Source organism: Manis pentadactyla, chromosome 19 (genome assembly GCF_030020395.1).
Source record: "Manis pentadactyla isolate mManPen7 chromosome 19, mManPen7.hap1, whole genome shotgun sequence".
Taxonomy (NCBI): domain Eukaryota; kingdom Metazoa; phylum Chordata; class Mammalia; order Pholidota; family Manidae; genus Manis; species Manis pentadactyla.
This window is the reverse complement of record NC_080037.1, coordinates 24122472-24266650: the sequence shown is the minus strand read 5'-3', so window position 1 is coordinate 24266650 and position 144179 is coordinate 24122472. Positions and strand designations below refer to the sequence as shown.

Genomic DNA, 144179 nt, shown 5'->3' with positions numbered 1-144179 from the left:
AGAGGTCTAGATGAGGAAGACCATGTATTGGTGGCAATTTGTAGACTTTTATGGGGGATATCTCTCAAAAGTTATCTAAATTCTAACCTTGTACTATGGAACTGAGGCAGAGAGAAATTGCACAATTTTCTCTAGTTCACAGCAGCTAATTATTCACACAGTCAGGACTGTAAACCTGTGACTTCTCCAGTTAATTTTATGTTAAGCAATTCTGCCTTATATTCCTGTACTTTTAAAGGGAGGTTAACTGATTACAATGTATGCATTTATTCTGAACTTGCAGTTTTATTTTCTGCTTTTCTTTTTAAGTATTTACGATTGGTAGCTGATATTGAAAGATTTACGCAAGTAGAACTTTTAAAAGATGGCCTTTCTTAATTACACATCTCTTTTCTGAGAATTTCTATTTTTGTGATGGGAAAGGGAAATTTTACATATTTAATTTCTTTTCTAAATGTGCCAGAATCCAGAAATGGAAGCATAAGGATTATTTCTGAAAAAGAAAAATTGGTTGGATTGATCAAACCAGGGATTTCAAAATATGCTCATGAGCCACTAGGTGTCACCATAACCCCCTATAATTTAAAGCCAACGTGATAATTTTGCAGGCTACGTCCACAGCGGCGACTTGCTGAAGCATTAAATGACACTTTTACAGTGCTAGATGCGAGCCTCTGTATTTTTCGCCCCTGGATTCCATATCTAAACCCAGGTGGAAAGATGAAATAGGAATAGATTCCACATAGTTATTTTCATTGCTCATGACTAGGAATAACTGTAGTACTAGGATTTTAGTGACTCAAACAGTGTGTTTTATCAGTGTTAAATAATGACAACATGAATCATGTCTTGGGATTCCACTTGTCGGGCACATGTCATTCACGAGAGAGGGAATGTTGGCAGGACATGCAAGATCTGTCCTTACTGGTTCTGTTTCAGGGCGGAGGGGAGCAGGGGTTGCCGAAGGGGGCTGGGTTTGAAGGGCAGTTATTGGGTCTGGCTGACCCGAAGCCACCAGGGCCTCTATTTTCTCCAATACTAGTTTCAATTCTACACTTTCATTTGTATGAAGGTTTGTTTTCTTCTGATAAAATGTTCATTTACTTTTCGCTGAAGTCTTTTATTTTATTTCACAAATAGTTCTTTATCTTTTTGACTTAGTTTTTTTTTTAAAGGATATTATAATCACAGAATATTTTTTGTTTAAATAGTCAAAACAAACTTTTATTGAAGAATGGTTTGTAAAATTTCTTCTTTTTGGAATTTATTGGAGATTTTCTTTGTCATCAACTTTTGTAATACTCTATTTGGTTTTCAAAAAAGATGCATTTATTCCCTTTAGAAGGAACATATAAACATGGTAAGAAAGATACAATTTTATCCATCGTGATTCTTTTGGACTGCACTATATATGGAAGAAAATGTACGGATAGGCCAAAGCAGTTGGGAGTGTGGTGTGGAATAGTCAGTGGCAGACAACTTCCTGCTGACGCGCCAGCGTCTCCGCCCCCACACCGATCTGTCCTTGAGCCCATGTGCCCTGGAGTCTGACCCCACGCTGTGGGTGGGTAGTTGGTCCCTGCAGCTCCTTGTCTTGCCCCTTCCTCTCAGTGCTTACCTGCGGCGTACACTCATTTTTAGGATACTAACTTCTCTTCGCATAGCTTTTCTGTGCTCTGGCAGTCGCAGTTTCTGAATGCATACACAGAGAGAGAAGCAGATGATACAGTGTGGGCAGGGGATTTAACTCTGGTGGTAGGAATTTTACTTGGGTCATAGATTCTTTCGGACATCCCAGTTTGTCAAAAGTTTTCTCTTTAATACTCTATGGACTAAAAAAAAAATCCATATGATTCAGTGTGTGTGAAATTTTTCTTTTAGCCTATCTTATTCTAGCAGGAAGTTTAGTAGGGCTCTCTGAGTAGTGACACAGCTGTATTAGACGTTTTCATAGATTGTAAAAATTCTACCAGAAAAGGTTTTTGAGACTGAACTTGGGGTCTCTCATGTGTTAATTTCTAATGGTGTCATTTTCTTATATGGTCATACAACAGCACTAAAATAGAGACACAATTTCAATGTTAATTCTTAGAAATAGAATGTAATAGAAATAGAGATATAATCATTTTACACTCTTGAAATTCAGAACACAACCACTTACACCCAAAATATTGGCCATTGGCTCACTCATGTAGTTGATTCGTTGCTCATATATATATAGGTTTTACAGTGAGTTACATACGTTACACACAATTTGCTGTTTTTGGGAGGGGCAAGGGTTACATGATGGCAAATGACAAAACCAGTTCCAGAAAAATAGGTTAGGACCCTGATATATTGTAGAGAGTACTGGGCTTGGTCTGGGAGGCCAAGGGTCTTGTACCATTTCTGTTTACAATCAATTTGCCATTAAATAAGTCATTTAACTTTGAGTCTTATCCTAAACAAGAATAATAAGTGTGCCTGCTTTTTAAAATTCCTAATTTCTACAGATAACAGAGAAAAAAAGGGAAGATAGCATTTTATTAACATGTCAGGTACTAAAGTATCAACTCAGCTTTTCATTGGCTCTTCAGATTAATCTTTCATCGTAAATATTATTCCCTCTTTTTTTACAGATAATACAGATAATTAAGTTGCCCCAGCTCACAGGGTCAGGAGGAAGAATGACTGAGATTTGAACCTTCAAACTGCCACTCATCCAAGACAACGCACTGTGTGAGTAAGCACACTCCAAATCCTGTACAAAACTCACAATCTTGTAATATTAATAACGTTTTAGCCAATCCAACTGACCACATATTTATGAGTCTCTCCTATGTTTTCTCCAAGACTGTAAGCAGCCGAAGCGTAGAGAGAATGCATCCCTTGTGCATTAGCATTAGAGATACAGCCAAAGATGGTAATTAAAATACTATTGTTTGGCCTTCAGTGCTTTTTAAATTTTAGTTAAAGTTGAAAATAATGGCAATTCATTGTCATTTTATAAACTTTCTTTGGAAACATTTTTAGTAGTTAAACACATGTTAAAATGATAAAGAAAAAAAACGAAACAAAAAAGTACATTGTAATCAAACACGTCATTCATTGCTGCGTCTTGATCAGGATGATGACTATTGAGATGTCACTAAAAAGCATAGGCCACGATTAAAAATAGTTCTGTGGTCAGACATGTGAGACCACAAGGCGGAAGAAGCCTGATCTTGAGCCACATGTCTTTTTTAGAAACATCCTAGTGCCCATTTATTTGCAGAAACAGTGTTGGCCATTTCCTAGTAACCAAGGCGGGAATAAGTGATCTGATTGATAGTAATGTAAAATTTAGTTATTTCAAGCTGAGTGAATATAATCTTGAGGTTTAGTTTTTAGATGGTTGTGTTTATTCATAATAAAGTAATCATTAATTTTCTATTAAATATTATTTTCATAACACTTTAATATGTTATCTCACACATTTTTCATAATATTATTTCGAGGAAGAAAGGGTAATAATTCTTATTTTCCCTACGTTATAAATAAAGGAATAAGGTCAGAGAGGTCAAATGACTTGTTCTAGGTCACACAGCTGTTTATTGGTGCAGCCCAGACTCAATCTAGTCGTCTAATCACAAAAACTGTAGTCTTGAAATAAAGTTAAAAACCATCAGAAAACATTATCCAGGTCCATTTCTTTGTATACAGTCTATATATTATTGAAAAAGGAAGTTATCTCAAGAATATGTTGGCAGCAGATTTAGAATTTCATAGAATCCACAATTGTAAAGCTAGATAGACCTAAGAGAGCCAGTCTCACCATCCCACTTTATTTTGTGTTGTAATGATAGTTCCTTTCAGTTAACTCATCAACTCAATTTTAACTGGTCATATTTGTCAAAAAATACTAAATAAACATAATTTGTAATAAGTTTGGTCATATGATGCTAAATATTTCTTTTATGTACAAGAAAGTCACATCATATATGGGAAAGTGCATTTAATCTTCTAAGAGACAATACTACCTAAAGCAGTTCATCCAAAATCTGCTTACATTATAGGGTTTATACTTTACACTTTCCAGTTTGTCTTTAGTCTACTTAATATACATTCTCTAGAGCAACACTGGCAATGGAGTAAATTAATGTTGGAAGATGATTGAGAGCCTGAAACTAAAATTTGTCTACAGTTTTGACATCATGTAAATGATCTATCAGCTACCTATTTTTCCATCTATATACAATTACATTTATAGTCTAACACTGCATAATTTGTTTCCACACAACTCTATTTTGAAATATTCTGAATATTGAAATGCAATTTAATGCTGAAATAAAGTAGTTGCCATATAATTGCGATGCTGTTAGCAAATATTGTGAAATATACTTGGGGAAATATAGGAGATAAAACATTATTTTATGTAGTACAGATTATAACTAATATAAAGTTCACAGATGATATACCAGTTAAAACCTAGAATATTCTTGTTGAAGTAGAATTTGAGGTGGGCTTTGAAGGATGGATTTGGCTTTTCAGAAAAGAAGAATGACATTCTAAAACTGGGTACCAGCAGAAAAAAAAGAAAATAGCATAGGACTCACAGAGTCACAGCAGAGAGCAGAAGGGTGGTTACCTGGGGCTTGGGGTGGGATAAAAGGGAAGGTGTTGGTCAAACGGTTTAAAAATTTCTGTTATGCAGAGTGAATGAGGTCTAGAGAGCTAATGTATAACACAGTGACTATAGTTAATAACACTGCATACTTGAAATTTGCTATGGTAGTAGATGGTATTGTATTCACCAAAAATACCCAACACCAAAAATAAAATCTATATGATGCAATAGTTATGTTAATTAGCTTGGTTGTAGTAATTATTTCACAATATGTGTGTATATCAAAAATTCACGTTGTGCACCTTAAATATATGCAGTTTTTACTTTTCAATTATACTTCAATAAAAGCTGGGGAAAAAAGAAAGGAACAGAAAACACACGGGAGTGGAATAAATCTGTTGTGGACCCTAAAATAAAGAGGCTGTCTGGGCGAGACTGGAGAACTCCAGGATCTAGAATGGATGGACTCATCTCTATCCAGCTCTGGAACACGGAATTAGGTCGTCTGAGAAGTGGACATGTCGGTCGGTCAGCGTGTGACACCAGGGTGTTTGACTGTCGGGAGAAAGTGAAGTGGGTAACTCTAATCAAGGATGCAAAACAGGGGGAAGCAGGAAAAAGGCAATCAGCAGAAGCCGAGGCAGCAGTTAACAAACAGAAATCCAGGAGGTTAGGAAGCTAGTGGACACCCACTGGTGGAGGTCCGGTGTCAGTGCCTGGGTGCACTGGGTTAATAGTAAATTAAGTCAGTATGAAGCATCAGTGATCAGGAGAAAAGATGAACGTTACTCATGTCGTGGGGGGGGAAGCAAACAGCAAGACCAGTTCAACCTACCACCGTTGATCAGAGCCCAGAGGCAGGGCTAAACATGTGAGCAGGGATCCCGGGGCTTCAGAGGTGGGGGGATACAGGCCTTAGGAGGCAAACGCGCCATTCTCCATGAGTGGACTTGAGAGCATGTGTTAGAGGATGGGAAATACAGCTGGATGCGAACACCTTAGGAACTGGGAAGAAGAATTCAGGCTTGATGTGGTCGGTACCTAGCAGGTTCATTGGCCGAGCAATAACCACATCCAGGCGGCTCTTTCATACAAACTCTGGTAAGAGCCTGCAAAGCAACTTGAAAAGGGAGACAGAGTGGATGAAAATAATCTGTAGCAAATATGTGAAGTCATGGGGCACATTAACTTCGTCAGGAGGTTTTCAGAGAAGTTGTGAGGATAGCAGTTTCAGTGCAGTAGGTTGAAAAGTGAATAGGAAGTGAGTCAAGAGAATGCCTGAGATAAAGGAAAAATAAATAGAAAGTGGTTAGTGAGGAACTCCAGGTATTATTTTTTCAAAAAGAGGAGACACTTCATCATTTCTACTTTCATATGGACCTTTGAAGAAAAACACCTTTCTGCTTTTAGGACTAAGAAGAAGGGTATTTCTGAGCAATTCTGTTTTTTACACTGAGGACACTTTTGATTGTAAAATTGATTTTGTTTTCCCATTTTGCTTTGACTGTTGAATAATTCAAAGTTAACTCTGATCCTACCACAGGAAATGTACAGATCTTATATTTTTCCATTTGTTCCTATTTTTAATGTCATCTCTCTCTCTCTCTCTCTCTCTCAATCTCTCTGTCCTTCCCTCCCTCCCTCCCTTCCTTCCTTCCTCTCTCTCTTTCTTGTTTTATCCCTTTCATAATTTTACAACTCATTTATAGTACTTTCTGGAATGAGATGGGAATATAAATAAATTAATTATACCCCTAACACCAAATACATTGCCTGGCACAGAGTAAGATTATAATTGGCTTTTGTTAAGTAAATTAAACATATTGAACCTAGAATATGAAGAAAAAGAAGAATCTTACTACCACTTTAAAGATAGACATGTCAGGGTTTAGTAACAGATTGCATAAAGGCAAGTGAGGACAGGAAATATTGAAAGATAGGTATTGGTTCTAATCTGGAATTCTGGCAGGGGTACGTGAAACAGAGTGGATAGTAAAAAGTAATGCAGATTTATAGGAACAATTAGATTAGATGTGAAGACTCTCTAATTGACTATCATATGTGAAAAGCTTCAACGTTTTGACAATCAGATGACGTGTCTTGCATTCCTGTTTTGTGAGTTTGTTTAGAAGAGGGGGAGGGCTGTCCTGAGTGGAAGCATGGGCTCTCGCAGAGGAAGAGAATGGGGAGGGCACCTGCCTGTCAGCATTACGGAGGGACCTCATGCATAGAACTGTACTAACATCCATGCTGCACATACTAAGGACCCCTTTCTCTCAAATTATAGATAAATTTTTACAATTCTGGTTCTGTATTATTAGCATGATTGCTTCCTTCAGTTCTAATCCTTTTCAGAGTGCCTATGGCATTGACATTGTGGACAGTTAAGGGGCGCATCTCAAGAGTGAAATGAGAGGATCAAGAATAAACAATATTCTTAGTAACGTGGACTAAGAACTGAAAAGTTAACAGGAATAAGTTCAAATGTGGAATTCAGGTTCAAACAATAGGGAGAGCTTCCTTCAAATAAACTCACTTGAAAATGAATAGGACCTTATTACTGCAATATAATTCTACTGGAATCCTCTGCCCTCAGGCTTTGTAGCACTTTTCAGGGGGTTTGGCTGACTCCAGTGGAGCAGGTTCTGGGAGTTGCTACAAGATACGAGGTTGTTACTTCTAGAGAAGATAAGATCTGTTAAATAAAGGAGTTATGTGGAAAGATAGCTTGATTTACTGTGCAAATTTCTGTGTAATGTGGCAAAACCATTCAACATGAAATGATGAACTATTTCTTAGGACTCCACTGCCGTGTAGTGTGCTGTCTGCTGGGGAGAGGAGGGAATAAGACAAGCACAGTCCCTGCCTTGAAAGAGTGAGAGCTTGTAACACAAACAAAACGAGGTGAATGTCAAGAGGGTGGTACAAGGCACCGTGTGCGCACACAGCAGGGGCACCGACTGGAAGGTGGTTCAGGGAGTTAAACGATTATTATTATACATAAAAGAAGTCAGCTTCTCAAGCCCCAGTCCTCATCGTCCACTGAGGAGTGCCTTGTTACTAGGTCACTTCTAGGAGCTGCCAGATGGCTTTCTACGCAGGCTATCATAGAGGTAATATTTTCTTCAGGCATGAGATTGAATGAGGGAACCTCTTCTTGTATCTTCCAACTCCAAGAATTCATGTGCCATTTAAAAATTTTCCATTGGAATTTGTATATCTAATCTAACTGTTTAAAGTTTTTTAACACATGAAATAATTAAGCAACCACCAGTCTTGTTTACTTCCTTTTATTCCATGACTAAGTGGTCTTATTAACAGAAGTGTTGAGTGGGTGGAAGTAAAATGGAATGTCTGAGAAGGAAAGAAGGGTGGCTAATACCTTCAAAAGCTGATTACCATCTTTAGGTTTTAAATAAACTTTAGGGAAAATATGCCTCATCTAGTGTCCTTTTTCTCCAGAAGTTTCCCAAGAGCTGGTGTTTTCTCACCTCTTGAATAACCACAGAAAGAAGGAAGAGAGTCATACTGTTTGTGGTTGTGTCATTTAGTGATAAGGTTAATGGTTGTCATTCAAGGATGACGTGCAGCCCCATGTCCCCTACCTGCCCTGATACCATTTTCTTTTCAACTGGATTATCCTGTAAAGTTTTCAGAAAATGCTGGCCAGCCATTGGGGGTCACTGGATTAATCCTGCCAATTGCTCCTTTTAGATTATTTTCAAAGAAAATTAGATTTTAATAATGAAAATGCAAAGGAGAGTATGACATTGAAAGAGTACCAACTGAAATCCCAGAGAGCTGAGCCCTGGTCCCTTCTGTTTTAGGCGAGCTGGGTGGGTGTGAGCAAGCTCTGTGTCTTCCCCAGCCTTTGGTTCCATCGTACGTAATCGGAGGGGTTGGGTGTCTCACCTCTGAAAGTCGCTTCCAGCTCTGCCATTTGGAGACTGTGAACTGGGCTGGACAGGGGGCTTCCCTTGCACCCTGCGACAGCGATGTCCTCTGTGATTTGTGTCATTCCCGGCTAGTGTAGACGGATGCCCTGCTGCCTCAATAAGCTTCGTACAATGAATGTGTCATAAGAATAGTTCCAAATACTTCTACTTACTAAAAATAATATCAACACTTACATTTTTTACATCCATGTGCCAAACATTCTTATTTGATGGGCATAATAAACACATTGAGTAAATAAAAATAAATGAAGCCAGTTCTGTTATATAAAAGATACTGAAGTTCATCCTGAGTCACTGACAAGCCCTAGATTATGGCTGATGTGAGGGAAACCCATGTCTGCCTTCAATTCACATTAATTTCCATACTGTGTCAAGTGAACAGATCTACAGAAATGTTATTTATTACCGCAACTGTGTTATCTTTATGTGAGAGAGATCTTATACCCTGCCTGATTCTCTTCATCTGCTGCCACTGTAGTCGTCAACATACTTTGCTGTAACTTTGAAGAAAAGACCACTTCGTCACACTCTACTCATTTTCTGATTGAATTTCGCATGCCCAAATGGTCAGTGGCCTTTTAAAGATATTAGGGAGATGTAATTTTTCGTGATCTGAAAAGCTGTCTGTGGAAATGCTGATTTTGTTCAGGTCTGCAGGATGCAGGGCCCGCCCGCTGCATGGCCTGCCACACCTCGGGGAAACTGCACTCCTGTGTCATCATCTGCAGGAGCGAAAGGCCCAGGCTGATCCACGCTGCTCCTTTGCTACGTCATGTTGATTGTAATCTCCAGCCAACCAACTAAAGAATCAAGTCAAGCCCCCACAGAGTTCATCAAGGATCCGGCAGGGAGGCCTGAGCAGTGGCAGATGGGATAAAGCTAAAGGACCTAACCACACACAGTGCCAAAAATCTCCCTCGTCTCTGTGCCTCTGGAGTCAGACTGAAGGGCTTCAAATCTTGCCTTTCCGCTTGGTAGCTGTGTGAACTTGTACACATCACCTAACCTCACTGAGCCCAAGTTAACCCATCTGGATAATTTTGAAAAAAAAAAAAAAGAGAGGGAGGCCTGGGTTATGTGAGGATTAGCTGAGAAAAGCACAGGCCTTAAAGTACTTAGTATAGCATCTGGCACGTGGTGATGACAGATAGACTGGTCACCCAGTTACAATACCCTTGTGCCTTTCCTGTAGCCAACAGAGACATTTAATAAAAAGTATGAGTTATGTTAGAGGAAAAAGTATAGTCATTTTTATTTTTACAGAGAGAGTCTAAGTATTAGGACTTCTTTTGGGAATAGCATTATCCTTTGAAGAGCAAGAATCCTTAAGTATGGAGAAAAATTGTTGTAAGAGAGAGAGAGATCCTATCTCTGAACTTAAGGATTCCCATCACTCTGCCACTAACTAATTGGTGCCCTTGGAAAAATTAGTTTGCTTTTCAAAGCTTTTATAAAGTGAGATTTAGATGATCTGTACACTTCTTACAGATCTAATAATCTATGATTCTCATGAGTCTATATATACCTATTACTTATATTTATAAATTATATATACAATTATAGTAGTGGATATATATATATACATTGTATACTTAGTACATATATTTGATATACATGCATATATATATATATATATACCTATATTTATTTTTTTCCTGGCACTTTCTTTTTATGGTGCTACCATCACATGTTGGGGATTTTCCCTCGGATAAACTAATGGTTTGAGCACTGAAAGTCATCCTGACAGAACGGAAGCTGCTCTGAGCCTGACGGAGGTAGGTCTTCATAAGTACAGTGAAGTATTGTTTAAGATAATGGTTCTTTAGCTTAAGGACCTGTCGCCTCAGAGACTGTGTGACCATTATATATAAAGAGCATCAAGTGTAGTTCCCATTTGTTGCTGACTTTCCTCACACTGGGCACTGAGCTGCCAGCTTTCCTGGCACTACGTTATTCTACACAAGCATATACACCCTGTCAGTTATGTATTGTTCTTACTTTATAGCTGGGAACCCTGAGGTTCAGAGATGTTAAGCAACTTGCTCAAGGTCACACAGGATTTAGGCTTGGGTCTGCCTGATGACTCCAGTGATGTCCTTAACTGTGTACTGTCTCCACAAAATGGTTCAAGGATATAATGGTTAAATCAAACTGAATGTTCTGGGAAAACAGCTGGCGTTCTGAGTTTGCCATAAATCAGGCTAATCTCCTTTTCCTCCAGTGTGTCCCCAGGTACCTTGGTCAGCCCCTGGGTCAGGTAAGTCACGGCATGCTTGCATGAAGGAAGGACTGCATGTATTTACCATGCTTAGCACAGACCTGGGGCACCGGAGGCATCCAGACAATGTGTGTCGAATGACTACCGTTCAGGATTCTAATTTACTCATTCCTTTATTCAGCAACCATTTATGGTGTTCCTACTGTTGAACAAGGCGTGCTAAAACACGTTCCTTGTCTTCCAGGAGATTATAATTTAGGGGTGGGGAGAAGAAGACCTGCATTTTAGTACTATACAAAGTAGCACATTTTCCTCTAACATAGTTATTGCTCCATTCAACCTAAAATGCAGGCTGGGCCATAATCAAATTGTCTTTAGCAACTTTTCATAATGCTTGATTAAAAAAAAAATTGGCTTTTATCTGACTTCTTAGCTCAAGAAGGTAGTTTTATGTCTACTATCTAAAAAATGTTTCAATAAAATTCTTTTTCTAGGTTAATCATCTCTCCTACTCCACTATTGCAAGTATCAGGCCATCCTGGCACCAGTCCCAGGGGGCGATCTAGTTGTCTTCTGTATCTGTCAGTGTTCACCACAGACACAGAACCGGTAGCATATACAGTCTATGCATATCAAAAGAGAAACTGATTTTGCTCTAAGGCCTTCCTGATTGGATGAGGGAGGGCCACCCACATCACTGAGGATGGTTAAAGTTCAACTGACTGTAGATGTTCACCACATCTACAAAATACCTTTCACAGCAACCCCTAGACTAGTGTTTGAGTAACTGGGTACTACTGCCCAGCCAAGTTGTCCCATAAAACTCATCATCACAAGCACCTTTGATGATATGAGAAAATCACCGAAATAATAGAACAAATGGTTTTTCATTTTTTTTTTGCAAAGTGTAAAGGGCTCTCCTCTCATGGAGTGTTGTTATGTTAAACCTCTAGTTAAATGTGGGGCACTTGAAATTCCAAGGGGAGCCATAGACTTCTGACAGATCAAAAGTAATGATTTGATTCCAACAACAAAATAAAAAATTGTATCCTCCAAGGATTATGATGGTAAATGCCTCTGGGAAATCTATACTCCACAATACACAATTGAGAAATGGACCATTTCTATTAAGATTTTCTTTCCACTTCCTCCTACCACTTCACACTCACTCACTGAAGCAAACCCCCCTTCTTGTACAAATGGAGTTAAAGTCTAGTTTCTATAATTCATCACTTCAAACACTTTCCTGTAAACCAACCAAAAATTTCCCTTGCTTTTCTTAGGCATGTTTTTCTATTTGCCTTTTAGTGTGAGGATGGATATAGGTTCAATATCTAAAGTCAAGACTAGCCTCTAATCTAGTAAAATTTCTATGCACCAATCTGTATACTTCTCTGAAACCATCTTTTGGTAATTTTATTTCAGTTCATATAAGTTCATTCTCAGAAACCTGTGCGAATCATACTTGGTCTCTCTTTTCCCTTCAAGTTCTGGGTAAAAGCATTCCTGCACTGTGGATATCATAGCCTGTGTAACCCAAAGCCACACTAATTTTTCTGTGAATTCTGGGAGTTGGAGGTCTTAAATTGCATGGTTTCCACTGATTCCATAGAAAAATTTCTGATTTTTCTCTATTTCATGATAGGTTTTGCTTATTCTTCAGCACCTCAACACAGGCAAGGTCAGAATAACTAGTCAAACAACCTCAAGTGAAACAATAGATGTCAAATATGTCCTTTTACATCACCACCTCCTCTCTGCCCCTATTTTTTTTTCTCTTTTCCCTTCTCTCTCCTTTCTCCTTTTTCTTTGTTGTGCATGTGTAGTTATCACTTCCTTTGGAGAACGGTTATAGCAGCTTCCTCTCCTCTCTTACCTGGAACATCTTTCCTCTCACATATTCCTTCTGACACCTGTGCCCTTAGAGTTTAATCTTACCCTAAGGAATATACTGGCTTTTTATCAGATATGCTATAATTATCATAAGAGAACAAAAAAAATACTAAACACAAAGACTGCTTAATATAAAGAACCCATCTTTAGTGTAAATGGTGGAAATAATGCAACTTAAAATGAGACAATCATTCAGAAAAACGTAATATCCATGTAAAGAGTGCAATATTTCTCTATGGAAAGCTGCTCCTGGACCAAAGGGGAAAGTTCTTCCCCTTTTTCCTCTTTTTGCTAGCCACCCAGACTGTGTGGTGCTTATCTTCCTGACCCTTACATTCCCTAGGCAGGACACTATTGTTTGACTTACTGATAGATTAGATGGTGTTTTCACTCATTCAGCAAACAGACTGTCAGGAGTAATAGGGATGAGATGTAAAAATACATAAGACGTTTTGCCTTCAAGGACATTGCAGCACAGTGATGATCATTTAAATAAATTACACAAATACATGTCTGTGTTATGATAAGCCTGTGTTTCAGGTAGTGAGGGGCCACAAAAGAGGGTCTGGACAATGTTCCTGACAATGTTTGGGTACAGGTGACACAAGACAATTTGAAAAACAAGTAACTATTAAGTGCTCTGAATGTGGACAACTCAACACTGGGGAAAAGCAAAATGCTTTTCTAAAAAATCAAGGTAGGTATTGATTAAGGATAGGGGCACTGTAAAGAGTATGAAATGATAGAAACGTAGAATAAAGATGAGAGAAAGCTGAAAGGAAAGAAAAATTTTTCTCAATTTATTCAGTCTACTCCAACACATTCAAATCACTGGCAGCAATTTTCTCAAAATAATATAGCAGAGTTTTGCTATTTTCCGGCTTCGAGGATACTAGCTTGCCAAATTTGAACTCCTGGAGGTATGTGGTGGGGACTTGATAATGGGGGGAATCTAGTAACCACATGTTGCTCATGTAATTGTATATTAATGATACCAAAACAAAAACAAACAAACAAATAAACAAATAAATAACACAAAATTTGAACTCCTAGAGTATGAAATAATGGGGAGTATTTAAGTGGTGGGTCAGGGAGCTGGCTAATAGCAGCTATTATGTGGAATCAGGTTAAGTTAATATGCTGGTGTGAGCAAGAGTCACTGGGTTGACACACAAAAGGTTCCGTAAATTATTTTTCAACAGAATATTCATATAATGTTATTGGTACTTTCTATTCCACCTTGAGTAGCTTTGTAAGCTGTAGATTTTGTTCTGATTATAAATTCTTTTCAAGGCAGACTGCCCTGTTCTAGGGCACTTAATGAAAACAGAGATCAGCGTGTGGCGTTCCAGTAATACTGAAGTATTCCCTGGGCATTGTATTACTGAGCAAGTTACAGTCTCATGCACCAGCCGCAGCCAGGAGAAAGCAGGGGCAGTTTATGAAACTCAGATCTGAGACAGGCTCTCTACTTGCGGATTTTTAACTTTGTACCTTTCCTAAGTGAGGTAACCCATTTAATCTTTTTGCTCTGAGGCTTTGTAATCTACAAATAAGGAGGGTAAATTAGACAGCACTAGATCTGGCATTCTGGGGTTCCAGACAGTGGAACACAGTAGTGTGGGCGTTTGTTCGCCTCCCGTGGAGAAGCTGAGAGAGCCTTTAGCTGGACAGGAAGTCCGCTGATGTTGTTTTCCCATTTCATGATTTCCTTCCAGATGCTATTGGAATGGAATATACGTTTAATAGGTCCTTGTTGATAATGTTGTTTCTGGATGATCAGGAACCCTCAGAGATTTTTGCAAATATTCTCCAGATTTGAACTCCAGGATATTTAAAGAAGATGCCCCATTTTGTTAATGATCTTTTTTTAAATGATGTAACTGAAAGCATGGATTTAGCTTTTGGGTCATGTGAGTAAAGTTGTCTTAGGTGTATTCCAGGAGTAAATCTGAATTGCTGTAACTGGAAACTTTTTTATTTTGTAATTATAGTGGTTGGGACATAGGTTCATTTGGATGAATGGTAAAGTAAAATAATTGAGGCCAAGGAGGGTCATGCTTGAATGAGAACCTAGTGGAAATACAACACCATTCCACCCCCAAAACTCGGTAATGGACACCCTGGCAAAGAAACAGAAACCACAGGAGACAGAAAAAGGCTCTGAGCCATAAAAAGCAGGAAGAATGTGAAAGGGAGGGCCTGAATTCTGACCACAGGAAGAGTCACAAAAGTTTCCCTTTTTATGGTTTCCAAGGAGCTTGCCTAAAAGGGACATGAGTGATAGAGGATCTTTTAATTGCCAGTTTTAGTCAAAAGGAAAATTTGTTCTGTTGCATGCTTAAGCTTATGGCTCATGTGGAAAAGAGGGACATCAAAGAAAGGATGGAAAACCATTTAAAGGGAGGAAATAGCTTTCAGTTTCTTTGTTTTAATATACAACGTCTGGCATCGGCACAGGTATGTCATGAGGATGGTGGGTGATACAGTGATAAGAAGTATAAATATGGAAGCTTAAGAATTTGGGGGACATGTTTAGAAAATTCTAACCTAACCTTTTCACATCAGAGTGCACATTTAAAAGAAAAGACGAAATCTGTCCCTATCACTGTGGTGAACGCTTGAAGACATCACTGTCAAGGGTGCTATAGGCCAGCCAGCTCTGGGACTCTGGCCACCCCATGCCCAAGCTCACTAGACGGGAGAGCCAAGGACTTAAACCTCATTCACCTGAAATTTAAATACAATAATAATAGATATATTACTGTCTGTGGTAACGGTTATAACAAAACTCCAAAGGCAGTGGTGGAACATCTCCCCAGTGAGAGGGCAGAAAGATACACCCTCTTCCCAGAGCCATCGGGGCCCCAGGCTTGAGGGGCGGCTCAGCCATTCTCTGGGGCATTGTCATCATCTGCATATTAAATCTGGGTGTGTGTGTGTCTAGGTTCCAGCTGGCAGGAAGTGGAGCAAGGTCTGGAGGAGGCCTTCCCACTGCCTCGTGGCGTGGGTCTCAGTGGAACATGTCATTTCCCCTTAGAGTCCACTGTACAGCTGAGCACGGCCACACCTGACTGTAAGGCGAGAACAGAGTCTGCTGAATACCCACCATTTTCTACCACATTTATCATTTTTCTTTTCCTTTTTTAAAAGAAGTAACTTATAATATGCAAACACTTTTATACATGTTTCTTTGTTCTTACTCTAGAAGGTTGGGTGTATCAAGCAATAAGAATTTCTCATGAATATTTGCAAAGTAAAATATATTTATAAGCAGTTATTATTGAAAACCTTATACTTTATGCTTCAGAGAATTAAAGAAAACAGACTGAGCACATGGACTCTTTCCTTTAAGAACTTCCACAGGGGATATAAACTCAGAAGAAATAGCAGTTTAACAATAGAAGGGGCACAAAATAAGTCCCTACAGGGTTAATTGCCTGTAGGGCAGAATGGAGATAGAAAGTCACAGTCATTCCTCATTTTATTGTCATTCCTTTGCTTTATTGGACCTTGTAGATATTGCATTTTTTTTTTTTTTACAAATTGAAGGTTGGTGCCAACCTTGTGTTAAGCAAGTCATTTGGAGCCATTTTTCCAACAGAATGTATTTACTCATTTCATGTCTCTAAATCACATTTTGGTAATTCTCCCAATATTTCAAACTTTTCATTATTACTATTTTTGTTATGATGATCTGTGATCAGTGATCACAGTGATATTACTATTGTATTTGTTTTGGAGCACAATGAACCTCCCTGTGTAAGACAATGAACTTAATTGATAAATATTGTATGTATTATGACTGCTTCACTGACTGGCTGTTTCCCCATCTGTCTCCCTCTCCTTAGGATGCCCTATTTCCTGAGACACAACAGGATTGAAATTAGCTCAGTTATTAACCTTACCTTGGCCTCTAAGTGTTCAGTTAAAAAGAAGAGCTGCACATGTCTCACTTTAAATCAAAAGCTAGGAGTGATTATGTTTAGTGAGGAAGACGTGTCAAAAGTCCTGATAAACTGAAAGCTGGGCCTCTTGTGCCAAGCAGTTAGCCAAGTAGTGAATATAAAGGAAAGGTTCTTGAAGGAAATTAAAAATGCTATTTCAGTGAACACATGAATGATAAGAAACCAAAACAGCTTTATTGGAGATGTTATGTGGAGAAAATTTTAATGGTCTGGATAGAAGATTTTAAGCCAGTCATAATAGTCCCTTAAACCAAAACCTAATCCAGAGCAAGGCCCTAACTCTAACTCTCTTCAGTCTATGAAAGTTGGGAGAGGTGAGTAAGCTGCTGAAAAAAAGGTTGAAGCTACCAAGTGCTGATTCATGAGGTTTAAGGGAAGAAGCCATCTCTATAATGTAAAAGTGTAAAGTGAGGCAGCAAGTACTGATTTAGAAGCTGCAGCAAATTATCCAGAAAATCTAGCTAAAATAATTAATGAAGGTGATGATACTGAACAACAGATTTTCAACATAGACAAAATTGCCTTATATTGGAACAAGATGCCATTTAGGACTTTCATAGCTAGACAGGAAAAGTCAATGAACGGCCTGAAAGTGTCAAAGGACAAGCTGACTCTCTGGTTAGGGGCTAATGTAGCTGGTGACTTTAAGATGAAGCTAGTGCTCATTTACCCTTCCAGAGATCCTAGTACCCTTCAGAATTATGCTAACTTGACTCTGCCTGTGCACTATAAATGGTACAACAAAGGCTGGATGACAGCACATCTGTTTTCAACATGGCTTACGAGAAATTTTATCACTGTTGGGACCTACTGTGCAGGAAAAAAAGGTTCCTTTTAAAGGATTACTGCTCATTGGCAATGCATCTGGTCATCAAAGCTCTGATGGAGATGGACAAGATTCATGCTGTTTTCATGGCTGCTAACACAACATCCATTCTACAACCTATGGATTAAGAAGTAATGTTGATTTTCAAATCTTGTGATTTCAGAAATACTTGCCATAATACTATAACCACCATAGTGATTCCTCTGATAGATCTGGGTAAAGTAAATTGAAAACCTCCTGGAATTTAGACATAATTCAGCATTCTAGATGCCATAAAGAACATTTATGATGCATGGGAAGTGGTCAAAATATCAACATAAACAAGAGTTTGGAAGAAATTGATTTCAACCTTATGGATAGCTTTGAGAGGTTCAAGATCTCAGCGAAGGAAGTAAGTACAGATGTGATGGAAACAGAAAGAGAGTCATGTTAGAAGTGGGGCCTGAAGGTGTGAGTGGGTTGGTGCAATCTCATGGTAACAGCTGAATGGATGAGGAGTTGCTCCTTATCAATGAGTGCAAGAAGTGATTTCTTGAGATGGGAAGACACTGTGAAGATTTCTGAAGTGATAACAAAAGATTTAGAATATTATGTAAATTTAGTTGTTAAAGCAGCATCAGGATTTGAGAGGATTCACTCCAATTTTGAAAGACATTCTACTGTGGGTGAAATGCTATCCAACAGCATTGTGTGACACAGAGAAATTGTTTGTGAAAGGAAGGGTCAACCAAAGTGGCAAACCTCACTGCTCTCTCATCACAGCCACCCCAACCTTCAGCAGCCGTCACCCCAATCAGTCAGCAAGGCCAGACTGAGCCAAGACCCTTTAGCAACAAAAAGTATGACTTGCTTAAAGCCCAGAAGATGTTTAGCAGTTTTTCGCAATAAAGTATTTTTAATTAAGGTATATGTATTGGCTTTTTAGACATAATTCTAATGCACACTTAATAGGTGACAATATAGTGAAACTATGACTTTTATTTATATGGACTAGGAAACCAAAATTTTATTGCAATATTTGCTTTACTGAAATATTCTGTAACCGAACCTACAATATCCACAAGGTATCCCTGTATAGGAATTCAGAAGAGGATAACTTAACTCAATTTTGATTGTTCCAAGAAGGTTTTATTGGAAAGAATGATATGAACTGGATTTTGACGGACTGGTAAGATTTGGATGCAAATAGAGAGTGAAGTTATTCTATATACAAGGAAAAGGCTATCCCCAAACCCCCACATACACTATTCCAGGACTATAATGGAATTTGGCACATTAAAAAAGTTCATTAAAGAAATAAAAGCACATGAGTAAGAAATTATGGGATTTATGCTGAGGTATTTAGTTGTTTCTCGGACTGGAATGAAATGTTAAAGTAGTTAGATGACTAGCAGGTGGGCTATTCAGGGTACTTAGCCAATACAAATAGCTTTTCTTAAGGAAAAAATTTGGTAAAATGACTGCTATTAACAACAGTTACTGCAAATAGTGGCATAGATATGAGCCCTTTTCTTTTCTTATACAGAAAAGCCTTTTAGACATTTTCCCCACAAGGAAGATCCTACATTGAAATTATATGTCTATGAATCACTCATATCTCTCACACTGTAGACATCTTGAGGCAGAAACAACTGGCTATCTGCTATATACTCATGTTTCACTTCTCTAGTGTAAATTTATTGCTGGGAAGTGACTGTCCAAATGGGAACTGTATTTTCCAGATTCTCCTAATGACTTCTGACGCCATGTGACTGTTCTGGTCAGTAGAACATGGACTTAGATGATCATGCAGCTTCTAAGCCCTGTCCGTGAAAATCTCCTGTGTGATCATCCGGACTTTCTTTCTTTACTGGCCAGGAAGATGACGATGGCCAGGAAGACTATGAAAGCACATGTTGAGGATGACAGATTGGTCCTGCAATGGCTGGTTAAAAGCACAATCTCTATAACCCTCCAGCTGAACAAAACAAATAAAAAAAAAGGGTGTTACATGACTGTGAAATAAACTTCTATTATGTGAAACCAATGATATATTGTCTTTTAATGGAGGTGGAACTTCTTTTACCTAACATATTTCTTGATTCCAGAAACATTTGTTCTAAGACTTATCTTTTAAGATGCTTAGTAAATAGACTTGCTTATGATACACACTGAATACCTTCTTCTATAGAGATTAGGCTGTGTGCATTGAGTTCTTAAAAGAAGCCTTAAGAATCCATTTTGAGTTCTTGTTATTATTTTAGCTGAGACTTAAGATTTTTTTTGATAAATAAAAATATATAGAGTTGGTTAATAAATGGAAATATAAATTAAAATTAAATTAATTTAAACATACACATGCATACACACAGCAAAGTGGTTAATAAAGTCTGGGTGGCCTAGTTGCTCAGAGAGATAAAATAAAGTGCAGAAAAGGAAAATAATCACTTGTATGTGCTGTTTTGTCCACAGGGTTGATTTTGTTTACATATGTCCACCATTCATGATGGGGAGAAGGGAGGTTTACTTCCCTTTTTGGTCTGTATTTTCCTTCCTTCCCTGATTCCCTTGCTTCAGTTCCTATCCTTTCTGCCTTTCCTTGTGGCTAGTTTGGGAACCAGAAGTTTCCCATCATTTTCCAGATAAGGCAACTCAAGATTTAAAACCTGGTGAACTTCGACTTTTAGAAGTAGTCAACAGACTTGTACTACCCATAGAAATAACTATCCGCATACTCATTTCATCTGAAGACATCCTACACTCCTGAGCCGTCCCATCCCTAGGCCTAAAAACAGATGCTATCCCCGGACGTCTAAACCAGACAGCCTTAATATCAACCCGACCGGGCCTGTTCTACGGACAATGTTCAGAAATCTGCAGCTCAAATCATAGCTTCATACCAATCGTCCTTGAACTAGTACCCCTAAAAACATTTGAAAGCTGAACTGCGTGTATACTGTAAATCATTAAGAAGCTAGTAGCACTAACCTTTTAAGTTAGAGACAGAGAGCACACCTCTCCTTAATGACATGCCTCAACTAGACACCACAACGTGATCTATTACAATTGTATCCATGATCCTAACTCTCTTTATTCTATTTCAATTAAAAATCTCTAAACATCATTACCCTCACAACACAGAAACTTCTGCAAAACTATATCACAAAACACCTACCCCCTGAGAAAAAAAAATGAACGAAAATCTATTCACCTCTTTCATTACCCCAGTAATAATGGGAATCCCTATCATCACAATTATCATTATATTTCCAATAATCCTCTTCCCAACATCAAAACGACTAATTAACAACCGTGTTGTATCCATCCAACAATGACTCCTAAAACAAACATCCAAACAAATAATAAGCATCCACAACTACAAAGGACAAACCTGAACCTTAATGTTAGTAACACTAATCATTTTCATTGCATCTACAAACCTACTAGGCCTACTACCCCATTCATTCACGCCCACGACCCAATTATCAATAAACCTGAGCATAGCCGTTCCTCTATGAGTGGCTACTGTAGTTACAGGATTCCGACACAAGACAAAAACATCTCTAGCCCACTTTCTACCCCAAGGCACACCAACCCTTCTTATCCCAATACTAGTAATTATTGAAACAATCAGCCTGCTAATCCAGCCCATGGCACTCGCAGTACGACTAACTGCCAACATTACTGCTGGCTACCTACTAATACACCTAACTGGAAGCGCAACCCTTGCCCTAATATCAATCAACCTCACTGTGGCTACAACTACTTTCATTGTCCTAGTCCTACTCACAATCCTTGAATTCGCAGTCGCACTCATTCAAGCGTACGTATTCACTCTTCTAGTCAGTCTTTACTTACATGACAACACATAATGACCCATCAAACCCACTCCTACCACATAGTAAACCCAAGCCCTTGACCCCTAACCGGAGCCCTATCTGCCCTCCTAATAACATCAGGTCTAGCAATATGATTCCATTTCAACTCCACAAAACTACTACTCCTAGGACTAACAACAAACTTCTTAACAATATATCAATGATGACGCGACATTGTACGGGAAAGTACCTTCCAAGGTCACCATACACCTACAGTCCAAAAAGGACTCCGATATGGCATAATCCTCTTTATTATCTCAGAAGTATTCTTCTTCGCTGGCTTTTTCTGAGCATTCTACCACTCAAGCCTAGCTCCCACCCCCGAATTAGGGGGATGTTGACCTCCTACGGGCATTAACCCAGTAAACCCACTAGAAGTCCCTCTGCTCAACACATCTGTTCTCCTAGCCTCGGGAGTATCAATTACTTGAGCACATCACAGCTTAATAGAAGGCAATCGAAGCCATATAACCCAGGCTTTACTAATCACAATTCTCCTAGGTATTTACTTTACACTATTACAAATCTCAGAATACTATGAAGCACCATTCACAATTTCCGACGGTGTATACGGTTCACCTTCTTTGTAGCAACCGGATTCCACGGCTTGCATGTCATTATTGGTACCTCTTTCCTAGTTGTATGTATACTACGACAACTAAAATACCACTTCTCATCAAACCACCACTTCAGATTTGAAGCTGCTGCCTGATACTGACACTTTGTGGACGTGGTATGATTATTCCTATATGTCTCTACTGATGAGGTTCCTATTTTCTAAGTATGTACAGTACAGTTGACTTCTAATTAACAAGCTCTGGTTACAACCCAGAAGAAAATAATAAACCTTCTCTTAGTAATAATAACCAATACCATGCTAGCATCCCTACTTATATTAATCGCCTTCTGACTTCCCCAACTAAATACATACTCAGAAAAAATCACTCCATATGAATGCGGGTTCGACCCCATAGGATCAGCACGACTGCCATTCTCCATAAAGTTTTTCCTAATTGCTATCACATTCTTACTGTTCGACCTAGAAATCACACTACTCCTACCACTCCCATGAGCATCACAAACAACCTAAACACTATACTCACAGTAGCCCTAATACTTATCTCACTATTAGCAATCAGCCTGGCCTACGAATGAACACAAAAAGGCCTAGAATGAACCGAATATGATAGCTAGTTTACACAAAATAAATTATTTCGACTCATTAGATTATGATTTACTCATAGCTATCAAATGTCCCTAATCTACATTAACACAATATTGGCATTCACCATCTCCCTAGTAGGAATATTAATATATCGATCACACTTAATATCATCACTGTTATGCCTAGAAGGCATAATACTATCCCTATTTGTAATAATCACCATCACAATTCTAACTAACCACTTCACACTAGCCGACATAGTACCCATCATCCTCCTCGTACTAGCAGCATGTGAAGCTGCCCTAGGTCTCTCTCTACTAGTACTCGTATCTAATACGTATGGCACAGACTATGTACAAAACCTAAACCTACTACAATGCTAAAACTAATTGTCCCCACAACCATACTAATCCCCCTGACATGGCTATCAAACAAAAACATACTATGAATCAACGTCACGTCATACAGCATACTGATTAGTTTAGCATCCTTGAGCACCCTAGGCCAACATAACCATAACAGCATAAACTTCTCAACTACCTTTTTTTCAGATCCCCTATCAGCACCTTTAGTTGTACTAACAACATGAGTCCTCCCCCTAATATTAATAGCCAGCCAGGCCCATCTCTCTAATGAACCCCTAAACCAAAAAAAACTATACATCACCATACTAATTACCCTTCAAGTACTACTAATCATAACATTTACCTCTTCTGAATTCATCATATTCTACATCCTATTTGAAGCGACACTCGTACCAACCCTAATTATTATCACACGATGAGGAAATCAAGCAGAACGACTAAATGCAGGATCGTACTTTCTCTTCTACACAATAGCAGGTTCACTCCCCCTTCTAGTAGTGCTTATATATACCCAAAACATAACAGGAACTCTCAATATACTAGTACTACAATACTGAGCAAAACCCATAAACAACTCTTGATCGAACATACTAATTTGGCTAGCATGCATAATAGCATTCATAGTAAAAATACCCCTATATAGGCTACACCTCTGACTACCAAAAGCCCACGTAGAGGCTCCCATTGCAGGTTCCATAGTACTTGCAGCCGTACTACTTAAACTAGGTGGATACAGCATACTATGCATCACTGTTATACTCGAGCCAATAACAACATCCATAGCGTACCCTTTTCTAATACTATCCCTATGAGGAATAATCATAACAAGCTCTAGCTGCCTTCACCAAACTGACTTAAAATCACTAATCGCCTACTCCTTTGTAAGCCACATGGCACTAGTAATCGTTGCAATCTTAATCCAAACCCCATGAAGTTATATAGGAGCCACTGCTCTCATGATCGCCCATGGTTTAACATCATCCATACTATTCTGCCTAGCAAATACAAACTATGAACGAATTCATAGCCGAACTATAATACTAGCACGAGGACTGCAAACCCTCCTGCCCTTAATAGCTGCTTGATGACTCTTAGCAAGCTTAACTAACCTGGCCCTACCACCTAGCATCAACCTAATGGGAGAACTGTTTGTAGTAATATCAACATTCTCATGAGCCAACACTACCATTATTCTCACCGGAATAAACATCCTCACAGCCATCTACTCCCTATACATATTAATATCTACTCAACGAAGCAAATACTCCCACCATATCAACAACATCAACCCCTCCTTTACCCGAGAAAACACCCTAATAACCCTCCACATACTACCCCTTCTACTACTATCAATTAACCCCAAAATCATCATAGGATGCCTCTACTGTAAGTATAGCTTAATAAAATATCAGATTGTGAATCTGATAATAGAAGACCCTAACTTCTTACTTACCAAAAAAGTATGCAAGAACTGCTAACTCCTGCCCCCATACATAAAAATATGGCTTTTTAAAACTTTTAGAGGATGACAGACATCCGTTGGTCTTAGGAACCAAAAATTTGGTGCAACTCCAAGTAAAAGTAATTAACATTTTAACATGCTCCTCCCTCATAACACTAACAGTATTAACTATGCCAATTATAATTACCCCCACAAATATCTACACAAACAAAAACTACCCCTCCCACCTAAAAAACATAGTTGCACTAGCCTTTATCATCAGCATAATCCCTGCAATAATATTTATTTACTCAAATGAAGAAGCAACTATCTTCAACTGACACTGAATAACAATCCAAACAATAAAAATAACAATAAGCTTCAAACTAGACTACTTCTCTATAACATTCACACCAGTAGCCCTATTCGTAACATGATCTATCATAGAATTCTTTCTCTGATATATAAAATCAAATCCCCATATCAATCGATTCTTCAAATATCTACTAATTTTCCTAATCACAATAATGATTCTAGTATCATCCAACAACATGTTTCAACTTTTCATTGGATGAGAGGGCGTAGGCATTATATCTTTCCTCCTAATTGGCTGATGATACGGACGAACAGACGCGAACACAGCAGCCATACAAGCCATTGGAGATATCGGACTCATTGTATCAATAGCATGATTCCTTATAAACCTAAACTCATGAGACCTCCAACAGATCTTCATACTAAACCCCGAAAACACAAACTTCCCTCTAATAGGCCTATTACTAGCAGCTACTGGAAAATCCGCACAATTTGGACTACATCCCTGACTCCCTTCCGCCATAGAAGGACCAACTCCTGTGTCAGCCCTACTCCACTCCAGCACAATAGTAGTCGCAGGGGTGTTCCTACTAATCCGGTTTCACCCCTTAATAGAAAGCAACAAAACAATTCAAACAGCAACCCTATGCCTAGGGGCTATTACAACCCTATTCACAGCTATCTGTGCTCTCACCCAAACCGATATCAAAAAGATTGCAGCCTTCTCAACCTCAAGCCAACTTGGCCTTATAATAGTCACCATCGGCATCAACCAACCCCACTTAGCCTTCATGCACATCTGCACCCACGCCTTCTTTAAAGCTATACTCTTTATATGCTCTGGATCCATCATCCACAGCCTAAACGATGAACAAGACATCCGCAAAATAGGAGGACTGTTCCACATTCTTCCCACCACCACCTCCGCCCTCATTATCGGCAGTCTTGCCTTAACAGGAACCCCCTTCCTAACAGGCTTCTACTCTAAAGACCTGATTATCGAAACTGCTAATATATCCTACACAAACGCCTGAGCCTTACTACACTACTAGCCACCTCCCTAACAGCTGCCTATAGTACACGAATCATCTTCTTTACACTACTAGGACAGCCCTGATTTAATACCCTAGCCAACATCAATGAAAACGACCCCCTACTAATTAACCCAATCAAACGCCTAATACTAGGAAGCATCTTCGCTGGTTTTCTATTATTCAACAATGTCCCCCCAACATCCACACCCCAAACAACTATACCACACTACCTAAAATACACTGCCCTAGCTATCACAATCCTGGGCTTCACATTAGCCCTAGAACTATGCAACCTATCCATAAATCTACGCCACAAAAATCCCTCAAATGCCTTCAAATTCTCAAACCTACTAGGCTACTTTCCCACAATCATACACCGCTCCTGACCATTATGAACACTAACAACCAGCCAAAAACTAGCATCCCTTATTCTAGACCTAATCTGACTAGAAAACATCTTACCAAAATCAACCTCATACTTCCACATAAAAGCCTCTCTAATAATATCCAATCAAAAAGGCCTAATTAAACTCTATTTCCTATCATTTGCAACAACAATTGCCCTAATCCTCATCCTACTCTATTACCCCAAGTAATTTCTATGACAATAACAACACAAATAAACAAGGACCATCCAGTTACAACCACAAACCAAACACCATAGCTATAAAGAGCAGCAATACCCGCAACTTCCTCACTAAAAAATTCAGACCCTCCAACATCATATGCCACCCAATCACCTTGATTACTAAAATCAAAAGCAACACTTAACCCCTCACCCTTCAACATATAAAACACTAGAACTAACTCCATAACCACACCAACAACAAAAGCACCAAATACAACTACATTAGACGCCCAAACCTCAGGATACTCTTCAATAGCTATAGCTGCTGTATAACCAAAAACAACCAACATCCCCCCAAGATAAATCAAGAAAACCATTAAACCTAAAAAAGACCCACCAAAATTAACTACAATCCCACAACCAACCCCACCAGCCACAACCAAACTAAATCCCCCATAAATTGGAGAAGGTTTTGAAGAAAACCCTAAAAAACTAACCACAAAAATGATACTTAAAATAAACACAACATATGTCATTATTCCCACATGGACTCAAACCATGACCTATGACATGAAAAATCATCATTGTAATTAAACCACGGAAACCTAATGACAAACATTGAAAAACGCATCCCCTACTCAAAATCGTTAATGACTCCTTTATTGATCTACCTACTCCCTCTAACATCTCAGCATGATGAAACTTCGGATCCTTACTAGGATTTGTCTAATCCTACAAATCCTCACAGGCTTATTCTTAGCCATACACTACACAGCGGATACATCAACTGCATTCTCATCAGTCACCCACATCTGTCGAGACGTTAACTATGGATGAATTATCCTATATATACAGGCTAAAGGAGCCTCCATGTTCTTCATTTGCCTGTTTATACATATCGGACGAGGCATCTATTACGGATCATTCGCCTACAAAGAAACATGAAACATCGGCATCCTACTTCTGTTCGCAGTAATAGCAACCGCCTTCATAGGCTATGTCCTACCATGAGGACAAATATCCTTCTGAGGTGCCACAGTAATTACAAACCTTTTATCCGCAATTCCTTACATCGGGTCTAGCCTAGTAGAGTGAATCTGAGGAGGATTCTCAGTAGACAAAGCAACCCTTACTCGATTCTTCGCTTTCCACTTCATCCTCCCCTTCATAATCCTCAGTCTAACACTAGTACACCTGCTATTTCTACACGAAACGGGATCCAACAACCCAATAGTAATCGTATCTAACTCAGACAAAATCTCATTCCACCCATACTACACAACCAAAGACATTTTAGGCCTATTCATTATAATCATAACACTAATAGCCCTAGCTTTATTCTTCCCCGACCTACTGGGAGACCCAGACAACTATACACCAGCAAACCCCCTAAACACACCACCCCATATTAAACCAGAATGATACTTCCTATTCGCATATGCAATTCTATGCTCAATCCCCAATAAACTAGGAGGAGTACTAGCCCTAATCCTATCCATCCTCGTACTAGCACTCATCCCACTACTACATACATCAAAACAACGAACTGTGATATTCCGATCCCTAAGCCAAACTATCTTCTGGCTCCTAGTAGCTGACCTACTAGTCCTAACTTGAATCGGAGGACAACCCGTAGAACACCCTTTCATCCTAATTGGACAAGTAGCCTCCATTATCTATTTTACACTAATCCTGGCAGCAATACCAATCGCAGGTATTATCGAAAACAATCTCATAAAATGAAGAGTCTTTGTAGTATATATCAATACACTGGTCTTGTAAACCAGCAAAGGAACTAACCCTCCCCAAGACTCAGGAAGAAGACAAAAAGCCCTACCGTCAGCACCCAAAGCTGAAATTCTCCATAAACTACTTCCCGCAATATAACTAAAGTCCGACAAGCATTATATAGTATATGCTATGTATAATCGTGCATTAATGGTTTAGCCCATGCATATAAGCAGGTACATTATATTATTATAGTACATAAGACATACTATGTACTATAGTACATAGTCTGATGAAGTTTCCCACAAAGCCCTGACCAGCAAGTTAAAAGGATGCTCCCGGGCTCTGTGTGCACGACTTCACACCTCAGGAGCCTCCTGGGTGGAGGCTGCACTTCGTAAAACTCAGCACATGTCCTCTTTCTGCGGTTTCCAGGGTCCTGGCCCAGCTCTCTGTCCTGCTCAGCAGCAGTTCTAATATCCTTTCTGTATTTATTTATTTTGGGCCTCTCTGCCTCACTCTCCCAGTCCTGCCCTGAGGCCTGACTTCCAAGTGAGTGCCCTCAGTTATTCAAGGGAGGTCGCCTCCTCCTTGTCCACCTTGACCCTGGTCAGCCACTATCTCTAGTCACTCTCCTTGCCGCAGATTAACATCTGTCACGTTCCTCATCAGCCCGCCTGCAGAACGAGCAGTCCCCCTGCTGTTCCTTTTCTTCTTTTTCTGCTCTTCCTTCTCCCGGGAAGTCAAGTAAGCCTTCTCCATTTGATAAGTCACCTGCTGCCACCGGGTCCTTTGTCTAACTTTAGAGTCTAATATTTTGAAAATAGAATTCTGCATTCTTTATTTTTATAGCTGATTACTATTAAGCCAACATCCTTCCTGAAGGAGCAATTTCACAATAGTGGAAATACCTAGGAAGTGAGTCAGGAAATAACCAAGTTGTCGTTCTAATCTTACGAAGCTTGAAAGATTCATTTAGCAGAAAGGACACAGTGTAACCCAGAGACATTGAATACTTTAAAAATATTTTAAAAAATGCAGGATACCAGGCAAGATGAAGAAAATTCTCAAAATGGTTAAATGATATATATTTGTCACTTTTCTCTCCTGTTACTCAGTGCAGACTCCTCTCATCCTAGGCCAGCCCTCCTGCTGGTATTGTTGGCTTATGTGGTGAGGTGACCCAGACCTTCACTGTTCAGGGGCTGGTTCCCTGCTCATCACGCCCCTCGCACACCTGGACGGTGCACTTGTCCATGTACTGTTCAAGTGCCAGGACATGCCCTATGGGATCATCTGAGTGTCAAAAATATTTTCCATTATCCCTCGTCTGGAACAGCAGCCTGACTTTTAATTGCCTCTGCCAGGATGATAATTCCTTTCTTTGCCTGCTGGTCTCTTGGTACAAGGACCCCAAAGTAAGAAGTAGATACCTTTAGTTTAAAACTTAATATAACTCTGGTTGTGTCCCTTGATGGAAGCATTCACCTTCTGGGAACCTTGCTGGGAGTGACAGCAAATTGGGCCACTCCTGCTCTGACCCTTTGGTCTGCACACCCATGCATCCCACATACGGGGAGCCAGCCCCAGCACCTTACAATGTTCACTGATAAGGACGTGCACCTCAAGATGTGCCTCGGCTGTGTTTTAAGGCCGTTCCACCGCTCCATCAGGCTGGTAGTGTCTGAGTGTCCTGGCATGGGGTGGGACTCATGGATCCCATGGCCGTGTGCCCTTGCTGGGGAGAAAGGTCCCCTGGTCTGATGTGATATCATACGAGATCCTGTACTGGTGGATCAAAAACTGCAAGTCCTCTTGCAGTGGGACTGGCTACAGCCCTGCTGGCAGGAAAGGCAAACCTCTACCCCAGACATGTGTTAATTCAAGTCTAGATGAATCACTGCTTCTTTCAGGGAGAAAGAGTTCAATGTAATCAACTTGCCGTGAAATGGTTGGTAGGCCTCTATGAGACGGGCTATCATATCATTGCTCAGCATTGGTCTTTTTTTCTTGATGATTGGACTATAGCAAGGGCAACAGCTAGATCAGCTCTGTGTTCAGGAGTCCGTTCTGTTGGGCCCATGCACAGCCGTCTCTGCTGCCATTCCATTCATGGGCCTCTTCGTGGGCTGGCTGGTGACAGAGGCAGCTGAGGCCAACTGGCACGATTTTGTGTACTTGGTTTATGTCTTCTGCTTGGTGAACGTGGTGAATTTATGTCCTCTGGGTGTTACCATCAGGTCACATTTCTTTCCATATGAAGTAGATTACCCATCGGGAGAATCTGCCTTCCTTGACCTCTTTGAAGTCCACCGCTCAGGGGAACTGTGTCGCAGTAGCGTACCATTTCAGCTTGCATCCACACACACTATGCCCACACAAACTTGGCATTTTTCTTTTCCATCACAACCATAAGGGAGTCCTAAGCTCCCATAGGGCACATGCAAGCCCTACTCATGCTCAAACCTGGATTTACCATTTCCATTTCTCAATGGGTTGCTGCTGAGCCCACCTGATCATACAGCTTGGTAGTCTTATGGAACCTAGTTCACAAAGAGCTGATATTTCATCTCTATTAGGCTAAGTTGTATGCCAAGACCTCTGAGCAGGGCTGACTCTTCGCATTTGTCCTAACTGAGACCAGATATCCAGTCATTTGTTCCCCACATTGCTAGCCATTGCATAGAGATCATGCCTCTGTCTGCCACGCTGCACCTGGATAGCAAGCGGGGCTAATTCTGGGGCTATATCAGCAGGCCCATTTGACCTTTGCTCAATGCTCTGTTCTCTGACCTGGCTGTATCAGTAAATCTTGGTCTCCACCTTAATCTTTTAATTCTATTTCTTAAATAATCAGAATCAGGATGGGGAAGAAGGACATTATCCCCTGTCAGGTGCCCCATTCAAGACCACCACGCCCACATAAGATCCTGGCCTGCTATACATGTTTGCTAGCGGTGGTGGTGACATCTACCGAAGCACTTCCATCATCTTCTGGTTCTTCTCATTTCTAGCTTTGGCAGGGTCTGATTCTCAGTTCAGTGTGCTCTGTCCTGTTCGTGCTCCAGTCTTAACTCCCAGTGGGGAAAGTGCTTCACCGTCACTTGATGATGCTCTCTTCCCGCGTCTCCTCAAAGATTCACAGAGTGGCCAGGGAGTTGGCCTCTTACTGTTTATCACTCTTTTATGGTTCTGTCTTGTCCCTCAGAGTTAGTGCCAGGCACTTGCTGTACTGAAAGTAGCCTGTTTCCTCCAAATCTGTCTCTTTGTTTTCAGGTAAAATTTTGCATGCTGAAACTCTTATCTTTTAGGGTGATTTATTCCATAGGTAGTTCTTTGGTTTCTCTGGAAAACTGGCCCCAGTGGGTTCCCCCCTCTAGTTATCCTGGAAGGCACTGCATTCACATTCCCTCTCTGACTCCCAGGTTAACCACAGATACACTTTCCAGAGTCCCACACTGTGTTTGCTTGGAATCCTGGCTTTTACTTGGTGACTGGCCAGTTTAAACCTTCAAGTATTTATATCAATATAATATGTAGCCCTAAATTGGGTGAAAATGAGTGAGTGGAAAGAACATGCTGCCTAGCCAACTTGTTTTCACTTAATGTTTTATCAGTTGAAAAATTTTCCATCACTTATTCTTTTCCTGTTTCTTAGCCCTCACCTCCCTTTTTTGTGTTGTTTTTGGCATTTTCTATTCTAACTTGCATCTGAAATAAGCTTTTCACATATTGTACTCATCCATAGCTTACATCCTCTTTTCCAGGCAGCTCTATCTCGAAGGACATCACAGAGAGATAACCTCTGCCTGGTGTGGGGACTCAAGGGCACTGCATCATGGCGGCAGACTTGCCATGGTTTTTTCCAGGAGGGCTCTGTATATCTTTAGGGATGAAATTGTTTCTTTCTTAAGGAACCTTAAAATATGTATGTATTTTAAAGGAAAGACATAGTGTGTGTATGTGTGTATATATATATATATATATATATGTATTTTTTTAAGCAAACTTAAAATATATATCAGTGTCTTTGCATTCATCAGGATGAAACTCCCTACATTCTCTTACAGCTATCCCCAAATCTCAGAAGCTTTGTTTTTACTAACACAAATGCCAGCATGGATTGCGTGACTATTCTGGGTATGGTAACTCCTTCATGTGGCTTTGCAATGTCCAGGTCCTTTGCTTCTAGCAGTGCATGTGGAGAAGAGAGGGACAGTCAGTGTGTCTTATTGCCAGCCCTCGAAGTGGTGCCTATCCCTTCTGCTTACTTACAGAACTCAGTTTTGTGGTCGTAATAATTTAAGATAAAAAAAAAATCAAATTGCTACTCAAAGTGAAATACCAAATTCTAGTAAAAGAGCTACCGAGTGGTGAATATATAGTCAAATATTGACTGTATAAAAACACCCATAGAAAGTTTGGTATTTGTCACTCACCTGAAGGGGGCCTGGGAGATGAAGTCTTCCTGGTGCCCAGAGAAAGGGTCTAAGATTGGTGAGCACGTATGGAGTCTCTGTCACAACTTCCTAAAATGACAGAGAAAAATAATTATCATTTGTGGACAATAGCAATAGCTAAAATGAAAATATATTGATGTGAGCCAAGTTAGATTAGTAATTAGTAGGAGAGATTTATGCCAGCCCTTTTGGAGCCCAATAACACCAGAATTTACATATGTGAGTTACAGAACTTGCAGTTAATCCAATGATATATTAGTTCAAAAAGTCACTTCGGTTACTTTGAATTTAATCCACATTTCGTTGTGCAATTGCCATTTCTCTAAGGCCATAGCCTTCCTCCGGGATAGAATTACTACTCCCTCCTTTGACCTCTCATAGCACTCTGTTCCTGTCTACTGAGCAGAGGCTGGGATAAATCTCAAGCGTCCACAGGAGCAGGATGTCCCACGGAAAGGAGGGATACTTTGCCCTCACTGCTCCCTTTTTATTAGGAACTTTGGAAGGGAGCCCATAACATCCAACTGAGTTTGTGACAATAGAAAGAAAAGAACTTGTTAAAGGAGATTAACTTTGTGACTCGATGCCCAAGGAAGGTGTTGGCACCACACAACCTCTCCCATGAAGGAGAGAAAGAGCTGCCAGTTCCATCTGGCTTTGCACCAGGGACCTGGAGAGAACCACTGGGGAAGTTCTCTATCAGACAAAAGTCTCTCTTCCACACTTCTTTTAAATGTAAAATGCTTGGTCTATTTTGCTGCAATTATTTTTGCTCCTTTCTTTGCAAGAGCACTCTGAGCCTCTCAATAATTGAGAGCTAAATCTTTTTCATCTCTGTTTCCCTAGCACCAAACATAGCCTATGACACACAGCAGGTGTCATTAATTGTGAATATATTAAGGAGGCAATACTCTCGACTTTTTTCTAGGAGTATATAGTTGAGCCCAGATTTGTGAAGAGGAATTTTAAAAACTTCTGAGCAAGAAATAATTTGTGCTTCTTTCCCTCCCCTTGGCACTTTTAACTAATCCCATAAACAGTATGAATTATAATCATTCTGGTCAAAATTCACCAAAAATACTTCTAGAAACTATCTTATTCAGTTATGAATATGGGAACATACTCTACCTATTTCTTGTTCAGAGTGGGCTATTTGAAAACACCAAATGAACTGAGAGATTTTAGAAGAAAGCCCTGGGCTAGGACTACAATCTGCCCTAAACTAGCCTAATTCAAGCTATTTCAAGACAGTATAAAAGACAAGACCTATGGAAAGTGTGATTTTATTTAAACCAAGACCACTGAATTTTTCACTAGGTTTGACTAGAACAGCAACAGAGAGTTTGGGGGAGAAAGGAGAATATCTGAAACTCACAATATTCCTGTTCGCCCCCCACACCCAGTAATAAAAGATACCAATAACTTCACCTATTTTGAGGAGTTAAGGTAAAGATAATTGAAATGAAGAATGTGTCAAGAAAGTGATGCTAATTTCAGGTCTCCCGTCCTTTTCTATGCCTGTTGACAAGAAGCGAACACCAGAGCATTCCACCAGTCACATAAACTAACTGTCAGGATAATGACCAGGAGGCAGAGGTCCTGCTCCACCACTGATTGCATTGTACCCCTCTGTGCTGAAGTGTCGGTGAGCCCACTGGGGGCTCCTGTTTGTGTTCGACAGCTGCTTTCCCTGTCTCTTGGCTTCAATCCTGGCTTCAGTTTTATCTTGTCTTAGAGAGGTGCTCTCATCCTTAACAGCCATTACTTACTGCAAATGTGTTGAGTCTCTTGGTCCTTGATTTTTGTTCTCAGCAAGGATGGTGGTTTTGCTTTTGTCCAAGATGAAGTGAGCTTTGAAGGGAAAACATGTGGACTGCTTCACATGTGGGTTAATTAAGAATAAGGTGTTATCTAATTGAAAGCACTACGTAATTTATTTTGCATGTGGAACCTCTTGAAAACATATACTTTATTCTTTCTACAGTTCTTCCATGTCCTATTTCCAAGTTGTTTAATGCACATATTTAATTGAAGGACTTTGCTGTAATTTGGGGGCCCAGGGCAGACACCCTAGACATATCCGATATTACTCTCTCTTAATTATCTATCACAACAAACTGCTCACCAATTATTGTTTATTTGTCTTCTCCTCCCTATTGCCTTGTTGCTGGCCTAGTTCAGGCCCTAATGCCTCCTGATGGGCTACAAAACTAGCTTCTTATTTAGCTTTCCTTCCTCAGTGATGGTCTCCTTTGAAAATTTCTTCTACGTTAAATCCAAAACATGAAGTAATCATGTCACTTTCAGAAAGAAGAATAAAATAATGAAAAGTCTTTGGAAACATACATACTTGGATTCAAATTTTGGGTCTTCTACTCATCCTTAGTTACATATCCTAGTATCATTTTTTTCACCGGTTTGTTTCTACATTTATTGATTAAAAATAGGTTAAGAGTCTTATCTCAAAGAGTTTTTTAGCACAATGCCTGGCCCATAGTGAACACTCAAAAAACAGGTATGTCTTTTGCTTAGAACTTCAGTGGTTACCTATCACATAAAGGATAAAATTCACTCTTTGGAATGGACTATAACTTCCCAGAATCTACCCTAAACTAGCATTTTAGTTTTTGCCCTCTTGTACTTTCTCTTCCCCCCTATATCCCAGCCACACTAAATAAATCACTGTCACTAGACAGAATACATTTTTTCCGATTTCCTGACTTTTTCAAAGATTTATTCCCTACAATGAAGTATTCTCACCTTTCTTTTCTATTGGGTTTTATTTATTCTTCAAGATCCTCTCTATTATCCTTCCTGTTTTCAAATACAGAAAAAAATTTTTGTCCTGTTTTCAAATTCAAAAAAAATAAAAGGAGAAAGTCAGCCAGCTAGTATTATAACTAGCAAAATCCATATTAAATAAGCAAATACTTTCCCTGGATGAACACATCTCTTGTCTATTATAATGTATTATTATTTGAATAGCTATTTTTTTTTTGCTAAGAAAACTTGGAGTTAAAGAACTTTTTAGAAGTTTTACATTTTTCACTTTGGGAAGTGGGAAGTTGCTGTTTCTCCTGGTTGACTTAAAAAAGTATTTATTTGGAATTTCCCTAAACTCTTTGAAGTTATACACACTCATCTGGGTGGACCCCAAACATTTGACTCTGCTTGAGTTTGATAGGATAGAGAGGAGAATGTGAACATTTAATTCTGAAGTATAACTGATGCTGCTGACACAGTTTTCTAAATTAAAAAAAATTTGCTTATAACACACGCTTCTTTTTATTTTGACAAATCAGCTCCTTGATCCCAAGAGCTTGACTTCTTTTTCAATCACCAAGCCAATCACCATCGATCGTCCCTAAAGTGTAATATTCTAAATCAAGGTGTGGCCTCCATGGGTTTTGAAACTTGGTTCATTTGAGATTAGATTTAAATTTCTAGCCTAATCCACCATCAATTATGGGAGTTTTAATGTAAAGTTATGTAGACAGCTCTAAATTATAGCACAATCCCATTTGGCTTAAATTTTCAATTTGAAAAGGTAAAAACATTATAGGCAAGAGAGTTCAGGACATTCAAGATAACAAAAGAGATATGCAATAATATAAACAAGGTGCTCAGCCAATTCTTTTTCCTTTTTCTCTTCTCTCTCTTCTTTTTTGTCCTGTTTTCAAATTCAAGTCAAGAGCAGCTGAGAAGTAAATACCAGCCAATTATTGACTGTACAGAAACATTAAGGAGGTTCTATATTTTGCCACTGATTTATTTGTGGAAAAACTTCATTTAAGTCAGGCCTGGAGTAAGACATAACATTTTGCCATAAGGATAATACATTTTTAGCTTTAAGACTTTTGTCTCAACATAAAGGATGGAAGTATTTCAGCTGTTGGCTGGTGTTTTCTGTTCCATAATTAGGGTTTCATGCTGGTGTGGGGGAGCTTCCATACTTTGTGTATAATAGCAATTATTTATATCTGTGGTGGTTTCAATCACCATTTACTCTATTTCTTCTTTTGCATATTTCAAAATTTCTTATTTTCAACAATAAATCATCAAAGATTCCTTCTAATATAATATAGCCTATGTTTGAACACAACAATAAAGAAACTTGAACTTTAGTTCATTTCATGTGAGCTAAGTGGATAAATGTGTACTTTTTATTAGACACCATGGGGAATATCATCACCCTCATTTCTACCTTATTAGTTTACTATCTTTCTATGATACACATAAATAATGTAAAATGTCTGAGAAAAGTAAATTTATTTTATTTTTTAATGAATGACTTTTAAATCATCTGTATTGTTGACTGCTACTGCTTTAGTATCATAACAGAGCATAACTCGTGAGCTGAGATGCTCAGATTAAACAGTTGAATCAGATTTCTTTAAGTAGTAGATGTCATTAGAGAAAAATCACATTTCTGTGAGTGGTCTTATGAAACAGTCACATGAATGCTGATGTAAATGAAGTTATTTTTTTAGTATGTTACAATATCTTGAATCTAGGCAGCAAATAATGACAGTTTTTTTTTTTAAAATGAAGAGGTATCTTAGATATTTGTTTTGACCATCTGTCTAAAAACTGGATGGCTCTTTATGGCATCTTATCAAGACAAAGAACAGAAGCATTCATTCTGTGACCAGTGTGTGTGTTGGGCAGTTGCACTTCTCATGCCTTGTAGTCTGAACAGCGTGGACTGTTTAATATGAAAGTAGCACTAGAAATAGGAGCAGAGTGCCTTCTGTTTCTAAGGACTCAGTTCAGCTCCATTATACATTGAAAATTAAAATTACATTGTGATGTAAGATGTTAGAAGGCCTTTATGGCAGTTATTCTACTTGCTGCTTGAATAATTGATTAGACTTTGAAAACTGGAAGGAGATGGGAAAAAGCATTTTAGATACATAGTATAGATGAACCCAAGGCCTGAAGATGGTGGAGGGCAGGGATCACGGAAGAAAAGGCAATTAGCCCAACATGATGTCAAGGCAAGAAGGATACCCAGAGAGAGAAGCAGGGGCAAGTATGCACCAAGGTAGCACTGGGAGTGTTTTAAATGCTAGGAGACATAATTTAAACTTTATTTTGTATGTCATGGGAAATGACATGGCTGAGCCTGTGTTTCAGAAGGTGATGTCTGTGGCTATTCAGAGGACCAATGGAAGAGAAGAGGCTGGAAAGGGAAACAAACCGCATGAATGAACAAGCAATGAGAGCCTAGCCTAGAGCCACAGCGACAGACATGCCCACTACACAGACCGATTCCACGGGGAGGACTGACAGAAGCTGGAGAGAGAATGAGTAAGAGAGAGAAGCACCCAATTATTATTGCTGTTAGGAAACTGAACTCCCTTCATAAGCTTCTCTTGACCTTCTAAACCGTGGACTAAAGCTTAAAGCAGAGCCAACTGGGACTCTGTCCCACAGGAACTCAAGAATAATACTTTTAAAATCTGATCTACATATTGCCCCTGTCGATGAGAAGCAAATCCTAGAGTGGAACCCAGAAAAGAGTTATAGAGTTTTATGTGAGCCTGGGTGTAGTTGTAGGACAGCTGCCTGGGAAACAGTTTTTCCAAAAAAGATAAGTGCTCTGGACAGGAGGGCTTTCTCACAAGGTCATATATGTTTTCTAACAAAGGATATAAATTATGATGTCGAATAGTTACATTCTACCTAATAGTACATACAGAAATGGATTCTATGGGATATTTGATCATTACTTAGGCACAAGATAATTTCGTGCAACTCCTGAGACAAAACAGATGAACAATGTTTGCCCTACGGACTGTAAATCATGTCTTTGTTTTAGATAACCCAAATGAAAACCAGGCACTTTTCGGAAGTATGTATTCTTCGCATTTCTTCTTAACACCCCATAACTACTTGTTTACTGGGCAAGCCTGTACTGAGAATATCCATAGGATTTCATCCTGGTGTGTGGATGCCTGGGTATTCAATGAGATATGGAACACAGGTTCATGGGAAGATGCGCCATGCAGGATTTCTGGAATATACATCATCTTGATTATTGTTCTGCTTTCTGTAAGTGATCCCTATCAGAGCAGTCTCATTTTCCTACTTAGGTGATGATGCTCAGTACTGCTGCAGGCTTGAGTGATTTAGGAAATGTCTTCTTGTCAGCAGGGGGCAGTGTCGCATTGTGGAAAGAGCACACATTGTAATCAGAGATTTGGGTACGATTGGTTTTCAGCTGTGGATTATCAAGAGCATCTTCAGAATCATCTGTGGTTTCTTTTAAAAAATATATTTCTAATACCATATCATTGGGAGATTCTGATTCAGTCAGTTTGGGATAGGGCCCTGAAATAGGTATCTTGTTCTGGTTTTTAACATTCTAGGTGATTTTGGTTGTTCACTAAATTTGGGAACTAGTGATTTCATCTTTCTGAGGCTCAGCCTTCACGGGATCGTTGTGAACACCAAATGAGAAAATACATCCGAGTTTTATGAACTTTAAATCACAATAGAGTATAAGTTGTTAATTAGATCACTTCTTGAAATAACTTTTCCATCCCTTTTTAAAAACTTTTTCAGTTTCTCCCCAGTCTGAGGTTTGACTATATGAAGGCATATTATATTTGATTTTTATGAATTTTAATAGAAAAGAGAAAACTATTGAATTCTGTCTAATACGTACACACATTGGATAATAGTTTTAGATGTTGAAGAGACAGAAAGTAGAAGAACCTATTTGAATTTTTGCCTGATCTGAGGAATTAATGCCATTTTTTAAAAATGTCAAGGAAATGTAAACAGAAATTGCTTCTTTATATTTTTAATACAAAACTCATATTTATTATTGATACTGTGATAACTTAATTTACAAATATATTCTGGCTTCCCAGTTTTAAGAGCAATAGCTTAAGTTAAATACACTGTTCTCTTCTTCATCTCTTTCAAGTCACAAACAACCAAACAAAACACCAAAAAACATCGTGTCAGTAAGAGCAAATGGTGAGTCTAAAACACATACTTTTCAGAGTCCCCCAAGCTAGAGATTTCAGCAGCTCAGAACAGTCTCTATATAATAATATGTAGCATCAATGTCAACTTGTTCTTGAAACGTACAGCATGTTTTAATCAGTTTCAAAACTTTTATTCACAGTTTCTGTGTGACTGGAGTTACCAGGTCGCCTCGGTTCGGGGGGCTTTCTTGTGTGTGGGTCCCTGTGTTGACAATGGTACCACAGAATCCTCTTCCTTCCACATCAGGTTTTATCCTGCTTATGTTTCTTCAACCCTGAACCCAGACAACTGTCATGCTCATCCATCCTGAGTCATTTGTTATTCCCCTGGGCCTGTCCAGTCACCCAAAAAGGCCACACCATCCCCGAAGGGAGTCGTTCCGGCACAGTCCCTCTGTACGTGACGCCATCTGGAATCCCCTCCAGCCAGGAACTGGTCACTTTAGACTATTAGCCTGAAGGTCATTGAGAAGATTTAGGTAAATATTTGATTTGAGAAATCTGGGGTAGGAGTCCTTTTCCATAAGAGTATATATGACTTTCTGTGCTTCATCAAAACATGTGGGGGTTGGCGCTTTAATCTTCTTGGCTGTAGATTCTCGAGTGCGAAAGTCAATATTGATCTAAAAGAAATACTAATTAGTTAACAGGAAATTCCAATTTCTTACACATTTTATGATGTGTTTTTTGAAGTACCTCATGGCAATGGCTTTAAGCTCTCATGTATGTCAGTTCAAACATCTCTTGAATTGCTATGCTAAAGCAGCTATCAGGTGAGGAGACAGCAAAAATAAATACCACAAAAAATTCTTTGCTCGAAGTTGGCTCAGGGCATAGTTGGGAGATGCAAAAGAGGTGAATATGAAAAATTTCAGTGTCCATACAAGCTGACACATGCATTGAAAAAAAAAATGATGTTGATATTCAGGATTTCCAGGAAGAGAGGGCATCTTGTGCAGCTATTTTCTGCTTGAACCAATAATATTTAACTGGAAGGTGGGCACTACTAACTGCAAATATTTTTGCAGCTGCAACTGTATGTATTACCCTGATCTATACTTTATCCTAACCTAAGATGAGCTAGCTCATTAAGGACACCTTGATATGCAACTGTGGCCAGTTATACTAGTACTCCTTACCCCACCCCATCATATTACCTAGTTTTGCACAGTCAATCTTTGTATCCTACTGTGTTCAAATATTCATAAATATAGAAAATTAGATTACCATTGCACTGAACTATATGAGCAAACCTAAATATATAGCAGTGAAATCATGATAATATTAAATTTCATTTTGCTAGGTATGTTGAATATTTCTGTATCTAAGATCCTTTGTACATAAACTGATGATAATAAACTCGATACTCACTTGTTTAGCAGCATCTGAGTGCACAAATGCTTTATATATTTTCTCTGCTTTGCATTGCAAAAGATCAGACTCTGTTTTTTTATAGTCTTCACAAGCCAACCAGAACTCAATGTTCTCCTCACTGAACTCAGACTTCAGGAAATTTCCAAAGACATCTTGACCAGCTGAAAAGAAAGGATGAGAGATGAGATAATTAAATCAATTGAGTCAATAAATGAATGACTTGAAGAAGAAATTTTCAAGAAAAATACCATTGCATTCTCTATATACACAGGTAAGAGGTGGCTGCTGTTGAAATAGCTGTGTCACAGTTTGTAGAGATGGGAAGACCTTAGAGGTGCCTTCATTTATAGTTTATCTGGGGCCAGACAAGCTGTCCACAGTCACATAGCTGCCTAGAGGTGGCTATGGAACTGTGCTTTTCTTCCATCTCTAATTAAATTAAAATTCTGCTTTGCTGATTTCAAAACAATCTCTTTTCTTATGAATACCAATTCTTAGCTAGAGTGTAGAATATTTTAGGGAAGTAAACATTGATAAAGGGCATTGACATCTTGTCATTCATTAAAAAATGAAATTTCCCCATCCAAGGCAGATAGTCAGAAGATGCAAGGCCTATATGTTATCTTTATGCCAATATACTGATTGTATTTGCTAGAGTTTTGGAGACTTTTAAATGGGCCATTTCTATGCCACTCATTTCTTTGACTGGATTGTAAACTAAGTCAGATAAGAAGACGGATGAACAAGATTGAGCTACTTGATCCCCAAGCAAGGCTCCTTAGAGTTTTTGTGGGGAGAGGATAAGCCCACCCTCTAGATACAGACCAAGCCCATCCAGGTCTCTGCACAAGGTCTTAATTCCAATAGATTTAATTACCCAAGATGAGGGAAAGGCAAGCTTATTTCATTCTTAACCTTCTCTCATTAGGAGCTCCCTACAATACTCTTCAAAAATTCTTTTTATCATGTCTGTGTTATAACATATGTCAAGTCATATTAAATGTCAATATATACTATGTGTCTCAACTGCCTTCAAGGGGCATGGCACCATGTCTTTGTTTTTGAATCTTTGGTGCTAAAATGCCGGCCATATGAAAGTGGGCTGAATGAGTGACTTAATGAATGCATAATGATAAAACAATCGACCTACTCCTTACATCCAATTGTACAAAAACGTATTCTTTAGATAGCTTTCAGGAAAGCAGTTCACTTGTTGAAATATTTGGTTTACTTTTAAAAACTGCACTTCAGAATCCTAGCATCATTTTAAATTTTGCTCCTGTAACGATACATGGAAATATGGAAATGCCTAATTGTCTTGGCAAATTCGTCGCAAAGACACTGGCAGAACTAAGTGCCAAATCAATATTACACTATAATAAGGCATAATATGCTAATGCTATCAAGGATTGCAGAGAAACTAGAATACACCTTTTCACATACTCTCCTACCAGGAACAGTGTATTGAGGTGAAGTCATGCAATCCATTAGCATATTGAGCTGAACCAGAAACGTTCAGCAGTTAATCTATACTTACTTTGGTTGGCAAGAAGTTTTTCCAAAGATTGAGACCACTGCATTACTTCATTAGCAGAGAGTCTGAAGGGGACAAATTTCACATAAATTAGTAAAATATATTTTGTGTAAACTCAAATGAAATCAGGCAGAATGGCTGCTGCATCTTCATAATTCCACAAACTAAGATGTCAGTTCTATAAATTATATTAAAATTTATCTATAAAATTTCCCTTAGACTTACTATAGTTGTAAAAATATCTCCAAATAAAATATGAAAAGACCCAAATGCATATACTCCAACAGTATAAAAAATAGAAAATATATGCACACACATTTTTTATTTAATTTATATTGGTACTAATGTGGTCTAATCTTATTTGGCTTATTACTTAAAATAAATGAAGTCCATTATGGGCAGTAATAATCTCTTACTAAAAGAAGAGCTAATGCATAGGCTACTGTAGTAATGATAGTTCAATGTATAGGTATACATACATGTCCTTGGATTTAGAAGGATTCATTCCAGATTCCAGATGTGGAATCATAGATCTCAAGTATGCTTTCACATCCATTCCACTACAAAAGACACAAAAGTGGAAATTCATATTTCCTCAGTAGAATACATTTCTTTTGTAAAAAGAGTATGAAATACACTTCTCTAAGGAATAACGCAATAATAAAAATAGTTGATACAATATTTTGCTCTATTAAAATTGAACCAATTTTTATGATCCAAAGTCTGGATGTAAAGCCCTATCATGATTCCTTTTTTAATACAACTGAATGTACTTATAACTTACAACAGGTAACTGATCTAGCTAAACTAAATGCTCGTATTTTCTTGCATGCATTCTCAGTCCTGCCATCAAGGACAATTTAAGTCAAAATCCACAAAGCGAGACACTGAATGCACTTACAAAGTCTTTGGCCTCCTTTTTTGTCTTTTGTCCTCTAGAAGCGAGTGGTCAGTTCTTTTCAGTTCCTTTGGATTATCAGAGAAGAACATTCCTGGCATTTTATCTAACCTGGGCACGGAGGTGGCTGCTGCCCTCATAGTCCTCACCCGGCAAATATCTGCTGGTCGGTGTCTGTGCTGCTTTATATAGTGAAGGCGAACAGGCTCCTGCTATTCAAACGAGACTGTTTATGAAATGATGTTACCACAGACGCTGGAAGTTCCCTCTTTCTTGATGTGTCATGACGTGTATATTGAAAAAAAAAATGTACAGTGGTGTTCTGTGGTTGAAACTTAACCAAATGAGAGTAGGTCACTTGATAAGAAAGGAAGAAAATCAAATGTGCCGAGGGGCACACACATGCCACATGTCTAAAGCATTAGCAGCATCAGTTCTGAGGGATGCTTGGTTCTTTATAAAATTACATATTTTAATGGAATGTTTCATGTGGTGCTTTTGTTGTATCACTCACATACAAACTCAGTATTAGGGACTTACATTCTCAATGCTTTGTATAGTCCTTGACTAGAAAATTCAGTGGGTCACAATATTTAAAAGAGTTCTTTTTTCCCTTCAGGAAGTAATATAAACAAATATTTGTTGTTTGATGATTTGTGCAAATATTAGGAGAGTTATGACAGATTGCCTTAATTTTTCCCCTCTCCAACTCTCATCCCTTAATCCCATGGCAAGAAATTTCCCTGTTATGCTTTCCAAGGTGTGTGTTAGACATTCTATTGGTAACATACAAGATGATTTTAAAGGGCCCATGGATTTTAATATTTATTGGGAATATAATTAACATATCAAACTGACTTTTTGGGAGTATGTTACCAGGATAAGAATAAAGCAAAATTAAAACAAAATTAAAAATAAATAAAATATAGATAATACAAAAATATGATGTACTATACAAATATATTGATACTAAAGAATCACACACTATCAGAGGGAAAACTGCTCAAGATATAATAAGAGTATATTTGGACGGGTCAGTAATGTGTCCTGTTAGATGATGATCTTCCGAACTTTGGCAGTATCTCTGGAGAGAGAGAGTGTAGCTTTAATTAAGATTAAAAATAAAAAAAGACAAACCCAAGGAATAAGATGACTAATCACTGATCAGGGCAGAGAGGTAGTGTAGTGAAAGCTCTTATAGAGTTTATATATATATATAGTGTGGTTTATTTATAGAATGTCCAATTCAACTTTTAATTATTAATCATTTAATTACTAAAAATTTTAATTATTAATTTAAACATTAACAATTAAACCTCCTTTGGTTTCTTCCCTTGCAAAAAGAAAGTAAATTTTACTTAGGAAGGCCTCTGATGGTGTTAGGTAAAGTGGACAAAAGGGAAGAGAATATTATTTTTCCTATCTTGGTTCTATCATCAGAATAAAAAATATTTGAAGGAATCACATTTATCATATTTCAAAATTCACTTACCACACTGTCATGAATTTATATTGTATACAGCAAGCATCATTTGATGGCTCACTGTTATTGTTAGCTAAATGCGCTGACAATTTTTCAAGTATATTTCTGCAGTAATAGTTCTTTGGATGTAAATAAGCGACATAAGGATGACAGTGGCAGCAGAAAAAGGACCCACACATAGGTTTGGGAAATGTAAAGTCACATCAGGTTCTTAAACTGATCAATGCAGATCTGAGAGCCTTTATATAATGTTAATATGCATTTGTCATTCTTTAAAAGGATGGGAGAACATGTGGCAGTTTCCCTAACAGTTTTGGGGACTGCAGCCTTGTAAGGTAGAGAAAATCATTTGCAGAAATAATGTTCTCTTGACAGCACATTAGGAAACTGGTCTGAGAGAGGAGCAAACATTCCCCTTGCATATCAATAGTTCTTTAAATCTCCAACCTTTGCTACCCCAATATATAATTTCAAATTCAAGCACCTGCAAGCAATTACAATTGCATACTTCCCAGCCCCAAAAGAGAATTAAGTTCCTGGTAGAGGGGGTCCATCTGAAATTCCTGTACCACGTTTCGCTGTGGGAGCAGCCTTCCTGGCACAGCAGCGCAGCTGCCCTCCCGGGGGCCGCAGCGCCGGGGCGGATTCGGTGATCAGCTGCCATGGGCTGACGGGCCCGTGCCCGGGCCCTGGAAGTTCCTTATCACTAATCTAGTGAATGTTACTGGCTGCTCCCGCTTGGTGAAATTCACTAAGAAAAGAGAAATGATCATAGTAACTTCACTGTGTCAATGACTTTGGTTGACCCAGTGGAGGATTTAATAAAAGCCAATAGAAGAGACAGTGGCTCTTACAGACATAACCTGGTTGTATACTTCCCCTGTGAAATTGTACTTAAGTAACTAGGTTGAAGTCCTAAGAAAAGAAATACTTTGTGTGGTTTTAGTGTAATCTTTTTTTTTTTTTTAATAGTAGACTTTGTTTTTAGAGAAGTTTTAGGTTTACAAGCAAAATTGACTGGAAAGTACATCGAGTTCTCACATATTCCCTCCATCCCCACAGCCTCCCTCACCATAAACACCCGACATTTGTGTAGTATAATTGTTGAATTGATGAGTAACCTACAATGACACATTATCACCCAAAGTCCTTAGTTGACATTACAGTTTACTCATGATGTTGTACCTACTATGGGTTTTGACAAATATAGAATCCACCATTACAGTATCATACAGAATAGTTTGCTGCCCTAAAATCCCAGTGCTATATTTTGAAATGCCAGTGAGATTGGTTCAGTAAAACATTGAAGATTACGGCTGTCAATTTGGATGGGGAAAACTTTGCTGAGCTGATTTTACATTTTGCTTCCAGTCACTCCAACCGTCTGATCCCAGTAAGAAGTGCTTTCACTGGAATGACTTTTTTCAGTCTTGGTATTGATTATACTGATGTTGAACCTTTATAATATTTCTGAAATTTTGCTGTGGACATTAGGGTTCATACAAAAAAGGACAGTAATGAGTGCAAAATTGTATCTTAAAAGTAAAAATATATCTATAACATAAGAGTCAGTGACATGAAGAGAAATTTTAACCCATTGAAATAAAATGTCCTGATTTAACAGTGTATCAGACATAGGGACTGCAAATAGAAAGATGAATGAATCTGTGTGCAAAGGGATTCACATTATAGTAAGGCAGACAAATATTTAAGCAAGTAATCAAAGTGAGAAGAGCCACTGGAGAGGAGTATACAAAGGAGCTGATCAGTCCTGGGAGTGTGGGGCAGAAGAACAGTGCTGTTGCCATTAACTGCAGACTCAACATGTACCTATTTTCTGCCAGTTTCTGCACTGGAGATCAACAACCCTTGGAAAGTACAAAAGACCGCAATAGAGAAACTGGTCTCCAGCAAGCAGACACCACTTACATCTAATAAAGATAGTGGAAAAATGAACACAAATCTTCACAAGGTGCTCTGACAGACTGTTGAATTAACAATAATCACTCAACGGCTAGGGAATTAAGCAGAGGCTCACTACCCAGGTCTTTTTGGCAACTTCAACCTCCGGGGTTAAGGCTTATGGGTAGGGCTACCAGCAGTATTTCAGCTACAGTTCACAGGATTTATTTGAAAAGCTTCAAAAACGGTGAAGTTGGAGGGATTTTTCTCTGTGTCCAGTTGGTGTGAAATGATTAAACGTTTTAGACTTGCTTATGTTTGTATTTTCTAAATGAGGAAATCAGCTGATAGGTTTTAGTAAAAGAAGATAATTTGCAAGGTGGTGAAATTCAGTGATCTCAGTAAATGCAAACTGAGCAAGATAAGAATCTGGTTTCTTTTTCTCACTCTGTTCTAATCTACTTGTAGTCAACACCAAACACATCCTTTCTATAATTTAAGAGATTATAGGAAAATCAAATGTGGAACCTTCAGTGAACTGGGCTCATGTGATTCTGTAAACCTCATTCACCTTAGAGCTCATCTTACCAATAAAGTTTTCAGTAATAGGCCCACTTTCCAAGTCATTCTTGAAAGCACTAAAAAAATCCTTGATGAATATCATCTTTGATATACTTCTTCCACATTGCATTCATTTTCATTTATCGTCACCTTATGGTTTATGATTATAATAAGGAACAGTGGTCATGTCAGGCTCTATTTGACTATGCTTTGCAAATAAGATTTGCCAAGTACTAGAGCAAGTGTCTTACTCCCAAATTCAAATAAATGAAAAACTATAAGAACACTGACAGATTATTTGCAGTTGGACTGGAACATTCTGTAGCATACCACAGGACATAAATGCAAAAATAAATACACCCAAGGGACAAAGATGTTCAAAGTTAACATGGAGAGGCAATCCGTAAAGGGAAGAATATTGTAATTGGTAGGGAACAACATTGACAAATTATTAAATTTCAAAATTTCTAATAACATTCTTCCAGTGATCTGCCTTTGCTTTTACTACACATGAAAGTGGTCAACAGCAGTGACTTATTTGCTTTATTTCACCCCACCAATCACATGGTTTTCCTAGAAAAAAATATATCGTAATTGCCTGAAACACTCTGTTCTTTCCAAAGCTGTGCCACTTATTTCTTATGGCTATATTAACTGCAGTTTCTTCGTGGCTTTCTAATGCTTTGCTTTTGTGTTTGTTTACATTTTGTTTAACCAAATGTAGGTGTCAGACATACTGGATATTTATTTCATAATAAATGTCATACTCTCAAAGTAGGTCATACTCTTCCTACTTAAGAAAGTACCCTTAGGTCAGTAGATAGTGGCCTCTCTTAATCATGGTTCTACTGTTATTCTGGGTACAAGTGGTCTGTGTGTTTCACTGTTTCCTGTGCCTGCTCTGTCCTTTGCAAATAGGCATGATTTGCTATCTTTTTTTTTTTTCATTAAATGAAAGGCTTTGAGCCCATCCAATCCTTGTGAATTGTTAATTGTGTGGCATTTCAAAGGGCTGTGGTTTTACATAACCTGGACCTGTTTTGTGAGTTTCATCAAATTAGCTAACTTCTTGTTAGTTTCTTCTTTGTAGAAGTCAAAGGTGATCTTAAGCGACTTGCACTATGGCATTGGTGTAGGGAGATATTTGTTCTTTTTGAGATTTTTACAGTGATGAAAACTAGACCCAGAAAATTAGGATTATGATAGATTTTGTTCAAGGTACTATGTTTTCATTTTTATTTATCTGTCGGAGCCCTTGCTTAGATTTCCTGTTCCTAAAACTCAGTGAATTTGACAACCCAACACCACCAAATGGAGAGCTCTTCCTGGTATTGCAGCTCTGTGCTCACTGGCCAGTCTTCCAGACTGTTCCTTTCTCTGTCAATATTTATTTGTCATGGATCTCCTTTCTCTTAGCTAAAATATTTCTGCAAACTCATATGTTAAGCAAATGTATGTTTGGATGTTGATGATGTGGTAATGACTGTTTCTGCCAACGCCAATCTAATTTTCTCGCCATCTGCTTTTTGTAGGTAATCATAGCTGGAAATATTGATCACTCCCAACTGTAGACCTTATCCAGATACAGTTTCTGAGCCAGTGCATATAAGGTTGCAAAGAACTAAGTTATTTCATTTTGAAATAGGAGTGGCAGAAAATTTCTATTACGGAGTCTGTTTCTAAGATGGGATTTTCATGGTTTGCCAGTATTAGTTAGCAACCCCACTGAGTATTAAGTAGTTTAGGCAAACAAAGAGATACCGGAAATATCCAGGGGTTATCTTAAGTAATGAAAGAAAATGCTGAAGAATTACCCTTCAAAGGTTAGGTAAATCTAAACTAGGCCTCGGAATGTTTATGAATTATGAATTTGCTGTAGAACAGAATAGCTACAAATTGGGCAAACGTGACTGCCGTCAAGTGTGAAGCTATATTCCATGCTTCCAGAGGGGGCCGATCATAAGCGTAAATAGCCCCTCTCCTGGGGTATCTTTGTTTTCTTCTCCTATGTGTTTTGTCCTGTTTTCAGTTGCATCTGTAGGAGCAGCAAACCAGGGCAATGTATTTGATGGGAACTAAAAATTAGAACAAGCTCATAATCTTGTTTTATCTTTGTCTCAGATAATATGGAAGATTAGCAGATACAAATTTACAAAATGTTATACACTTCTGTTCATTTCTTAGTGAAAATCAGTTAACTTTTACTTCGAGAAATTTTTGTCATTCTTTTTTTTTTTGTCATTGTGAATTTTATAAGTTCTATTTCATCTTGATTTGGTGTGTCATGTTTATGATTCTTTGGCTTTTTCCCCTTGTTGATTCTGTTTTGACCAGGTTCTTAGTTGAGACAGTAAGCTCTTAACACACCAAAGCAGTGCATGGAAATATTAAAAGCATCCTGGTTTGTGTGGGAGTTTGTTCCATTCTTCTAGCCTGAGGTTTCTTTTCTCACATTCTGTTCAAGTAAAGTTGAGATGTATTTGCTTCCTCCGTATGAAAGAGGGAGCAGGCAATGCCAAAACACGAGGTGATTAGCAATGCTTGTGCTAAGTTACAGCAGGAAGTTGGGCGTGTGCAAGCGAGCAGGGAGGGTAGGGCGGGATGGGATAGGTTAGAAATGTCACAGGGGAACTGGCAGCATCCACGACCGTCCCCAAAACAGTTCTGTCCCTCTGAACTTCTGTTTGCTGTGGAACAGCAGCTGATTCCCAAGAAAAGTGACACCGCTTTAGAGTATAGTACTTGCATCATGAATTACACGATCCTATTAAATCCTGGCAATGACATCATTTAAAAAAAGATTCTTGTACATGGTTATATATTATAATTCATCTTTTGCATCTTTAAATGAATCATTATTTCAGCATGCATAGAAAATTAAGAGCTTCTAAGAACACTTAAAAAATGATTAGTACATTAGGATTTTCCCCTCGAAACCGAATTCCCCCTGATTCTGGATTCTGGACAGTTTCAAAGACAATGGAGTAATACCAAGAAGAATGTCACCATTTCACCTCTCTTTTAAGAGAAAAGTTGCTTTACACAGCGTATCACTTTAGAACTTACCATGAAAGTGGTATGAAATGTTAAATTTTTAGGGTTTTTTTTCCTGGCAGAAACCATCCAATCAATTTAAACATCAGTCAATCCAGAGAAAGAAGGTGTGGGCAGCTGTGGATGTCTCTAAAACTGGAGTGCCGTCTGATCACAGAACTGCTCTGAGATGAGGATACTGACACAGGTGTTCATGACCTCATTGAAAACTTAAAGGATCCATGACTGCATCAAGTCGAGGTCCACACTCACCGCAGCCTAACTTGATTGCGATAGTTGATATTAGTCAATGATTAAAGCTGTGCCCAACATTATGGAGTTAGCAGGCCGTTATCCAAATTTGTTTATTCTTTCTCAGAAATACTTCAACCTCCTTTTCTATCTCTTTAATTTTCCTTTCCTGATAAGATCCTTTTAATTTTGTACCCAAACGCTTCTCCTTTCCTCTTTATTCTTTCGTAATTTCATTGTTTTTGAATGTGCAGATGGACTATGTCTACCTAATTTGACTGTGAAACCTTTACCTTTTTAAACTGTCTTCCTTTGTGAAATTAGAATAAAGAACAGAGCAAATCAGTGTGTAGTTGAAAGCTCAGGGCTTCTGAAGGTTCTGTCTTCTGAGCTCCGGTAGAATCTATAGTCTTTCAGTCATACTCCACAAGCAAAGCAAATTTCTACTAAATAAACTTTTTATGAGATTTTAGTGGGTCAGAGTGAGCCCATTTTGTCAAATGTCCAGAACAATGCCTGGTACATAGGAGGTACTGAAAACAGCTTGTTGAATCAGGGGTCAAGGGCTGGGGCTTGCACCAATTTGCTGGTCACTCTGCTAGGCATTAGGGAATCTTGAGGTCAATCTTATATGGGAGAAACAAATAAATGGGAAATTCTAAAACATGTGTTAAGTGTGCAGTGTAGGGTTAAGCATAGGGTATTCTCACGTGATATAGGTAGCACTTAACCCAGTATCAGCAGGGGCTTGAAAAATGCATTCATTCCACAGATAATACTTCTTACATGTCAGTTTCTTTAAAAGAAGGTAGACTCAACTGGTATATATATATGCCTTTTGCCCTTTGCCCTATGCCTTTTGCCCATTGCCCTTTCCCTTTTTGCCATCTGCCTGAGCAGCCATCTTGTACCATGAGGTTTCAAAAGGATGGAAGTCGGAAACTAAGGATGGCTAAGAAGAAATATAGAAGGATCTGAGACCCTGAAGCAATCGTAAAGCCATAGCTCCAGCCTGACCTCTGAAACTCTTGTGCATAAGAAGAAAATGATCATACTTTATTGTCTCACCATGTTACACTATGCTGTCATTTTTATAATTTTAAAATAGAGAGTTTGTATGATTTTTTGCTATTATTGTTTAATTTTCTGTGTGTATTCTTCTGTATTAACTTGAGTGTTTGAATTTTTTTCCTGGTGGTTATCTTTATAACTGGACTTTATATTATACACTTTAACCTTTATTGCTGTAAATCATGTCTGTTACTATGAATTATATTCCTATCAGTATATTAGTATGTATTCTAATTTCCCTCCACAATACAGTTTTGGTACATGATATTTTCTTAGCTTATCTCTTCATTCTTTCAAATAGTTTTACCAGCATAACTTGATTTATCTTTAAGAGGTACCATTTGATACCCAGAAATAAAAGGGAAGGAAGTAAGCATATGTCCAATTACCTCCACCTTTCTTTCCCTTTCCAACTTCTGTTAGTTGTAGCTTCAGCCTCTGGGTGATGGAGACATGAACGGGTGGTGAAGGAGTATGGGCTCTGGCCATTACAGAAGGAGTTAATGCTCCAGTTGGAGATGAGGCAATGGAAATACTCCCCATTTTTTCTGTTGATTTCTTCAACAATTGTGCAGTATAGGCTTCTTTTCATGAAGCCTTAGGGGGCAGCTTGATAAGCAGACTGTTGAAGATTTGATTCAGCTTTTCAAGACAAGGCGCCCAGCACTTGTGCAGCAAAAGCACAAAGCAAAATGTCATGAAGACTTGCGGCAGTGTGTTTGGGACAGCCCTGGATCCGATCCATTACGCTAGCCCAGGCAGCCACCAAACACTCTGCTAATGTCTTGTCACTGTGGAGGTTCTCTGCCTAATCTAAAGCCCCACCCAGCCTCTGTCTGGGCGCAGTAAAGAGAATGGCTGGTGCTCTCAGTCCACTTATGAAAGGCTCTTCCCTCCTGAATTTTAATTCATCTGGTCCTCCTTTTTCCACCACAATCTGATATCTTTAAAAATGTGACATTTTAAAATCACTATCTTGAAAAGATGTCTACACCCCCATGTTTATTGCAGCATTATTTTCATTAACTAAGATAAGGAAACAACCAAAATGTCCATCATGGATAAATAGATTTTAAAAAATGACACATTTACACAGTAGAATATTATTCAGCCATGAAAAAGAAAGGAGATCGTGCCATTAGTGACAACATGGATGGAATTACAGGGTACTATGCTAAGTGACATAAGCCAGACAGAGAAAGACAAATACTGTGTGATCTCATTTATACAAGGAATTAAAAAACCAAACTCACAGGTGCAGAGAACAGACTGGTGGTTGCGGGAGGTGGGGGAAATGGGTGAAGGACATTAAAGGTACAAACTTCTACTGTAAGAAAAATAAATCCTGGGTATGTAATGTACAGCAAGGTGATGATAGTTAACAATACTTTATTGTATCCTTGAAAGTTGCTAAGAAAGTAGACCTTAAAAATTCTCATCACAAGAAAAAAAATATGTAACTATGTGCAGTGATGCATGTTAACTAGACTTATTGTTATAATCACTTCATAATATATACATATGTCAAACCACTATACTGCATACTTGAAACTAACATAGTATTACATGTCAATTATCTCTCAGTAAAACTGTGGGGGGGAGGGATTTAACATTTAAGTAGTATAACTCTCAAGAAAAATACTGCTTACAGAAAAAAATGATGTTTTTGGCATTTTTTGTTTTTATTTTCCTAGTTATTGCTTCAGGAGGAATGTCCTACCACTTCCTTTTATATTCTACTCAAAAAAAAGTGTTCTGAACCCTTACAGATTTAGTGAAATTATGGATCCCAAACTGAATGGACTTTTCTCTCGGGCCTCAGGAAGAGGGATGTACGGGTCCATTGCTCTCCTACAACTTTCATAGGCAATATCACCTTGGTTATTTTGAAAGGTATTTGAAGGTTATTTTGAAAGAAGCATTGCTCACTGCTATATACCATTTTCTGTGCCTTAAAAATGTGAAAAGAGTGCACTGTCAAGCTTAAATAGAACAAGCGTAAAATAAGGGGCAAGGAAAGATGAGAGAAAAGTCGAGAGCCTTGTACTGAGCTTACTACTCTATCCACATGTGAAGGACCCAGGTCTGATGTGTCTGATTAGGTAAATTATATCATTTAATCTTTAAAGCAATATATGAAGTATATATATATAAGTACTTCCAGTTTAGATAAGGAAATGGAGGCTTGTGAGATTACACAGCTAATCCCCGTTAGTTAACAGAGGAGGGCAAAGAACCCCTCCCCACCCCATGCTCAGGCCCCTATTCCTGTCCTCTGAACCAAGAACAGCTCTCTCTTGAAAAACTCTTTCTTCACTTTGCAACTGTTCTCCTCAGGGGTGTCTGCCCAGAGCTCTTACTTCATCCCCCAGATCTTGAAGGCACAGCAGCGCCTGGCCTTCGGCAGGCTTTGTCTTACAGGGAAAACCTCTTTATTTCCCTGAGCTCCACCTTTGTTCCTATTTCTCTTCCTTTTGAGGGAAAAGACACACACACATTAATGCTTTTTAAAAAAAGCAAAATCTCCTATGTAAAGCGATTTTTCTCTCTCTCTCTCTTTTCCTTTTGGAGCTCATTGAAAGGGCATTTTTCCTCCCAGTGAAGGCTTCTCCATTAATCTATAAAGCTTTGGGTTGTCATGTCTTGAAGCTCTGCCCATAATTTTCTTTTCAGGAATTGTGGTGAATGGGACACACCCACAAATACACAGATATACACACTATATTTTTTTCCTTTGAGGCTTAGTCTTGATCGTCTAGAAGTATAATTTGTGTCTTTTAATATCATCTGTATCTTCAGTCTGCTAACTTATTGAGCATATGAAACGAAATCAAAATTACTGCTTTGATGTCCTTGTATACTAGCTGTGGTATTTGTTTCATTTCTGGAGATGTTTCAATTGACTGATTGACATCATCATTATAGGTTGTATTTTCTAGGCTTCTTTGCATGCCTGATCGCTTTTGATTAGGTACCAGAAGTTATGATTTTACCTCTGGGTGCTGGGTATTTTTTCATTTCTATCAATATCCTTACACATGGTTAAGCTACTTGAAAACATTGTGGTTTTTCCAGGTCAGGTTTTGTTAGGCGGACTCAAGGAATGTTTTATCCTAGGTTAACTTTCCCTTCTTCAGGGGCAAGGCCGTTTTTATACTCTCCCTAACACCCTTTGTGTTTTAGGTTTTCCCCTCAGAATTTTGGGACTAATTCTGTCTCTGTGTGACCTCTGCATCTTGTTCCCTCTTACCCTTTCAAGTGGTTGTGTCCTTGCCCTGTGGTAGTTTCATCACAGATACTGACGTACTCACTATTCAGCTAATACTGAAGCGGAACCCTCTGCCGTCTCCAGAGTCCTTTCTCTGGGTGGCTTGTTCCCTCCTGGTATGTTGTTTTTCCTGCTGATGCTAACTGCTTTTGTCTCTCTGAACTCCCAGCCTTGCCCCCTCAGCTCAGGGAGACTGCTGGGCTCTGACCGGGTTCCTCTGCTCTCCACCACAGCACATACCTGTTCTCCAGTACACTCCCAGGCAGAAGGCACGCCTCATTTTCCCCCCATCTCTCTGGGATTGCTGTTCTTTGTTGCCTGATGTCTTGAGATCCCTGGAATAGTAAATCTTTGAGTAAGGAAGTCCTCAGCTTGCTGACACCCTCAAATTCAGTGACCATAGTTTTTGAGTCATTTTTGTGTTGATGTAATTATTACCCAGCCCTAACTCCTTCTTGCTATGATATTACATATTGACAACAACTCATTCATATCAAAATTTCATTCTTCATTCCTGCATTCATCTGATTCCTGTTTTGACTTTGAGAGCACTCTTTTGCTGACCTTATTGCATTTTTGATGGATATAATATATGATCATACTGATTATCACATGACCTGGATTTGTACAGTTTTTGAAGTTGAAGTGTTAGGCTCTGCCCCTAGAGTGGTGGCATTTGAGGTTAAAAGAAGTAACATAAATGAACACATTGGCTTACATGGCCAAGTGACTTGTGTGAAGTCAATGGCCCTCACTGTTAGATCTGGGGACAGCTCTTGGGGGGTGACTTCCAACCACTTGTCCTGACCCCTTGACCCCAGTTTCCTCATTCAAAACCCTGAACGTGGGTAAGGAAGCCCTGCTTGCCTTGTTAGAGTGCTTACATCAAATGGTGACTCTCAAGTTTGGATGCATCACAAGTAGATCCAGAAATTCATTCCAGTGACTAACATCCATCTGCTTCTCCTCCTTATCAGTGCAGGAAATAAAGAAGTATATTCACAATAGTTTGACTATTAAAATAAACTTTGCCACAGTACAGGCATCTGAAAAGGAGAATCACATTTACGAGACAGATTTCATGAAGTAATCCTTCAGTGGTGTGATCTGGAAGGAAATAAAACTCAGAGAAGTAGAATGATCTGGAACATGTTGGTTATCAGAAGTCTTTATGCCAGGCTCGTTCTGGCACAATGCTCTGCCAGCCTTTCATTTGTTATAACTATCAGTAATTCCAAAGAACTATTACTCTAGGCAACACTTATGCCAATATTTTCTCTCAGGCTTGGTATGGAACTAATTGTACAGTGCTCATACAAGTAATAATGGCAGCTAATAATGAAGTGAGATCAAAGAATTAAAACCATCTTAGACATTTTAGATTATTTGACCTAATCTTTATTATTATCCTTTCAGACAATGTCATCATCCTCATTCGACAAACGAGACCACCTGAGTTTCAGAGAGATTAAATTTTCTAGCTAACTATATCGAAACTTGGAATAGAATTGAAGTCTGACTTGAACATTCATGCTTGTTCCGTTATTCTAACCTGCTTCTCTAAACTGCTGCTTTGTGTGACTGACTACAGCTGTCAGTTCACCAAGAAGCCACTTCTCTGAAGTGTGCGAGCTCAGGGCGCACTGAAGCCTTCCTCAGCACCTCAGAGAGAGCCTTCCCGTCCCCATTGCCTTCTGGATACTCCTGAATGCTACCCTCGTAGCTTCTGCTTGGCATCTGTGTCTTTCAAAAGCTGGAATCTGGTCTGGGGCGTATTTCACATGTGTGGAGCCCACAGCTTATAATTAAAGTTCTTTCTTGGCAACCTGCCTTTCATGGCTGAAAGATTTCCCCCTCTCTATCAACTGCATCAATTGCTTCCTTTCCCTGGCACTTCTCACAGAAATTTCCACGTGTATGCAGGCTGTAGTTTGTAACAGGCTGTTGAGACTTTTACCTAATTTTCAAGTATGATTCAGAACCGTTAGCTCTTTCAGTTTAAAATTAGAACGACAATGCATCATCACGTGAGATTTTAAGATTGGCTGGTGAGTCACAAGCGTCATTGAACACTCCCAATCAAAAACCACCCTACCTGAGGGTTTCAAATTCATCTATTATGTAATTACTTAGAGTGTATTTTGTAAATTTCAGTGTGAAGTTTCTTCACAGAATATGTTGTTTTTTCAAGTTAATGTTTAAGATCGCTTACTAGGACAACATTTTGTGCCCAAATGAAAAATATGAAAAGACATTTTGAAGGTGATTAGCTAGAAAAGAAGTACTAGACTAACTTTAATAATATAATTACAAGGCAGTTTATGAGAACCCTATAACCACGGGAGTTTCCATTAGAAAAATACTAAAATTTAGCTCTGTGAAATCTAGGGGATTTTTGATGTTCAACTGTAATACATCTGGACTGAAAAATTAAACCTTGTTTCATAAGCATCCTGTGTCAGTTTCTTTGCAGTGCAGGAAATAGGTTCAAATAAAGATATGAGAAAGATATACAGTAGCTGTGCTGGGTGTGCATACTAGTTCATACTAATGTAGCCATTTCCAGGAATCAGTGGCTGATTATTTTTCACGTGATATACTTAAAACACAGTGATGGGAGATTATCCTCATTTAGTCAAGTTCTCCCACATCTTGGGAAGTGCGATCACATGTTCTTACATTTATCACTAACACTTATGTGTGGACACATGCATCTGAATTTTATATATATATATATTTTATGTTTTACTTATTAAATCATTCAAGGAATATTTCAAGAAAATTCACTTCACTTACACTTCACTTCTGATACATTATGCTTCCCCTAAAGAATCTCAGATTTTTACTTAAAGGGTGTACTAGCTTAAAGTGTAACAATTGATATCTTTAAAGCATAAACGTTATTTTTTCCCATATATATTGACTCATCTTTACTGCAATGCTATGAGATGGGCATTATTATTATTATATTTTACAACAGAAAACCTAGGCTCAGAGATTTTTTTTTTTTAGTCTGCTTAAGGTCATATATGTAATAAGAAATGAATATATTCAGAGCCCCCTATGTGCTGTTTTCTGTGTATTCATCAATTTTCACAGTGGCTCAAAGAGGAAAAGACAACTTCATCTCTGACAGATGAGGTGACTCTAGTTTTAGCAGGTAGGAAATGAGTCTGAGTTTATATAAAATAGCAAGTTTTTGGGCTAGAATTCTTAGTCCTTGGTGTCTGATTTGATTCCCAATGGCTGTTCACTCTACCACATTTTCTCTGCCTGGTTCATTTACTCTAACAGGACAGAGTAAGGACATACATTGAGGGGCTCGGACTCTACCCTAAGAATGTTTGTTTTATAAGCACAAGAATTTAATTAGTGTGGAAGTTTCAACAAAGTGATGATTAGACGTAGCAATAAACCCCACAGTTGGAATTGTTGTTTTACATGATTTATTATTCATAAGAGTAAGACTGCAGAAACATCTGCCCCTGGGACATATCCTTACTAAGAGGGACAGGAGATGTTTTAGTAGCTCAGCAGTGAAAGTTCAGAATAGTCCCTGATGTACAAGGGTGACCTTGAGAGTGGCCATTTGCTAGTGTGATCATGAATAAGTACTAAAATAAATAAAACCTCTCTAAGGCATTTTTCTTAACTATTTGGAACATACACCTCATGTGTTAGACCAAACCTCAGCTTTGAGTCAGCCAGGGAAACCCTGCAGAAGTGGCCGCGGGTTATCCCGGAGTATCTGCCTGGCCTTCCCGTCCTATAAACTGAGAACGAATTTCCCCGCAATCCCCTTTGGAGCTGCACGTACGCGCACAAGTGCACAGTCATGTGCTCCGTCTTCAAAGGTCAATTGTCCTTCTTGGTCTCACTCCTGAACTTCCCCCATGACATCTGGTGTGAGGGAAGTGTTCCAGCTGACGGTCTGTCGAGTTCTCTTCCAGGAGGGTGGCAACCTAGGGCATTCTATCTCTGCTGAGTGAATGGTTCCCAAACTAGGGACAATGGCACTGTGAAAGCCAGTGGCCACAGCTAGTCATAGGCTGCATCTGTCGAGATTCTTTGTTCTCGCACTTCCACTTAAACATTCTTCACTCACTCACTGTTGGGTCTTCAGGGTAGAAACCATGGCTGAATATGCTCAAGTAGCAAACCTCGAGCCAGGGCACACACAGCGCTTGAAAGTGAAGCTATGGCTGCAGACAGATATCCTTGTGTGTGAATTAAGCTTGGGCATTATGTCTTTTAGCTGAGGAGGAAATGCTACTGAAAACCTTAAACTCAAAAATTCAGACTGAAAAATTCAACATAAGTCATAGATACAATTATAAGGTCACTGGGAATTGATGTATAACCTCCCTGCATCTCTTTCTGGATTACCCTTCGCAGCTTTTCGCTGTGTTGTCTTCGCTAGTTTCACAAAGAAAACACTTCCTCCCTGTGCATTTTAATCACTTACTGTGGTGGTTAAAGGGGAGATAAGACTTCAGGGTGGGATTATCACTTCCCAGCTGTATTAGCCCCATATAATGCTTACTCTGAACAGTCCCCAAGTTTTGGACCTTTGAAGCTCATGTTAAAAGGAGATCTGTTTGGCTATTCATTCTTAAAGTGAATTCAAGCTGAGTACTTCTTAAGTGGGGGCTAAATTATCACATGAACTATAGGTCCCATTAAGGGCTGGCTGCGGAATTGCAAAGCATGAGGGAAAGCAGTTTGATGTGCACATGGGTGACTCTCAGGTCTGACAGTGGCACAGAGGCGGGGATCCAGGCCTGAGAGCTCAGGAGAAAACCACGGCTTCCTCCCGGCAGGCCGCCTCCTGTCCGCACAGCTGCTTGCCGCCCGCTCGGCGGAGGATCACAGTTTCTAAGTAACTTTTGTAAGTAGGGCAGCTACAGGAGCAGGCTCGAAGCTTCACTTACCTTTTCTTTTTGGTTAAAACCTTTTGTTACTAGGAAGCAATTTTGAAGACTTCTGAGGAATACTGTGGGAAACAGACAACATTTTATGGTAAAAGATAAGTTCAAGGGAAAGGAAGAATGTCATTTCAACTTGTTTAGTAAAATTTTATGGGTTGGCATGTTACTGTCGTCATCAATTCAGTTTAAGACATTTAATTAGCATGTAGAGCACACTCTTGAAAGGAATACGGAGTTGCTGGTGCCATTGATTGTATCAAATAGAGAAAGTGCTGCATGTTACTTGCAAAATTATGTTTAATACACAACAGGATAAAACCAATATTATTGAGAAGTATGGAAAAGGTGAAGAATTCACAGAGAGATCAAGTTCCATTCCCAGATATTGCTTACTTTTTTTTCCCCTTTGCCCATGCTGTTCATTCACACAAGGTGGCCCTGTCAATCTTCAATTATAGGTGGAGCTAACTGACAGTGGGATCATTAAACTCATTCATCTGCTCTTCTGTTAAGTAAAAATGCCTTCAGTCAGCATAACAAAACTTTGGAAGGCTTGATTAAAGGCTATATCTTGTGATCTGCAGAAAAAGTGAAATTCAAGTTCAATTAAGGGGTGATTTTTTAAAGCTTTCTCTTTTGATGCAATTTTAGACTGATAGAAGATTTGGGAAGAAATACAGAGTTCGTGTATAATTTTCACCCATTTCCCTTAATTTTAACATCTTATGTAACCACTTTACAATTAATAAAACTAGGAAATTAACATTGGCACAATACCATTACCTAAATTACAGACTTTTAAATTATATTTCTCCAGTTTTCCACTAATATTCTTTTTCTGCTTAAACTTCAGATTGGTAAAAAATTGAAAATATTTGGTAATACCAAATACCAAAGGATGGATAATAACTGAGACTTTCATGTATGAGTACCAACACTTGGGCATGCAATTTAGTAACATCTAGAACTGCGCTGTTCCATAAAGTAGCCACTAGCCACATGTGGCTGTTGAACACTTAAAATGTGGTAAGCTGAGCTAAGCTATAAGTATAAAATACATTTGATTCCAAAAATTAATAATAAAAAGAATGTTGGATATATTTTTGATAAATTTTATATTTGTTATACTTTGAAATAATATTTTGGCTATATGTATTAAATGAAATGAATTTTTAAATATGTTTATACTATGCAAAGTATGTCATTAATATTGTTTCTTTTGATACTTTCTCATGAAGATGGTGGAATAGAGAACTATTGTTTCTTTTCATTTTTTTAAACATAGGAACTAGAATATTTTAAATTACATATGGGGGTCATATTATATTTCTATTGGATACTTAATCTTGAATGTAAAGGGAGCCCTTACCCAAAGACTCAGATATTTTAGATGCATTCTAGAGAAATTCTCATACTTTTGCATGAAGAAACATATGCAAGACTTTTATTGTATTCATTTTTGTAATAACATAAAATTAGAAACAGCTTACATGTTTATTAATAGAACACATAAATAAATTATAATATATTTATATAATAGAAAACATTCAGTAGTAAAAAAATAACCTATAGTTTCTGACCAGCATGAATTATCAATACAAGCAAAAGAGGCAAGTTGCACAAGGTTAAGTAAGGCATTATATCATTTTAATGTAAATTTTAAAAATTAAAAATACTCAAATCACTAATTCACGGTTTACGGATATAGACATTGCCTTGCCAATGGGTTTCAGCCCCAGGCAAGTTCACTATGGATTCAGTGGGGCTGAGGAATGACAATGGAATGTTCTTAGGGTGAAAGGGTTTATTACCCGGCTTATTCTCCCCACGAGAGGTTGAGCACTAGAATCACATCTGCATCCCACAGTCTGCAGGTTTGTAATCCTCCTCCATCTCTGCCTCCATCCAGAGCACCGGGCAGAGCTCTTTATACAGTGACTCAGTCAATAACAGCTTATTGCCTATGGGTGAGGAAGCAGTAGCCTAGCACAGGCCAGTAACACCATCAAGTAGTTTAGGGTCCGGTGAGGATCCTGGCCACAGGAACTTCAATTTCCCCACAACATAAATGATAAAGTATAAAAACATGGATGGTAGTTGAGACTGACTGCATTTTTGGACCCAGTTTTTCTCCTCTCAATCTATACAGCTCCCTTGGCTTGTAATTTACAGTGCCCTCTCATTATGTGTGGGCTGTAGTTTCCCCCTCTTGACTTTGGATTTGGCCATATATCTTGCTTTGTTCAAAAGTATGTGGTGGAAGTGAAGATGTGATAGTGCCAAGCCTAGGACTCGAGAGTCTGTGGCACTTCTCCTTGGTTTCTTGTGCCTCCATGCTGCTGGGGAAGGAACACATGTAGGCTAGTCCTGGGGGCGCAGGTGAAGCAGAGCCAAAGGCCCCGCCCAGCTCGCTGCAGACTTCCTCAGCTGCCTCCCGACTGACTCTCATATGCAGCAATGGGTTCACTCGAGATCTGTAGAGCCACTCATTAGAGTCCAGCCTGGATTAGCTAAATCCTCAGCTTTCCCTCAGATCCATGAAAATAAAAGGTTATAGTTTAAAGCTACTGTTCATTTTGGTAGTTTGTTACACAACATTTCTCATGGCAATAGCTAACTGACAGAGGAGAAACACATCATCTATAGTGTAATATTTCTATTTGAGGTGGAGGAAAATAAATGTTTTGTGCTCAAATATTTTTTCTTTTAAAGTTGTCTCACATAAATATTAAAAAACAATGTTAAGTTGGGATGATAAATACACAGCTGTCATAGTTTAAGTTTTTCTGTCAATGTGCAATATCTTAGTATTTCCTTAAGGTAAAGTGTTTTACAAAATCAAATTAAACTGTGGTACATCCAGATACGGAATGTTAATCAATGCTAAAAAAAAAAATAAGTTGTCAGGACATGAAGGGACACAAAGAAAATTTAAATGCAGATTACAAAGTGAAAGAAGCCAGTCTGCAAAGGCTCCATGCTAGGATTCCAACATATGACATTTTGGAAAAGGCAAAATTACAAAGACATCAAAAAGACATATGGAGACAACCTTTTGCTGAAGGTTAGTGGGGAGGGAGGGATAGGTATATGCAACACAGGATCTTTAGGGCAGTGAAGTTACTCCGAATGATACTATAATGGTGGGTATGTGTCGTTATACATTTGTCCAAACCCGTAGAATGTATCACACAAGAGTGAACCCTAATGTGAGCAATAGACTTTGGCTGATTATGATGGACAAATGTGGGTTCATCAATTATAACAAATGTACTGCTCTGATGCGGGACTTGATAGTGGAGAGCGCTATGCAGGTGTGGGAACAGCGGACATTTGGGAACTCTCTGTATCTTCAATGTTGCTCTGAGTATAAAACTGCTTTAAAAATAATGTGTATTTTTTAAAGGAAAATTAGAATATTAATTGCCCACTTTAACATTACTTCATTTGTGATTTCATGATATTAATTCTCTAATATTTTTTCCCCACATTCGTTAGTGGTTTACCTAAATAGCTTTTGGTTACGCTTTATATTTATGTTTACATCTAATCATCCTTTCCAGTTTAGCAAGTGGTCTTAGTTAAATGGAACCTGGCAACCATAAATGCAGGATCTATCAAAGCCACCTTGAAATATTAAAGTTATTTTCCATGCTTACTGGAAGGTGGTTCCAAGTTCCTCTAATGTACTTAGTCAACGATCCGGTAATTCTGAACCCTTCAGGCAGTTGTCAGGCACAGGCCCCTCCTCGGTCCGCTGCCTGCCTCTGTAGGTTCACATTTTTGCTTTGGCTCTCATCATAGGTCATGATTTTGATGCAAACCTAAATATGGTTTTCAATAGAGATTACGTCCAGAGAGGGACTAGCCTCGGCTCACCCCACCTTCTGTGCCTTCCTATGTCTGGCTAGCATATCAGAGTGTTTTGTACATGTATGTTTTCCTCAACTGCTCTTACTTTAAAAAGAGGAAGTGATGGGGTGAAACAGAGTTAGGGACAATCTCATCAAGTCATTTTAACCACATTTATTGGCACAGAAAATTTCCTCAATAATGGATTTCTAATGACAAAGATTCTTTGCCTCCTGAACTTGCTAGGCCCGTCTGTGCCTTCCTTTGAAAAGCTGAGTTTTAGCAAGACCCCTGCTAAGTGAGTTCAGCAGGGATCTCCCATCCTCTTTATCTGGCCATTCTCGGTACAATCGGCTTCCTCACCCTCCACCGTTCCTCAGGGTGGCATCTGGTGGCACCCCCTGTCTTTAGGTTGCTCTCTGCCGAATCCCGCCTCACTGCTGATATTTTCCCCTAGTAATTTGGGAACTGCTGCTCCTTGACTACAGACTTCCAAGCTCCCATGCCGTATTCAGAATTGAACCCAGTTCTGTACTGAGATGCCTTTACCCCTCTGGCAATACTCCTGAATAAAATCTATTTTTATTGGTTTAACTACAGCCCAGCTCCGTTGTTTGACATTAACTGGAGTTCTCATAGAAATGAAAGAAATTTTTATGTCCAGAGAGAGTTTGCAGCATTGGAGAGAATATTTATAGTTCAAAAGGCTACATTTCTTCCCCTATTATAAAAATTATAAATTAGTTTTTGTAATATTATTATTCCTAATAATTTCCATTATGATCCCAATATTGTAGCCACACATAAAAATCTCTCCCAAAGACTTCCCACAGTTTGGCACAGATTTAATGAGGAGAAAATTAAAGAAGACTTACTGACTTGCAGGCTATAGCTCATAGATTGTTCACATTTTTGATGGGTTCCTCATTAGAAATGACTAGGAATCATGAGAAAAATGGTGGTAAAGTTATTGTTACTGGAAATTTTCAAATTGTCCATGGAGGTGCTTTCTTTTTAGGAAAGATATTCAATGAATCACAGTTCCTTGCATAAACCTCTTTGAAGGAAAAAAAAAAAGTTCAAAGGGGATGTCCACAGGATAACTTTCTGGGACTCCAGTGAATTGATTCTTATTCAACAGGGGGATTTCTCAAGCATTCTGAAAGCTTAACCCAGAACTGTGCCTGTCAGCAGAGTCTGTCTTCCAGAGAAGAAACATCTACAAATATAGCTTAAAATGTGAAGCATCTACACTTAAAAACTGTTCTCATCCCCTCAAGAAAACTGAATCTGAAAAATAGGACTCTGCATGCTTGACTAATTACTCATTTCCTGCAAATGCAAACCTAAGAGCTACATGAAAGAGGATAGTAATGAGCTGTGGATTTTTAAGTGTGTTTCAAAGAATTCAAGCTCCTCCAACATTTCTGTTTAATCAAAGGCCAAAGAAAGAGAGGATCTTTTATAGTCTGTCTCTACTGGAGGAAATTGTCCTTTTTAAAATATCAATGGGAATTTATTTTTGCCATCAGTTGGTAGAAATGACTCTATTAACGTTAGTTCATTTTGTAGTTTATTGTTCCTACCCTAAGTTATGGTTTTGCAGGTGAAATTGAAAAAGACACTGTTCATTAGTGCTTAACCTGAAACTGGAAATTCCTGATGTTTACAGGACTTGTTCATAATGCTGAGTGGTATTTGACATGTTTACATAGTTGGTCATACTTTAGGTAAAATAACAGGAAAAAATATTCTGGAAAGAATCTCTGAAATCCATCTGGAATTCTTGAAAACATCTTCCCTGTTTAAAGATATATAGAATTTCATAACCACCCACAGCAAACATTATAGCATTTTATAATCTTTATAACTGAAAGTAAACAATTTGAAAATTTTAATAGAAGAAACACTTTTATGATTTGATTGGATATCAAGTGGATCTAATAAGAATAGAAGATAAAGAAAAAAGAAAGGTAAGTTTCTCTCTTATTAAAGATAAACAAAGCCAGAATTTAGTTAAAGTCATGAAAACAGACTTAACTCTGTAACTGCTGAGGACAGGGAGAAGAGCTGAGCTCTATTCAGATTTGCACAGATTTGGGAGTTTTAAATGGTGAATGAAGGAGTAGGGAGGGGGTTGAGGGCTCAAGTGGAGTCAAGGAAGTAAAAAATAATAAATGGTTGGTCGGTGTGACTGACTAGGCCAGTTGTGTCAGCTGGCTGGCAGCTAGGATTCTGTCCTCCCTCAGAGACCGAGAGAAAGAGGCCCTGTCCTTCCTGACGACTGCATTTCACAGGAATGGCTTCCGGGTCCTTGAGAAAGACACCCCTGAGTTGTACGAGATAAAAATCACCTCAAAGGGACAGAGGAAGGATTCACGGCTGTGAGCCCTTTTCAGTAAATGCTCTCAGAAAGGAGGTCAGAGGCCTTTCACAGGTGTTGGTTAGAACAAAGAGTAAATTCTTCTGAAGGCCCCGAGCTCTTCCAGACAGGAACACCTCTCTCTCTCTTCTTTTCTCTCTTTCTCCCTTCCAACACCCCAGCCCTTTTATTCTCTCTTACTGAGTGACAGGGTGAACTATAAGAAACAGAAACTACCACTGTAGGTATTTTAAGCAACAAGGGTTTTAATACAGGAAATTATGTGCTTACACAGGTATTAGAAGTGATAAAAGAGAGGATTCTACAGTGGGCCTCTGAGACTGACCCCAGAGTGACCCCTCTGGGAAGCTACTGCCTCTGAGGTCTTTACTAGAGCTGCAAATTCAGATATAATACCTGGAGCTATAATGTAGTTGTTAAAAGGCTGAAATTAAGAAGCTGTCACTGCTGCCATTGTGACTCCCTTCCAACACTGAGGACACTAGAAAGCAGATTTCCATAGTTACAAGCTAGGCATTAATTCTTAACACCTAAGAGTCTGTAGAATAGATGCTGCAAGTTTGCTGAGGAATATCCCATCTTTCCACAATCCTGCTTGCAAGCAGAAATAAGAAGATAGCTTTGACTCTGCTGTACTTCCAAATCTTCTCAGCAGCTGCAAAGATGTCTTTGTATCTTTCCATTTTTCCCCTTTCCCTCCTCTCCCCCGTCTTTAAAATGTGTGAATACATACTTAGCCCACAAAAAACTGCTATATATCCTTGAACTTTAAAAATTATACATGAAATAGGTGAATCCCATGGTTTTATGTAGTTTACAGTCCAGCAGGGAGATAGATGAACAATTACTACCCCATGGGTTAAGTGCTAGAATAGAATTGTGTATGTAGGGTTTGGGAGCATCAAAGCAGTTAACTCTAGGTGGAATAAAAGTTGTCACGGAAACAACCTTAGTGCTGTCTATGGAAAGGTGACTACAGTGTCATCCACTGGGGAGTAGGTGGAGGGGCCTCTGAGAGGGAAGAACAGATCTAAGAAAATCTGGTAAGCTGAAGGAACAGCAAGTCATCCCATCAGTCCTATGTAAGGGAAATGGCTCTAACGCTCTAACTCTACTAAACAATAGTTAGAGACAAGACTTGCCTGTAGGTTTGAGGCTCCAACTCTTAAAAAGATAATAATATCTAACCAAATGCCAGCTGGTTCCTCCCCACAATGCTTTATAACTGCTGTAGGAGTGAGTTTTAGGCCTATGACACCCAAGACCTGCTTCCGTGATGAATACTTCCCTTCTAACTGTATTCACTTCTTAAGCTTAAAAGGACACAGAATGCCTTCATTATTATGGGCATACACATTTAATTTTTTGATTCATTTAAACAAATATTAAGTGCCAGTTTTGTGCTGGTAATTATGTCTGTGATGAGGAATCTTCAGTGAGGAAACAGACATGCAGACACTAGTAATATTATCAGACAGTTGATCTGAAAAAGTGATGTAAAGAATTGCTAGGAATCAGAAGAGGGCTCTTCTGAGTCATTGGGAGGTTTCAGCTGGGGATTCATGGAGAGAGCAGTATTTGAACTGCAAAGTAAAGACTGAGTGCCCGTTTTCTAGATGGTTTAATATGTGGGAGTGGAAGGATATTCTAGGGAGAATAAATAGCTTTACACATATTAACTGTCATCAGTGAGGAGAATACTGTGGATATACTGCAAGAGGGGTGGTATGGAATCAGGATGGCATTGAACATACAGAAACATGAGACATCAAACACTGACCTCAAGGAGATTGGGGTGGGAAACTGAGCAGAAGCTGCCAGTGCTATGAGCATGTAGAGAGGAAAGGCTTCCTGAGGTCCAGGGAAGGTGGTGCAGGTTTTGTGAAGGGGATAGAATTTGATTGAGGTGTGGGTTTGGAAAGCATGGGAATATTACTCCAGATTTGGTGAACAATGTAGTCTACTGTCCCTATGTAACACTAGGGCGGTCCAAGTGTTGGAGAGCAAGAAATACACCTGCCTTTGGTAGAGGCACATCTTTGAGACAGGCAGAAATTAACACAGGACATGTCACTGGCATATAATATGGAAAGCTAAAAATGGCAGGGGACATTTAAGGGAGTAAGACAGAAAAGTGTAGCACAAAACACTGTACTGGACATCAGTGGATTCAAGGACTAGTCGGTCTATAATCAGTTGTATACTGTTGAGCATATCACACAATGTAGAGTGAGAGCTGTTAAATTTCCTAATCCATAAAGCCATTTCCAGTTCTAAATTGCTGCACGTCTTTAAGCATGTTGAAAATTTTAGTGGGTTTTATTGTAGTGCTATTGTTATTTGGCTTTAAAAGACAAAATAAATCTGGGGAACTGAGATTCGGAACTGGGATTCAGACCCAAAGGTTCAGCTCTATAACTTGCTGGCTTCAAAACTTTGAGATAGTGATTTACCCTTCTTGGACCTGTTTCCTTATTTGTGAAGCTGGGATAATATTTGACTTGTTTACCGTACAGGTTGTTTTGAGGATCAAATGATAACTGTATAAAATATTGCATATTTTATATCAACTGCTACAGAAAACATTTTAAAAGAAGGAGACCATTATGGTAATCTTGTGTAAGGAGACATAATCTGGACATAAACAGTGCCTGTGTGAATACAGAGTAATAAACATAAAAGAAGATATTTTGAATGAAATGCAGAGAGAAAACAAATAGTGATTTATCTCAGAAGGTTGATGGAAAAGAAGATGAGGTGGGAATGGGGAGCTGAGAACAGTGGCAAGGGAGGTAGCCAATAACATTTCTTTAAAATCTCTGTGCTTAATGAAAGACTTCAGGCTTCTCCCAGACCTGGAGAACTCAGCAAGGTGTCTAAGTGATTTGTGTGCACATTAAAATCTGAGACCCATTGTTCTAGAAGATACTGAAACTGAATGTTGTGTTTCATTATAACTGTCTCTAACCAGCTAATACTAAGGAAATACCAGGGACTTTGCATGGTCCCTGTGTCCCAGACTGACAGCTGGACCTGATTCAAGACTCTTTACTGATCAATGAAATTTGTGATTTATTTCAACCAATGGCTTTGCTTTCTGAGGAAACCAGGTTGAGACAAAATACTGTTGACTTTATCCTGAGGGATATTGATGATATCTTAATGACAAATGACACAGGGAATTTAAATTCAAAAAGAAGAGAGAGAGAGAAAACTGTTGATTTATAATATATATATATATATATATTATAGCCAAGAACACAAAATATGACTGTAACCCCAGCTAACAACTTGATTGCAATCTCATGAGAGACTGAAGCATAACCACTCAGCTAAGCTGCTTCTAGAGAAACTCTAAGAAAGTAAATGTTTGTTGTTTCAAGCTGCTGAAAATAAAATAAAATAAATAAAATAAAATAAAATAAAATAAAATAAAATAAAATAAAATAAAACCTCTGTGCTGGATGTTGTAGGAAATATATTTTAAAGCAAATGGATAGTATAATAGGATAAGTTTTTGTTGCTTGGTTAAAAAGCAAGTCAAAGTGAGAAACTTACTTTTAAATTTCAAGAAGTATGTGGAAAGAGAACAAGATCTTAGAAAGATATTCACATCTCTCTAATCTCCACTAGTATTTTCATGCAAAATGTTTTATTTGAAAAGAAGGCAACAACCTATTTTTCTACTCCGAAAAGAAAAAAGAAGATAAATTATAAAGCAGTCAAATTTTTTATTCCATTTCAGAATTGAGGAAGGTTTCTTGATATCTTGGAAATAAAGCCAGAAAACTGCAAGTGCAAAGGGGGTATTTCTAGATATGTTAGTGAACTCTGAATATAAAATCTGAGGGCATATTTCTGCTCCAGCTTTCTGCAGTCGCTGCCATAAAGGGAGCGTTTCAGATGCAGTGCTGTGCAATGTGGCTCCCTTTCTCGGGAATTCCTCCAGTCCTTGGCACACAGTTGGAGGAATGCAGACCTCTTGAGGTTGTATTTTATATGTTGCTATGGGACTGTCTAAATATTATGAACGGAGCAGTATTATAGGACATACAATGGTCTAATGCCATGAAATCATGGCAGCTGGAAATCATGTTCATAGCTCTGAAATGTAAGCTTCTAGTTTAAAAAAATGGCATGAGTGTCTTTAATAAATGAATTATCTCTTATTGCCCTAAATTAGATCCTAGGTGGAGATATGAAATCTGATACTTCAACGGAGCTTTAGTCCAAGGACAGTCTTGTAGGTGTGAATGAGGAAATGCCCAAGCAGGCCAGGGAAGCCCTAGTGAGGGGCAGGCTGAATAAAGAATTTGTTAGTGAGGGGGAGCAAAATACATGACCCCAATTCATCATATGGGTTATTTTGTGCTGACCTGGTAGACTCAAGAAAAACTTTTACCTCTCCCTTAACTATCTGAAAGAATTTAGATGGGAGGCTTGGCGCAGAAAGAGAGCTCGTACCAGAGATAACTTCTTATCTGAATGACTTGTCTGTATGGCAGGGCAAACATCTGCTGTTCTTACTGTCCTGTGCATCCCGTCATGCCCTTTGAAGCCCCAGGCCCCCTAAACCATCCCTTAGCTCAGGGTAGCATAGAGGCCTCAGTCACCTGATTGATCCTTGGGTCTCATACTTTTATGGAGTCCTGTACATATGTAATGAAACTTGTCTGTCTTAAATCAATTTACCATCCAAAGAACCTACAGGGTAGGGGAAAAACATTTCCTCTTCAACTCTTCAGTTGGCAGAGCCGGTGGGACCCTTGGCCGGCTGGACATGGCTCGCTCCGGGGCGGCTGCAGCTGGGAGAGCTGGCAGCTTCGACAGGCACTGGCAGGGGGTGAGAATTCTCACCGCATCCATCCCCTGGATCTCTGCCTATAGGGTCTGGTAGGAGCAAGAATGGTGGATTCCCTTTTTTTGTCTTTTCCTTTTTTTAAATTGAGTTCAGCAGGAGAAAGTATTTGTTGAACTAGTTGCTTGGGCATACTGACTTTGGTAAACATTTGTTAGGGGTCCTCTTGATTTTTATTGATCCTTTGTCTCTCAGAGACGGTCGCTGCTTTTCTTCGTCTTGGTCTGTTGTGTTGTTTGTCGTAAGGGGGAAACCCATAGGGCAGAACCCAGGATAGGGCCTGTAAACCTACCGCTCTATCTGCCTCACAGACGGGTGAGTTGACAGTTCTCAGCAGACTGCGCTGGTTAGGCATAGTTTGATTTTGGTTAATGTGCACATGACCTACAGGCTGTTGCTAAGGGACATCTTGGAAACCGTGGCCACAAAACTGGTTGGCACGGGTTGAGTGCTTAAGAGCTGTTAGAGTGCTCACCACCTAACAAAAAGACCCCTGCATTAGAAGAAGCTGGCATGAAATGGGTTATACCGACACTAGGTCTCCAGTGTGTCTCCAGAAAGTTCCTGTGCAGTGAGGTGCTCTGAAACGCATATAATCCCCAGACCTGTGGCATAATACCCCAGGGAATCGTTTGGCTCCAAGAAACCTGAGGTTTGGCTAAAGCAGTCAATGTTCAAATACGAAAAATAGGATGATTTTTTTTCCTTTTGTCTTGTCGTGCATCTTGAGAGCTTGGCTTCGGGGCCAGTGAGAAAATGCTCTCCACCAGCCAGAAGTGCACCCGTGGTTACCAGCTGGACAGACCGCGGTTCCACGGCACGGAGTCACAGCGGCACTCCTGCTTGACCGTGCCGGCTCTCGGGGGAGTTTGTCATTAGGGGTCCTTGTCTATAAGGGGCTTTTGTTGTCTCAACCTTCATCACTTCATTTTTGCCAGAAAAATCCCATCCCACTAGCCTGATGTTACGGATCAGTGGGTCTTTGACTTTGGGAAAGAGGAGACCGTTTTCACTATTTTTCCACCTGTAACAATAAAGGGCTTTTATTTTCTTAGTCTGTCTTTCGAAGTGAACTTCCTGGATGTGAGGGCTGAGTCTTTTGCAGTCTTCTTTAGGGATGCCTCTTGCATCTTTGGTTAAGCCATATAAAAGGTCATGTTGGTTTGAGGCACTGTTAGTATTAATAAGACCCTATTTGTCATTGGCCAGATGATGGATCCTTTGAATTGGTTATATTTGAAAGACAGAATACATTTAGAGAGCTTGCATCCTAAATAATTGTCCTATAGTACCTATGGAAAGACCAAATTAAAAAGTGGATATAAAGAAATATAATGGCTGGCCTTAGAGACTCCTTAACAAAATGAAGGAACATGAACTTAGAACAAAAACTGAACTCCATATCCAATGTAAATCCCCCTTCCGAAAATTCAGAGTTAAATGTGCTATACTTTCTGGCACACTTGCAAATATGTCTAAGAATTGCAGTCCTGGAAGCTATAGATACATACAAAAATGGCAAAGTCTTACCAAGCTTGTTTTGTTTCTTAAAAACTTGGCTTGGTAACTGAAGTTTGGGTGCTTCAAAATATGGCTAGACAGAAATATGGGTTTTATTCCATTTGTGGCTAGATATTGCTGGACAGAAAATGTGGGTTGAACTCAATTTGTGGCTAGTGTACTACCAAACTGCTGCCAACCCTCGGGGGAATTACTGGAATTATAATTGCCAAATTGTTCAAATTAGATAAGATGATTTAAAAAGTGCATTTAAAAGCAAGGCTTTCCAACCAAATATCTACTTTAATTGTTATGCAGAAGCTTCCAAAAGACCTCAAAATTCCAAAATAGCTTTATGGAAAGATTCATTGCAAAGGGCTAATGCAAAATTAAAGATTTAAGAGGTACCAAAACAAAAGACTATGAGATTGCTGTAATTCCTACTGCTTCCCTCTAGCTTCCTTCATTTGAGTACCATTCTAGTAATCCTTTGTCTGAATTGCCTTTGCAATTTGAAGGGATGATTAAAAAGTTACCTTTTAAAATAAGACCACATGATGTTGTGGGTGCTTCTCTTCAGGTCTCTTTCACTCCTTAGTCAAAGGATAAACTAAGGGCCTTACTTAACTAATTTATTAAACCCTATGGTTTCTGTGCCTGTCAGTTTGTTTCTGTGTATCCATATATGTATGTTGTAGATGCGTGATATTTTTCTACCTCTGAATGGTTTTGCCAAGTTAATTTGTAAAAGAGCTTTATTTATTTGGCTTAAACAAAGAAGCATTTATTTAAGTTCAGTATTCATAAAAATGCTAAAAAAAAAAACAATAGAAATGAACCCAAAAGCTTTTTAGGATCACGTGACCTGGGAAGATATTCAATAGTAAAGTGAATTTTAATTAATTTAATTAATACAGACATGTCTTTAGAATTAACAGCTTTAAATTAAATACTTTTATTTTACCTGGGCTTATTAACCAAATAAGCTCATGTTTTCTCTGTTACAAGATTTGTCAGCAAGAAAAATAACTTAAAATCATGGCTAAATGCTTACAGCGTCTCATGAAATCTTCAGGAGTAATCTAAGTATGCTTATTAAGAACGAACAAATTAAATAGATGTAAGTGAGGTAAGAGTTTTAGGTAAACTTTAAAAGTATTTTCCCCTAATTTCTTGGTAAACTGGAACCTTAAAGTTTTTCTAAGTTAAACTAAATGATGGGTAGTCATTAAAAATCTAGATCATTTCCAAATAAGATGAAAAACTGAAGCATTATTGAACACAGATTTATCCACTTTTGGCTTCCTTTTTTGTGGGGAAATTTGGGGTTCCTATGGCCAGGATCCTCACCTGAAGTTAAAGTACTTGATGATGTAACTGGCCTGTGCTAGGCTACTGCTTCCACACCCAGAGGCAATAAGCTATTACCGACTGAGTCACTGTATAAGGAGCTCTGCCCAGTGCTCTGGACCAAGGCAGAGACAAAGGAGGATTACAGACCTGCAGACTGTTGGATGCAGACGTAATTCTAGTGCCCAACCTATCATCATGAGAACAAGTCGGGTAATAAACCCTTTCACCCCAAGAACATTCCATTGTCATTCTTCAGTCTCACTGAATCCATAGTGAACTTGCCTTGGGCTGAAACCCATTGGCAAAACACTTTTATAGAGAAACTAAAAGATATTTGTGTTTATTTGTAAATATGTTTTCATGCCATGTTAAAAGAAATTGTACTGTGAGGAAGGAGGAAGCATATATCTCTAGAAATTATGAAATGTATTCAGAAGTTTGCCAATCAAAAGAATGCTGGCATAACAGTTAACAATTGCTTATTCATTGTTTCAACTAGAAATTATGGTTTCTAAGGATTAAGAATAATAATTAATATATGTAGTCAAAATTACTAGAAGTAATAAGGGAAAATATTTCCATATGCAAGGAAAGTAGGATGTGAGTTTTTGATAAAAGAAAGTGTGAAGAATGGAGATGTGTTATTTTATTCATTTATTTTTATTTTTTTGGTATCATTAACATACATTTACGTGAACAACATTGTGGTTACTAGATTCCCCCCATTATCAATTCCCCACCACATACCCCATTACAGTCACTGTCCATCAGCACAGTAAGATGCTATAGAATCACTACTTGTCTTCTCTGTGCTATACTGCCTTCCCTGTGCACCCCCTTATATTATGTGTGCTAATCACAATGCCCCTTATTCCCCTTCTCCCTCCCTTTCCTCCCATCCTCCCCAGTCACTTTCCCTTTGGTAACTGTTAGTCCATTCTTGGATTCTGTGAATCTGCTGCTGTTTCGGTCCTTCAGTTTTTTTCTTTGTTCTTATACTCCACGGATGAGTGAAATTATTTGATACTTGTCTTTGTTCACTTGGCTTATTTCACTGAGCATAATACCCTCTAGCTCCATCCATGTTGCTGCAAATGGTAGGGTTTGTTTTTTTCTTATGGCTGAATAATATTCCATTGTGTATATGTACCACATCTTCTTTATCCATTCATCTACTGATGGACACTCAGGTTGCTTCCATTTCTTGGTTATTGTAAATAGTGCTGTGATAAACATAGGGGGGCATCTGTCTTTTTGGAACTGGGCTCCTGCATTCTTAGGGTAAATTCCTAGGAGTTGAATTCCTGGGTCAAATGGTATTTCTGTTTTTTAGTTTTTTAATGAACCTCCATACTTCTTTCCACAAAGGTTGAACTAATAAGTACATTCCCACCAGCAATGTAGTAGGGCTCCCCTTTCTCCACATCCTTGCCAACATTTGTTGTTTGTCTTTTGGTTGTTCACCATCCTAACTGGTATGAGGTGATATCTCATTGTGGTTTTAATTTGCATTTCTCTGATGATTAGCAATGTGGAGCATCTTTTCATGTGTCTGTTGGCCATCTGAATTTCTTCTTTGGAGAAGTGTCTTTTCAGATCCTCTGCCCATTTTTTATTTTTATTTTATTTATTCATTCATTTATTTTAAAGCAATAATTTATATGAGTATTAATAGGTACATCTTTTCAAGAATGTATAATTAATTCCTTCAGCACACCTTTTGAAAGGGTATCTTGCCATGACCCTCCCTACCCTGAAATAACTCAGGGAGGCACGGACCCATGCAAGAGATTTTAATGGCTGAAAGAGAGAATGGCTGTCTCTAGGTGGAGAGAGAGAGAGCCCCTCTGCCCATTTTTTAATTGGGTTATTTGCTTTTTGTTTGTTGAGGTGCATGAGCTCTTTGTATATTTTGGATGTCAACCTCTTATCGGATATGTCATTTATGAATATATTCTCCCATACTGTAGAATGCCTTTTTGTTCTACTAATGGTATCCTTCACTGTACAGAAGCTTTTTAGTTTGATAAAGTCCCACTTGTTCATTTTTGCTTTTGTTTCCCTTGCCCATGGAGATACGTTCACAAAGAAGTTGTTCATCTTTATATATTCAAGAGAGTTTTGCCTATATTTTCTTCTAAGAGTTTTATAGTTTCATGACTTGCATTCAGGTCTATGATCCATTTTCAGTTTACTTTTGTTTATGGAGTTAGACAGTAATCCAGTTTCATTCTCTTACATGTAGCTGTCCAGTTTTGCCAACACCAGCTGTTAAAGAGGTGGTCATTTCCCCATTGTATGTCCATGGCTCCTTTACCATATATTAATTGACCATATATGCTTGGGTTAATATCTGGACTCTCTATTCTGTTCCACTGTCTATGGGTCTGTTCTTGTGCCAGTACCAAATTGTCTTGATTACTGTGGCTTTGTAGTAGAGCTTGAAGTTGGGAAGCGAGATCCACCCTGCTTTATTCTTCTTTCTCAGGATTGCTTTGGATATTTGGGGTCCTTTGTGGTTCCATATGAATTTTAGAACTATTTGTTCCAGTTCGTTGAAGAATGCTGTCAGTATTTTGATAGGGATTGCATTAAATTTGTAGATTGCTTTAGGCAAGATGACCATTTTAACAATATTAATTCTTCCTACCCAAGAGCATGGGATGAATTTCCATTTATTAGTATCCTCTTTAATTTCTCTTAGGAATGTCTTGTAGTTTTCAGGGTATAGATCTTTCACTTCCTTGGTTAGGTTTATTCCTAGGTATTTTATTCTTTTTGATGCAATTGTGAATGGCATTGTTTTCCTGATTTCTCTTTCTGCTAGTTCATCATTAGTGCATAGGAATGCAACAGATTTCTCTGTATTAATTTTGTATCCTGCAGTTTTGCTGAATTGAGATATTAGTTCTGGTAGTTTTGGAGTAGATTCTTTAGGGTTTTTTATGTATAATATCATATCATCTGCAAACAGGGACAGTTTGACTTCTTCCTTACCAATCTGGATATCTTTTATTTCTTTGTGTTGTCTGATTGCTGTGGCTAGGACCTCCAGAAGTATGTTGAATAGAGGTGGGGAGAGTGGGCATCCTTGCCTTGTTCCCTATCTTGAAGGAAAGGGTTTCAGCTTCTCGCTGTTAAGTATAATGTAGGCTGTGGCTTTGTCATATATGGTCTTTATTATGCTGAGGTACTTGCCCTGTATACCCATTTTGTTGAGAGTTTTTATCATGAATGAATATTGAATTTTGTCAAATGCTTTTTCAGTATCTATGGAAATGATCATGTGTTTTTTTGTCCTTTTTGTTGATGTAGTGGATCATATCGATGGGTTTTCAAATGTTGTACCATCCTTGCATCCCTGGGATGAATCCCACTTGCTCATGGTGTATGATCCTTTTGGTGTATTTTTGAATTCGGTTTATTAATATTTTATTGTGTATTTTTGGATCTATGTTCTTCAGGGATATTGGTCTGTAATTTTCTTTTTTTTGTGGTGTCTTTGCCTGGTTTTGGTATTGAGATGCATTATTTTTGAGGAAAAACTGTTGTTGATTTGTGGAAAAGAAATCTTTGGAAAGAGATTTTAATATGCGGTCCAACTGGCTAAGGTTGCAATAAATTTATTAAGTTAAATGAATTTTAGTATCAAAAGTAAGCTGATAAAAAATAAGTTGTTTTTTCTCTCAGGATGAAGTTTTCTTAGACTCTTGGTCTGCTTTTGATAACAGAATATGAGAGGTTCTTAACATTTTAAGTAATCTGACAAGAAAGCAAAGATTCTGTGTTTTATCAAATAATTTTCTGTGCTTTATTAGGTCTTTGTTAAGTTTGCTCAGAACTATGAAGGCTTTTGTATTTGCCCTTAAGATTTTTTTGTCACTTTAGTTAAAAGGGTAATTATCATTTCATAATGATTGATCCTATTTAGCCAAGTGTCTAAACCTTTTGATATTTTTTGACAAACTTCCCAAAATCAAATTCTAAATTAACTCTTTTTTTATTTCAAACCAAGTTTGAGAATTTCCAGAGGATTCCTGAAACATCTCAAAAGATTTGCTCTGTCTCCTTATAAAAAGAGAGATGTTACACTAATTTATTTGTTATGTTAAAGTACATGGGAGAGATTATCAAATAAGTAATGATAAACCTTCTTAGGTTATATTTTATGGGTAAATGTTGTTAATATAAGTGTATTAGAAATTGTATAAAATTCTTAAAATTCTGACATGTCCTGGTATAATTTTTTAATAATTCTAGCAATTACCTTAAAATATTGCATGTCACAGAAAAAATGAAATTTCTTTGTCAATTCCATTTTAATGGACTCTCATCAGATCTTTAACAATGGGTATTTAAGTCTTTTTGACATTTGCAGTTATTGTTTTACTCTTATGTTTTACAAAATTGCTCCTGCCAAAGTACTTTACTTTTAAGGTGATTTGAGGGAAATACTTTTGACAGGTACAGGTTTCTGATAACTTTAAGATAATAAAACAGAACTGAATAAGAATTTTCAGAACTAATAGAAAACCGGATTGAAGCAGAGCAAGTATTAATTACATGGAACTGAATGAATTGAGAATCACGGTTATAATTTTTATGACTTTTGTTTGAAACATTGCTGGTTCTTTTTTCCAGATTTAAGGAGACCTTTTTCTCTTGAACTATCAGCGATTTGGTAAGATTTATATGTTTGTGAACAAAGATGAAACAATTACTTTATGTTCTTACCTTCTCTCTCCTGAATTTGGAAACTTAGTATTCCTATTTTCATGGAAATACAGTAATTTACATAAGCTCGATGTGAATCTGTTATTTTGTAACAGGACGCAACCACTGGGCGTGATTTCAACACAGGAGGGGCCAGTGCCTCCGGCACCACCCCTTCATCCCTCCCCAGCTCCTCCATTTCCAGGCCTGATGGCACCTTTCTCTCCCCTCCCCCGAGTGCCTCCTCTGCTACAACCTTTACCTTTTCCTCTGTGCCTCCCAGCAACGCCAGCTCAGTCTTCAGCAGCTCTCTTACCTTCACCTCAATGCTTCACAGCTGACTTTCTCTTGCCACCTCCACCTGTGCTCCCCTCAGGAATTTGTCTTTTTCTTTGACGGCCTTTTCTTCCTTCAGAGGACCTGGCAGTGCTGCTGTCTCATTCTGTAAGGAATCTTTTACCTCCTTCACTGGACCTCACAGCTCATGTTCTCGCACTGCCTCTGCTTGTGGTTTCTGCAGGGGTCTGTGCTTTTCCTTCATGGCCTTTACCTCTTCAATGGCACCTCACTGCCAGCGTTCTTGTGCTGCCTCCTCTCATATCAATGCCATTTCATTCTTCAGTGAATCCACAGCAGTTTGCAGCTCGCATTCTCGTGCTGCCATTTCTTGTGTCTCTTTCAGGAGCATGTTCTTCTCATCTGCATACTTTTTTAATACTGTGAGAAGCAGCCAACCCATAGTCCCTGCTGCCTCATGGGCACTCTATCTCTCAAAGGACCTACTTAGTATACCAAGGGCCACCCCTACTGCCTCAGGTATCACCTCCACATTCCTCTAGTCCTGGGGTGGGGCCCAGCCCTCTAGGAGGCAAGCCACCTCAGACCACATACCCATTGAGGGACAATCCACTGTTTTCCCATTCATAGGGGCACCCTGCTAAAGCACCCCTCCCATAAGGACAGCCTATTCTATTTCTCAGTCAACAATGAATACTGCTGACTGTAGCCAATTGTCTTGCCAATGGGTTTCAGCCCTGGGTAAATTCACTATGGATTCACTGAGACTGAGGAATGACAACGGAATGTTCTTGGGGTGAAAGTGTTTATTACCCAGTTTTTTCTGCCACTGGTAGGTTGAGCACTAGAATCATGTCTGCATCCAACAGTCTGCAGATCTGTAATCCTCCTTAGTCTCTGCCTCTGCCCAGAGCACTGGGCAGAGCTCTGTATATAGTGACTCAGTCAACAATAGCTTATTGCCTACAGGTGTGCAAGTAGTGGCCTAGCAGCAGGCCAGTTACATTATCAAGTAGTTTAGGTTCAGATGGGGATCCTGGCCATAGGAATCTTCACTTTATCCACGTCTGGTTAGTCTGTCTAGTATTAGTTCACCGGTCAAAGAACCTACAAGGGTAGGTTTCTTCCCCAAAAGTAGCCTACAGGGCTCTAAATTATAATACTGATGTTACAAATATAGCCTCCTTAAATCTCACCCCAGCAACATGGTTGGAGGGAAACAAGGTAACCTGTACAGTGGAGCCGCCCGGCGCCGAGCATGGCCCCTCCGCCAGGAGCCTTGTTCTCAGCAGTGAGACCCTAAACTCTCAGCTGGTCTGGCTTTACTGTTTGATTCTTTCTTAAATTCCAATAACTGTTTTTGAAACTGCATTTAAACTTTAAGTTAGAAGTCACCCACCATAAAATACGCCTACTTTTTCCCCTTTTATAGCTAAGGTGAAGTTCATTTAAACAAGAAATACAGCTCTCTGTGCATCTTTTTGAATAACAGTTCTGTGAATGCTATTTTCTTCTGGCCAAAGCCAGTTTCCTCTCTGAATGAACGTTTCTAGTATCTGAATTCAAAATACAACAAGCTTACGTCCCGCGCTGTACTGAGTGAACAGGAACTAAGCGCAGCTGGGGCTTTGTGGCTTTTGTTTTCTTTCCTTTTCTCTCCTCTCATTTAGACAGTTTTTAAATACTGTTTTATTTAATTAAAGAGAGAGAAAAAAATTCTCAGAAGCCCTTTTGCCTGCATAAGAAATTCAAATTAAAAAGCTGAGAACTCTCAAAAGAATGAAGTTTTACTTTGCACAATGCAGGAATATCTACTTGTCTCGATGTCTGCTTAAATGTCTGTGGCAGCAGAAAGTATCCACTTCAGGCTGTTTCTGTATTTTCTCAACTACCCTGCCTATGAAGAGAGGAAGAAGGCTTCTCCCTGCCCCCACTTTTTTTTTTTTTTTGGTTCCTTCTTAAAACAACATGGAAATAAATTTTAAAAAGATTTTTCCTGTTTACAATCTTTTTTCAGACAGTTCACCACCTGGGATAGTCTTGTCCAAAATACTTGATGAGTGTGGGAGGTCTAGAAAAGAAGAATAGTAAGTAAAGGAAGTTTATATATATCTATTGAATGAAACTTGGTTCTTAAAATTATTTCTAAACATTATAGTTCCCAGTTTTCCTTTCTTCTTTTTGAGGACATTGATAAACAGTGGAAAAAAGTCAGAAAAACAGTATCAAAGTTTAACTACCATCAAGAGTAAATGTCAGGAATTCTAAGAACTCATCAAATTTTGTGGCATTGTCAGTATTATCTTATACCAAATATTGTTTGAAATAAGTGGCTTGTTCATCCAGTCTCGAAAATAGGCTTTGCTCTAGAGATTCTCATTCTATTTCTCATAAGAAATGCTTTATGTGCATGAAGTCTGTACAAAACCTAGCTTTTCTTTCAAGCATAGAACAAAAGATGGGAATTTAATAGACATGTGTAAAAAAACCCTGGCTGGCTTTATTTATGATCCAGTCAGAAGTTTCTAACCACTGCTTTTCCCTATGAAACAGAACTTTAAGCAATTAACATAGAGCTTCTCAAATATCTGACATGAAAAGTAGTTGTATTAAAAGATATCAGTGGTAAAGTGTGCTCAAGGTTAAGCTGGTATCAGTAAACAGATTGAAAACCAACAAATTAAAACCCAAATCTACGGTACAGTCTGCAGCCTTCCTGCTTGCTGCCCAGCTCACTGAGACATGGATCCTACTGAATGGAGAAAAGCTGCTTCTAGGCTGTTGAATTTCTGAGAAAGGAAGTAGATCAGTCAACTGTGTCATCGATGAGTAGCAGGACTATGACACAGAGATTGTTGTAGGCTTCATTGAATGACAGTGTGCATGGTGTCATTTAATAATTCTGGGAAATACGATGTTTTACATTATCCTTTTGGCAAAGCTTTGTTGTCTTCCCTTGGTTGATGGCTTCAAAATGGTTACTCAATATGAAATAGTAACAAAATATATTATGAAAATAAATTTAATTTTCTATTCTCATCTGCAAAGTAATAGATTCTGTTATGAGTGATTCCCAGCTAGGGGTGGTTTTTGCCACCCAGGAGACATTTAACCTCTTCAGGAGATATTTTGGTTGTCATTACTGAGAGGGTAGGGGCGAAAGGCAGCTAGTGGCAAGGATGGTGGTCAATACGCAGCAAGAAAAACTATCCAGCAAAAAATTATCCACAACAAAAAATTATCAGCCCCAATGTGCATAGTGCCAAAGTTGAGACACACTATTTTATATAAGTAATCACAATGAACCGATTACCTAAATATCATGATATAATCCTAAAGTATTTTTTTCCTTTTCAGATTATAAAACTAGATGTTTTTTCCATGTTTTTAGAGTTTCATTGTCAAATAAATAAAACAATTAGTCATATTATATCCAGTTTGACACTGCAGGACATAGTGATATTTTTAAAGACATGACAAAGAGGCGTACTTCCTCTTCTGTTTGTGAGTTAGGATCAATTTACGGTTTCCTACTCATTCATGAACCCCAAACTGAGGCCATCTTCAAACCTGAAAATAAGTTGAATGCAAATTGCAGGGGAGATAAGTTCTATTTCTCATTGATGTTATAAGCATTAAAACATTATTTAACCTATATTACACTGAATTATTAAGCAGTAATCCCTCTAGGTTTTCCTCATCTTGTTGAAGAGTAAAGTGAGGTGTATGATATCATTGCACAATAAACATCACTGTATTTCTACATACAATAAACACAGGAAATCTGTATTCAGTTTAGATTCTAATCATGAAAAGTCTCTTCCCACCCATCTCTCCCATTGTGACAGAGGGCAGGAAAAAGGAAACCAGGCAGGAGACTGGAAAGAATATGGATATATTTCATTCAACTTAAAGAAATGGAGTTGTAATGCATTACTTAGCCATAGCTAGCAGATCATGTTGGAAGAAAACTAATTTCAAAGAAGTCTACTGACAGTATACTGTACCTCAGTCCCTGTTTGGAACTAGAAATATATATATATATACAGGCATCTTTTACCAAGCTGGGGATAAAAATGATGTCACATGTCAATAAACAGTGAGCTGAATTACAGTGACCCTGGCCTTCTCTCACTGTAATTACTGAGTATCAGTCATCTCCTCTAAAACATTCCCAAATTATTTCTAAGTAGCTCAAAATGATGCCTCACATACAGTCACCACACGGCCCCTCATGTCTTCCTCTGTCCCATCCTGTTTCCCTGGCTGGCATTCCCTGTCTTCACGCCCCCTGGGAGGCCCCTCTCTTGAAGACATCTCTGAGGAGTTGACAGGGATCCTGCCAAGGGAGCTCCCTCCAGATTCTTCCAAAAGTGCCCCTCCCAGACATGCTGGTGTTGTGGATTTAGTTCTGAACACACTTGGGGAGAATGCCCCTCTCTCCAATTTCTTATCTTCTTTTCACATCCAGGCCCTCATGCAATATTGCTTGAACATATTCATAATAACTTCATAAAGGCAGCCCCCTGTGTTCCATATTTCCCACAGCAATTCCTAAAACTAACAAAAAAGCCAACTCTTTCACCAGATATAAGCCAAAGTCCAGACACTGCCCATTGCTAGTCCTTTTCATCCCTGGTCAATTTTTTTTTCCCCAGTGAAAAACAAAAAATAATATGCAGCCTCTGTTCAACTTACTAATTTACATTCCTAAACCAGAATATTTATTACCTGTGTTTAGATCAATGATGACATCATAGATGTAATAGATGAATATTTCTTTTATGTCTATGTAATAGAAGGACTGCTCTGGAGATTTTTAAAAAAATACTCTGTTCCAAAATTAAATAGAAAATCTACTGGTATACAAAACTAATTGTGACGTTTAGAAACAGTTTTCTTCAACTTCTTCTTAGTCACATTTCAAACTTGTATGTTCAGTTTCAATGAAGCCATGCTGTTAAATGAGAAAAAAGAAAACTTTAATACAAAGAAAACGGAGTACAAAATAAATATTATAGTACAGATGTCATTAACCAAGATCAGTGTGCCATACACAGAAGAATTTTGATAGTCTAGAACTTTTGGAGACTAGTTGAAACCTTTACTTTAAGTTACACTGAAGAATTAAGGTTTCTCTGATTACTTTCACATTTGTGTCTCTGGCCTGACCTTGCCCTGAATACCACACTCAGGTACCCAGTTGCCAGCCTCCTGCCTCCCCTGCCTGAGTGTCTCAGAGGATCTCAGCCTTCTGTGTTGAGGCCGTGGCTGCTGCCACCCCTCTCCCCTGCCCACCCTGCCTCTCTCCTGCACTTCCTTGTCTAAGTTCATGGCGACTCTCATTTTCTGTTCATCAGGTAAAAGACCATGGAGTGCCCCTGCTTTCCTCTCCCGTGCCCGAGACCCATCGCTGATCTTGTGGGTCTCACCGTCAAGGGGAATCCAGAGACTGGAACTTCTTACTACCTCCACCAATGTTTTCTTTGGACCAAGCCACTATCATCTCTCACCTGAATTACTTTAATAGTCTCCTATTTGACCTCCTCTATCCACTTCAGGCCTCTAGACTAAGTTCAACACAGATGCTCTCAGTTAGGTTGCTTGACATCCTCCAATGATGTGCCACCTCTCAGAATAGATTTCAAAGTCCTTACAAGGATCTGGAAGGCCCTTCAAACTATGTCTCCCGACTCTCTCACCTGTGTGACCTGAGCTCATCTTCTGCTGGTTTCAGAGCCAGCTTCATGTGTATGTAACCTGTGTGGTCACACAGTGCCTTGTGCTCCGATGGTCCCCATGCATGGTTTAAAGCTCTGCTGCAGCTATTTTGAAACTTTTAATAATTTTGAACAAGGAGCCCCATATTCTTGTGTTGTACTGGGCCCCAAAAATTATGCAACTGTTCCCGTCTTCTACTCTTCTCCTCACCCATGACTCTCAAGCTGACTGTTCACACTGGTGTAAACACCCCAGGCCCTCTCTCTTCTCTGAGCCTCTGTGCTTGCTCTTCCCTCTGACTCTCTCTCTCTTCCCCAGAGAGCTTACATGCCTGAACATCCCATCTCCTGCCAGTCTTTGTCCTAATGTTAATTTTTCAGTGAGACTTACTCTGACCACACCATGTATATTGCAGACTTTCTCCTCATTCTCCTTACTCTGATGTATTTTTTTCTCATTGTACTTAATGAGCTTTTACATATTTTTATTTATTATGTGAATTGTCCATTGTCTCTATTTCTCCCTCTTGAATGTAATAAGTTTCATGAAGGCAAGAAATCTTCATCTGTCTTTTCACTGTTGTATACGCTGCTCTTGACACATAGTAGGTAATTAATAAACATTTTTTGAATGAATGAATGAATAAACAGGAGAGATAGATATCAGAGTCCAAGATATACCTCTATAGTTAATTATGCATAACATGGAATGATAAGTTACCTACAGTTTTCATTATAGAATGTGACTCATTTCAATCACAACAAATTATTTTGTTGTGTTGATATACTACTTGTTTTGCTGCAATTCAAAAAGTAACACAAGATCCTCTAAATTCTGCTAAAGTATGAGAAAATTCTAGTTTATATAAAAATAGTTAACTTTAGGCCAGTTTTGGAATACAAAATATTTTGTGTAGAGGGGCATCGATGATTTTGCAACAGAAATATAAAAACCTAGTGAATTGGAATTCTTCATTAAAAACAAATAAAATCATACTCCTTCATTACATTCTCCCCCAAATAAACAAATTAAAGTACACAAAAAACTTTTGTTTGTAAAACTGAAACCTGTTGGTGGTAACGGCCAAGTCTGGACAGAACTGGAGGCAGAAGTGAACAGCCAGATCTGACTTAGCTTCACTGGGTTTCATTTCCTTCAAGAGCAGCTCTTGAAAAGCCAAATACTTGGCTTTTCTCATCGCTTTGTGAGCTGTGCTGCAGATTGAGAGTCTTGCACGTCAGCACATCTGGTCCCACCTTGAGCCCTTGTGCAGATGTTTGCAAAGACATGGCAGGGTACCAGCAGGTCTCAGTCTTTACTCTTTGGACAATATTTTGTTTTCCCTTGAATTATGTCATGAATTTTGTTCTTTCAACCTTTACTATCAGGTAAGGATCTTAGTTTCCATTTTACTGATGAAATAGAGGCAATAAGAGGAGAATTTCTGCATACCCCCATTCCTCATCTGTCTAACTCTGGCCTCTGTAGCCACAGATTTTACTTTCTCTCCTGTTACAGTGGAGGAAATGTCCATGTCGAAGACCAGAGGCAATTCTTTCCTTTCCAGAAGGATCTTGCTCCAGCAATGTTCTTCTCTCTGGAATTCTCCCCCCATTAGAGTGATCTTTCTCATCAGCATGCAAATATGCATTGAGTCCTTCATTTTCTCTTCCCATTAAGAAAAAAAGAGAGAGATCTCTTTATTTTATTGACCCTCTACAAATACTGCCCCATTTTTCTCTTTTTATGGTAAATTTCCATAATAGAATCATCTGCGCTCATTGTCTTCAATTCCTCTATTCCCATTTTATTCTGAGTCAGGCTTTTGCATCCAGCATTCCACAGAAACTGCCCCTGTCTACGTCACTAAGATATGTCATTAAAACCAAGGTCGATGTTCAATCCTCCTCATACCTGAACTATGAGTAAAATCAGCCATAGTCGGTCCTTACTTCCTCCTTGAAATATTTTTTTGCTTGTCTTGCAGAACAAGTCTGGTTTTCCTTTTGTTTCACTCGATACTTCTTTTTATTTTCCATTACTGGTTCCTCTTCATCTCCTGACTTCTTAATTTTAGAGGGGCCCAAAACTCAGTTCCCAAATTTCTCTTCTGTTCTCGTTTAATTTCTGAGTGCCCACCTTCATTCTCATGGTTTTAATACCACCCATATGCTGAAAGCCCCCTGCATGTCTCTCTCTCTCTCTGGATAGCTTTCCATTAACTTGAATGTTTAATTGGTCTCTCAAGAACTGGGATGCCCATATGTCCCATCACTCTTAACTTGTTCTTGCCGAATTCTTTCTGATCCTCTCGGACATATAAGAGGCCCATTTTCTTAGATGCTCAGGTCACAATCTTTAGGTCAGTCCTGGTGACTCTCACAGTTAGTCTGTATGACATCCAGTTAACTTTGTTTTCAACATATTCAGAATCTGATTCTTATCACTTCAACTTCTACTGACCTGGTCTAAGACATGGATCATAGCAATAACCTCTAATATAATCTTCCTTTTTTTAATCCTCCATCCCATCCCTCCCCTTCAGTCTATTGTCAATATAGCAGCCCCAGCGATTCTTAAAAAAAAACAAAAAACAGGTCATTTTCAGTCATCTGCTCAAAATCCTCCATTGACTTTCCTTTTTACTCAGAGCAAAGCCAAAAGTAGCTACAAGGTCCTACAAGACTCTAGCAGTCTGGGCTATAACCTAACCTCATCTCCTTGAGTACTTCACTCCACTCCTATCTTTTCTTGACTATGCCAGGCATATTCCCTTTGCACAAATTTCCCCACTGAGAAAAATATCTCTTGAATATCTGGGTGACTTGCTTCCATACTAATTTTAGATTTCCCTTGCATCTTCATTTCTCAACAGTGTTCCCTGATTACCATATTTGCATTGCAACCCTTCAAAACACTTTATCCTCCTACTTTACTCTCATTCACAGCAATTATAATGATTTAACAGTCCATATATTCACTGGCTACTTTTTGTTATCATCTGTCTCCTTGCCCTAGAATATAACTCCCACAAGAGCAGGTATTTTTGTATTTTTGTCTACTGTTATTTCCCTGGTGCCTGGAACAGTGCTTGCTACATAGGATGTGTTCAAGAAATATTTGTTTAAATAAATACATTTATTCATGAATGTACTTTGTACATATTTGATTTAATACATGTTAATTCTAGTGTTTTATAAATAAAAGAAAAAAGTGATAGATTTTATTTCAGGTCACTGAAAGAAAGTGGATCAATACAAAGTAAGATAGAATTTAGTTTAGTTTTTTGTTTGTTTTAATGAGAGACTATTTTGGAATATGTCAATCACTAATTCAGTCCTGCATTTTCCTATCTTTTTATTTAACTTCATCCTTCTCTTTTATTTCTTGCTCCCTGAGATTATAAGTCATATTCTGTAACTACATCATGTGACATCTTTAATAATTATTTCGTAAGAGTTATTTTCAGCTCCAGAATTTGCAGGATCCATGGCAGCTCTTCGGACAGCCCACAGGGTGCGTGCCGAAGAGGAAAACATTCTGACTTGCTGTCACTTCATGTGTGGAATATGAATTAAATATTAATAAAAAGGTATAAAATTCTTGATGTTATTTAACAACCTGCTTTTCCATAATTGAATCTTCCCCAAATGTGCAAATATCCTAATATTTAGATATATTGGTCTAATTATCCTTCCTTTCAAAACATGAAATGATAAAAAAGGAAACAGGAATGCATGAATGATCCATGTGTCTCTTGTTATCTCCTGTGATATATTCTATTTAGCATGTGTCTATATATCTGTGCGTGCTTGTGTATCTCAGTGCATTTGCCTAGTTTTTAAATGCATTTGAAGCTGCTCAAGAGAAGGGGATTGTCTCTGAGAAATCCCCACTATTTTGTCTTGGAAGCTGACCATCTGGCTTCCCTCATGACTCTCCTGATCCTTGGCAATAAGCAAGTGGCATAGAACTCCTATGAAAATAACTATTGGAGAGAATCTTTTACTTTCTGGAATCTACAAGAAAACTGAACTTGATGTTTATGAATGACTTTCTTCTGGACACCTGTACTCCATTTAACGTGTGTGAAGGAGCCTGGATTCTAACGTTGTTATTCAACTACTTCATCAAAATATTTCTTCTTTGGCCTGTTCACTGGAAGTTTTAATGAGCAGACCTCATACTGTTTTCTGAAACAATAGATGGTCCTAGTAAGTTCTCTGTTTTCTGTGGAAACTGTGTAGGTTGGTCATGTGGAGGTGAATCAAATAACTTGGGCCTTGATTTTTGCCTACCACGGTTTTGGGATCCCAGGCTGATTACATGTATGAATATTAATCATTTGGTTTTTGCATGTGTGGTTTCTTTGTGCTTGGTTTCTAAAGTTCTTTGACTCTACGTGCCTTCAGATTTATTGATAATGTTTTATTAACTTATAGTTCAGTATGAGCTGATAAGTGTCCAGGTTTAGTTAATAATGACACAAATTACACTTGCATTTGTGTGTAAGTGATATGTTGCCAAGACATGGCAGGTTACCAGCAGGTCTCAGTCTTTACTCTTTGGACAATATTTTGTTTTTCCCTTGAAGTATGTTTTGAATTTTGTTCTTTTAACCTTTACTATCAGGAAAGAATCTTAGTTCCCATTTTACTGAGAAAATAGAGGCAATAAAATACACCCTTCCCGTAAGGGCAGCCTGTTCTATTCCCTGGCCATTTTCACCAGCAAGATCTGTAGGGATTCAACTGGGGAATTCATAAAATCAACAGAATTCACTAAGGTTGACTATATCCATACTGTCAGGCACTTGTAGCTTACTAAATAAATACCTTACACATAGTTAGTAATTTCTTTTACTCAAAGTCTATGTAGTTTCCATTATGTCTCAGAAATTGTTCTAGTCTTTGGAAGTACAGCAGAGAACAAAACAGACTGGCCCCTGCCCTCATGGAACTGACACTCTGTTGGTGGTGGTGGGGTGGACAATAAGCAAACGAATAAATAACATGCTTCCTTGGGGTGACAAATGACCCATGAGAGGGAAAAAAATGCAGAACATGATGTTAGAGAGTAAGGCGTGGGTATCAGGGAAAGCAGTCCACAGGGTGTGGTGTTCGAACAAAGACACCAAAAAATGTGAGAATGCAAGTTATGATACTACCTCAAGGAGGTGTATTTGGACAGAAAGAACAGCAGGTGCAAATGCTCTGTGGCAGGAGATGTGCAGTAATGGATGGTGATGTAAAGAATGGTACAGTGAAAGTATTGGTTGTTACTAGGGCCAGAAAACGGAGGACTTATAGACCAACCTAAAGAGTTTGGGCTTTATCCTGAGTGAGAGGGGAAGCCACTAGATAATTCAAAGAAGAAAATGATAGGATTTTATTTATATTTTTAAAAGAATCTTTGTTTGCTCTGGAAAACAGATCAATGGAAGAAAGGTATATAAAAATGGAAGAAGAGGGACCAGTTAGGAGGCTGATTTTGATGGCGCTGGTCTAAGGACTAGGGCACTAGACACATGTGGTCAGGGGAACAACCAGCTTCCCAGTGAAATCTGGACATAGAGTGACCAGGATCCACTGCAGGAGTTGAAACAGGGTGTGAGAGAAAGAGAGGAGCCATGCACAGCTGTGAGGGCTTTGGGCTGAGCGACAGGTGAGTGATGGTAGAATTAAGTGCTTTGTGGGAGGAATAGGTTTGGATGGATGGGTGGACATCAAAGTTTTAGTTTGTTAGACTTGCTAAGTCCATTAGGTAGGTATCCAAGAGGAAATAGTCAATAGAGGTGTATACAGGAGTCTGGATTTTAGGAGAGAGGTAAGGGCTGGAGATAAAACTTAGAGGACATCAGCACATACATCAGACTTGATGAGAGTATCCCCTCTAGAAAGTGAGTGCAGATAGAGAGGAGAAGAAATTCAATATTGAGAGATTGGGAAGGGGATAATCTAGTAAAGAAGCAGAGTACAGGTGTGGGGAGACATCTTAGAACCAAGTGAAGGAAGCAGATATTTCACAAGGAGGAGGTCTGTGTGTGGTAAGTCCAGTTGCAAGATCAAGTAGGAGAAGGAGTGATAACCACTGGCATTTAAACTATGAAGGTCCCTGGAAGATCATTAGCAAGATACGGTAACACATTTAAGGTTCCAAAAGATCCTTTTTTTTCCCCTCCAGATTCTCTATGGTCTACTAATGCTTTCCTGTCTTTCTCAAAAGTCAAAATTCTATAGTCATCTAAGTTGCAACGATAAATTCTTTCATTTTCTTTCTTAACTAAATGTTAGGGCTTCTTGTTTTCATGTTGTTGCTCAAAGTTTAGAGTTTGGTTTATCCATGGTCACACTGTTAGACATTTTTTAATGCTCACTCTCTGTGGTCTATGTGTTAGAAATTGTAAGGTAACTTTTGAAAACCAAATTCTTTCTTTAGTAATGTCCTAATAGTTTACTTTTCAAATTTCTTATTATGACTACTTGTCAGTGTTGCTCCAACTATGTGCTTATTACTTGGGATCTTAATGTTTGAGAGGCACTGACTTCTCTAGTAGGGATAGATTGGTCTCTAAGTTTATCAAAAGTGTTCCAGGTAAGTTAGTGATGCAAATAGTACTTTCTAGGAAAAGTTAATTTACCCTCCTCTACTTTCCCAGGATTTCGGTTAGCTGCTTGCCTATGTAGTCACTGGTTACTTAATGGGAAAAACAAAACATTATAGTTCTTCAAATGCTAAAGAGAGAAACACCATTAGAAAGGGCAGAAGGCCAGTGAGATTGTATTAGGAAAACCACTAATTTTACCTGCACCTTCTCACTAACTTCCCGGAACATAAAATGAGAAATTAGGAAAATTCTGTGATGTAGTGGGAGGTTGGTAGAATTTTGTGGATGGGTGTGTATGACTCATGTCATGTTTCTATCTGGGAATTTTCAGGGTACTGAAGGCAGGACAAACTATTCATTATTTTCTTGGCTGGAAATTTTAAAAAATGAAAACTGCTTCCAGTGTATGATAAAAAAAAACAGCCACTGCAGTGGGCATCAGTTCTGCCAGAAGCACCAGGGCCGGCAGCGTACTGGAGTAGGGAAGCACCCCCCCAACTTCCTCTACTGTTCTATGAGGACAGCTGCTCGCTGCTTCTCCCCAGATATGTCTGGCCTTGAGAAACCTGTTGTACCCATGGGAAAGGAGCTAGATAAAGGCCTTGAAGGCCAGATGCCTGGCTATGAAGGTCACACACATGTGCATCTTAAAACACTTATGCAACCATGAATTAGCACTGTAGCAGTATAAGAAGTACAGCTGTGTGCAGAATAAGGTGGCCTGTGTGAGCACCCTCCATGACGACTCCCGCTTCCTTCTTTGCTCTTTGTGTTGTCCCAAAACTTCAAAGGCAGCCCCCAGATCGTGACAACTGGTCATTCCGATTCAATCAACTCAGCTGACACTTTGAGCGCCCAGCCTGTGCTTAGCGCTGTATGAGACCCTCTTTATTAATTTTCTCAGCTGATTTTCCCAACAAGCCTACTAAATAGATATTGCCAATGACAAATTATAGAAGGAAATTCTAGTACCAAGCATATTTAAGTAATCTTATTAAAGGTACACAGGAAGTACATGATAGAGTAAAAAATTTCTGAATTCAAAGCCCATATCTAACATGGTGACAATCTGAGTGCTAGAGAAATACATACTGTTAACCAGTAGACCACCTGATAAACATGGTTCTGAACACATTGTTATGAACCATTGGCAAGAGCAGGCCACAGAGGTCAATTTTCTGCTGAATCTGAACAGATAAGGATGAGAAAGCATGGCATTCCTGACTTTTGGAGAAGCATAAGCAAAGGCAAAAAGCATAAAAGTGATGACTTTTGTGATTGTGTGCAATATGCATCAGTGAACTAATAAACGAATTGTTGAAACATTTCCAAGGTAGACTGTTAAGTCCCCTTATATCCAACTATTCATTCATACCCTTTGGAACTGGGCATATGTTGGTAGTGGTGGGAGTTGGTAGCACACGTACCCAGGAGCTTACCTGCACAATCCTCAACACAGGGACAGCTGGAGACATGCCTTAGGAGAGCTCCTCAGACATCCTGGGCCAGCAAGTTCCTCAGAAGACCAAGAGTAGAAATATGGAGAAAGTGAAGGAAAGCAGTGGGGCACTTGTCTCCCCAATTCCATACTTGCTTGTAACCATCTCTTCTGCTGATGTTGATCGCCCTTGTAATGTGCCATCGGAAAGGTAATAGCTGAAGGGCTAAAGTCAAGGCCAACAAGATTAATTCATGTAAGAAAGTGCAAAGGGTATGTGGGTACAGAAGATCATAAAATACAGTCCAAGCCAAGTTCAAACTGACTGTAGAGATTAAGACAAGAAAGAAGCAAAAGAAAAAAATCTTGGCAAAGCATCTCAATCTAAGCATCAGTTTGGGAAACAGAGGTAGATAACAATAGGTAATGTGGTTCAATCCTAAACAAAATTCTTTCTGGTGCAGGATGTAGCATCTCTTTTTCCAAGGCTAGACCTGCTAGAACTCAAGGGAGGGAAAGTCTGATTTTGTAAGTGAATATATGTTTGCTGGAGAAAAAGGCCCTAGAGATAGGCAGATCGATTGGGAGTTTGTAGTGACTCAGATCACCTCTCTGGGATCAATTTTCCAGTGGGCCTGGGGTACAGTCCTGGCACTCCTGGGCTCTGTCCATTTGTGTTTTGTTCTATTTCCATGTTTCCAAGTTGTCTGTGGTTGAAGATGTTGGGCAATATGCTGCTGCACAATTATTTCCCTAATTCTGTTTAGAACTTCTAAAATGGCACTTCATCTCTGAGCTAAGTTCCTGACGAATGCTTCTTCATGAATCTCATATAATTCGTAGGGCTTCAGCCTCACTTCCACTCCACAGGGTCAGCTGTGGGAAGGCATCTAGTTACTGCCAGCTGAGAAGCCAGTATTTCCCTTGCTCTCCAACACCTGAATTCCTCAGGCATTTGTGGGTTACATCTGTTTTGACATGTATCTTAACAGGATAATATGTTTACTATATTTTCAAGTATATATGCTTTATTACCTAGACTGTATTGTGGGGTCCTTGCTGTCAGGGAACCTGTGTCTGCAGTGCTATCATATGTATTACCTAGCTAGGTGCCCTGTCTAGCAGCTTTCACATTCAGGCACCCACCAAAGTGACCTGAGATGATTGTTACAAGTGGGTCTCTCAGGGCTCCTCCCCAAGACGTTGATTTAGTCATTCTAGGGTGGAGCCCCAGAATATACTCTTTTTTTTTTAAACTAATTGCCTCTGGGGGTCATGATTACATTCACAAAACACTAGAGTCACAATAAGAGCTCAAAAAACCCCCTACATATTGAATGATTGCTGATGCCCAGGAAATAAGTAAAGGGCAAGGAAAATTAAGAGGTGTGATTTAATTTTGCCTTCTGTAGTAACTACTTACTCTCTATGTTACACATACTGTTGAATAATGCCTCTAAAGTGGTGAAGTTCAAAATATTCTTCAGTGCAAAGTCACAATTCACAGTTAACACACCTCTCCATTCCCACCCCTGTTTGATTCACTGCCCTAACTTTCAAATTTGGCATAAATATCACTTTCTCAGACACTCTCCCTAATTTCTTTAAGCATTTTAAGTAGACCCTCCCCCGACTCAACATCTATTTCAGTTGTAATTTTTATAAATACACATACAAACAATTCATCTACACAAGCATGTGTGTGTGTGTGTGTGTGTGTGTGTGTGTGTGTGTGTGTGTGTATTCACTTACTTATTGCCTGCCTGACTTTATTAGTACTAACACACATTCAGTGTGTGATACCATTGCTAGCATCTTGTAAGTCTGGGTAATTATAAATAAAGGAATGAGTGATCCATTAGAAATCCATATTTTTTATGGATTCTTTATGGGTAGAATTTTTTAAAGCATTGTTTATGAAAAAACAACAAAGCCTTTGAAAACATATGCTGTTTATAGTTTGTTTTGCTATGTTATTTTATTTGGTTACTCCAGTGGTAAGGTAGAAGTCATTATCCTTAGTGCTCAGGTGAAAATAATGCGATCTAGAAAATTGTTCCCAGATGTCACAGGCTGTAAGCGGCCGTGTCTGCATAGCTCATCCCCAGGCCAGCGTATGTTCTGCAGCACGTAATGCACACACGGTGATCGACACTGCTCAGCAGGGGCATTGTGTTTCTTTAGAACTAAGGAAAAGGTCTCACAATTATTATGTCACAAACTCCACATCTCTGAAACTATGTCTTGGGAAAATTAATATTGTACATTTTCTTGTTTATTCAGGACTGCAGTTTGGTGCTGCTCTAGGCCTCACAGTGCAATGCTTCTGTCGACCCTCAGCAACAGTTGAGGAAGGCTCTTTTCTAGGAAAAATAGGCTCCCTTCTCCTATACTCAGGATGCAGGGGGTGGAGTGTGATCTTTAGATGGGAAAGTGTAACAGAATGAGAGGACATACTGAGAGAGCTTTAGTATTTCTGCCAGCTCCCAATTCTGCTCGCACTGCCGGCTCCGTCTGACTCTCAGTGGTAGTGTGTGTGTTCTCACATTCCTCTCTGGTGTGTGTGACCCAAAGAATCAATTCATTCTCCACATTCAGACAGAATTGTTAACATTTGTTACTTTGCATATCACGACATTCTATGCATGCGATATGATCAGTTTTGAAGCTTACAGCAGTTTTATAGGTCATTTGTGAAGGTGTCTTAGAGAACTAAAGTTCCTAACTGTAAGTTCTGTATATTTTTATGGCCTCCATAAGAAGCCTTGATTAAAATATTTAATAAAACACAATGTTACTGAAACCTGTATTAATCTTTTAGCTTAGAGCTTTGTTTCATACATTTTATTTTTTGGAAGATTTTTTGTTTGGAATGGGCATGAGGAATTGGGTAGGTAGTGGTCTTTCAGGGTCTTTGATCTACTAAAATGGTTTACATTAAAAAAAAAGAAGGCAAGTCAAAATAGAAAGGATGCTGTCTAATTACATATAGACTTCATTTCTTTTCACACGGTTAAAGAATTTTTACAGTCTAGTAAGGTTATATGATAAAGTTATGTGATTTGATATTGAATCCAAGAAAGATTATCTATTGTCTACATGCTTTTTTAGCAAAGAGTAAGAACTGAAGAGGTAACCCCAAAGCCAGCTTATTGAGTTCAGGACAAGATCAGAGAAGGTGACATATATTCAAATTTAACTTTACCCCTGAGTGACTGAGGGTCTCTGATCATGCAAATCTGGACTCTAGTGTGTGGAAACCCCACCTGGTTTCCGACTAGGTGTGTGGAAACCATTCTAGTGCTGTATAAATTATCTTATTAAACTGAATACTTAAGAGGGAAGGTTTGTCTGGCCCTAATATTCAGGTGAAGAGATAGCCTAGCCACATAGCTGTCTGGGCTACTTATCTATGTGATGTTATAATATCTATATAATAAATCTGAACAAAGTGCTAGGTCCCTCAGTTCTGCAATCACAGATTTTTGATAATTGGCAGGATAAATCTGGGCACCACTCCTGCCAAAAGAGGCAGTGCCCAAGAATGAAATCAACAAACCCATCTTCACTGACACTGACCCGTCCTTATTTAGTATTTTGATGACGTGTGCACGGAAAGTGGCTCAGTGCAAGAAAGGTCACCCTACCAGATCTGAAGCCCATCAGTCATCTGAGGGTCAGTCTGGGTTGGCAATCCAGTGCACCTAGATTCTGAAAATGAATAATGCACCCTATCACACTATACTGGGAAAATGATGAGGTTTATTACCTACATTTGAAAGCTGATGCCAAGAATTTGAGTATTACAAGGAATCACAGAGGGAAACAGAAGGAAAACATGAATTCTAAAAAATGGGAAATAAATTTTAACTTGAATACCAAAAGATTTCAAAAGAGGGAAGATGTTACAGTCAGTGAACATAATAAATCTATTTTTAATATAAAGTGGCATATAATCCACATTAAGAGAAATTTTCATCAGACTTTATTAAATAAATATTGAACAAGCTATTTAAAGAATATATTCTTTTGAATAAATGTAAAATTATCCGCCAAATGGAGCTCTCACATCTCTCCCAACATACCTGGTCTTAAGTCCGACTCCTGGTCTTTCCCCTGCACATAATCTCCAAGTTATTACACCACTCTGCTGGTGAAAAATATTCAGTGCCTCAACATTACCTATGGAAGAAGGTCAGAAATTCTTGGCTTTGCATTCATGTTCTTGCTAGTCTGATTTCAACCTGTGTTTTCAACTGTAGTTCCTATACTTCTCCCAGGGCACCTCTGTGCAGCCAAATGAGTTAATCTCTGTTTCCTAATATTCCCTAAAGCTTTCCTACTCTTATGCCTTTGCCATCTCCTTTTTCCCTTACACACTTCTTTTTCGCCTGTTTTATTCAAATGCTACTCTTTCCCAAAGCTCACATCAAGTAAAATTTCTTTCTAGATTGCTTTACCTCATAGTTACAGTTCTCAAACTACATGCTTGTCTTTGATTATCGATGCCAGTCACTGGGCAATGTGTTGTGTACTGCCTGGTTTTGGATGTTCTTTTTTTTCACATGTCTGAAAGTTCCTCCCCCAATTGGACAGCAAATTCTTTGAGGATCAGAAACATATTTTATAGATCTTCTTAATCACTACAGTATCTATAAGAGCACTATGCTAATAGTAGGTATTCATTATGCAATTTCATCTAGAGTCACTTTGGGGGTTTGAATAAAAATTGCTGAATCTTTTTCCCTCAAACCATCAAAAATTTGTAGATTTAGATCTGAGATCCTGAGAGATTGTTTAAGCCCAGCAGCTTTTGACATTGTTATAAATTTTAACACATAGAATCCTCATACTTAATCAACAGAAATAGGTCCTAAATAACGTGACCTAACTAAGTTCCTTTGCTCTATCTTGTTCAAGTTTTATATATTGCATCAAGAAAAGCAAATGATTGCCTAAATGAATAATGCAGAACTTCGCTGGTTAGTTAATCTTCCAATTCCGGAAGCAAAGACTTCCACACAGGTTCATTTACATCCGTGCCCTGCAAAAAAAATGTTTTGGGCAAAGCGTCTGCAGTCTCTGTTCAAAATGCGTGTCCCACACAACCACATTGTCCTTATAAAACCACCTATATCCGTTCTCATACACCACGTCTCGCCGTTGTGTTAATCATTACTGACAGCTGCACTTTTTTTTTTTTTTAAGCTTCTGAGCTCTTGTGGCAATCTAAGATGTGGTAGGTAGTAAGTAAAGTAAATGCCACTTTAAAGGGAATTATCCCCAGTATAACTTTTACATACTATCCAAAAGAGTTATCTGGTTACATATCCATGTCCTCCTTCAGACTTGGAGTTCTTTGAAGGCAGAAACAGTTTCTTATTTACTTTTTCATCATCTCCAGCACAGGGCCTGAAAGATTGCAGGCATGACTATTGATTGGATGAATGTTTGAAAAAAGAATGAAGGGATCAAGTAAGTGTGCATGGGAGGTAGAAGAAATTGATAGCACTCGCACTACCAATGAATCAATTGATACATGCTTGCTAAGCCCCTATTGTGAGTATTGAACTTCAAAAAGTACAAAAGGAAATATGATTGAACAGCCTCATCCAAGCTAACTTTTTACCCAATTTAAAATGAAAGCAAGTGAAAGGAGAAAGTAGGAAAAAAAGAATTGTCTATTCTTTCCTAATTCCTTTCATGAAAACAGACCTTTTAATGGATGGTTTTTGATTTTTGAATGCTTGTTTCTTCACTTTACCCTTTATCGTAGAAGGAAAAGCCGGTGACCTGTTGAGAGTTCTTAATGTTAAAGCGAAACCATTCACATCTATAGCAACAGTGGGTCAGGAGTTCTGCATCACCATACTTGTCTGAAACTGAACAGTAGCTGCGACTGTTAAACAGGGCACGTGGGTGTATTTGCAGGCTGCCACTATATACATTTTTGAGTCACATAAAAATATATATAATCATAGTTTGTACTACATATATCAGGGCTTAAAAATTTTCATTTAAGCTTAGAATGGGAGTGGGGCACAGAGGGTAACATTAACTGTGTACCTCCAGTTGTTATAATGGAAAAGACACTGAATTTGGGATTTTTTAAATACTCAGTTTGCTACTGCTTAGCTGTGTTTATATCTTTAAACACTTTGAACCTTATTCTCTTCATTTGTTAAATGAGGTCACTCGATGGCCACTACAGCTGCTTACAGTTTTACCATTTTGACCCTTTAATTCACTTATAACCCAAGTAGAGTATAAGAAGAGAAACCTTATACTCTAGGGAGAGGAAGTAAAACTTAGAGGAAGCAAACTGACTTTGAGTCCCCGCTTTGCAGCTGCATTTCTACATGGTCTCCTTTAATCTTCATTAGCGCATAATGAAGTAGTTTTGTTATCCCCAATTTATAAATGAAAAACACAGATTTGGAGTTCAAGAACACACTGTAAAGTCAGAATATGTGTTGGTTTCTTTGATCTTAAACTTCGAATGCTTCCGCCTGGCCCTGTTGATTTGGGTCCCTGTTCTTCCATGGGAAATGGATTGGCGATGTAATAGCTTTGTATCAAATCTGAGTTGTAGGGTTAGATCTATAATGCCATAAAATTTAAAATAATACAACAAATAAAAGCACCTGGCATAAAAAAAATACATAACAGGTGCTTAATAAATCACACTCCTTTTTGACTGCCCTAAAAAAATTTATTTGCATATTTGAGTGAATTCATAACTTTAGTACTTAATGACTGAGTTAATAACAATAAAATATGAAGTCTTTCTTCTACAGAGGCAAATATATATCTACATGTTTATAGCTATACATATGTATCTACAAGCATGTATCTTATTTGTCTATACTCCTTCGAGTTATAAGAACTGAGCTAGGAGCATAGTTTATTTAAGTCAAATAACAGTTATTATCTCACAGTCATTAAGGAGAATCACCCTAGCTCATATTTGTATCAGCAGAAATTAGCCTAACAAGGAGAATCTAAGGTAGATCATGACATAGTGGTTACTAAATGTGTTTAGAAAGGGCAATGGAACAAATCTCTTCTGTCTCCAAGGTGCTAACACAGACTGAAATAATAAACTCGCTGCTCTTAGAAACTGGGAATGCTTTCAGGAATCCCAGAGAAGGAAAAAAAAAAAATCTGTAAACTGATCAAACCCAAACTGTTGCCAAATAGGATTAACTCAAGTGATTTTGGCCCATTTGGGGGATGGCACGAATTATTGCTAAGTAAGAAAAATAACCAGAAAGAGAAAAATAGTTTCCTGATAATGTATAGACTTGAATTAATGTCAGCCTCTGGGATGAAATGAGAAGAAAAGGGCAAGTAGAGAAGATGACTAACTGGTTTGATGCTGCGTGCGTGATCCCACATCCATGCTGAGAAGGGCCTGTACCAGCCCCAGAGGCAGGCTACCTGCCTACCTGTGGATGTCAGGAAAGCGGCAGTGATGAGGAGCAGCCAGCAACTAACCACACACTACATGCAGCCTGTGCAGAGTAAGTTCAAAAACAAAAGGCTTGTCGCTTTCATTGACTGCTTCTATTTTTGTTTATCCTATAATGCAAGAAGGATTCTTAAGATTTAGAAGAGTTAAACCTAAAAAAATGGATTTTTTCTATAACTTTAAATAATTTTAAATTAGATAGTACTAATTTGGTAATACTTTGCTTATGTGCCTATACTTTAATGCCTAGGAAGAAATGCATATGGTTTTATTTTTGTATTTTCTTTACCTTGAAAGTAATTTAAAGCTAGCTATTTCACTTAAAAAAAAATCCACTGAAGCCCCACGATTAATGTATAATCGCCCCCTGACCCTGACTTCTACCTACCTACAGATACAAACATAGTTCTCTTTCTCTTTTTGGAAAATCTGTGTGGTAAGTGAACTGGAGATCTGAAGTATTTTACTATTAAAATAAGAGTATTCTCACATGCTATGGGGGTCACAAGGCTTTTGAATTATTTTTATTTCTATAATTTCTATAATTATTCACTTTACAAGCCTGATATAGACACAAAGTAGGGAACTTTAGAATTAGATATCTGAAGTGAATAGTGCCAAGAGAAAAAAAATATATAGAATTTCAATAGTTAATTATTAGATTGATCCTCCCACACACCAACTTGGTGGCAACATTTGACTATTGACAGACATCTCTGTGTTCTAAGACTCACGAGATTCACAGATATTCTAGGATAAAGAATCAAAAGAGCAGGTTTCTCAAGCTCAGAGAAGAAAGTTGATAGGGACCCAGGACACCACATTGATGAGTTCTGTTTAGAGTGGATGCTACTGCCATGGAAGAGGCTCTTCTTTTGACTAACCATTCGGAAGAGTTGTTCCCTCTATCTCCTTGTTACTTGTTCGAACAAAGCTTAGGTTGAGAAAGTTAAATGTGGAATGTGGAAAATTAACGTTCCCTACTTTGTAAAAGATAAGATTTTACTTAAAGTAACAGGTCACAGACAGCATGGAGTCCGGCCGAAGGGCCGACTGAATGTTCTCCTGCTGGCGAAGGGCCTGCAAGCCTGCGGCAGCACTTCCTCTGGCCGCTGTGATGATTCTCTTGTGACTTTGGAAATGAGGAAAGCCTCCGAAGTGGGAAGTGGTTTCTCTTCTTTCTCTCCGTGGGTGGTTCTCAGGGAGGAGCATTTGGAAGTCCAGCATTAAAGACGTTCGAGCTCTACATGTCACCAGATCAGCGCTTCCTCAATGCATCCCACGTGGGGTGGAGGGGTGTTGGTTCACAAGCTCCTCAGGAGCTTCCCTGATGGACTCCGAAAATGACGCCATCTGCAGAGGGCAGGGAGGACTGAAGAAGCAGGTCACCCCGGACTGGTAGGGGGCAGGTGTAATAAGCAAGGAAACTTACATAGGAGGCTGGCTTGGCAGCCGCAAGGCTACTAGTTCTCTGCCCCTGCCTGCTAAGTCTTAAAAGGTTTTATAGAAATTTTGACTGGGTTTAGTCATATATATCATCCGGATGGTCTAAACACCACATCACTCTCTCCAGGCTTTGTCCTTGAGGCGGCCTCCGGGAGGAGGGAAGGCCGAAGGAACCCACATTCTGAGGACGGGGAGTGGGTGAGGTGCCTCTGATGGCCAGGGTCCTGTTCATGGGTCAGCTGGTGGATAGAATTTCTCGAGAACCTTCCCCAACAAGGGGCATTTATTTTCTCTGTCACTTTTAGGGTTCAGGAAAGGGATTAGAAAATAAAAATTACTGGCAAAAAAAAAAATGCAAGTCTTCTGAGTACTTCATTTGTGTCAAACATTGTACTAGTATTAATGAGGACTGGGGCTCAACAGATTAGGGAACTTGTCTGAGGTTGCACAGCTAGGACAAATAGGACCAGGTTTGAACCAGTATGTGTTAGCTTCCAGAGCCTACACTATGCCCACTTCATTACTCTGAACAGCAGGTGCAGAAAGGGCTGAAAATCAAAGCCATTATAAACGATCACCTTTCCTAGTTAAAAGATCAAGCAAGCAAACAAATAAATCTTATTTATGTTATTTCACTTCATATAATTATTTGCTTACAAAGAGATATGGAACAAAGCCTTCCCAGTGGAGCTGCTTCTGTCTTTTGGTTCTTGGAGACTTTCTTGAGTAAAGCCTATTTGGAAAGCTTAGGAAAGTCCTAGAATAAGAAGTGTCACAGGTGTGGCTTTGCTCTCTAGGGCTGTGGAGTGACTTGTAGTTTGAAAGTATGTTTGGGTGATTATGCACACTCATACAAACATACACATGTATGTATGTGTCTTTACTCACATGATTATGTTATCTATAAATTATTTCATAACCTTTGGATTTAAAAATGTCTTAATAAAAAATTCTCATTCTAAGTCTAGGACCTGGGTAGTAACTAAATACCTAAATTGATTTTGAGGATAGTTCAGAGATTCTCAAACTCCAGTGTTCCTAAGAGCCACCGGTGAGGTTGTTAATACACAGATTCTAGGGCCACCTCCCAAGATTCTGGTTCAGGAGACCTGGAGCGGCACCTGAGATTCGTGCAGGAAAGGAGCCCTCACTGGCTGATGCTCTGGCCCAGGGACCCCTCCTGGAACAGGCCTGGCTGAGAAACTGAGCAGGCCAGGGGAAGGATGCAGACCAGCTCTGAACATTTTCCTTTTGGAAATCAGGTTTTGTCAGCTACAGTCATGAGACTTGAATTCCTTCTTTTTCTTTGGTGATTACTTGATTCAGTTCAATTCAATTCAGAAAATATTTTTGAGCATCATTTCTGTTCCAAACATGGTACCATGTACTGTGGAGGAAATCTGATCTTAACGCCTATGTAGAAATAGATGCCAAAAGCTCTCACATTGTTCTAAGCTGGAGTTTAAAAACAAACAAATCTTAATTGTGGTATTGTACAGAAAGAAATAAAATTAGAGATAATCTAAGACAAGTTCATTTATGGATGAAGAAATATCCCAGATAAATAACTTGCCCAAGTTCATACAACTAACTGTGGTCATGGCCTGGATTCTGAATCCTATGATTTTTAAAAATGATTCAGAACCAAATTCTGTGATAGATTAAAAAAAAAAAACTTTCCGAGAAATGTTTCTGAGATTTATCTTTTTCTTTCCATTCCTACTCTGACCAGCTCTTATTAGCTCATGCATGAATCATTACATTTGCTCTGGCTCTTCTAATTGCTAGGTCCTACTGTCTCTAGCTCATCTTGCACCCACAGCCCAGAAAATCTAGAATACTTCCCCCCCCCACGTTCATCTTAGATATCCACTCTCTCCTGAACATAGCTGTAGCTATTCTGCCCAGCTCTCGAGGACATCTAAAATCAGGTTCCACTTTCCAATCTCCACTATTTTTCTTACTGTTCTCCAACAAGAACCTTCAGCTCCAGACCAGACATTCAAACATGCACACCAAATAAGGTGAATTCCTAATCTTTTCTTCCATGAATTCACCAATTTAAAAAGTCCTTCCTGTCCCCCAGTTATATAGGGAATCAGAACAGAGAGTTGGTTTAGAGCTCAGGCTGTAATAAAATACATGTCATAATGAAATCCCAGCTATGGCCCTTGAACAACATACTCAACCTTTACAGAATTTCTTTGTATTTTTCATGTAGGAAATGGGGCAATAGCCACAACTTACTCATAAGTTTGTGGCGGGGATTAAATGAGATAAGGCATGCAAAGGACCTTGACTGGTGCCTGGCATGTGATGGACATAGTGAACATCACCAATTATTACTTTTATTCAAACACAAGGAATCAGTCACACTTACTTCACCTTGTTTAATTTGCCTTTTTCCAAATCTCTCTGAAATTTACAAATTCATTAACACCATTCGGCTCCTAATAATTTCCTTTCCTCTGTTTCATAAAATATTTTTAAGGTTTTCCAGAATTACTTTCCTAACTGGACAGTAAGCAATTTGATGAGAGGGTCAGGAATGCAAACACTCAATGCCACACTCACGTCTACCATCCTGATCCAAGCCACCACCATCTCCTGCACATTATAGCTTCCTAACTGGTCTCTCCACTTCAGCACTGACCTTGCAACACCCAGCTACCATCATGTTCCCCCCAAAACAGATAACTTCACCTCTCAGGTCACAATCCTCCAGTGGCTTCTCACTTCACCAAGAGTAAAGACTAAGTCATTACTAGGGTTTGCAAGACCCTGTCCGTCTGTGCTCTCCTTGCTGCTATGACTTTGTCTCCTGTTACTCTCTCTCACTCTCCCAGGTGCACTGCTCACCTTGCTACTTCTCAAGCACGCTAAGCATCCTCCCTTCTCAGAGCTGCTGCTCATGTTACTGCTTTTATCTGGAATGCTGTTCCTTTAAATATTTACATGGCATCCTTCCACATATCTCAGATCGATGCTCAAATACCACGTCTTTTAATAAGATTCTCCCTGGTCACTAAATTTAAAACAGTAACACATCCACCCATAATTTCTATCTACTTTCCCTGCCTTATACTTTTCCTTAGTATTTATCAACATATAGCATATACATATTTTCTTATATGTTTTATTTATTGCATGTCTCCATATAATATGTATTTATATACATATATTTTTATTGTTAAAACATAAAGTAATAAATAAGTATTTAATAAATGTTTATATAATACTTAAAAAATCTTGTATCATTAAGCACAGGAGTAGCAATACTTCAGATACTCATTATGGTTGTGTCTTTCTGTAAAATATAGTTTGAGTTTTCTTACCTCTATTATCCTGTCCTCGAGGACCTGACCCATTTCACTTGCATATATACATTGGGTCTATTACTCTTCTTATGTATATTTATATTATTTCATTTGATCTTCAAATGTATGCAAGAATGTTATATATTTTTATGTAATTAGAATTTACTTACTATACGGAATGGGCTCTGTCTTGCCTGAGGGTCCAGGCAAGTTCACTATGGATTCAATGAGACCCAGAAATGATAATAGAACATTCTTGGGGTAAAATGGCTTATACCTGGCTTTAATCTCATGGTGGTAGATTGAGAACTAGAATTACATCTGCATACAGCAGTCTGCAGGTCTGTAAACCTCTTTCATCTCTGCCTTCTCCCAGAGCACTGGGCAGAGCTCCTTATACAGTGACTCAGTCAGTAATAGCTTATTGCCTACGGGTGAGGAAGCAGTAGCCCAGCAGCAGGCCAGTTACACTATCAGGTTGTTTAAGTTCAGGTGAGGATCCTGGCCATAGGCACCTTCTCTTTATCCACAGATGGGAATCCTAACATCTTAAGCGTTACCTATCACATCAGAGAGGTTGTGGTAATGACATGTAAATTCTACACCTTGCCTAAAGTAGCAATGGAAATATAATCAAATGAAGAAGTTTTGGAGAGTTTAAAGAAGGGAAGGAGATTATCTTTTTAACTCTCCACCTCAAACCACTCATCCCTTTTTTGCATTTCTCTTTTGGACAATATGGCATCATTATTTACAATTAAACTTGTTTTTTCTCCACAGTGACCTCTAAATTTACCCTTTTACATCATATCTAGAGTCAATAAATGGTCAAAGAAACAGACCTGTGAAAAACTGATTACCTTTAGGAACAGAAAAGAGAGTTCATTTTGAGGTCAGTGGAAGATGGTGGCATAGAGAGAACTTGAGCCCGCCGCCTCCAAACTTCACACGGAATCTGCACCTACACGCAGAGCAATACATCTTGAGGAAGAACTGAGGACTGAGTGAGCACCTTCTTCGCAAGGGGGAATATAAAGATCACACAAAAAATGGCAGGTGAGATGGCGGCACAGTAACAGAGGGAACTCCATCCAGTGAATGACCTGCAGAAGGGTGGGGTCCTGCCAATGGGTCTCAGCCCCAGAGAAGTTCACTGTGGATTCAGTGAGACCAAAGAAATAACAGTGGAACGTTCTTGGTATGAAAGGGTTTAAATTCAACTTAATTCCCATGGTGGCAGGTCACACACTAGAATCCCATCCACTCAGAGCGAGTCTGCAGGCAGCAAGCTGGTCTCTGCCTCTGGGCCTCTCTACCCTCAGAGCCATTTTAGTCTTTGTGCTCAGTGCTGCCACTACCCCAGTCCCACCTCTTCTCTCCTGAAACCTTGCAGCAGTGCCACCATGTCTCCCAGAGCACTGGGTGGGGCTCTTTATATAGAGTCAATAATGACGTATTGCCCACACACATATAGTGAGTTAGCCAACCAGTTCCAGGTAAGAATCCTGGCCATAGGAAACTTCACTTTATCCACAGGAGGAATACCCCTGGGGACCTGGGCACAGATTCCCTGCCCAGGCATAGAAATAAAAGCTGTGCTTTAAAGTGCACAGACTGTAAGTCTGAAGAAATAAGTATATCATATAAGAAATATAAGAAATCAGAAATAAGAAAAAAACTGATTTACAGAACTAAAGCACCCAGTGTTTGGCGGGGGATGGCTGGAACACTCTCTGGATCAGAGGTCTGGTAAGCACCATTTTTTGCATTGCTTCCCCACACTGAGACTGTGAGGAGCAGCCTTGGGATGTGCACACCAGCTGTAGCTGCCTGAGAGTGCACAGCCCGTCACCACCAACCCCTGCAGAGAACGCCTTGGCCACTGCTGTACTTCAGGTCCCACCCAGTCGCTGTGGTGGTGAGGCTTCCCTGGAGTCAGTGGTCACTGCCTGCCTGAGACACCACTATAATGGTGGACTTGCACTCAGACCCAGAACCAGTGGCTGTTGGGGCAAAGCTGTCCTGGGGATGTGTCTGGCCCTGGGACTGCACCCTGGTGCAGAGCTGGTCACTGTCCATCCTTGGATAGTGTGCCTGGGCCACTGCTATACTATGGGCATAGAACTGGTTGCTGCAGAAGGGAGGCTTTCCTAGGGGCTGGGCCTGGGCCTGGGGATGCACTGCAGGTTCTCAGCCAGATTTGAGAGAAAGTGGAGGAACTCAGAGAGAACCTATACAAAAAGATAAAAAATATAAAGCAGAACCAATAAGATGAAAAATACAATAAATGAAATGAAAAATATGCTAGAAGGAATCAACAGCAGATTAGAAGATGCAGAAGAGATCAGTGATCTGGAGAATAGAGTAACTGAAATCACTCAAGCTGAACAGCAGAAAGACAAAGGAGTAAAAGGAAATGAGGATAGTTTACTGGAGTTCTGGGAAATCAAATGTCCAAACATTTGCATTATGGGATTCCCAGAAGGAGAAGAGAGACAGGACTAGAAAACATTTGAAGAAGTAATAGCTGAAAACTTCCCTAAACTAGAGATGGAAACAGACATTTAGGCCCAGGAAGCAGAGAGAGCCCCAAACAAGATAAACCCAAGGAGATCTAGGGCAAGACTCACCATAATTAAACTGTCAAGATCAAAGACAGAGAATCTTAAAAGCAGCAAGAGAAAATCAACCAAGCTACTTAAAAGGAAAACCTCATAAGGCTATAAGATGACTTTTCAGCAGAAATTCCACAGTCCTGAAGGAAGTGTCATGGTATATTCAAAGTGCTGACTGAGAAAAACCTCCAACCAAGAATACTCTACCCAGAAAATTATTCTTCAGAGTGGAAGGGGTGATAAACAGCTTCACAGATAAACATAAGTTAAGAGAGCTCACCACCACTAAATGGCTTCACAAGAAATGTTAAAGGGTCTTCTTTAAGAGGAAAAGACCCTAACTAGAAGCAAGAAAAATATGAAAGTGAAAATTTCACTGCACAAGCAAACATATACCAGAAGTAGGGGATCAATCACTTAAAAGCTAGAATGAAGGTTGAAAAGACACAAGTAGTATAATTAATTATATCTAAAAACTAGTTAAGAGAGTCACTAAATAAACAGGTGTAAAAGAAGGCATCATACACATGAAATGTGACTGTGGGGAGAAAAAAATGCATTTGAACTCAATTTACCATCAACTTATCATGGACTGCCATAGTTTAAGGATGTCAGATAAGAACCCATGGTAACCACAAGGCAAAAACCTATAATGGAGACACAAAACAAAGAGAAGGGAATCCAAACATGACACTAAAAAAAGTCATAATACACGAGGGGAGAACAACAAAGGAAGCAAGGATCAGAGAGGAACAACAACAAAAAAACCCAGGAATCATTAACAAAATGGCAATAACTACATACCTACCAATAATTACTTTAAATGTAAGTGGACTAAATGCTCAGTCAAAAGACATAGGGTGACTGAATGGATAAAACAAAAACAAAAACAAAAACAAGACCCTCTATTTTCTGCCTACGAGAAACTCACTTTAGATCTGAAGACAAGACACACCCATACTGAAACTGAAGGATGGAAAAAGATATTCCACAAGAATAGGATTGGAAAAAAAAGGTAATGCAGCTATATTTATATGAGACAAAGTAGACTTTAAAATAAATATTGTAACAATAGACAAAGAAGGACATTATATAGTGATTAAAGACACAGTTCAGCAAGAGAATATAACAATTATAAATACCTACACACCCAGCAGAGGAGCACCTAAGTTTATAAAGCAAATATTAACCAAAATAATGAGAGAGATTGATTGTAATACAGTAATAGTAGGGGACTTTGACACCACACTGATATCAATGGATAGATCATCCAGAGAGAAAAGTCAATAAGGAAATAATGGATTTGAATGAAACATTAGATCAAATGGAATTGACAGATATATACAGAACATTACATTCCAAATAGTAGAATGCACATTCTTTTAAAGTGCACATGGAACATTTTTCAGAATAGATCACATGTTAGGCCACAAAGAAAGTCTCAATAAATATAAGAAGATTGGAATCATTTCAAGCACCTTTTCCAAACACAACAATAATATAAAACTGGAAATCAATTACATGAAAAAATGTAAAAGCCCAAATTCATGAAGGGTAAACAGCATGCTAAACAACCAATGGTCCATTAAAAAAATTAAAGAAGAAATCAAGAAATATTTAGGGAATAATAAAAACAAAAATACAACTGTTCAAAATCTTTGGGATGTAGAAAAGCAGTCCTAAGAGAGAAGTTTATAGCAATACAGGCCTACCACAAAAAGCAAGAAACATCTCAAATAAAAAAAATGTAACTCAAAACCTAAAGGAACTAGAAAAAGGAGAACAAACAAAGCCCAAAGTTAGTATAAAAAAGGAAATAACACATCTCAGAGTGGAAATAAATGAAATAAAGACTAAAAAAATACAAAAGATCAATGAGACTAAGCTGATTCTTTGAAAAGATAAACAAAATTGATAAACTTTACCTAGATTCATCAAGAAAAAAGGAGAGAAGTCAAATAAATAAAATAAGAAATGAAAGAGAAGTTATAACCAACAGCACAGAAATACAAACATTTATAAAAGAGTATTACTAAAAAATGATATGCCAACACATTAGACAACTTAGAAGAAATGGATAAATTCCTAGAAACATACAATCTTTCATAATTGAACCAGGAAGAAATAGAAAACTTGAATAGACTAGTTATGAGTAATGAAATTAAATCAGTAATAAAAAAAAAATCTCCAAACAACAAAATTCCAAGACCAGATGGCTTCCCAGAGAATTTTACCAAACATTTAAAGAAAAGTTAATATCTCTCCTACTGAAATTATTCCAAAATATTGAAAGGGAAATGAAACTCACAAATTTGTTCTATCAGGCCAGTATCACCCTGGTACCAAACCCAGACAAAGACACTACAAAAAAAAAAAAAAAAAAAGAAAGAAAATTACAGACCAATATCCCTGATAAACATAGATGCAAAAATCCTCAACAAATTATTAGCAAACTGAACTAAAAAATACATTAAAAATATGATTCACCACAATCAAGGAAGATTTATCCCAGGGGTGCAAGGATAGTTCAATAACCTCAAATCAATAAATGTGGTACACAACATTAACAAAAGGAAGGATGAAAACCACATCATCATCTCAATAGATGCTTAAAAAGCATTTGACAAAGTTCAATATCCACTTCTGATAAAAACTCTCAACAAAGTGGGTGTAGAGGGCACACATCTCAACAAAATAAAGGGCATATATGATAAACCTACATCTAACATCATGCCTAAAAGTTGAAAGCTTTTCCTCTAAATTCAGGAACAAGACAAGGATTCCCACTCTTACCACTTTTATTCAATAGTCCTGTAAGTCCTAGCCACACCAATCATATAAAATAAATAAATAAAAGGCATCCAGATTTGTAAGGAAGAAGTAAAATTATGACTATTTGCAGATGATGTGATATTATATATAGAAGACTGTAAAGATTTCACCAAAAAACTATGAGACTTAATAAATGAATTCAGTAAAGTCATAGGATACAAAATCAGTATACAGGAATCTGTTGCATTTCTATATACAAATAATGAACTAGCAGAAAGTGAAATTAAGACAACAATCCAATTTACAATTGCATCAAAATCAATAAAATACCTAAGGATAAATCTAACCAAGGAGCTGAAAGGCCTATACTCTGAAACTATAAAACACTGATGAAAGAAATTGAAGATGACACAAATAAATGGAAAGCTCTCCCATGTTCATGGATAGGAAGAATTAATACTGTTAAAGTGACCATTCTGCCTAAAGCAATTTACAGATTCAGTGCAATCTGCACCAAAATACCAATAGCATTTTTCACTAAACTAGAGCAAATTTTGTTTTCTTTTGGTAGATTTCCAGAATTGGAATTGCTGGGTCATATGTTATTTCTATTTTTAATTTTTGAGAAACCTTCATACTGCTTTCCATAGCAGTAGCACAAATTTGCTTTTTTGTACTCAGTCTGGATATGTTTTATTGGTCTATATTCAAATGTAATTACTTTTTTAATCTGCTCTTTCCAGTTTTTAGATTATATCATTGGATAAACATTTTGTTTCTGATATAATTTTCTTATTTCTAGCATTTCATTTGGTTGTTTCTAATAGTTTCTTTTTGTGGTAATTCATCATCTGTTTTCACATGCTGAAAACCATTTCTGCTGTATTCTTCATAATATTTATTGTAGTATTTTTAATGTCTCTGTGATAATTCCAATATTTCTGCCATCTTTGGGTTTATTTCTATTGACTATTTGTTTTCTTAAACACAGATCACTTTTTCTCACTTTTGATGTCTCATGATCCTTGATTTTATGATAGAGATTGTGAATAAAGGAACAGTATAGGGTGAAATAAAGATTATTTACTGCCCAAAAAAGGCAAGCATCTTTTTTTCTGTCAAACTTCTGGCACGGTGGCTGAGTCAGTCTAATCCGATTAATTTCAGTTATCTTGGCTTTGACACAACTTTAGTAAGATCTAGATCCCTAAAGGCTTCAAATGTTTTGGTAGGACTTGGATCTGAGCACTGGCAAGATCTCAAAGTTCTCTTTATGTTTTGTAGTCAAATTACTTTGTGTGCCTTTGAAACTCTCTTTCTGTTTTAAGGCCTGGCTGCTAGCTCTTTAAGTTGTTCACAATACTCTGTTACCTATTCACACTCTCAGCTTTCTAACCTTTGGGAGGTCTCTCTGCTCTCTCCTGACTTACCACCAGCTTTTAGCAGCAATTACTTGCATCCACTGTGAACCTGAAGTGCCTTAGATGGATTTCTTGCCTTGTACCCAGTCTTCAGTGGGCTGCTTCCTTTAGGGAAGGCCCTGTGTGCCTCAACAAGGGTTTCCCAGTTATCTTGTCTCTAGCTTTAAGTCTACATACATGAAGGTTTATGGGAAAATGGCATTTGGGAGCAGACTTGTTCTGAGGCCAGGGTTCCTAGAAATTGTAATTCATTAGGCAAGCCCTCACACAGTCATTAACAGGTAATTAAGAATTTGGGTAATTTTTTCTTACCCTAAGCTCCTTTTTCTATACCATTTCCTCTTGGAGGAAAGCAAATGTGACTCCTTTCTCTTCTAGAAAGGCTCACCACTCTTTGGAATTTGTTCCTCTAGGTTTCTTTCCATCCCCAACTCTCTTAAAATTTTTAACTAATGGTTTACATCATTTTAAATATTTTCCTTACATTTTGTTTACCTTTGTTTTTGTTTTATTCAATATTTTGTTTTATAATCGCAGTTAATATTTTTATTATCATTTCTATATTCGTATATTCTCCAAAATGCCAAATGTTGAAAAAGATCTAAATATCCAAACTGGTAGGTTGAATTCTTAATCGATTAGAAAATTATCTTCTAGATTAAAAATTTTAAAATATTATCAACAGAGTTTAAATATTCAGAAAGTGTTGCAAAACTTTCTCTTATGAACCACATTAAAAATATTTGAAACAACGAAGCAAAACTGAAGGAACAAAACAGCAACAGACTCACAGACTCCAAGAAGGAACTAGCGGTTACCAAAGGGGAGGGGTGGGGGAGGGCAGGTGGGGAGGGAGGGAGGAGGGGATTGAGGGGCATTATGATTGGCACACACGGTGTGGGGGGGTCGTGGGGAAGACAGTGCAGCGCAGAGAAGGCAAATAGTGACTCTGTGGCATCTTACTACACTGATGGGCAGTGACTGCAATGGGGTGTGGGCGGGACTTGATCATATGGGTGAATGTAGTAACCACATTGTTTTTCATGTAAAACCTTCATAAGAGTATACATCAATAATACCATAATAAAAAAATATTTGAAAACAAGTGTTTGGGGATAATGTTTCCACCAAGCTATTCTTGCAACCAAATATCAAATTAGCCAAATTGCTTCAGGAAAATTTTCATTCTAGTAAATTTCTATCAGACAATTAAAAAAAATCAAATCATTGCATTGCATTATTCAATGGAATTATTCATTTTGATTGAAAATGTGAAGCATAAATTTCATGATCAATTTAATATTTTATACTAACAATTGTTAATTATGAATATGCTAAATTTAATGTGTATATGTTATTTGTTAAAGACAATATGATCATCTGTTCAAAACATTAATATAATTCATCTTTTAAAAATGCTTTGTCACTAAGTGACTATTTCACAAATTACCAATATTACTCAAACTTAATACCTCATGAGTTCTTAACTGAATGTATTGACATGGTATTATATAATATTAAAGATGCAAATCATTTTTAAACCTTTTTTGGAAAATTTTAAATGTACTCCAAAATTGAAATAATCACATAATCAATCCCTGTCTACCCATTACCCAGCTCAGTAATTAGTAACATTTTCCATTCTTATTTTATCTACTCCCTTACCCTATGTATCTGTTCTGAAGATTATTAAAAAAAATACCAGACAGTGTATCATTTCACCTGTAAATATTTCAGTATAAATCTCTAATAGACAGTGACTTTTAAAAAGCTTAACTTAGTAATATTTCATCAAAATAAAATTTAACAAATAATGTATCATCTACTAAACTGTCCATGTTACATTTTTTTCATTTGTCTTAAAAAAGTATCTTTTTACTGCTAGTTGTTTGAATCAGGAGCCAAGCAAAAGCCACACATTATTTTTGGTTAATATGGTTCTAAATATCTTTCTATAATGTTATATATTTGTTGAAGATATTGGTTCATTTGTGCTGAAGAGTTTCTCACATTTTGGATGTGGCTGATTACATTTCCTTATTGCATTTTGCCTATATTTCCTGTAAATTGGCAATTTACAGATTGATTAGATTCAGGTTCAACTTTTGGAAAAAAGATACTTCCTAAGTGTCGCTATATAGATAGCTTCTATCACATCAGGAACATATAGTACTAGGTGTCCCATTTGTAGTGATATTAAAACTGATCAGCATGTTAGTCTGTTTCCAGTCTAACAAAAAGTTCCCCATCAAACTTTGACACAATGATTTTAGTCACTAAGTATGGTGTGGGTGGGATAGGTAGTTCTATTACTTCACTACAGGCTACGGATAGTCATTTGCTAAATGTATAATTCCTTCTGCATTTACTAGTTAGAATTCCTCTACGGAGATTCTCACTCTTCAATCTGCGGTCACCAACGTATGTTGATTTTCCTGGGAGCAAACACAGAGAGGGAGACCAGTGTGCAGGACACTCATCAGGCATTGCTCTCGGAATCAATGCATTTAGAAGGAATTCAAGATTTTCAGCTGCAACAACCTAGGTATCACTACCCCATCTGTTACGATCACATTCTTTTCCAAACAGGAGACTGGCATTGGTGCAGACTGTGTTGGTTGGGAATAAAAGCTCTTTTCTTTAATTTGGCTGCTTTATGGGCATTGTTCTCAGCCTTCGCTCTGCCTTCCCACTGTAGAAGATGAGACATCTGTCCGTCTCTCTATCTGTCCATCATCTGTCACCAAAGAGGGCAATGGCTGTTACCATTGAAGATAAATTGAAGATTAATCATTCCCAACTTTCATTTTTTTCCCAGACTGTCACATGAGCTAATCTAATTTTGTTCCTCATCATTATTATTTCCTCCAAGTTTCTCAAATGTCTGATACACTGTACCAGCTAATATATTTCCTGCCACCAGCATACTAAACCAGTGAAAATACTGACAGTTGCATTGTTGCTTTGTGCCAGAGTCTATGTGTGTTCCAGCTGCCATCAGTGAAGTGGTCTTCTTTGCCAGCTGGGGAACAGGCGACTCAGCTCTGCAATCCTTTGTCAGTATTTGCTTCCTGAGACCACACGTGGGAATAACTGCTCACAACAGGCTGTTTCTCTTAGGAGGCAAACTCTGTGGTGGAGATGAACACCCAGAGTGTTCTTGGGAGAAGCAGCAGGAGTGGATAGGAAGGGGCTGGTCCAGGGCTTGGTCTCAACAACAGCTTCAGTGACCCCACGGAGAGATCAGCTTTGGCACTCTGGTGGCCCTCTGCATGGTCCCAAGTGGAGGCGACAGGTTTTATACTCAACAGTTACCCTGGAAAAACAACATGCGGTAAACCATACACAGACAAAGCAGAACAGCTCATGTAGAGTCCCTTCATATTTTGTGAATCAGATTTTTGGAAATTTCTAGTAACTATCAGAGGTGACAAGTGAGTGTGTGATTTTTTTTGTATAATTACTAACTTATGTGTATAAGATCTGTTCTAAGCTTCCCAGTCATTTCTATTGATATTCAAACTGTTCCTTGAATCAGCCAGTGGAGCTGCTCCAGTTTTGTTTTGTTTTGTCTCTTGGCCACACCTCTATAACTTTTGACAGCTTTCTTGCTTTTCAGTGTAAGGTGTTGCAGATTTATTCAACATATTTTCTACTCAAACTCGGACTCAAATCAGTTTCCCAAGGAGGAAAACAAAGTTCAGAGGTGGTCATTGTTCCAGGTTTGTCACTGCTTCTGGAACTTTTCAGTGGACAGGTATTTACATAATATATATATTTTTAAACGGATAAATAAATGTGGGTGTCTCAGTCTGCTCAGGCTGTTATAACAAATGCCATAGACTAGATGACTTAAACATTTGTATCTCACAACTCTGGAAGCTGGGAAGTCCAAGAACAACATGCCAGCGCAGTTAGCATCTGGGGAAAGCCCGCTTCCCAGCTTGCAGACAGCTGCCATCTCACATCCTCACGTAGAAGAGAAAGAGATAATTTCTCTCTCATATCTTCTTATGAGAGCTCTACTTTCATGACCTAATAACCTCCCAAAGCTCCCACCTTGAAATACCATCCCATTAGGGATTAGGGCTTCAAACATGAATTTGCGGGGGGCCTCAACATTCGGTCCATATAATGAGAATATGTATGTTTCAGAAAAAGTCATGTATCCATAATGACATTTCTATTTGAATGTATGATCACCGTGTGTTCATTTATTTGGTTTATTTATTTGGTTTTATACTTTTCTTCCAATATTTTCTCATACTGAAATTGTTGGTGCCATTACATAATTACTTACTTGATTTATCCCATATCATATATATATAATTTCAAAATAACAATACCAATGTTATCATTAAAAAAAAGGCTACTGAGTGCAGCCTGTGATTTCTTTGTGGTAATTTTTTACCCTAAGGCTGCATCTCACTAGTGATGAACAGTAAAAATGTTGCGTTTTAATGTCACTTGAAATAATTCTTCTCTGTGTTTATGTCAACAATTTGTTAGGCAACTTGATTCTTTTTTTCCCCAATGTTTTATTTTTAGGAACTGCTTAGCTTTTTTATTTCTGAGGTAATTGTTATTCTGAGTTACATAGGTATTTATAGGGTTCTAAAGTAAATAGCTATACAGATATCCAGTTTCTATTACTGTCTCTTAATTTTAAGTAGCTTTTGGGTTATTTTTCTACTGTTTCAAAACACACGTAATTTTATATTTGTATTCCCTAGTGAAAGCATTTCTTTAAATTTGAAAATTACAAAGACTTTCAAATACAATCTTATAGTTAGTTGTAGGAACTGGTCCTATAATTATACAATTATATCAGATAGAAGATTGCTTCATTTGTATTAAATATAGACTCAAGAATAAGACTTTTAATCAGAAGAGCAAGCACTATAAATCTTCACGCAAACATGTGAAACATTACGTTAAAATACAATATCAACTTATATTCACATGCCCTTTTCAGTTTATATGGCAATTTCACTATAAATTTATTAATTTTCTTTTCACAATAACCTTATGACTTCATCTCCATTTTTACAAATCAGAAACTGAGGCATTTTCCCAAGGCCTTGCCAGGTTTCACAGGTAATTACTGACGGAGGTAACAGGGGAATCCAGGCCATCTGCCTCCAGCTCTGTACATAGTGACGCTGCCTCTCAAGTTACTGGCAAATATACGTGGAACTTGGGTGAGGTGGCCATGTCTTCTGTGGTTGCCACGAGTTACTCCAAATAAATTTTAGGAAATCCTTAATTCTTTTTTTGAAGGTTCAAGATACCAAAACAACCTTAAGTCTCTGAAAATTTCTGTATTTTTGAAATCTGTTTAGTGTTATATTTCTTAATGTTTCCTGATTTTACAAGACTGTAGAATAGCCCTTCCTCCCCAACCCCAGACTAAGCCTGAAAAGGCCTCAAAGGGGTAAAGCTTATTATTGTTAAAAGTGTGGGGTAATCTACTTAAAGACAGCTTTAATATGCAATTATTTTCTTGATATAAACCATGCTTGAGAATATATTCAGTTTAGATGGACATCTATGGCATGTCAGAAGCCAAATTTTGAAGTCCACTTGTATTACAATTTGATTCAGTCAATCCCTTAGCAATTTAACAATCAGGCCCTATTTAAAAAAAGTACACATTTATTGGTCATATTTTCCTCATAGAAAAAGTCACCCATATTTAGTTAGTGGACTAACGGGAGAGTCTGCACCAGCTAGCAGTACCTCTGTGTGTTCCTGGCAACGAGAAACGATGGCAGAGCAAGGCCCCAGGCAGAAGCCTTCTGTGTTTTCTCATCTATGATGAGAAGCCCTGATGGCTGAAGATTATGTCTGAAGATATCAAGGAGTATTTGCCTTTGGAAAATATGCTCTCCACTGAAACAGAATAAGTATAAATGCAAACAGAAAATAATATGTGGAGCTATAAAGCCTTGAGTTTTCTGGAAATTTATGTACTGCATAATAAAAAATAAATACTACAATCACTTGAGATAACTTATGATCTTCTTTACTATCTTGATTTTTTGTTATTTTTTATTATGACTATTTCAAATCAACTGAACCACTTTTTAAAAAAATAGGGAATGCTGTTTTGAAGAAAAAGGAGACACTTTTTAAATTGGATTTTTTTCTACAGTCTTAATTTCTGAAAATATTTCTTGAGAATTTAAGCTTTTAAAAAGTGCATTAGAAGTAGAGGTAAAGAAGAGACCTGGAGATTTCTATGACCATTCAGTTTCAAGACACTGTTTTTTTTTGGATGAGTTCTGAAAAACAACTGGGCACTTAATTACAGGATGGACTTTTTATCCTAAGGTAGTTTAATTCATTCATTCATCAAGGACCAAAAATCTACTGCTTATTGCATGCTCTGGATTTGATAGGCTCTGTGGGAAATAAAATCCAAATGTGCAGAATTTAAGGTCCATGACTACTGTTGTCAATAGGATGGCAATCTGGCAGGATGCCAAAGTATATGATTGTGATAAAATTAGTATTAATATAAAAGAAACTATGAAGTAATTCATATTGATGAAGCACTGAGGATTTCAGAAAATCAGAGGAATTTTAAAGATTATATATATCTTCTCTAGGTTATAGTACATATATTTATGCCATATATATATATATATATATATATATGCCTGGAAGAGTATAGTATTAAAAAACATTTGTAGTAAGTGATGATATTTGAATTGAGCAGTGAACAAATGGAAATCTCGGGTAGTTGCAAGAACAGAGAGAGCTTTCTGTGAAAGAAAGCTGTGTTAGCAGAGGCCAGGAGAAAAATCCCCCCCAGCTGGTCCAGCATAGGGCATAGGACAGGGGAAATGAACATCAATTATTGATGCACCAAGAAGGAAGCAATATCATCTGTCCAGTGTTCATGTTCAAAATGTTTAAACTGAATCTAACCATCTGAAAAATTCAAATTGTAGAAGATTCTGGAAAACAACTGGTCTGGATCTTTAAAAATGTCAATGGCATGAGTGACCCAAAAGGCTGGGAAGGTGACTGTTCCAGGTCAAAAGAGACTAAAAAAACATGACAACTAACTGCAGAGTGTGATCCTTGACTGTAACTCAAAAAGGAAAAATAAAGTAAAAAGCAAGCTACAAAAGACATTATTGGTATAACTGGGATGATTTGAAAATGGACTGTGTATTAGATAATGGCATTATCTTAGTGTTAACATTTCCTGAGTGAGATAACTGCATTGTTATATAGAAGAAAGTCTTTGTTCTTAGGATATATGTACTGTTTTGTTTTGATATATGTTCTGCTTACAACCAGAAGTGTTTAGGCACAAGCATTATGATGGCTGCAAGCAATTCTCAGAGACCAGTGGGTGCACACGAGCACACACACACACACAGACACACTTCAAGAAACAAACACCAAGAAGTTAAATTGAGAAAACAAAACAAGGGGCATATAGATGTTTCTTTTACTGTTTTTGCAACTTTTCTGTAGCTTTCAATTTTTTCAAAAGAAAAAAGAAAATAAATTCTCTGTTAACATTCGGATGATTATTTTTTTTGGTATTCCAACTCCTTTTATTTACTTGATGCTCATTGAACATCGATTAGTAAATGACCCCATGGTTGTAGTTCTCTGAGTTTGTAGTGACCACTTTCGAGGAAAGATTTGCTTTGGGTCATCATTACATCAATTTATTAATGTAGTATACAATCTCATTTTAATCCTGAAAATGACTGCTTTTGGATAGCTATGTGCCAACTTTTTTTTTCTTGAGTGATAGCCTCATGTAATATAGTAGTCTTTTAAATTGTTCCTAACCATTATCATCATTGTAAAACATTCACTTGTAGACATTTTTTAATATATTTTAAGTTTTCATGATAATACAGATTTGGTATGAAATAAATTACTGAATTCGTATGTATTGTACAGATCTTACTCCACTTAAATGGGGTTATGTCCTGATGAACCCATCATAAATTGAAAATATCCTAAGTCAAAAATGCATTTAATATACCCAGCCTACCAAACATCATAGCTTAGTCTAGCCTACCTTAAATGTGCTAAAAACACTTCCATTAGTCTACAGTTGGGCAAAATCACCTAATAAAGAGCCTATTTTATAACTAAAGTATTGAATACCTTCTGTAATTTATTTACTGCTATACTGAATGTGAAAAAACAGAATGGCTGTATGGGTACAGGATGGTTGTAAGCAGACCAGTTGTGACCCTCACAGTCGCGTAGTGACTGGGTTCTGTGGCTGGCCACTGCAGCCCAACCTTGTAAAAGGGGATTGTACCATATACTGCTAGCCCAGGGAAAGGTCAAAATTAAATATTTGAATTATGGTTCCTACTGATTGCATATTGCTATTGCACAATCCGAAGTTTTAAGTGGAACAATCCGAAATCATGGGCCATCTGCATACATATGATATGCCTATAACTTGCCTAAGCACAGTTCTTGCCCTCAGGAAACTGGTACAGTTATCAACATATGACTGGCCAGTTTACTCCAGGAAATGTCACATAATTATGAGATGATGATATTCATCTATTTCAGGAATAAGTAGAGTGATTTTCTAAAAGTAAGATTTGGAGATGACACTTGGATAAATTGCACTGAGGCCAAAGATTTGGGTTTTCCCACAGAATTATGGCTTCCAGAAACCACCACCAACAGACACTTCTCTTTATTGAGGGCTGTACTAAATGATTTCTCCTATAGTCACCCTTTCAGAAGAGTTTTAGCCATACTAGTTTTTCTGTAACCTGCTCTCTGCTGGCATCTTGAAGGAGTCACCTTTTTACAGGCTTTCTATGTGCTAAGATGATTAATACCAGTTCAGACAGTTAGCGGCTATTCTTCCTAGAGGAGTCTGTGGGTGTGTACTGACTCATTCACCCTCTTACACCCTTTTCCCATTGTGGTCTTGAGCATGCATTTTCAAGACTGGCCAGGCTAGTGTCACGCTATAACCATGGGATAAAACCAAGTTAAATGTTGTTCAACCGAAAAAACTTGTCTGTGGAAATGTGGTACTACAAATAATAAATTCTTCATTTTGCATGAGAATTATCAGTTTATTTCATCTGGTTTCCATGGAGGGGAAGTTAGCATTAATAGAAAATTCATCTCATCATTCAACAGGGTCTAAATAATTTGGCCACAGAATGAAAGCAGAATTGGCATTTGTTAGTTCGGGGAGAGGAAATCCAGGCAAAATACCTCTAAAAACTGAAATCAGTCAAAGGGAGAAATAAAGTTTAAAATCCATTTATTGCTCACAAACTCCAGTCCAGGCCCTGCTCTCTTTCTTACTCCAGCAGAAGCAAAGCCAGCTCTCCCCTAACCTCTCAGGTACAGATAAGCCCTCCTTGCCCAGGTAATCACCCATTGATATGGAGATGAACTTCTCTCCACCCCTGAGGAAAGATGCAAATGCCCTAAAGCCATACTTCTTTCCACCTCTGAACACCTGTTGATATGCAGATGTACCAAAGCCAGGCGAGATATTCTGAAAATGTCACAATTTTACCCACAGCATTATTATAAATTGAAATCAAGGTTCACTTTACAATATAAACCTGATAACTAAAGAAGATTGATTAGAATATGGATATAGAGTTTATGTAACTTAAAACATTCAGAACTCTGATCTTTCTAAGATAGGACACAGAGAAATAAAACAAAAACCCTAAAACAAAAACACCCCACAAAATTGTGAGGAAAGGTTTTGTAGACAGGATGGGATTTCTGAAGATGACTAACAGATGGATCAAGTGTTCTGTCATCTGTAGTGCACGCGGTGGGCCAGACATGGCCATGCTGTGGAGCGTTCCAAAGCTCGGATTGTAGTGTGCACATCAAGTGTGTTTTGAGATGCAGTGCCACACACCTAAGAAGAGAATGCACGTGAAAGATTCGGAAAGGGAAGGTCTAAGGATTTAGAAGAATGATTTTAATGTATACATTATTAAAATCATTAAAGAATTTAATTTCAGAATGACGATGCTGAGGGACTCAGGTTGAAAAGTTAAAATTGATTATTTTCAACTCACTTTCTATACATATTGGAAATTTGTATCAAAAGTCCTATATGCATATATTTTTTTAAAAAGTCTAAAATCAACTAAGCCTCCATTTCAGTGTTAGATGTTGGCAAAAGGACAGCAAATTAAATCCAAATAAATAAAAGGAAGAAAATGATAAGATAGCAGAGAAAAATGAAGGGGATAGAACAAACACACAATAAAAGGGATTAATAAAGTCAAAGTTTTTAAGTTGAAAACATGGGTAAAATATTTAAACCCTAGCAAATGTTTTATGTAATGGTGAAAGATTGAAAAGTTCTCCATAGCAGGAACAAGGCTAGGATGCTACTATCACTACTTTATTTCCAAATATACTGGAGGTCTCAAGCAATTCAATAAAAAAAGAAAAAAATTAATGTTAGCAAAGTGGAAAATAAAACTGATATTTGCAGAAAGTATAGTCATATATAGAGAAACTTCGAGAGACCTTTACACAAAACTGGTATTGATAAGAGAATTTACTGAGTTTGCTGACCAACCAATGTACAGAAATTGCTCATTTATATATACCAGTAATATAGTAAGAAATTAAAATTTAAGGACAAGATACTAACAAGTCTCATACTTTCTCTAATATCTTAAAATATTCATAAACCCCAGCACTGTGCCTATAGCATCTAATGGGTAAAATAGCCCCTTTTAGGTATTCCCACTTTGCACTATGTTTAATATGTCCTTTGTTTTAATGACTCATGGACTGTTTAATTGTCTTCTAAATTAAAAAAAAATCCGTGCCTATGTTGTTGAATGGTTTTGCTTTAAAATTTATACAGGCATAAGGTGGAAAATTGTCCTTATTAATTTTCTGAAACTATGAAGTTAAAATACATACATGATATTTTAACTGAAAATTGTGTATTTAGATATTAAGCACCTTTATTTTATTCTCCTCATTAGTTGCTGCAACAGGAGAAACATGTTTGAAAGATCCGTCTTCTATCTACCTTCATGAAGCAAACCAAGTGTATTGCTTTGGCTGGTACTGATTTTCCACTGTACTTGTCTGCCACCTAGTGTTTATAAGGTCCAAAGAAAAATTCCACAGGTAAGAATCTGATGATGTTATTTTAAGGCTTTCTGTGTAACGTATTACCAAATTTAGAAATCTGCTACATGCCAATAGGGTAGATATTAGCCTATACGTGTTTAATGCCCTTACCCATAGTCTGTGGGTAAAATTGCAGTATTTCCAGAATCTCTCACGGGGTCTTAGTGCATCTCCATATCAATAGATGTTTCCAAGGGGTGGAGAGAAGTAGTCCATCTCTATATCAATAGGTAATTACACTGGGGAGCAAGGACTTATCTGGACCTGAGAGGCTGGGTGAGGCCCCTATTTGCAGCTGGGAGGGGAGAGACACAGGAGAGCAGAAGTGGGTGACTGCTTGTAGCAATAAATGGGGTTTCTCCCACTTTATTTCTCCCTTTGACGGATTTCAGTTTCAAAGATATTTTGTCTCAGGATTTTCCCTGGGAGTTACAGTCTCATAAAAAAAAAAAAAGTGGAAACAAATAAAAATAATAATTATAAATAAACTTTATTGAGCTCTTACTCAATGTGCTAAGCACTTTTCACACATTATCTCATTTTATCTACACAGCAGGTCCAAAAGCAGATTTCCGTGTTACAGAAAAGGAAACTCTGATTTAGTGAGATTAGGCAATTTGAATAAGGTCAAATATAAATAATAGCTAATGTTTTTAAAGCAATATTTAAGTGCCAGATGCTCTGTTAAGCACTTTGTATGTCTCTCTTAGAGTTCAGAGTAGGAAACAGAAGTCACTCTAGGGACTTGAAGAGGAAGTGGGCTCAGGCGGTAAGGGAGGCCGGACAGTCAGCCCTCCCCCTGTGTTCACCAGACACATTTGTCCGGTCCCAGAGGTGGATATGGGATCTGCACGAGGTTGTCCGACTTCGCCCTCAGGAATGACAGCCTCGACAAGGACACAGAGACTGAAGACAGTCGTAACGGAAACATTTTGGTGGCAATTTTTGAGGCAGTGATTTGATGCCTATGTTTTAAGGAAATGCCCACTGTTCCTGTGGAGATTCTTAGGAGATTCCGGTCTTGATTTTCTTCTCTTCTGAGGCAGAGCATTCGGCAACACACACACACACACACACTCACGCACGCACGCACACACACACATACACTCACATGCACACATACACACACATGTATATAACAAGCCTGGTTGAAAACATTGGCCTCTGTTGTCTTTCAGGAGTGTATTAGGAATGATTGGGAGCTTTTAAAAAATTTCGAAGTTAATGCTACACCCCTGGCAGTTGGGATGCATCTGAATGCATAGAGTGCAGCTTAGAAATGCATAGTTTGAAAATTCTCCAGCATGAGTCTAATGCTCACCCTAGTTGTGAATCATTAGCCTAAAATGGATAGTGCTGTGATCTCTTCGAGAGGAAGCTGACAGCAAGTTGAAGTAAGATTATATCATGAGTTAATAATGTCAGTTTCCTGGATTAGAAATACCTTGTTTGAGTTAGGAGTTGGAGATTTACAAGTGTCAGAATCAAGCAGGTACTATTAGGGAAATTAATTCTTGTCTTTTTGTAAAACACATGGCATTTTTTTTAAGTGTCTATAAAAGAGCTAAAGTGCCCTCAAGTGGCCAAACTCTAAATTACATTTTAGAAAACAAGAAAAAGATGAGTAGGGAAGAAAATTCTTTGTAGTCCAGGAATTTTAATTGAAAATATTGGGAGCCATAGTTTGAAAAGGAGATGTGGATGCAATGAAATGTATGTTTTATCTGAAATTGCCTGCAAAAATTGGTGGTGAATTATTTCCATACCCAAACCTCAGGTGCACTAGAACTACAAGTTCCCTCAACTTAGAAGTTCCACATTTCAATTAGGTTTTCTTGTTCCATATTTCAGTTAGGACTCTGGACTGACTTTCTTAGACTGAATTTCCATTGAAATGCACCAAGATTATACTTTATGGGTTGACACTGAACAATAATTTGTTCATTTTTGTAAGTTTTTTTTTTTGTTGCCTATAATGAGGATTATTCACTAATTTATCCAACAATTATTGCCTCAGAAGCTATTTTGTGCCAGTGTTGCTCTGAGCATTGGGATTACAGTGGTCAACCGGACAGTAAAGATCTCTACCCTCAGGGATGTTTGTAGGGTTTGTGTGGAAGAAGACAAACAATGCCCGAATCATACCCAGCCTAACCCACCTTCACCCCTTACTAATAACCACAATCAGTACAGAGCACTTGAGAGCTTCAAAGGAGGTAAACTTGGAGGGTGTGCTGGCAACTCCAGTTTAGGATTGGCAGAGATAGACTGATTTGCCATTTGAGTTGAGATATGAAAGAAAGAAAAGGCAGTTGTATGGAAAATAGGGGAAGAGCAATCCAGGTAGAGGAAAGAAGAGGAGGAGAAGAACCAAGCATGTTTATGGGAAAAGGATAGAAACCAGAAGAGCCAATGCACAGTGAGAAATGGGGCAAATGGAGCAAGATGAGGCAGACAGGAGCCAGATCTGGTCCATTCTACTTTATTCCAGTGGGAATCCATTGAGGGATTTTAAGCATTGGGGTATGGACTGAGTCAATGGATCTGCATTTTTCAAAAGCCACTCAGCTGTGCACATGTGCAGAAAGGAGTATTGATTAGAGAGTGGAAAGGGGGGAAACAAAGAGATCAGCTAGGAAGCTATTTCAGTAGGCCAGGTGAGAGAAGATGCTGGTTTGAACTAAGGTGGATGAAATGGAGAAACTAAGGTGGTAGAAATGGACAAATTAAAGATAAGTATTTGAGGGAAGAATGGACAATTGATGGTCTTATTGATGATTTAAATGTGAGGGATAAAGGAAGGAGCAAAAGAGGAGGATGAGGGAATGTTTGTCTTGAGTAACTTGGTGGAGGGAGTTGCCATGTATTTCAATTGGTAATTGAGGGGAAGTTGGGGTTCTTAAGGCCAGGATCCTCACTAAACATAAACCATCTGATGATGTAACTGGCCTGTTGCTAGGCTACAGCTTCCATACCTTTAGGCAATAAGCTATTATTGCACTATATAGAGAGCTCGGTCAGTGCTCTGGGCAGAGGCAGAGATGCTAGTACTCAACCTACCGCCAGGAGAACAAGCTCAGTAATAAACGTTTCACTCCAAAGAATGTTTTGTTGTCAATTTCTTTGGTCACGTTGAATCCACAGTGAACTTGCCCAGGGCTGAAACCCATTGGCAAGACAATTGGCGTAGTCGGCAGGGTTCAGTGTTGACCAAGGAAAAAGACAGGCTGCCCTTATGGGAGGGGGACAACTGCCTTTTCTTTCTTTCATATCTCAACTCAAATGGCAAATCAGTCTATCTCTGCCAATCCTAAACTGGAGTTGCCAGCACACCCTCCAAGTTTATCTCCTTCGAAGCTCTCAAATGCTCTGTATTGATTGTGGTTATTAGTAAGGGGTGAAGGTGGGTTAGGCTGGGTATGATTCGGGGACACAGTGGGCTGTCCCCTAATGGGTATGTGGTCTGAGGTGGCTTGCCTCCTAGAGGACTGGCCCCACCCCAGGACTAGAGGCAAGTGGAAGTGATACCTGAGGCAGTAGGTGTGGCCCTTGATATAGGAAGTAGGTCTTTTGAGAGACAGAGTGCCCGTGAGGCAGTGGGGACCTTGGGTTGGCTGCTTCTCACAGTATTAAAAAAGTCTACAGAAGAGAAGGACATGCTCCTGAAAAAGACCCAAGAAATGGCAGCAATAGAATGTGAGCTGCAAACTTCTGTGGATTCCCCGAAGAAGGAAATGTCATTGATGTGAAAGGAGGCAGCACAAGAACACTGGCAGCAAGGTGCCATTGAAGAGGTAAAAGATCCCTTACAGAATGAGATGGCAGCGCTGCCAGGTGCTCTGCAGGAGGAAATTGCCATCAAGGAAAAAGATGAACGCCTGAGGGAAGAACAGGTGGAGATGAGATGAGAACACCAGCTGCGAAGCATTGAGGTGAAGGTAAGAGAGCTGCTGAAGACTGAGCTGGCATTGCTGGGAGGCACAGAGGAAAAGTTAAACGTTGTAGCAGAGGAGGCAATCGAGGGAGGGGAGAGAAAGGTGCCATCAGGCCCGGGAATGGAGGAGCTGGGGAGGGATGAAGCGGTGGCGCCGGAGGAACTGACCCCTCCTGTATTGAAAACACACCCAGTGGTTGTAAAGAAAATAAAGACCCAGCAGCTGAAAGTCCCCCAAGGAGAGGAGCAGCCCCCTCCCCAGGTCGTGGAGCACTCTATGGTCCGCCCCTGTACTCAGGCTGAGCCGGTGGCTGTGAGACTTAGGGGTGGATGGAACTGTTCTTTCGGGATCAGAGATGGGAAAGCTGGCTTCCCTGACAGTGCACCCCTCCTTGAGGCAGCGATTACAAAATGCACATCAGATCTCAGGGAGTCACTCCCTCCTCGATTGGCTTATGGCTACACTTTGTGCTGTGTGGCCCGATCAGGGTGATCTACTATCTTCTCCTAGATGGGAGCTGTATGCTGAGCTCCAACACGTGTTATGAGAGCTAGGCATAAGAAATGCCATCTGTAGTCCAGAGAATCATGGCCCAGATGAAGAGATTTTCATTACAGGGATGAGAAATATTGGACTTCAAATGGCTCTCACATCCGTCTTTGGGTCTGTATTGGCCATTTTTTCCCCCTCACTTAGGGCATCCCATAAGCAAGATGACACGTACAGTAGCAGACTTAGGAAAGGCTGAAGCAATGAGAACCCAGAAATAAATCTGCTACTCACAAGAAGAATTTAAAGGGCCCCATGAAGGTTATGAGGACCCAGATGTGGGGTAATTTAATACAGGCAGGAACAGATGGAAGGAAATTACATGGGAAGTTGAATAGGATCTTACTAGAGCTATGATGACAGCTGAAACCAGAGCATCAGTTCCAGCCATTAAAACCAAAGAGGCAGAGGTCAGAGACAGAGCCATGAGTACAGCCTGTGCGTCTGCAAGACTTCCTGCTGGAGAGCAAGCCAACCTCACTTGAGCCCACACAGGAAGATGATTTGGGAACACGGTTTGACTGGGGGGAAGGTCAAGGTATCTGCCCTGAGGGACCAGGTGGGGGGGACCAGAGGCCACATGTTGAAATAGCTATCCATTGGTCCCCAGGGAACATACAACGTGTCCTGGCTCTGGTGGACACTGGGGTTGAATGTTCACTGATTCATGGTAACCTGGAGAAGTTCCCTGGGACCCCACTATCATAGATATGGGGGTAAGGCTCTCAGAGTGAAACAAGCCCAAATCCCTTTGGGAATAGGGCATCTACTCCCAAAAGAGTGTACTGTGTATATATCTCCTATTCCTGAGTATATTTTAGGGATTGATATCCTGCAGGGTCTATGGCTGCAGACCACTGTAGGTGAGTTCAGACTGAGAGTACGTGTGGTGAAGGCAGTTCTGAGGGGACATGCTAGGCACCCGCCCATAGCTTTGCCTGTGCCTCGGCAGGTGACTAATACCAAAGAATACAAACTGCCTGGAGGGCATAAAGAGATTAGAGAAACTCTCCAGGAGCTGGAAAATGTGGGTATTACAAAGCCCACCCATAGTCCTTTCAATTTCCCAGTGTGGCCAGTAAAAAAGCCAGATGGCTCCTGGCTTATGACTGTGGGTTACAGAGAACTGAATAAAGTCTTACACCCATGCATGCTGCTGTTCCCTCTGTTGCAGGCCTGTTGGATACCCTCAGCCATGAGCTAGGAACATATCGTTACGTGGTAGATCTTGCTAATGCCTTTTTTTCTACTGACATTGAGCAGGAAAGTTAGGAACAGTTTGCCTTTATGTGGGAAGGACGGCAATGGACTTTCACCGTCCTTCCAAAGGGATACCCCCACAGCCCTATCATATCTGTCATGGACTTGTAGCCCAGGACTTGGCTACATGGGAGAAACCACCAACGGTGCGGCTGTACCATTATATTGATGATGTCACGCTCATGTCTGACTCTCTTTCAGATCTAGAAGGTGAAGCACCTAGACTGCTGCAACATTTACAGGAGAAAGGATGGGCTGTGAACAGCACCACAGTTCAGGGACCTGGTTTGTCTGTCAAATTCTTGGGGGTCGTCTGGTCGGGTAAGACCAAAGTTATACCAGAAGCAGTTATAGATAAAGTCCAGTCCTTACCTCCCCCTATAGCTGTAGCATTGCTACAGGAGTTTCTGGGTCATCTAGGTTACTGGAGAGTGTTTATCCTGCACTTGGCACAAATTCTGAAGCCCTTATACTGGTTGGTATGAAAGGGTGTCAGGTGGGACTAGGATGAGACATGTGCATCTGCCTTTACTACAGCAAAATGGACAGTCTGGCTGCCGTATCACACCTTGCTGGCTACAGAACCCATCACTGGAATGGCCCCGATAAAGGTAATAACCACCTATCCCATCTTGGGGTGAGTAAGAGACTGGACCCAAAAGCCAAGGAGTGGTGTGGCCCAAACACCCACACTGGTCAAGTGGGGTGCTTACCTCTCTAGTAGCCCCTTGAGTGAAGAAATCCAATGCTTATTGGGGCCGGTAACATATACTAGCAAAAAGCAGGAAGGACTTGCTTTTGAACCATTAGTAGCAGAGAGTCCCTATTGGGAGGGAAGAGCCTCTATACCCAAAGATGTATGGTACACAGATGGCTCCAGTTGTGGGCTGCCCCAAAATGGAGGGCCATAGCTTTCCATCCTAAGACTGAGACAATATGGATGGAAGATGGTGAGGGGAAGAGCAGCCAGTGGGCAGAGTTGCAGCTGTGTGGCCTGTGATCAGCCAGGAGCCCTCCCCTAAAGTTGTCTGCACTGACAGCTGGGCTGCCTATCAGGACTTGACCCTGTGGCTACCAACCTGGTACCATGCCAAGTGGCTGGTTGGTCACTGATGCATTTGTGGGCAAGAATTGTGGCAAGACTTATGGGCCAGTGGTCAGACCAAAATAATGACAGTATATCATGTGACAGGTCATTTGCCACTGGAATCCCCAGGAAATGATGAAGCAGATAAATTGGCCCAGATACGTTGGTTAGAAAGAAAGCCTGCTTCTGATTTAGCAGCATTTGTTGCACGCGGGACCAAAGACAATGTGGGCTCTAGCCAGTTGGTGGGGCTTGCCTTTGACCTTCAAAGAAGTTAGTACAGCCCAGCAAGAGTGTGTCATGTGCTCCAAAAGGGACTTACAACGAGTTCCACAGCAACATGGGACAATAGTTAAGAGGCCTATACCCCTTGTCAGGTGGCAGATAGACTATATTGGGCCTCTACCTGTGTCAGAAGAATATCAATATGCCATGACTTGTGTGGACACAGCTACTGGACTTGTGGTTGCTTTTCCTAGCGATAGTGCAGACCAGCAGATGATCAAAAGATGCCTGGAGTGTCTCTTTGCTGCCTATTTTTTTTTAGAGTAATCAGGGCACCCATTTTACTGGACATACAGTGCAAGAATGGGTGTGACAGCTTGGAATCAAATGGAAGTTTCATGTGCCATATAATCCTACTGCAGCAAGCATGATAGAGAGGCACAATGGCTTGTTAAAATCTGGACTGAAGTCAGATACCAATTGTCTGCAGAGATGGTCAGTCTGCTTATGGACTGTGCTATGGCGTTTGTACGAGAGACCCAGAAAGGGAGCCCTGAGCTCTGTAGACATGTTAACATATATAGCTGCCTCCCCTATACAACTGCAAGTGCAAACTAAGGAACAATCACTGAAGCAGAGGTTTGGCCACCAGAATAACATCTTGCTGCCAGCACCAACTGCACTGAACCCCAGAGACTCCATTGAGTGGACATGGCCTTGGACCTTTTGACACATGGACCAATGATGGCTGGCTCTCCTGGCACCTTGGGGACAAGGCCTGGAAGCTGACCTCCTGTGTATTCCTGAAATAACAACAGAGTGGCCCCTAAAGTTCACAGTAGTATATACTGAATGGCCAGAAGATAGGAGCATCTTCCTGGGGAGGTTTGTTTTATCATTATGGGCAGTGCATGCACCTTCAGTAGCACTATATATAGACCCTTCAGTAACCTCCTGGGGAAAGGAGTAAAAGTGTGGTATACTAGACCTGGAAGGGACCCCCTTCCTGCTACAGTCCTATCACAGGACCACTCTCTTGCATGCATCCTACCTGATGGACAAGATTTGCCTATGTTGTTGGCATTAAAACATGGGTGTTATCGCCCCTAAAGTCTTTGTGGATTGGGAACTTCCCCTGGCTTGAGGATTATTATAATTTTTGTTATTAGGAACCTCCTCCGGCTTGAGGATTATTATAATTTTTGTTATTAGGAACCTCCTCTGGCTTGAGGATTATTGTAATTTTTGTTATTAGGAACCTCCTCTGACTTGAGGATTATCGTAATTTTTGTTACCTATATCAAAATCTTGTTGTATCTTAATTTTGTTATTATCTCTAAGTTGTTGTTATCCTGTGTTGCTGTTGGAATCTGGTTACAGTGCTCCAGCTTTCTCGCAAAGGGACCATTGAGGAAGACTGAAAGCATGTAGATTGTAAGGCGAGAATCCTGGAGGGGTGGAGTGTGGGAAAGCTGGGGTTCCTATGGCCAGGATCCTCACTGAACTTAAATCACCTGATGATGTAACTAGCCTGTTGCTAGGCTGCAACTTCCACACCTTTAGGCAATAAGCTATTATTGTGCTATATAGGGAGCTCGGCCCAGTGCTCTGGGTGGAGTTGGAGACACTAGTGCTCTACCTACCACTGGGAAAACAAGCTGGGTAATAAACCCTTTCACCCCAAAAACGTTTTGCTGTCAATTTCTTTGGTCACACTGAATCCATAGTGAACTTGCCCAGGGCTAAAACCCATTGGAAAAACACTTTGAGATGCGTGTGGTATTTCCACTAAAGTGCCAATTGTCAACTGGCTATAAAAGTCTCAAATGCAGATCAGAATTAAGAATTGAGACCCACACATTTAGCAATTTTTATCTAACTCTATGTGTTATGGCTTACATAATGAATGAAGTTAACTGGTCAGGGGATAGAAAAATGTAAGTAACCTGAGTTGAACCTGGGGAAGTCTAACATTACTGAGGTCAGGTGGATATAGTGAAATCATCAATGGGTGTCTGAGCTGACATGTGGTGAGAAGCAGAAGAGTAGTATGTCTCAGAAATAAAAGACAATGTTCTTCTGCAGGTAAAATGTTATTTTTCTCTAGCTTCTTTCAAGAGTTCTTATTCTTTGACTTTTGGAATTTGAAAATAATGTATTTATGGGACAGCTGTTTTTAGCTTTCATCCTTGTGGATACAATGAAAGTTCCTGTGGCCGGGATTCTCCTCTGGCCCTGGTTGGCTAGCTCGCTGCACACGTGTGGGCAATATGTTGCTATTGACTCTATATAAAGAGCTCTGCCCAGTCCTCTGGGTGACACGGTGGCACAGCTGCATGGAGAGCAGAGCAGAGGCTGGAGTGGTGGCAGCGCCGAGGACAGAGGCCAGGAGGACGGTCGTGCGGATGACTGTGCGTCGCAGAGAGGGCAGGGAGGACGTGAGTCAGGGCGCTCCCTGGCGTCGCGGAGGAGCCGGACTGGGACTGCTGTGGGGGAAGCGCCGGCAGGAGCCCAGGCCCCGGGGACGCGGGGCACTGGCAGCTTCCTAGGGTGCTTCCCGGGCCTCTGCGGGCCTTCCCTTTGATCAGGCCCAGGCCACCCTTTCCTGTGCAGCCCCAAGAGTGCCGGTGCCTCAGACTGCAGGGACCTGACGGGTGACACCCTCACGGCCCGCAGCCTGGTTCCCAGTCCTTCCTGCCCCGCTGCTCTGGGTGCCTCGCCACCGCAGCACCCATGCTCTGCCACCGCCTCCTCAGGACTCGGGACTCAGACACCGACACCTCAGAGGCCACTGTGCTTGGGGACAAAGGGGGCACAGCGCAGGGCCCGACCAGGTCACCCCTTGTCAAGTCTCCCTGGGCCTCGGCCTCGGGGTACAGGTGGCAGTGTGCCCAGTAAATCCCCCTGCACCCCCTGACCCTCGCGAGGGGTCCTCACTGTACAGGCGCCGGTGGCTGCACAGACTGGCGCTTCCTGGGTACCTGGTGGCGCCAGGAACTAACAGGCGAGTGCATTGGTTCTGGGGCCCAGAGTTGGATGCCTAAATTGGAAGTGCGGGCTTTTATGTTTAAATGGACTGTTTTATTCACAATTTTAATTTGTTCCGTTCAAACTCATTACGATTTTATCCGAATAAAATTTCCATCTCCTAGGTCTCCATTGGACGCTAAGGTGCCGTCACATTAACCTCAGGACTGCACTCCAGGAATCGTCACCCTTTGCCCCAAATTCAACAAAGAGGAACCCTGCTCTCTGTCTTCTGATCTGTCAAGGACTAAACGGGAGTGGTGGTCACCGTCTCCTTTGTGCTTTTGGACCAGATTCTATGAAACAATTTTGAACAGAGAAGTTGAAAAATTGTTCTGGAGAATTCCAGTGGCCGTCCTCCATCTCCTGTGCATCAATGCACTTTGCCCTGTGAGCAGAGCCACTGGCTCCTCCAGCCCCACCAGGCAGAGCTACAGTTCCAGGAGGCTCTCCATGGAAGGTCAGTCACAGGCTGGATGTCCATGTCTTTCACCAATCTCTGCCCCCCAGGGGTTTTCTGCTCCCACTCAGTGCGCCAGGGAGGCCTTTATCTGGGCTCTCCTGGTGCCTGTGTACTGCGGCACAGCTCTGTCTCGGAGACACCGGCAGCCAAGGCAGGGTTCCCACGAGGAGGCGGAGAAATGCTCAGACATGCCCCTCAGAAGTGCAACCTGTGTGATATGGTAAGGCCCTGCCAGGCCATCATTCAGAATGGGCAGGAAGGTCAGATTCAGCCATGCAGATGGACCTTGATGGCTGAGTGGAACATCTGACTTGCACACGGCTCTGTCCTGTGTGTGGGTTGTGATGATACAGCGTGAACAGTGTGTACAGGCTGTGATTCAGCAGTAGGGCCACGGGAGGTCCACTCCTGCCCACCCTCTCCTTACAGGGACAGAGTCTGCAGGAACAGCACAGACACAACTAAATTACAACTTGATTTGCTTCTGAGGGATTTTCCCCAGGTGCCACACTAATTTTATTGAGCAGTATTTTATTTTCCCTTTTTTCCTACAAATGCAAAGAATATTGAAAGCGTAGGTTTACTAAAGCCCAGTAGTTGGGAAAAGAGGGATAAATCAACATGATGAAATTTAGCAGTGAGAACTGAAAACAATCCTGGACCTGATGCGAAGTAGCATTTGATAATGGGGACACCTGGATATGACAGTTCTTTCACCATCCACAGTGGTTAATGTAAGAGGACTGTACCCTTAGTTCATTCTCTTGCCATTGGGTTTCAGCCCCGGGCAAGTTCACTATGGATTCAGTGTGACCAAAGACATGACAGTAGGACATTCTTGGGGGTGAAAGGGTCATACCCAACTTTATTGCCATGGAGGCAGGTAAATCACTAGAATCCTATTGTCTTGCCAATAGGTTTCAGCCCCAGGCAAGTTCACTATGGATTCAATGTGACCAAAGAAATTGACAGCAAAATGTTCTTGAGGTGAAAGGGTTATACCCAACTTTATTTCCAGATGGCAGGTCAGTCACTAAAATCCCGTTCACTCAGAATGAGTCTGCATGCAGCAAGCCTGTCTCTGCCTCTGAGCCTCTCTGTCCACACGGCCATCCTCTGGGCCTCTCTGCACAGTCCTGCACAGTCCCACACAGCCGTCCTCCAGGCCTGCCACCGTGTTGCCCAGAGCCCTGGGTGGAGCTCTTTATATAGATTCAATAGCAATGTATTGCCCACACGTGTACAGTGAGCTAGCTCGCCAGGTCCAGGTGAGAACCCTGGCGACAGGAACTTTCATTTTATCCACAATCCTGCTTTGTTCTCTGAGCTTCCAGGATCTAAGTTTTGTTTGAGAAAATACTCAGTTTCTGTTTCTTCCACTTTTTCTCTTCTTCCAGCATTCCTGTTATTATGTGTGTGTTATCCCTCCAGTATTTGTCCCACAGTTTCTGGATGATCCCTTCTGTTTTCTTCAGTCTTTGTCTCTTCTCATTTTGGCGGTTTCTGCTGAGAGTTCCTCAGGCTCAGAGATTCTGCTCTCAGGTGTGTTCAGTTTACTAGTAGGCCCGTCAGAGGCAGTCTTCATGTCTGTTACAGTGTTTTTCATGCTTCTTTGCAGTTCTAGCATGTCTTTTTGTTTTTTCTCTCTGCTTACATTGCCCATCCATTCTGCTTGCTGTCTGCTTTATCCATCAGGCACCTTAGCATATCAATTGTAGTTGTTTTAAATTCCTGGTCTGATAATACCATCACACCTGCCATGCCTGGTTCTGATTCTTGCTCTGTCTCCCTTTTTTTTTTTTTTTTTGTTACCTTTTGTTAAGCCTTGTAATTTTTTTACCTTTTGTTAAGCCTTGTAATTTTTTCCTTGTAACTGAACATGATACCAGGTAAAAGAAACTGCTATACATAGGCCTTAATGATACGGTGGTGAGCTGTGGGGTGAGGGAACACACTCTGTAGTCCTATGATTAGGTCTCACCCTTTTACTGACTTCATGCCTTATACTATGAGCTTCACAAGTGTTTCTCCTGCATTTTTATTCCTCTTGAGTGGGATAGGATGGCTAACATGGGCTCAGATTGGCTATGACCCTTCTCTAGGTCAGTTAGGCTCTGATAATCCCCCAGTAAATTAGGCTCTGGGTAATTAGTGTTCCCTGAGGGAGGCTTCGGTAAGAACAGAGGGTGCTGGTGTATCTCAGGTGGTTCCTTTCCCCTCCTCCCTGCTGTAACCCCAGGGGATTTTTCTCTGATATGCACTCTGGGAATCTGGTCAAGCTCTTGGACATAAAAGTCACAGAATTGTGGGGAATCTCCTAAGTTTTTAAGTCTCAGAATTTCTCCCACTGAGCCTCCAGCAGTTTGTTAATTTCAGGGCAGGGTTTCCTGCCCCAGCACTCGTTCCCATGACAATTTCTGTTTGTAGGTTCTTGGTGTGGGAAGCCCCTGTTCCCTGTGCCTGATTTCTGTCCCTCCAGACGTGGGCACAGTGTTTTGCCCTGTGTCCTCATCTCCCTCAGGGTCTGCTGCTGGGCAGTTGTGTGTGGGGAAGTCTCTCCCTGCACACCAGGGGAATCCTCAGCCTGGACGGAGGAGGGTTCTTGGCTCTGACCAAAAAAGAATTCTCGAGCAGGTCAGATGAGTGTAGGTAAGGAAGGAAGTCATTAAAGTGAGAGCAGCAGGGAATGGCGGCTGCCTTGCAGGCCACAGAGAGGAAGGAAGCTGGAGCAGGACAGAGAGAGTGAAGACCTGTGCTAAAGTCTAGCAAATAGAATGAAATAACAAAATAACAAAGATGCTCACCACTGGAAGGGTGCAGAGACAAAATGCACTAAGTTGAGCAGTGAGAATTTTTTATTTAAGGCAAAAAGTACACACTTGAAGAAGGGGGAGTGCGGGCATCCTCAGAGAGGAGGTGCACTTAATGGCTTAGGATTCTGTCTTCTAAGGCTTTCAGGAATGAGGCAGAGGCTGGGGTGGGGATTGCTGGGCATAGGCTTGACTTGTGGTCTCATAATGTCTCTCTCCATAGTCCTCTAGATAATTCTGTAAGATAACCTTAACACAGGGAATTTATTGATCTGGTTCCTCTCCAAGGCAGTGGTTTCTCTCAAGCACTGGGAACATATCAATTAAGATAGCTTGCCCTGCCTTAAGATAGGTTGTTGGCTGATTACCAAAGAATATGTTAAGAATCTTACTTCCCAACTCTCTGTTTTTAAAAATGGAATCTTTTTTAAAAGATGGAGTCTTTCCTGTTCTTACTATGCTATTTACATCTCAGTATCTTAAGGAAAATCAGTCATGATGTTGTTCCACACCCCTGCCCTGCCTCAGATCCAAGAAGAGTTGGTTTTTCAGGCTGTTCACCTTTCACATGTTGCTGGGACGGAGTGGCAGCTTCCAAGCTACTTACGTGTGGAACTGGAAACCAGTCTCCCTTTTTAGATGATATTAAGCTGAGAATATAAATTCCTTCATTTTCAAAAAGAAATAAAAATGTATTACAATGAAATATCACCCATCTTTTGAATATAGTAAGATTTAGGAACTTACAAACTGCCTAATATACATCTTCCAAAGAGAAGGCATTTTACAAATACTTGTTGAATGGTTAAGTAAATGTATGAACTCTCATTTAGGATGACCATTTATTATTAAATATAAAGAAATCCAGTTCACTTGCACTGTTTATAACAGTTTGAATTATCTACTCATTCCGTCTCCTACTATACTGGAATGGTAGCAATGATTTTACTGTTAGACTCCAAAATGGGATAATAGAACTAGCACTTTTCCCTTCCCTAGACAATTAAGAGCCTTACTTTTTAAAAATTAAGAATGTAATTAAATGGTAGATATTCAACTGTTTAAGGCCACTTTTTAAAATTCATGTTAAAACTAACAGAGTGCTGAATATAGTAAAATCTCAGAAAATAGTTGTTGAATTTATTTAGACTTTCAAAAGGATCTCCCTTAATTAAACTTAGCACAGAAAACTATACAAATTTGTTTCATTTCAGGAAATCCAAGAAGGCCCAATCACCACGAATCATTTTCACAAGAGACCAATAATACCTGAAATGCTGCTTTGGAAAATCATTTATTTACTCATCAAATCCAGATGAAATACTTTATTTCATATAAACTACTCTGCTAGGTCCTGGGAAGGCAGAGTCTACAAGGCTACAGTCTGATGCAGTCAGGCATGCAAATAATTATCACCTACAAAAATTATCACTTTACTTTCTGACAAATAATTTCATCTGCCTTTTGTTAATGTACTTCTCTCCACATCCTCCTCCTTTTATTATCTTAGTATCACAGTATTGCTCACCTTGAAAAGCAGTAGAGCTGGGAGAGGCATTAGAGAGGAAGGTGGGCTTGCAGCTTACTGAAATTCAGGCAGCTTTCTCCAAGCACTTTTCTCACACTCTCCTTTGGCCTAGGATAGCAGAAACTACACATGTGCACACAAGTGTGCTGAAAGTTCTTCTTTTCTAGTTGGCCAAGATCAGCAGCTTTCACTCTTTATTCCCTAGGCAGTCACTCCCATAGCAAAGACAGCTTTTCTCTATATTCCCTCTTTTAGTTTCACTTTCCTGGCCGCATCTTTGAAACACAAAACATCAGGGAGGTTCCAGCCGCCCATCCCCCCTGGAGCATTGCTGCAGTGCCACGGGTCACTGTTCAGCTCTGGAGGTGCTGTCGGGGCTGTACTCTGCTGAGGTCTTATCCAAACTGTCCATGCCTTGGTTTAATGTTTTTTGCATTTTGGAGCTCTTCTTTGTGCATTTTCATCCAGGATTGTGGATTTTCTTTATTTTTATTGAAAATGAGGCAGCCTTTTCAGGTTTTTCCCTTGTTATTTTGGGTGGTTTCCAAGAAGGAGAGGGGCAGAGAACCTTTTGCTCTACCTTCTTTTCCCAGAACTCTCTCAAAAGGCTTAAAAAGTAGTTGTAATGGGAGTGAAGGAGAGAAAGACAGAATGCTAAAAACTGTTGGCGATAGAAAAATTAGAGTTTAAGATTTAAGACCGGAAGGTTCAGACGGTGACAAGTTCAAATATAAGAGGCAGAGTGGAGGTGAAAAATAATGGAGATGAAGAGCTAATGCAATTGTCAAGCTGAGGTCTTGATTCAATCGTCCCTGTGAAAATTGGAGGATAATCACAGTAATTGGGTTTGGAGAGAAAGCTGTGAATTATGTAACAAAGTTCTCAGAGAATGTGTGATACCTGGAAACTATGGGGTGGTGAAAGTAAAAATGCAAACATGTTTTACTCTGTTTAAGAGAGAAGCTGTGTCCCGTTACAGTTTGAGAGAGAAGTTTTACAGTAGATGTAGGAAGCCAGGGCAGGCTCAGGGTGGCGATGTGTGCATGGCACCGGCAAGAGCTGCTGGGAGTTGGGAGGAGAGCAGGTTGCTGGGGGTGTCTCTCTGGGTTAAGAGATGGCTTCTGCTTTCGCATTGGTCACACGAGCATCTGCAGCGTCTCAGGTAATGCCTTCCTTGGTATTTTTTCATGATATATGGAAACTGCTAAAATCTGTGGGGGAATTTCTGATTACACTAAGTTTTTACATTTGTATTTTCACTGTTATTAAGTAATGATAGAGTAGAAAGAAAAATACTATTAAAAACCTGATTGTGGTTGCCTCTTCCTTCTATGGGAATTGCTTAATTTATTTCTGGGGTGGATGTTTTTTTTTGGTTGGTGAATACACTGGGATCTGCTCTGATGTCACATTTGTTTGAGAAACTCAATGCTATGGGTGCAGTTTGGATGGAGTGGGTGGGAGGAAGACAGACATCAATGGTGGACAATAGAAAATGAGAGGAATTTTGAGTTAACATGAGTTAAGATTATGTCAGAGGACAAAGGAGGAGGAGAGCTTTAAGAACGTGACGGAAGGCAGGGGCTTATGGCTGCGCATGCACAATGATGAACACTTCTGAAGGAGAGAAGTGATAACAAACATCCAAAAACAGTGATGCTCTTCACTGAATTTGCAGTATTTCATTTCTCTTTCATACATCCCCATCTGTTAGTGCCAAGTTTCCATCGAAAGTTTTTTGTTTAAAATAGCCTTTTTTATATATATATATAATTTGGGGAGACATAAAGTGTTTTGGTTAGGACTGGGCATCACCCTGTGTGGCAGAAAGCTTGGAAGAACGTGGCTAAAATGTGATGGTAAGTTTCTCTCTCATGGAAAGCATTCTAGGGAAAGGCAGCCCAGGGCAGGCACGCTGGCATCAGGGCCACCAGGGACCTGTGTCCTTCCCCACCTCCCTTCTGCCGCCCTGCCCTCTGGTCCTCATCCTGGTGGTTCCTGTAGTCACTGCAGCACTGCGTCACATCCACATTTCAGGGGGTGGAATGGAGAAAGGGTGGGAAAAGAGCACATTTTCTGATGAAGCTCTCTGGAAGTTCCACCTAACACCTTCATTTAAACAGAACTTTCTATAAACTTAACGGTACTTGGGAGACAAGGAAGGCTAGGAAACTAGGACTTTCAGGTAAAAATTAGATTATTTTTATTTTGAGAGACCAAGTCAGAATGTTTAGCTGGAATGTGACAAGGTGTTTCTGCCACTGAAACGTGAAATCCAGCAGGGAAAGACAAGTGGGTTAGTTGGGCACTGCAGCTGGTGGGCCAGGCCATGGAGGAGAACCAAGCTGTGGAGCGCAGTGACACAAACAAAGATGATCTCTCTATCCTTGTCCCCTCAGCCCACTCTCGAGAACGTTCAGGAATTTACTGGAGGAGACTGATAGAACTGCCATAGGGTATACAAAGTGGGCTGAAGTCATTATTCTTGAATATTCTATTTGATCTTAATAGGAAACATCTGTAACCAGGGGCGGACCCATGAATTATCATGGTGAAGGAAGCCCCTCAGCCCACTTTTCAGCTTGTGACAGCTCAGATTTTACTTCACTTTCTAGCATTCTTGAAAGTGAAACCTCTGTGTTGTTAAAAATAGGTACCTTTTAAAAGTTATTTCCAACAAACATCTTTTTTTATTAAACAATTATATGAATTCAGGATCATTATCAAGATGTTGGCCAGTTATATAAAATTTAACCTATGCACCAAAAATCTGACTTTCATTCTAGATGTCCTATGTGCAGTTCTCCCTTGGGCTGTCTTGGGGAAATATGAAGGGAGAATCAGGGTCTATGGCCAGGTGTCTGTAGGATTGAGATTTGCAAAAGAAGGAAGCTTAAAAGACAATTATTGTCCAAGCCTCTTGCCCTGTGCTCCAGGAGGTAAAAAAAAAAAAAGAAAATTCTCTCTGAGGCTAAGTGTTTTCCAGTTTGGAACATGGGAATAAAAATTGTTGTATGTGGGCTGCCAGTGCGCAGTGCGATATTGGTGTCATTGCAGAAGTCTTACTCCTATTTCCAGAAAACCTGGTTCACTGTATTGACAAAAGTAGAGAGAAAGGAGAACGGTGAGGGGGTTTGTAGTTTTGTTAAAACAATGTATGTTTCAAATCTTTTGAAATAAAACTGAGCTCTGGATATTTTTTTTCTTCGGGTATTTCTATGTTTTGTGAAATAAGAACAATGTAACATTAAAATTCAACAATTTAATTTGTGGATTAAGTGGATAGAAATCACAATTAAAGGTGAATTTTGCTCAACTAGAGCAAGAATTGCCAAAACTTTTGGGTTTAAATCACCTTTAGATCTTGACATACTACTGAAGACACTAAAAAAGTTGATTTATTGATATCTTGTAATAGAAATCAAAACAGAATTTTTAACACATATTAATTCATTTAAAAACTATTAAAATGTCATTGCATGTTAACATAAATAACATGTTTTTAATAAAGTAACTATATTTTCCAAATAAAAATTTAATGAGAAGGGTAGCAGTGTTTCACATTTTTGCAAATCTTTTTGATATATGGCCTAATAGAGGATAGCTGGATTATCATATCTGCTCTGTATTTAATCTTATGTGAAATATTCTGTGCTTGGACTAAATGAAGAAAATCCAGGCTTGCCCTAGATTTAGTTAATATGTAGTTGAAAAAGGGAAGAGTATTTTAATAGCCTCTATATATAATGGTGAATAGTATTCCTTGATACTACACCCAAACCCAGCAAGTGGTATTTCCTTAAAGGTTAACTGTAATGTGGAATCTGAAACTGTATCAATAAATGCTTCATTACATTAAAATCCATTGGTCTATTATGTAATTTGAATGTAGTTTTAACCCACAAATGCTTTTATAATATGATGCATTGAACATTGGAAAATATTGTTGAGTTTGCAGGTCTTCCAAATATTGATGAATTTCATTATAGAGTATCAAGAAATGTTATTAATATCACTAGTTTTCATCAGAAAAGTCTGTAAGAATTGGAAAACTGTCAAGCTAATGGAAGTTTTCTCTTGAAGCTCAAATTGTGTTATTAGCAGCTAATTAAGGCAATCAGTTAATGCCTTAAGTGACAGGTTTACTTTGTTCATCAGGGAGAAAATGTCTGCCAAGGGTCAAGTCTAAATAACGATATTTGCCTGCCAGCTGTTCTTTTCAGTAAAAGTGATGTTTCTTAAAAATAGGAGATAGTTTGGCTCATGACTTAATAGCCCATAGGCTTTTCCTCATGATGACCATCATACTTAGGTATGTAATAGGAATGCCTTATGGGTATTTTCCATTTTGTCATGCAGAATATTAAAAAGACATGTGCTCAAGGGTTCAGATTTAATAATGTTAATAATTTTTGCTGCATCATCAAGGACATCTTAAGTGAAAGTTGGCAGTGAAGAAAATAATGATGACTATTCAGTTTGGGACCACTGCCTTAATTCATTCTAAAGTGTCAGCTGTTTAATCCGTCATTGTTTTGCATATTCAGTGCAAATGTCAACACAGTGAAAATGGCGAAAAGACTCTTAGTCTTATAATTAAAATGGCTCTGACTTTGCTCGACCTTGAGAGGGTCTTAGAGAGAGCTTCAGGGGTCTGCAGACCATATTTTGAAAACTGCTGAAGTATTCAATGGTATGTTTTAATATGACTAGCACCCATTAGATTTTAGTGTTCAGTTTTATTTTTGAAATCCTTGAAAATTAACAAATGCTGCATTCTTAATCTCAATTAAATAAATAGTTTATTGGACAAAATTGTGTTTTGATGATTAAAAATGCCTACTACTGACTAAGGGGTTGAATATTATACCTTTCCTGCCAATCCATTTTCTTGGAGAATATAATTTCTGAAGCAACAGACAGAAGAGGACACTGTCCCTGAGTTCTGTCTTGGTGAAAGACGATGAGACCAGAACAAAAAGCTGATGAATTTAACATACTATTTAAAATTATATCTTGATATCAATCACATTTTCTTCAATGATTTCTGACCTATTCTTTCAAAAAATGACTTGCAGTCCTTCATTGGAAATGTTAAACTTCTTTACCCTGTGAGATAGATTATTTCTGTGCAGTGAGTGTTTCTACATATAGTAGGGATTGGATTCTTTTGCTAAATAGTCCATCTGTGCTTCTTTTTTATCAGCCACAGGGTGCGATTTTACTGAGGTGTCCGTGGTGAGCTTTCAGCTCCCTTTGCTACCTCTTCTTCTCTCCTGGAAACTTCATTTGCTGTTCATTCTTTGAGGCTGCTAGCTTCTTCCTGACCCTTAGGTTTCTCTCTCCTCAAATATGTTTGTACAGTAAATTCCAATCTCTGTTCTATTCTGCCTGTAGATAATAAGCATATAGACCCTTATTTTCTTTTAGTTATTAACTGAAAAATCAATATGGCAGATATTAAAAATAAAAATTCAGTTCGACCATCCCATCGTCCACCTCTCTTAGCTGAGTTGCTCCCATTACGTATGTTCTATTCCCTTGTCCGGGCTCCACCACTTTCCCTGAAATTAGCCCACCTACTCTTCATTTCCTTTCTTATTCATTTTAGATTTTCATGGTCAGGTCTTGAATATTTTTTAATCAGATAGTTAATTATTTTTCTTTTTTTCCCATCTGCTATCTACAGAATTATGTCCCCTCCTCCCACCAAGTCATGTGCTGACACCCTAACCCGCAATGTGATAGTGTCTGGAGATGGGGCTTCGGGGAGGCAGTGAGGTTTAGATGATGCCATAGCAGTGTGGCCCCCATACTGGGATCAGTGCCCTATGAGAAGACACACCAGAGAGCTGGCTTTCACTCTGTGAACCATGTGAGCACGTGGAGAGAAGATGTCGAGCTGTCTGTGATCCAGGAAGAGAGTTCTCACTCTCATCTCAGACTTCCAGCCTCCAGAACTGAGAGATTACTTCTGTTGTGTCAGCCACCCAGTACATGTTATTTTGTTATGGAAACCTTAGCTGACTAAGACACCATCTTCTAGGAAAAATTTAAATCTTAAATTGATGCATGAACAAAAATCTCTACGTTTTACATAATAATACTTGACTGAGCTGTTAAGCAAACCTTGAGATTTCCAAATGACTGGTGACACAATCTCTACTCATTTTGGCACTATCTAGCACACTTGTAGCTAGAATGGGAGAAATTAGCAGCAATTTTGATCCTCTTCTACTCATATCAAAGTTTGTCTCCACTTGCTCTTACTCTCGCAGCAGAGAACTGCTGCTTCTACTTTCCTGGAGGGACTGCAAAGAAGCATATAGTACAGAGACTGGGTTCCCAGCTTTGACCCTGACCCATCCTGGCTGTGTGATGGAGGACAAACTGTTTTCTCTGAGGCATTTTTTTTTTTCATCTGCAAACTGGGAAGATATTAACAGTGTCACAGGAAGTTCTGAGTATTATATGAACTCTAATCACTCTGATTGAGACATAAAATATCATCCATAAATATTGATTACTGTATTTGTCCATACTAAGAAATTGAAACCACTTTTATGGGAATTCTCTCATCTTGCCACTCACTGCACTTTCAAATTTGTTTATACTCACGTTTTCCCTTTCCTTCCATAACAGTGTGATGAGTCATTCCTCAAACCATTTCTCGGCTGTGTTACGCCTTCGTGAGGCCCCTGCTCT

The 144179-nt window shown here is 39.1% G+C and overlaps 1 protein-coding gene across 1 annotated transcript; it reads right to left on the bottom strand.

The window, feature by feature from the left end:
• Positions 1-39171: 39171 nt before the first annotated feature.
• RGS1 (regulator of G protein signaling 1) lies at positions 39172-43439 on the bottom strand. Its single transcript, XM_036919664.2, has 5 exons — positions 43187-43439; positions 42765-42845; positions 42289-42350; positions 40749-40912; positions 39172-40000 (listed from the first exon to the last, which is right to left on the bottom strand). The coding sequence occupies exons 1-5, from the start codon at positions 43321-43323 to the stop codon at positions 39815-39817; spliced, it is 630 nt and encodes a 209-aa protein (XP_036775559.1). The 5' UTR covers positions 43324-43439; the 3' UTR covers positions 39172-39814.
• Between the last annotated feature and the right edge of the window lie 100740 nt (positions 43440-144179).

Excerpts from the sequence above, each read along its gene's own strand:
- RGS1 (XM_036919664.2), bottom strand. The coding sequence starts at position 43,323 with ATGAGGGCAGCAGCCACCTCCGTGCCCAGGTTAGATAAAATGCCAGGA. Across the intron at positions 42,846-43,186 it reads AAAAGGAGGCCAAAGACTTT|TGGAATGGATGTGAAAGCAT; the intron begins GTAAGTGCATTC and ends TGTCTTTTGTAG. Across the intron at positions 40,001-40,748 it reads ACTCAGATGCTGCTAAACAA|ATCAATATTGACTTTCGCAC; the intron begins GTGAGTATCGAG and ends TATTTCTTTTAG.